At 43.3% G+C, this 144,179-nt stretch overlaps 2 protein-coding genes across 9 annotated transcripts; both read left to right on the top strand.

Annotated features, from left to right (window-relative positions):
- The first annotated feature begins 30,346 nt into the window (after positions 1–30,346).
- Positions 30,347–47,740, top strand: ebna1bp2 (EBNA1 binding protein 2). Its single transcript, XM_078218600.1, has 9 exons — positions 30,347–30,485; positions 33,927–34,010; positions 35,297–35,469; positions 36,998–37,121; positions 38,317–38,406; positions 44,469–44,544; positions 44,730–44,835; positions 46,048–46,213; positions 47,240–47,740. The coding sequence occupies exons 1-9, from the start codon at positions 30,360–30,362 to the stop codon at positions 47,288–47,290; spliced, it is 996 nt and encodes a 331-aa protein (XP_078074726.1). The 5' UTR covers positions 30,347–30,359; the 3' UTR covers positions 47,291–47,740.
- A 17,500-nt stretch (positions 47,741–65,240) lies between these two features.
- On the top strand, positions 65,241–143,921 carry LOC144497394 (fizzy-related protein homolog). Of its 8 annotated transcripts, XM_078218591.1 has the most exons (16): positions 65,612–65,792; positions 69,036–69,096; positions 69,747–69,819; positions 75,805–75,993; positions 90,750–90,872; positions 92,754–92,817; positions 101,925–102,052; positions 105,250–105,332; positions 106,019–106,202; positions 121,445–121,510; positions 129,467–129,569; positions 132,060–132,244; positions 132,620–132,853; positions 134,884–134,988; positions 139,498–139,590; positions 141,567–143,921. In XM_078218591.1, the coding sequence occupies exons 4-16, from the start codon at positions 75,919–75,921 to the stop codon at positions 141,606–141,608; spliced, it is 1,485 nt and encodes a 494-aa protein (XP_078074717.1). In that variant the 5' UTR covers positions 65,612–65,792; positions 69,036–69,096; positions 69,747–69,819; positions 75,805–75,918; the 3' UTR covers positions 141,609–143,921. The 8 variants fall into 8 exon arrangements, with proteins under 8 accessions (XP_078074719.1, XP_078074721.1, XP_078074723.1 ...); XM_078218593.1 differs by lacking the exons at positions 65,612–65,792; positions 69,036–69,096 and adding an exon at positions 65,241–65,483; XM_078218589.1 differs by lacking the exon at positions 69,036–69,096.
- The last annotated feature ends 258 nt before the right edge of the window (positions 143,922–144,179 follow it).

The following is a 144,179-nucleotide window of genomic DNA, read 5'->3' as shown; positions in this document are numbered from 1 at the left end:
GAATTTAGTATGGCCAATGCACCTAACCGGCACATCTTTCGGATTCTGGGAGGAAATCGGAGCACCCGGAGGAAACCCACGCAGACACAGGGAGAACGTGCAAACTCCACACAGACAGTGATCCAAGCCAGGAATCGAACCTGGGTCCCTGGCGCTGTGAGGCAGCAGCACTCACCACTGTGCCACTTTGCCATTTAGCCATCTCATTGACAACTGAATCAATTATCAACAAGCATTTCCTTGCAGAATAATCGGGTCGTTAATCTGGAGGGACCAAAGAGAAGGGCTGTTGACAACAGATTGATAGACAGGCCAATGATATCTGATAAGCTCAATAAAGATAGATAGTATCCCATGCTTATATAAGGTTTCTTTGCACACAATTCATAAGAGAGACACCTACACATCCAGATGTCCAGCTGTAATGCTCTGTCTAGTAATACCACTGCCCCAAGCTCCCCAAGGAGATAAGAACAGTGCCCTACTGTTGCTGTCAAGCAATACACAACAGCAATAGAATCAATTCTTTAACATTAAACCAGTCAGTTTGATTCATGAATTATACATTAAAAAGTTCAGAAATCTTTCACAGGAGACAACCATAATTATTCAGGGATTATCCATACACAGTTTAAGAGATGTGCGTGAATAGTTTTCACAATGTGAGATTAAATTGACATGCAATTTGAATGCATAAACAGTCTGAGCAATAGAGTGCCATAGTGTGATTCATGCTGAAAAGTGGTGGGCGGGACCTATTCCCACCCAAGAGGCTGGCAGCACAGCACTGAGCTGGGCACTGCGCATACGCCAGTGTGGACATCAGCATATGCGCAGTGGCCTCCATCGCCAGCCCCCCCCGATCACTGGCCTTAGACGGAACCCCCCAATTACTGGCCTACTGGATCCCCCCCAAGGCCAGCCCCAATCTACCCACACACCCCCACCACCACCCCCGATGGCCAGCCCCAAGACCCCCCCGCCACTCCGATGGCCAGCCCCAAAACCCGCACCCTCCGATCACCAGCCCTGATCGCCCTTCTCCTTCCATCTCCCACCAATCCCACTTGTAGGGTGGCAGTAGGTCTTCCCCCCCCCCCGCCACCAATCACCCCCCCCAATAGGCCATGCTCAAGTATGTCCTGCCCCCTCTAGCCCCTCCCCTTGGCACTGCCCTGTGCCCAGTGGCCAGTGCCAATGAGCCTTGTGGACAGTGCCAGTTTGCCCCTTGGGCAGTGCCAGGGTGCCAGGCTGACACTGCCAGGTTGGCACTGCCCAAGGAGCACCCCTTACTCCCGAACTCCCAGTGGGGCTCAATGGCCTCTGCCCCACCAGTGGGTCGGGACACCTGTTCTCCGTTAGTAGGGAGCAGTTGTAACCACTTCTGGTGGGGGGAGGGGGGACGCTAGCGGGCCCAGAGTCCTCTGTCCCAGGCCCACTATTCATATGGATTGCACTAAAAGAAAATGCCTGGGAGACCCGCAATCAGTTGTGAAAGGCCTCCCACAGTTGTCTCCCAGCCCTTATTTCCATTCTAGGTCCACAAAACGCTATTATGCCTTTGGTTTTACCAAAAACAAAGAAAAAGTGTAAATGTCTCCCTTTAAAGAAAGGGTATATTTCAGAACAGTGTGGGACTTCATTTATCACAGAATGATAGAATGGTTACAGCACAGAAAGATGCCATTCAGCCACTCGCGTCTATGTTGTTTCTCTGCATGAGCCTCTCGGCTGGTGTCACCCCTCTTGAATTTTCCCATAACTCTGCATTGTTTCCTGTCTGGATAATTATCCAATTCCCGTTTGAAAGCTGATTGAATTTGCTTCCACCACACTCTCAGGCAGTGCCATTCCAAATCCGAGCTACAGGCTTACAAAGACATTTTCCACACGTCGCCCTTGGTTCCTTTCCATTAAATCACATTAAATCAGGATCCTCTGGTTCTCAACACTACTGCCAATGGGAACAGTTTCTCCCCATCTATTGGTCAGAATTTTACATTGCCCAGGCAAGAGTGCACCCAACCCAGAAGTGTGTGAAATCTCGGGAGTAAACATCAGGCAGGCATTGCAAGGTCACCACACACTCGTGCAATATTTCACTTAAGAGAAATGCACAAGAGTCAGAAGCAAATCCGCTGACAATCAAGTAGCAATTTAGTCCATCAAGGGGCCGATTGAATGCACTTTTATATGATTCATCTGCTTTGACGGTTGGCAAGGCAGCCTTTATCATAGAATCATAGAAACCCTACAGTGCAGAAGGAGGCCATTCGGCCCATCGAGTCTGCACCGACCACAATCCCACCCCACATATTTTACCCGCTAATCCCTCTAACCTACGCATCTCAGGACTCTAAGGGGCAATTTTTAACCTGGCCAATCAACCTAACCCGCACATCTTTGGACTGTGGGAGGAAACCGGAGCACCCGGAGGAAACCCACGCAGACACGAGGAGAATGTGCAAACTCCACACAGACAGTGACCCGAGCCGGGAATCGAACCCGGGACCCTGGAGCTGTGAAGCAGCAGTGCTAACCACTGTGCTACCGTGCCGCCCCAATATTTTAGCTGCAACCTCAATCCAGGGCAGGATGAAAGATCAAGCCTGAAATAAAATTTAAAAGGATGTCTGGGGACTGAGGTTTGTGTTTGAATGTGCTGCCTCGACACTCTTTTGCAATGTTTTTCCATTGCAATTTTTTTTTTACAGGTCCGTAGCCCCCCTGGGACAGCTCCACAGTGGTTGTCACCCAGAGGGTGCCCGTTAGAAATGTCAGCCTGCACCATCTCTTCTCTCAGTGCCCACCCTCTTCCCGCCTTCCCCAGCAATGCTGAGTTACACACTGGCTGCCCATGACTTGGCCAGCTTCTGTGAAATCACCTCCTGGGGCTGATCGTAACCAGAAGTGTATTTCTCACCCTCTTTTGGGCCCACCTCATGCCCGCTCCAATGGCCAGCTCTAGATCAATTTGCACGAGATCCATTCTGCACACTGGGAGTTAGGGAGTGAAAGACTGATAGATTCACGTCATTGCTTGCAACTACCCCAGCACCACCACTCCCCCTCCACCCCCCCCACTCCCCACTCCCCCCAATCCCTCACTGGGACCAGCCCCCCCCCCCCCCCCCCCCCCCCCCACTCCCCACTCCCCCCAATCCCTCACTGGGACCAGTCCTCCCATTTGTGGATGCTGGCAACGCACCACAATCTATGGTGCCAGGCATCACCTGATTTAGTTTGCCAGTCATTGACATCGTGAGCATGCAGGTTGATATGCGGGCATGACCATTTCGCTCCCTTGAGCCATTGCCATGAGTGCAACTATAGCATTCCCTTCCAGGTATGTATGCAGTTCAGGCAAACAGGGCAGGAACAGATTCATATACAGTGGTTAACACTGCTGCCTCACAGCGCCAGGGACCCGGGTTTGATTCTCAGCTTGGGTCACTGTCCGTATGGAGTTTGCATGTTCTCCCCATGTCTGCATGGGATTCCTCCGGGTGCTCCGGTTTCCACCCACAGTCCGAAAGACGTGCGGGTTAGATGCATTAGCCACGCTAAATTCTCCCTCAGTGTACCCAAACAGGCTCCAGAGTGTGGCGACGAGAGGATTTTCAAGTTAACGTCATTGCAGTGTTAATGTAAGCCTACTTGTGACACTAATAAATAAACTCATTATCACAAGATGGGTTCCCATTCACTGCAGAGTACATACAATATGAGCGTCTATGTTAATCTGAGCACCCCTGCTTGGAGCAACATGATGCATTCCCTCCCTCTCCCCCTGGGTAAAACACTCCGGTCCCTCACCACACCCCACAGCCAGACCAATGGAATAGCCCAGTGGAACAGCAGACATTCAAACACACAAACCTCAGTCCCCAGACACCCTGGCCAATTCATGGGCAGCCAGTGTGTAGCTCAGCATTGCTGGGGAAGGCAGGAAGAGGATGGGCACTGGGAAAAGAGATGGTGCAGGCTGACATTTCTAACGGGCACCCTCTGGGTGACAACCACTGTGGAGCTGTCCCAGGGGGGGCTACGGACCTATAAAAAAAAAAAATTGCAATGGAAAAACATTGCAAAAGAGTGTCGAGGCAGCACATTCAAACACAAACCTCAGTCCCCAGACATCCTTTTAAATTTTATTTCAGGCTTGATCTTTCATCCTGCCCTGGATTGAGGTTGCAGCTAAAATATAAAATATAAAGGCTGCCTTGCCAACCCTATCAAAGTGACATCACACCAGAGAGGGGTGAGATGCGAACGGGGGCAGAGATTCTAGTCACGGACCTGCTAATCAGATGCTAAGGTATGCAAACACATGCAAATATCCGTGACGTTGATTTTCAACATGGATCCATCAATGCCAAAAAATGTAGGCTGGGAGACACGCGGAGGCCCGGATGCCCAGCACGAATCCTGCAATTTGGCCGCCGCTCGAGTCTCACGGTTCACTGCGCTAAAAAAAATCAGCACAGCGAGATGGGAGAATCGCCCCTGGTATTTCTACCATTTCCTGGGTATTCCCATTATAAACCTTCCTCCAGTCTGAAACACAACCATTCACCACCACTCTTTTTCCTGTCACTGGACCAATGTCAAATCCATAATTTCTACCTTTATTTTTCTCAGTATCCTCTGTTGTATCTGACCCAGTCATAGCGATTTAGTACAGCCAGCCTAATATCGCCCCTTTATCAATATTTAACCCATCCAGTGTGCAAACCCATGTAAACTGTTATAATACCTTTACATGAACACAATAAAACAAACCGCAATGGCAGCTAAGATCTAACTCAGATAAATTAATCTAATTTCATGACAGGACGTAAATGTTAAAAGTGTCTTTCTGCAATTTTCTTTTCCACTTTAGAAACCTGAGACCGTAGCTAAGTCACCCAGGCCCAGGGGAAAGAGTCAAGATGTAAGATGCTAAACATGAAGGCAGGTGTCTCCATATCAATCTGTTCACCATTCCAAAGCAGAATGGAATTCCAGGCAAGAGCAGATTTACGCAGTTTGTTAGCACCAGAACCCAACAGAGATTTATCCCGTGAGATTTGTCACATAAATACAATTCTAATAAGGTAAAAAAAATCTTATCTATTATTTATTACACAATCCCAAATTATTGCATGATTTCAGGGTATGTATTCTTACTTAAATGGCAAGCTACATTACACATGTCCCAGTTGAGGCTACAAATAAAAGAAATCTCTGGCAAAAAGAACATTTCACAGTAAATTGGGGACAAGAACAAAAAGAAAATAACAGACCTCGAGTCAGCTGGAAGGAAAATAAGCAGAAAATTCCATGCTAACTGGCAGATAGATTCTATTGGGATCTCCCCAATCTATTCACTGGACCACAATGAAATTGTTGGAATAAAATGAAGAAATTCAAGGCCCCCGAAAGGAGTTCTCAACAGGAGACACTTTTAAATGGGGTTTTAATCTCTCAATTGCAGCACACATATGGATACAAAGATAACACATGTAGGTATTTAATTCTGTTAATATTTCTCTAAAATCAAGCATTAATCAGGATTAAATCACACACAATCTGTTTATTCGAGCTATTAAGACTGTTCCTAGTCAACAAAAAAACTCCAGGAAATATAGTTGGGAGCACATGGTTTTGGGTGGCACAGTGGTTAGCACTGCTGACTCAAAGCGTCAGGAACCCGGGTTCAATTCTGACCTCGGGTCACTGTCTGTGTGGAGTTTGCACATTCTCCCCGTGTCTGTGTGGGTTTCCTCCAGGTGCTCCAGTTTCCTCCCACAGTCCAAAGATGTGCATGTTAGGTTGATTGGCCAGGCTAAATTAACCCTGGGTGTTGGGGGATTAGCAGGGTAAATATGAGGGGTTATGGGAATAAAGCTTGGGTGGGATTGTGGTTGGTGCAGACTCGATGGGCCGAATGGCCTACTTCTGCACTGTAGGGATTGTTTGATTCTATGAAAGAGTGTCTATCCATTTTTATAACAAGCTCATAAAATAGGTTCATTGTTCTGGTATTCACCATTTAATGACAAACCAAGCACAGAATCAATCTTCATCCCCTAACCAAACCCATCTCCCCCACCACCCCACAACACCACCACCCCCCGCACCCCCCCCCCCCACCTCACCTTCAACAACCTCCCCATAAGCAGGAGTACGCGTAACTGAAAAACAGTATTCCACAATCCACAATGACGCAATCAAAATATGGGAGGCTTTTATTTGGTGACTAAACCAGCTTCAGAATTGCTACTGTTCCCTAGAATCATTTTCCATGTGTGGAGGTTCTCTTCATTTTGTCCAGTTTACAGTTCTACATTATAAGAACATAGGCTGAACCTGCCTCCATCATTCAATAAGATCATGGCAGCTCTGGTGGTGGTCTGAGCTCCACTCACCTAACCATCCCCCATTACCCTTGACTCCTTAAAATCTAACACTGCATTGAATATACTCAATGACTCAGCCTCCACTGCTTAATTTTGGAGAAGAAAATAATTCTCCTCCATCTTAAAAGGGAGTTCTTAAACCGCGTCCCCGAGTTCTAGTTTCTCCCACAAGGGGAAATGCCCTCTCTGCATTCACACTGTCAAGTCCTTTAGAATCTCATATGCTTCAATAAGATCACCTCTCATTTGCCTACACTCCAAAGGGTAAATGCCCAACCTGTTCAACCTTTCTTCATAAGGTAAGCTGTTCATCCCAGAAATGAGTGGAGTGAACCCTCTGTGAACTGCTTCAAACACAATTATATTATTTTTCAATTAAGACACAAACTGAACAGTGCTCCAGATGCAGTCTCGCCAAGGCCTCGTACAGCTGCAGTAAAACTTCTCTACTTTTAGCTTCCATTCTTATAATTTCAATAACAGTCACAAATAGTAATTATGGCTTGCCTTGAAATGCCTCCTGATTCAGTGACATCTTTCTTGTCAAGCTGGCAGCTGACAGAACTATACTTGTCCAGGGACAGACAGCATTTGCTATTGGAGCAGGATTTCAAATGCAGCTTCTAAAAGGGAAATGGATAAGCTCCAGCCCCAAGCAAAGCAGCTGCGAACAAGTGTTTTCTACAAAGTCTGCCAGATCACAATGGTTTTAGGTTTTAAACTTTCCTCAAGATTATTTTCAACAAAGTGTTGTAATTTCTAGTCTCCCACTTTTTTGAGCTGTGATTGTTTTTAGAATGAGTTAACGATACATAAACTTTGACAGGAAGATCTTGCAAAATGAATCCATACTGAGATTGCAGTTTTGACATTGTAGGCATGATATATATCATCCAATGAAAGGCCACATTATCTCTTTTAAGCTTTCATGAACTGGAGAGGATGAATTAAATATGAACCAGCTTAACTGAACAATTTATTACTGAAGTCAATCAACTTCTGGTGGGAATATTGAGAGATGAAACAAAGGTTTCAGGAGTGACAATGCATTCCAATTTAAGATCACCTTAATTCTTTCAGAAATACATTGCCTCAGTACCTATGATGATGGAAGTGCGTTTCAGAGCAGTCACCGGCAAATGAAATTTGCTTTCCAATCCTAACCGTCAGCCTTCCAGGCAGAAGTCATTTTGACATTTCCAGGTTTAATCTTTCTGAGCAGGTCAGAAAAAGCTATTTGCATTTCAGAAAGGACTCTTGAGAAAACTATATTTCAGTGTCACACTTTAGTTCATCTTTACAGGAACACATCTGCTGAAGGTTATATTCATCTTGCATTCACACAGGCTGGAGTTGCTCAGTGTGTGTGACTTCAAGCATTTCTGCAACCTCGAGAAAGTGATTACAGACATCAAGTGCTTAAAAAAAGGCCCTTTAATTAAATGAATCATGTATTTGTTTCTGTGATTATGCAAATAAAGTAAAACTTTTTACAAGGACAAAATGGACCACCTGCCACACAAGATCCTGTTGCACATTAATTTCATCAGATGCCAAAAAACCATCTGTCAAACGTGGCCTACACAATGAGCCAGTTCCCACTTACAACAATCCCTGGTATGTTAATAATGTCCCTTAATCGGTAAATCACACCCCACATCAAAGTACAGGAAATCAAAGTCAAAATCCTTCTACAAAGCGCTTAGTTTTCACACCAAGTTTGTGTGTCAGCTTGGCTTCACATTTCTGCTTTAACAATGACTTTTGCAGAGTTTTAATCAATCTCAAACAAACATGACCCAATTGAACTGCCAAAATTCGAGTAAGGTTAAAAGAAACAATGCAGGCTGAGAAATAAAACTTCCTTGACATACACACGGGCGGCAGAGTGGCACAGCGGTTAGCACTGCTGCCTCAGAGCGCCAGGGACCCAGATTCAATTCCCTGTTTGGGTCACTGGCTGTGTGGAGTCTGCGCATTCTCCCCGTCTCTGCATGGGTTTCCTCCGGTTTCCTCCCACAGTCTGAAAGACGTGCTGGTTAGCTGCATTGGTCATGCTAAATTCTCCCTCAGTGTACCCGAACAGGCGCAGGAGTGTGGCGACTGGAGGTTTTGCACAGTAACTTCATTGCAGTGTTAATGTAAGTCTACTTGCAAACAAATAAATAAACTTTAAACAACTATCAATTGTATTGCGGAATAACCAATCTGTATTTTCCATTCTGGCATGAATCCAGACAGAAGCAAGACAAAGTGTAATGTACATCCACCTCATTCCATGAGCACTGACTGTTCTGCACCTTCTGAAAATCAGGTCCATTATAATATTGTCAGTAAGAACCTATGACAAATTGGAGAATCCAGGCGGTAAATTTGCAGTAAGATGCTACTCTAGAGATATCCTCGAATTGCATCTGCTTTTGAAGAGTCACACCTAAAATATTAACCTTTCTTCTTCCTAAGATTCAACATCAGAAACATCTCCATTTCTGAGCTCCCTGTTTGTCAGGGGGCAGAAATGTATTGAAATCAATAATCTACACTTTTTTAGCAACTGTAAGCATGCACACTATCCAACCACATTTTATAGAATAGCGAAATGGAAATATGGAGGTGGGGAATCTGTTATCATCATTCAGGATCTTAGATGTGGTAGTCTGATCTGGATTTATAGGTCAGGTTAAAGGTTAGACTTGTGGTAAACTTTACTTTTTATTGAACAAAAGGCTAACTATGTAAAATACAGACTCAGCACAAAGATCTTCATCCTCTGTTGCCATGTGATCTTGTAGATGTAGACTGTATATTTACATATTAAACACTAACCCTTTATGCTAAATCTTCCCAACCTCCCTTGGGATTGAAAGGTGCTGCCTGAGGAGCCTTGTTGAGTTCCTGCCGTGCATCTTATAGATGGTACAAACTGCTGACACTGAGCGCCAGTGGTGGAGGGAGTGGATGTTTGTGGATGGGATGCCAATCAAGAGGGCTGCTTTGTCCTGGATGATGTCGAGCTTCTTGAGTATTGGAGTTGCACTCATCCAGGCAAGTGGAGAGTATTCCATCACACTCCTGACTTGTAGATGGTGGACAGGCTTTGGGGAGTCAGGGGGGTGAATAATCTACTGCAAGATTCCTAGCCTCTAACCTGCTGTAGCAGCTACAGTATTTATGTGGCTAGTCCAGTTCAGCTTCTAGTCAATGGTAACCCCAAGAATGTTGATAGTGGGGGATTCAGCAATGGTAATGCCATTGAATGTCAAGGGGCAATAGTTAAATCTGATCATTGCCTGGCACTTGTGTGATGCGAATGTTACTTGTCACTTGTTAGCTCAAACTTGGATCTTGTCCAGGTCTTGCTGCAATTGGACATGCACTTCTTCAGTATCAGAGGAGTCACAAATGGTGCTGAACATGGCGCAATCATCAGCGAGTATCTCCACTTCTGACCTTATGATGAAAAGAAGCTCATTGATGAAGCACCTGGTTGTGCCTAGGACACTACCCCAAGGAGCTCTGCAGCGATGTCCTGAAACTGAGATGATTGACCTCCAACCATCTTCCTTTGTGCTAGGAACAAGTCCAATCAGCACAGAGTTGACCATTGACTCCAGTTTTGCTAGGGCTCCTTGATGCCATAGCCAATCAAATGCTGCCTTGATATCAAGGGCTGTCCCTCTCACCTCACTTCAGGAGTTTAGCTCTTCTGTCCATGTTTGAACCAAGCCTGTAGCGAGGCCAAGAGCTGAGTGGCCTTGGTGGAACGCAAACTTAGCATCAGTGAGCATCTTATTGATAAGCAAGCACCACTTGATAGCATTCTTGATGACCCCTTCCACTTTGCTGGTGATTGAGGATCTTTAGGAATTATTGGCTTTCTATTCAGGTTGGCTTCATGACCATATGGGTAGGTTTCTGTTCAATTGACAGTCTTCCTCTCATAGATATGCATGCACTTCTATTTCTTCTCACTATTCCATTCTGTGCCTCCACAAGTTGCGATCTCAGACTTTGTGTCTTTTCCAGTACTTGCCTTCTCTCTTCTGGTCTCTAATCCAAACACCTGGTTGGAGATCTAATAACTCATACACTCTATGATGTAGATTGCAATTTGTGGTCTGAGTTTAATTATACTCATCCCTAATCTCTCTTACACTCTCTATATTAGTTATTTTTAGATATGACATGAGCGTATGCAGAAGATCAGGAAATTGAGTCCATTGTCTTCTTCCCACCAGAGGTTCTGACAGTGTCGAGCCATTGTGAAGTGGTATAGAACAGTAGCTCAACAGTGATCAGTTATAATGATATCACCATTCTTTCTTAACAAAGCTTTGACCATTCTTACTCCTCTCTCAGTCTCTCCATTTTCTCGTGGGTAGGGACCGGGTGAACTAGTTGTGTGGCCAAAGCCATAGCCTTTGGCAAATTTCTTCGACCCTTAATTTGCAAACTGTGGAGCATTTTCTGAAATGGCAAGACTGGAAGGCCATGTGTGACAAAAAATTTATGATAGCAATTCAGTGATTGCTTCTGATGTTGTACCATGAAGACATTTAACCTCAGTCCATCTGGAATAATAAGCAAAAACTATGAGGAATGTCTTCCCTTTGAGCTAGAAAAGGTCCATTCTGAGATGTTCCAATGTTCTCTCTTCAGTGATTCATTTTGCTCTTGGCGATGGATTGCACAAGTGATGCAGCTTGAAATCATTTCCTCTAATGATTTTGAGATCCCTGGCCACCAAACTGAACTTTACTCTCTAGCATGACTCTGGTGTATTCTCTGAAGCATCTCGAGTCGGAGGACTCTTGGTATGACTAACCTCATGTCATAGACTAGTAAGTCATCCACAATACCGAGATGTCTGGATTGCTTGAAGTATTGTTTCAGTCTGAGATCATTTGGAACATACTCTGGCCATCCATTTTTGAATTATTCGTTAATTTTATTACTTTCTTCATCATTTGTCTCTGCTTGCCATGTTTCATTCAGCCTTTATGTGGTTGCTGGTTGGGACTTTGTAGTCAATGAGCTGTATGACTGTACATCCTGAACAAGATTTATGTCCTCTTATTCAGGCTAAGAGGAATGTGTGACATTGCATCTGCTGTGGTTTGTTGCTTGCTTTGTACATATTCAACTGTGGCATCAAACCTCATGAATGTCAGTCAGAATCTCTGAACTCTAGGTTGCATCTTTGCTCGTTTCCTGCAGTTAAATAAAGTGACCAATGACTTTCGTATCTGGTTGCCATGTGATGCATTGGGCTGTTGTCAGCTTCCCTAGGCCTCTGAATATCGCTGGCAATTTCGTCCTGAATTCTGTTGATTTTCCTAAGATTCCTTATGACTCAGCAATTATGAACATTCTTAACTGTGGATCACATACAAAGTTTCTGCCATTTCTCTTCCGTTATGCTGTTTAGCAGGCAACTGTTCCTTGACCTTCAGCGGAATACCTCCTGGACCATGGAGTCTTATGGTCGATGGCTGGAGTAAATCTGGTTTCCATCACTGTTCTGTGTCTGAAAAAGTTGAAGCACCTGCTCCAGTGTCTAATTTTGAAGTTTGCATTATGTCTGTTGACCATCATATCTGCACTCCAATAGTTTCCATTTGATCCTGTAATTTCTCTCAAGACAGCTATTTCTGTTTCTTTTTCTTCTTCAACTTCTTGAATGATCCTTGATCTTGGATGTTCCTGCTTTAATTGCTTTGTTAAGCGTTGTTTGCTGTGACAAACTGATGGCTCCTCTTCTTGCAGAAATGCTACGCCACATTTTTGGCAGGGCACTTCTCATGTTGATGCAGCCTTTTCCCTGTCAATGAGAACACTGAATAATGGTGGCTACCGAGCTCTCTGCTTTCTCTCTATTTGGGATTAGGTGTGCTGCAATTTCTAGGTGCTATAAAGTGGACCATATCAGTTGTTTTTCTCCACAAGATTTCTTTCTTGTGTTGAATAAATGTTTGTTTTGCTCTCTCTCCTCTGCCTGCCTTGTTAACTACACAGATTTCAGTGGGCTCAAATCTTCCCTTGACTGCAGTAAATTTTATAGTGTATCTTCAAAGACTCCCACAAAAAGGTGATCCTGATTAATTTGTCTTTCAGGGCCCTATATTTGTCATTCTCAGCTAATTGGTATAATGGATTAATAAATGCTCTCTCCTGGTGTTTGGGTACCATAATTGAATCTTGCTCTCTCGATAATGGTGATTCTTAAAAGACTAAAATAGCTACGAAAGGCTATGATAAATTCTTCATATGTCAGTGTACTTAAAGCTTTACCATCACTGAATCGCCCACTTACAACATCCTGGGGGCTATTATTGACCAGAAACTGAACTGGACTTGCTCCATAAATACCGTAGCTACAAGAACAGGTCAGATGCTGGGAATTGGCTTTGTTTATGCCCTGTCAGATCATTATGTCATCTACACTACTGCCTATGGGATGGAGTAAGGTGTTGACCTGCCCTTGGCTAGTCTTCTCTGCTAGACCTGATGCTATTGCTGTTCTGTACCTGGTAAATCTGCAAAGCCAGTTCTGCCATTTCTCGGCTTGATCCAGACTTTCCATGTGACTGAAGCACTCCAGCAAAGGTAGGGTTTTCCCCATGCCTTCCTTTCACTGATGCCTTTCTAGAGTTCAGTTGAAGATTTTCCTGTGCCATCTTTGTCCTGCAGTCATTTCACAGGGTGTGGAAGATTCATTTTGAAACTCCCACTGAAAAAAACCAGTGGGATTCACTCCAGTTTTTATGTGAATTTGAAACTTAGAATTTTTTTGGAAGAATTGCCCCCTATATATTTACATATTTAAATAATCATAATGCCACAGGAAACTCATAATACTACAAGAAACATATTTTAAGAGAAGTAATTTAACTTTTGTTTGGAGAATTGATTTTGAGAATGGTTTTAATTGAAGTGCCGAGGGATTTGTGAAGAGAATTCTTCAGAGCAGGATCTCAGCCACACTGCCATCGATGATGGAGTGAAGGATGGGAAGGTAGTGTAGGAGGAGTCATCTCATACGTAATAATTCCAATCTATTCTTTCATGTCCTTTCTTTGTTCATAATGTATAAACACCGGAAGCAGCTGATAGAAGCCCCATTTTCCCATCAATTTCATCCTCATGGATCTATCCTGCCTCACTGTACCCCAGTGCATTTGACCTTTTTCTTCTCAACCTTAAGTATTTCCCCTTCTCAGCAGCCTTCTCCAGACTTACTTTCTTCTCACACTTCAGTTTTCTGATTCTGCCTTCCAGGCCTCTTCACCACACATCTCCGCCATTGCTTCAGCCCCTCTTGCCTATCTATACACACTGGGGCAGCCGGAGTACTTGGCCATCATCAGATCTTCAAAGTCTATGCATGTGGCCATGGTGCAGTAACAACAGAAGTAACAACCTGGTTTTCTTAAAGCAGTGTTCTTAAAGCATTACCATCGCTGAATAACTGGACCTACCACATAAATATCATGGCTACAAAAAGTTCAGATGCTGGAAATTGTGTGGCAAGTAACTCACCTCCTGACTCCTAAAAGCTTGTACACTATCTACAAGGTACAATCAGGAATACAATGTAATACTCTCCACTAGTTTGGAAGAGTGCAGCTATAACAACATTCATGAAGCTTGACACCATCCAGGACAAAGAAGCATACTGATCATCATCCCATCCATTAACTTAAACATTCACTACCTCAACCACTGACACATGACAACAGTGTGTACCATCTCAAGATGCACTTTACCAGCACAGTTGATTTGATTTATTATAGTCACGTGTATTAGTATACAGTGAAAAGTATTGTTTCTTGCATGCTATACAGACAAAGCATACTGTTCATAGAGAAGGAAAGGAGAGAATGCAGAATGTAGTGTTACAGTCATAGCTATGGTGTAGAGAAAGATCAATTTAATGCGAGGTAAGTCTATTCAAAAGTCTGATGGCAGCAGGGAAGAAGCTGTTCTTGAGTCGGTTGGTACATGACTTTTGTATCTTTTTCCCGGAGGAAGAAGGTGGAAGAGAGAATGTCTGGGGTGGATGGGGGTCCTTAATTATGCTGGCTGCTTTGCCGAGGCAGCGGGAAGTGTAGACAGAGTCAAAGGATGGGAGGCTGGTTTGCGTGATGGACTAGGCTTCATTCACGCCCTTTGTAGTTTCTTGCGGTCTTAAGCAAAGCAGGAGCCATACCAAGCTGTGATACAACCAGAAAGAATGCTTTTTATGGTGCACCTGTGAAAGTTGGTGAGAGTCATAGCTGACATACCAAATTTCCTTAGTCTTCTGAACCCGTGACTTTTACCACCGATAAGGACAAAGATAGCAGATGTATGGGAACAGCACCACGCTCAGGTTCCCCTCCAAGTCACGCACCATCCTAACTTGGAACTTTATTGCTGCTCCTTCACTGTTCGCTGCTCCTTAACAGTTCTGCAGATAGACTACAGCAGTTCAAGGCAGCAGATCACCATTGCTTTCTCAAAGGCAATCAGGGTTGAGCAACAAACGCTAGCCTTGCCAACGATGCTTATACAGGAAAACAATTACAGCAGCCTTTCTGATAGTATAATGTTCCTTCTGGAATTCCCACTCCGAGAACTGGAATGATGAGGAAGACTTCCAGAGTTCATTTGCACACTTCTGTCATTAGCCAATTAGACCGGTTCAAACATCCCTACAGCTTTGACTGGAGCAAATTCCTGAAACTAATTTTGATACTAAGACAACATACATCTCAATGTCCAGCCTTTACTTTACCTTTAAGTGTACACGTCCCTTTAATTGAAATGCTGGTCAGATTTTCCAATTTTCTCTTTCGGCTTGCTTCCTGCACAGACAGCTGTGGATAATTATTCAAATGCACTAACAGGAGAAAATTGGGGACAGTCAGTTCACTGTGTGATGGGCTCATTTTATGTCACCAACACAGCACAAAAGCTTTAATTGTGCTGACTGTGGAAAATCTTTGCATTAATTGCCTGCACCTGTCATCATTGCCACTCTTGCCAAAACCTGGCTTCTGCTGCTTGGTTTGTGCAAATTTTCATTTTCTACATTTTTTTCCCAAGTAAAAGCCAGTCTATCAAACTCAAAAGAGAGGGTCACAGCATCTGACAGCCGCCTCAATCTCTCAGCTCCTACAAATAAAAATTCTGGTGAAGGAGTCCTTAGAAAGTGTTGGAAAGTGGTGGATCACTGGCTAGTCGACACCTTTGTGATGAGACTTTTGCTTCTCTTCCTCCTCACCCTATTGACCCCCTCAAACTGGCAGCAGACTATACCATGGAATCCTTTACTGTGTCCCCACAGCTCCCACTAACCATGTGAGCATTCACTCAATTCTTCTCAAACACTATCTCAGAAACAGCCACACGAGAGATTGGCGGGGCAGGGTAGGGGTGAAGGAGTGAGGAGCTACGATTATTAAATTAGGATCAAAAACACCACTTGCAGAGTGGATGTGCATCTTAACCCCTTGACTGAAGGATCTAGGGATTTGTACATGGATCTATCTTTTACCTGCGAGTGCATACAAACCGTGTGCTTTGGATGGTGATTTGTGAATACAAATCCAACAAGAGCACATGTGGAATACCGGAGAATGGATTTGAAACACTGCAGCCCACATTGGAGAAGTGGATTCTCAAAGGACGTTTGCAGTAGGATTTCCATGGGATACCCCGAGGATATTTTGTGTTTCTTTCATTGGTATTCAGAATACCACCTTAAAGACCTGAGATGGCAGATAGGAAAGATCTGTTCTTGTTCCAGCCCCCAAGGAACCAGGATTTGGTTATAGATGGGTATCACCTAAAGTGGTGGCCCAAGAGGCTTTCATGTTCTTCCATATTTATGTAAACCTGTGGAAATTTAATGGCAGCAACTCTTCCAAGGATAGAAAAGAGAAAGAAGACTTTAGCAAGCATTTATTTGAAATATTTTTGTTACCACTGACAATGACCCTCTTCATCATCAGCAGAAATATTCCACCCACCGTTTTATAGAATCATAGAATCACTACAGTACAGATGGAGGCCATTCAGCCCATCAGCCTATACCGACAACAATTCCACCCAGGCCCTATTCCCGGAACCCCACGAATCCTGCTGGTCCCTCTGACACTAAGGGGCAATTTAGCATAGCCAATCAACCTAATCCACACACCTTTGGACTGTGGGAGGAAACCCATGTAGACACGGGGAGAATGTGCAAACTCCATACCGACAGTGACCCGAGGCCGGAATTGAACCTGGGTCCCTGACGCTGTGAGGCGGTAGTGCCATCATGTTGCCCGATGTTAGGAGAAATGTTAAACCTTTAAGTTTAATTTATATTTGTGTGTTATGGAAGGTGGAACATGGCTTCAGTTTCATTTAGGTTTCTTTTGTGAGCTTGGTGCTGGGAAGTCTGGAGGGCCTCCCAGCAAAAAGGTCAGATTTTCTGCTTTTGTTTGTATATGTGCATTTTTAATTAGATATTACAACCCTTGAAGTGAAGAGATGAGTCAAAACTGGGTTAGTTGTTTATTGATTTGGGGGGAAAAGACACAAGGTAGAAAAAACTGTGATGTCTAGTGCCAGGGGTTCAGTAATATACACGCAGTGAAAGATAGAAAATAAGTTCACAGTGTGTATATCAGAGAGTGAAGTTAAAAGTATTAAGCTCTATGGTAATAAATACTGCAAAGCTGCTGGGGACTGAGTTTAGGGAACTCATGTCTTGTTCTGCAGTTTTGATTTGATTTATTATTGTCACATGTATTAACATACAGTGAAAAGTATTGTCTCTTGCACGCTATACAGACAAAACATACCATTCATAGAGAAGGAAATGAGAGAGTGTAGAATGTAATGTTACAGTCATAGTTAGGGTGTAGAGAAAGATCAACTTAATGCGAGGTAGGTCCATTCAAAAGTCTGACAGCAGCAGGGAAGAAGCTGCTCTTGAGTCGGTTGGTACGTAACCTCAGACTTTTGTATTTTTTTCCCGAAGGAAGAAGATGGAAGAGAGAATGTCCGGGGTGTGTGGGGTCCTTAATTATGCTGGCTGCTTTGCCTAGGCAGCAGGAAGTGTAGACAGAGTCAATGGATGGGAGGCTGGTTTGCGTGATGGATTGGGCGAAGTAATAGTGAGTTTTAGAGTGTGGTTTTGGGTGTCTCAGGAAGAGATACCAGCTGGGGGAAAAGCATCTAGCGAATGCACAGAAATCTGCTGGGAGCATTGAACCATTTGCAACTGGGTCAACCCAAGCAAGAGGCTTTGATGTTAAGATAGTGGTAAATCTCACTGGGGATTTTGTGTCTGCAAGGGTATTGCTGGGATAAAAGGAATAGTCTGAGTCTAAGTCATTTTTTTTGCATTTGTATTGAGATCTTTCTGACCTTTTATCTGGTGTAATATAATTCTTTTTTTCCCCTGTTTAATAAATGTTTTATTCTTTGCGTTAAGAAATCATCAGTAGACTATTGTGAATTTGTGCAGTAACTTTCCTCCACAGTTTCTAAAAAAAAGTTAGGATCAATCAAGCCAGGTTTCACTCTGGGATCTGATTTGTTCAGTATTAGCATCAGCTGGGATTGTAACAATTAGCATAGCTTTTCTAACTCACACTATCCCACAGGTTCTCGGAGTTAAAGCTGCCTCAATACTGCCACCTTTGTGTCACTACAAAGTGGGTTTAGGTGCTCAGCAGTGCAAACCAAACACGAAGCATTAACAAAGGCATTAAAATATTAAAATCTGACCTGTTCTATTAGCCTGTTTCCTGCCAGTTCGATTTTCCAAAAGTGTAGTATTTCTTAAGTGTATTTACCTTTCTTTATGTGCGTTTCCCCAAAGGCTTAGATAATTACTTAAATCTGAATCATATTAATTTCTTGTTTTGGAAGGACGAGGCCATCCAGTCACTGCTTATCCTGGGTGGTCTAATGTAAAAGAATACACTGAGATGGATACATTGCAAGCAACACTCTTAAAATGTCATGCCAAATAGAAGTGAATGTTGGTCTCAATCTTACAAATCTTTTCAATGACCAGATTCGATGAGAGAAACAACCAACTGTAAATTTTAGTGGAACAGTCTCATCTAAATTGCCACCCAGGGATTTTTTTTTACTTTATAAGATATATCAAGGTAAAATAAAAGACATGATTACTTAAGGATACAGCCATTGTAGACTTCTATACTGCTCAAAATAACATATTTACAAATGTAAGAATCTTATAACAGTAAATGAGAAAAACAAGAGCCCAGGGAAACATTTAACATCGGGAATGATTTGATTTGATTTGGTTTGATTTATTATTGTCACATGTATACAGTGAAAAGTATTGTTTATTGCGTTCTATACAGACAAAGCACACCGAACATAGGGAAGGAGAGAGTGCTGCATCACATCATTAATTGTGGGAGCATTAATCTTCCCCAGCATAGATACTGAAATAAGATTGCCATTGAAATCCATTTTATCCTGACAACATAAAGTTTGCTTAATTCCGATCCAAACACTGATCATAGATCAATATTTCTCAACAAAAATGCATTCAAACTCCAATTTGTTTAGTAGTGTTCCACATCCTTTGGAATATAATAATCATTATTTTCAAATCTATGAAGTGCTATGGGACATTATATTAGTTAAAGATACTATAAAAGTGCAAGTTGGTGTGTACTGAGAGTGAGAGAGGAAGAATTACTGCTTGAAGGCTTCCAGCTTATTCAGAATACAGACAAGGTAGTGTATGCCAGCATACAAGACATCTCTGGCATCATGCATGTCTTCCAAGCACAAAGGTATGAATGTCCTTGGTTCTTATTAGTTCTACCCAAAAGTCCAGGATTTTCTTTTCTTTATACAAGGTGGCACAGTGGTTAGCACTGCTGCCTCACAGTGCCAGTGACCCGGGTTCAATTCCCGGCTTGGGTCACTGTCTGTGCGGAGTCTGCACATTCTCCTCGTGTCTGCGTGGGTTTCCTCCAAGTGCTCTAGTTTCCTCCCACAGTCCAAAGATGTGCGGGTTAGGTGGACTGGCCATGCTAAATTACCCCTTAGTGTCAGGGGGGCTAACTAGGGTAAATGCATGGGGTTATGGGGATAGGACCTGGGTGGGATTGTGTTTGGTGTAGATTTGATGGGCCGAATGGCCTCCTTCTGCACTGTAGGATTCTAAGAATCAGAGTGCAAATGTCAGGGGCCCACCTGCTCTGTTGTTGGTTATGGATCACATTTTTCTTTTAAAAAGAAAGTGTTGTGCATGACTTCTGGTTAATGTTCATTAATGGATGTGATAGCAGGAGAAGGAAAGGAAAACAATTGAACTTTGTGAAACATTTGTTATATCTCTTCATCTTAAACTGAAAGAACACTTTGTGAAGTTTGTGAAGAATATGGTGAAATTTCCTGCAAATTGCTGGTAACTTATAGATGATATTGAACAATGAAGGCTAGAAATGGAAAGATGCCTTGTTGTAGGATCTGACTGACTTTCCTTTGCTTCTCCTGGTGAGATTATTGATATTTTCTGGCAGTGAACCAACATGTGAAAATGGGGTGGGGGGTGATAGTTATGACCAAAGCCATCTCTTCCCATTGCATCTGGACCACTCCTTTGGCCTTCAAAACTCAGTTTCTTCCCTTCCTTTACTGGAGGTAATAAAACCAAGCCGTTGAACTTGGTGACTTTGTGCCCTGTTGCAGCACCACCCATGGGCATTAATCCAAGTTCTTGTTCCCAAATTTTAAATTGATGCCTTGTCCCTCTGAAGGTGCTAGATTTCCACCAGAGGACAATCTCAATCGATAGCACCATTGCAAACCATGCCCTCCTTATCATATTGAGCTTGACCATGCCATATTTGCTGGGGTTACAATGGGGTGAGGAGTGGGATACGAATAGCAGTCCTATCTTGATGTACTTCCATGGAAAACTCCAATCATTTGGAAAATCTAGTTAGACTTCATGAAAGGAAATGTTATACTTGAAATCCTGGGATTTTATTGGGATTGTGATATCCAGTCCTAATCCTGACAGTGTTTGTGGGGACAATGGAAGGATGCCTGATTGGTCCAGGGCTGTCATGTGCAAGCACTGTTCCACAAACATTTGTGTCTATTCTAAAAATTCATAACTTACACACTACAGTTTAAGGCCCTTGCTGCAGCGAAATTGGGGTCTGTTCAAACTCAACACTGATTTCACATGGCTCTGCTGAGTTTGGGTTTTGCCTCCTCCAGCCCTGTCCCCTTTCCCCTACTGACAAAAGTAGGATTTCTTGGAAATAGGGACTGCCAGATCCAGGTCCCACCCATCAATTTTAAAGGTCCCCAGAGTCTCCATGACTCCATGAAATCGAGGCCATTGTGACACAGAGGTGATATTTAACCCACACAATTTGTCAAGGTTCATTGACCTGGAGGACACTAGTGAACTGGTCTGTGGCCTATCACCACCACATTTTCAAAGGGTGACTCTCTGTGTGGAGGTTGCACGTTCTCCCCGTGTCTGCGTGAGTTTCCTCCAGATGCTCCGGTTTCCTCCCACAGTCCAAAGATGTGCAGGTTAGAATATGCATTTGCTATTTCCTGGCTCATTTTTCTCACTTATCCATGGTTAATAAGCAAAAGTATTAGATGAGCACAGATATCACGGAGGGTTGTGGGACTGGAGCAGATTTTGGAGACAGGAAGAGGCCATGGAGGGATTTCAAAACAAAGATGAACATTTTTAAATCAATGTTGCCTGACCAGGAATATGTTAGTGAACACAGGAGTAATTCGGTCATGGGCTTGGTACAAGTAAGTCACACAACAGTGTGGAATGTGGGAGACCTACCAGGGCTGTGTTGGAATAGTCATGTTTACAGGTAACAAAGGCCTGAATAAGTGTTTGAGCAGCAGCTGGACTGAGACAGGGGTGATGTTACTGGGGTGGAAATAGGTAGTTATGGTGATGGCAAGAATATGAGGTTGGAAACTTATCTCAACATTAAATATGGCATCAAAGCTGTGAACAGAGCGGTTTCATCTCAGACTATTGTTAGGAGGGAATTATCTGAATGTTAGGCATGAGCCTCAGTGCTAGGGGCTCTAAAGACATCTTCACTGGCCTTGACCACCCATGTGAGGTCATTAAACATCCTCCAGAATTGCTGCCTAGTTATCGGAAACAGACTCCTTGCATTGATCTCTCTGGCCATCTGCTCCCAGTCACTTTGCAGGACATTCTTTGCAGGTCACCACACCCCTCCCCCTTCCTGGAAACATGTCTCTCAATGACTAAGGCCTCCAATGCCCCATCAGTGAACCATGGAGTTCTCCCTCTGCCCTGGTGTTCTATTTGCCTCAGCGCCAGTTACAGCGCTGACAGGCAGCAGCCGCTTTCTTTATTTCATTGCAACATCCTTTTAAGAGGGATAAGCTTCTCTTCAGGACCGGAGGATAGCTGCACCGTGTAGCAGCCTCGCACAATGTTAGCCGCTTGTTGTGCATGCAATCAGCCAGCAGCATCAGTCATGGCCAAATCATGGAAAGGGGGATGATGTTTATGTGCTGACTGCTTCAACGGGAATGGGTCTAGATAGATTGCGAATCACAGAAAATGGGTGTGAACTCATTTTCAGCTGTCAGACTTTGTACAGAATTGTCTAAAATCAAAACTCAGGCAGCCTTTCCATGAAAGAGCAAGGCTACAGTTTGTATTATGTCATGCAGAATCAGAGAATAAGGTTGCTGTGATTCAATGTATTCCTGGAGGTTCCATCACATGACTTGCCTCCACACGCCACCCATCAGTCGGCCAACACATCCATCCTTGCGACGTACTGCCTTCCTGTGCCAATTTGAAAGCATAAAGATTCATTATTTAATTGGACGATGCTCAACTGTCAGCCAAACAGAACTTTTTTCCCATTTGCAATATTTTTATATCTGGCAAAAAAAAATGCTCAAAGCAAATAACAAAAAAAACATTTTTTTTTTAAATGTCCCAATGAATTTTCTCCAGGATTTCGCACAGTAATGTCCTGGAGATTAATCTTTAATTCCTGGAGCTTCCAGGCCAATCCTGGAGGATTGACAATCCTACCATAGAATATAAAATGGGTACCGCACAAAAGGAGGCCTTTCAGCCTGTCATATCAAGGCTAACTCTCTGAAGAGCGACTTGCGTACTATGCTGCACAGTACATAATAGAAGGCATCTCGTACATAATCATAGTTTACTGCAAGCCCCAAATTAAACATAGGTAAATGCCTAAATGATTACATGGTGACAATATTCTGACTGACAGTGAGATCAAGGCAGATAATTACTAGCATTCTAATTATTGCTTTACCTAAACGAACTTGACAGTACCAGCAGCTCTGAGGATAGAATTGACACCAAGCCATTTATCTATGTCACTTTTCTTATCCAATCCCATATTAATTTATTTTCAATTCCCAAACCTTTATCTCCATTATCTTGCGCAACAAATAAATATTTTGATCTGAGGCATGGCCATCCTCTAGGTTCTTAGTTGCCAGGTAGAATGATAAGCTCTAAATGTCCTCAGTGTCAGTTCCAGTGCTGATGTGTTGTTGTGGCCCTGGAACTTATTCATTCACACTGGCAGGTCTGCGGGTCAGCGGGAGGACTACCCAAATGGTGACAGTCAAATTCTGGTGAGTTGAGCGATAGCACCCCAAGGATCTTCAAAGACTCCCCGGACACATTTCCTCCAGGCCAGCAGGCAATTAATTCTTGTTGGCGGCAGTGATTAGCCTACAGGTCCCACTATTAACAGGAATCCACACTACCAGAAGGATGTGGAGGCTTTGGAGAGGGTACAGAAAAGATTTACCAGGGTGTTACCTGGTATGGAGGGCGGCACGGTAGCACAGTGGTTAGCACTGCTGCTTCACAGCTCCAGGGACCTGGGTTCGATTCCCAGCTTGGGTCATTGTCTGTGTGGAGTTTGCACATTCTCCTCGTGTCTGCGTGGGTTTCCTCCGGGTGCTCCGGTTTCCTCCCACAGTCCAAAGATGTGCGGGTTAGGTTGATTGGCCATGCTAAAAATTGCCCTTAGTGTCCTGAGATGCATAGGTTAGGGGGATTAGTAGGTAAATATGTAGGGATATGGGAGTAGGGCCTGGGTGGGATTGTGGTCGGTGCAGACTCGATGGGCCGAATGGCCTCTTTCTGTACTGTAGGTTTTCTATGATTTCTATGGAGGGCATTAGCGATGAGGAGAAGTTGGAGAAACTTAGTTTGTTCTCACTAGAACGACGGAGGTTGAGGGGAGACCTGATAGAAGTCGACAAGATTATGAGAGGCATGGACAGAGTGGATAGTCAGAAGTTTTTTCCCAGGGTGGAAGAGTCAATTACTAGGGGGCATAGGTTTAAGGTGTGAGGAGCAAGGTTTAAAGGAGATGCACGAGGCAACTTTTTTACCCAGGTGGGTGCCTGGAACTCGCTGCCGGGGGAGGTAGTGGAAGCAGATACGATAATGACTTTTAAGGGGCGCCTGGACAATTGCATGAATAGGATGGGAATAGAGAGATATGGTCCCCAGAAGGGTAGGGGGTTTTAGTTCATTCGGGCCGCATGGTGGGTGCAGGCTGGGTGGGCCGAAGGGCCTGTTCTTGTGCTGTAATTTTCTTTGTTCTTTGATTGGATTCAGGTGCTCCAGATAGTGCTCCATCATAACAATTTTGGATGGTATTAGACCATTAACACCTGCCTATCCAATGCACGTCCACAAAGGTGTGATTCTAGCACCCTTCTTTCCAAAGTAAGACCCCTGAGTCCTCAGGTTGTATGGCCAGATAGTCAAGACCTGACAAACATGGAACACCAACAATGCCCCCTCCCCCGTGACCCCTGTTATCCTTCACTGCTGGCTTCACTTTCACTCCTGGTTTAACTGGCATCTGAATGCACCAGCCCGCGATTTTCCCAAAAATGGCTAAATATCATAACGGCAAGAAAACCGGAGCGATCTGCGCGGTCTGTCCAGGACAGTCTGGACCACAATCATCCCACACTTAATGCACTGAATGAGGCCCCACACAAAACACACCAGAATGGAGTCCCCAGGCGTGTGACTCACCCGAACTGACCCGCAGCTATGCACTGATCACAAAGGGAGCTGCATTTAAACGCTTCCTCTGCACTCACAGCCAGTCAAGCCAGGCGGATGACTACGTGGATGCCACAAGAAAATGAATGACCTCATTCGGGCCGCAAGAGTGAGTGTCCATCTGTCCCATCCTGGCATCAGACCCGTCTGTCACACCTGGAAGGTCCACATCAATCCACTCCCTGACACTCTGCGGCACTCCAGCACCTGACCCCCCAGCATCATCCTCAAGCCACTCTGGCAGCCCTCCTGTCACTACCCCTGCTTGCCAAGGCATGGTGCCGACGTATGCGACCTGTGCCGATGAGATTGGCATGCGCCACAGAACATGCATCCATATGACCTGTCCCAAGTGAGTTCCAAGCTGCTCAGACACTTGTTCCTCCCTTGCACTGAACCATGTGTCTTGGTTTGCAGGAGCAACACCTAATGAGTCCAGGCCCATCAGGAGTCAGCACCGCACCACCCCCCACTGCCCCGTGACCCCAGCCAGCACCTCAGTGGAAAGCAACGAGGAAAGCACCGGCCAGATGTCACAGGCATTTTGATTAGATTTATTAATGTCACATGTATTAACATACAGTGTTTCTTGCGCGCTATACAGACAAAACATACCGTTCATAGAGAAGGAAACGAGAGAGTGCAGAATGTAGTGTTACAGTCATAGCTAGGGCATAGAGAAAGATCAACTTATGCAAGGTAGGTCCAATCGAAAGCCTGACAGCAGCAGGGAAGAAGCTGTTTTTGAGTCGGTTGGTACATGACCTCAGACTTTTGTATCTTTTTCCCGATGGAAGAAGGTGGAAGAGAGAATGTCCGGGGTGCATGGGGGTCCTTAATTATGCTGGCTGCTTTTCAGAGACAGCGGGAAGTGTAGACAGAGTCAATGGATGGGAGGCTGGTTTGCGTGATGGACTGGGCTACATTCACGGCATTACCCGCACCGTCCACCAGTGCAGAGACACACACCCCAGTGGGTGCAATTTTTCTGGTGAGCACCACACAGCTGTTGATGCACGTCAGGAGGTGGCAACGTCCGAGGGATCAGCCAAGCAGAGGACTGCCGAATCCAAGGAAACAGCTGGCCCCAGTCAGGTGCCACGCAGTTGGAAAAGATTCTCACAGAACTGCTGGGGATACAGAGGCAGAGCCGGGAACTGCAGGAGATGCTATGGAACTTTTAAAGCATGAGTTAATTTACGACCGCATTGTAGTCGGTGTGCTCGACGATGCATTGGTGCAGATTTTGTGATCCATGGAGGCTTCAATGTTAAAGAAGGCTGAACAGTCAGCAAGATGGGCCAAGCTACGGCAGTAGAATCGGGGCATACCTCAGGGAGATACTGTGGCTCATGAGGGGTTGATCCAGTTGATGCACCATCAATCAAGCAAAGACTAGTTTGTATGCAAGAACAAATAGGCTTTTATTAGCAAAAGACTTGGAGCACACCCATGCCGATGAACTGGTCCAGACTGAGGCAGGGGGGTGGGGAGCAGTCGCCTTTATACCTGGACCGGGGGGGGGGGGGGGGGGGAGGAGTCCGGGGCAGGGCCGGCAGGGACATGTCCAGGCATGTCACACACACAGGTAATAAGCTAACGGTGGTTTACCACATTCACCCCCTGTTTTAAAAAAGAGTCCAGTGGGGGTAAGGTGGGTGGAACAATATTTACAGAATTACAAATTTAGTCTCTCTAGGGGCTTGATCTGCCGCTGCGACCGCTGTAGTGCCGGTTGTGGTGTCGGTTCAGGTGGCCGCGGTGTTGGATCAGGCGCCAGGTCGTAGTCGCTCGAATCGTCTGTAGTCCCTTCAGATTGTCGGGTGCGTGGTGGCAGCTCCTGGGGCTCAGGCGTGCTGTATACGGTCTTGCAGTTGCAGGCCCTGCCAAGTGCTCGCAACGCGCGCAGAAATTCATCACCCGATTCTCCTGGCTGTTGTCTGCGAGTAGCCAGAAGATGTCTGGCGTAGATTTCATTAGACTGTTTGTTGTACTGGCCTTTTAAAAGTTTGATCGTATCCTTGTAAGTTTCAGCGTCTCTAATCATCGAGAATACTTGATCGCTTTTTTTACCCAGGCGTGGAGTGCGTGTAGCTTGTTGGTTTCGGTCCGGACGACGGAGGAGGAGGTGAGGAAAGTTTCGAAACAGCGCAGCCAGTGATCGAAGCTGTTCGAGGCTCCTACAGCTTGAGGGTCCAGTTCGAGTTTATCGGGTTCCAGTATCTGCTCCATCCCAAAACTTTTGCTAATAAAATTGATGCACCATCAATCAAGCAAAGACTAGTTTGTATGCAAGAACAAATAGGCTTTTATTAGCAAAAGACTTGGAGCACACCCATGCAGATGAACTGGTCCAGACTGAGGCAGAGGGGTGGGGAGCAGTCGCCTTTATACTTGGACCAGGGGGGGGGAGGAGCCCCGGGCAGGGCCGGCAGGGACATGTCCAGGCATGTCACACACACAGGCAATAAGCTAACAGTGGTTTACCACACCAGTATGTGGGCCCAAAATCGGGAGCCCTCAAAAAACCTGCCAAAATTTCCAAAGGGAATGTTAAAATGTTCCAGGTGTGGCAGCAAAAAGCATCATAACTATGAAGACAACCCAGCAGTGTGAGCTGAATGCTTTCTCCATGGAAAGTCTGGACATCTTAAATAGAAACAATATGCAGGGGTATGGGGAACAGCTGGGGAATGCCACTAAATCATGATGCTCAGTTGGAAGCCGGGTGCAAACATGATGGGCCAAATGGCCTCCTTCTGCACCATAACAATTTTGTGATTTTAAACAAATCTGCAGATGTAAGGCACAAGTAAAACAGGAGTCGGCCATTCAGCCCCTCAAGCCTGCTCCGCCATTTAATAAGATTGTGGCTGAACTGGCTGTAATCTCCCTCTAGGGTAATAATATCCTTTCTGAAGCAAGGGGACCAAACCCAGGTTCGGTCTAACCAAGCTCCTATACAATTGAAACAAGACCTCACTACTCCTGTACTCAAATCCTCACGGATTATTGACTTACATGAAAGTAATCTGCAGCTCACATTTAACAACAGGTCATGAATACACTAAAATCTTCTTTCAGCAGAGGCCCAAACGGCAGAACTTTAGCAGGTGAAGAATACTGTGCAGGATCTTTATATCAATCCACGTCTGGAGGTTTATTCCATTGTTGATGATGGTGCAATGCTAATTTATCACACTGATACTGAATCATAGATTCATAGAATCCCTACAGTGCAGGAGGCCATTCGGCCCATCGAGTCTCCACCGATCACAATCCCACTCAGGCCCTATTCCTGTAACCCCACATATTTACCCTGCTAATCCCCCTGACATTCGGGTCAATTTAGCATGGCCAATCAACCTTACCTGCACATCTTTGGACTGTGGGAGGAAACCGGAGCACCTGGACAAAATCCATGCAGACACGGGGAGAATGTGCAAACCCCATACAAAGAGTGACCTGAGGCCGGAATTGAACCCGGGTCCCTGGCACTGTGAGGCAGCAATGCTAACCACCGTGCCGTCCTATGATTCCATTGTCTGCAGCAGAGAAGCCTCCTGCTGAAGCAAGGGTGGAAATGATACCACTTTCTACAGAAAGTGAAAATCCTACCCTAAGAGTACTCGGGAAGTCTTTCTTTCCTCATATCCTGCAGTGTCTTCAGGATGTTCTTCATTTGGTCTACCAGACTCATTCACGTCGCAAGTATAGAATACTTCTCCTGTTGCCACAACAGCAGGGAATGTTCTTCACAGAAGTTGAAAGTGCTTCATTTTCTCAAGCTGGTGTTTTCCCCAGTGTGCAATGCAAAAGAAGATTACAAACAGGATTTCAGTTTACTGTCTTCTTTTTCATCACTTGTGATCATTCAAGTCCTGAAGGTTTCTTTCTTAAACCAGTTTTTCTGTGATTGGCTTCCACTGCATGGTGGCACAGTGGTTAGCGCTGCTGCCTCACAGCGCCAGGAACCCAGGTTTGATTCCCGGCTTGGGTCACTGTCTGTGTGGAGTTTGCACCTTCTCCCCGTGTCTGTGTGGGTTTCCTCCGAGTGCTCCGGTTTCCTCCCACAGTCTGAAAGACGTGCTGGTTAGGTGCATTGACCTGAACAGGTGCTGGAATGTGGCGACGAGGAGAATTTCACAGTAACTTCATTGCAGTGTTAATGTAAGCCTTACTTGTGACTAATAAATAAATAAATAAAATAGACTTCCTTTAGTCTGGTCATCGTAAGGGTCACAATCCAGGAACCAGCTGTTGTGTGAAGCTGCTATCCTATCCCACCGATGTGCTTGCCTCCCAGGAAGATACCGGAACATGCAGGTCTGACATGTCCTCCAAGAGAGCTGAGAGGAATGTTGGGCATTAATGCCTTAGGTGACAGTGACATGGTTTTGGGGGGATTGTGGAAGAAGGTAGGAGTTAGATGGAAACTTTTAACAGTACATGACGTTAACAAACAGTGCAAACATAATGCAAATAGTTTAACGGAAAAGTTGCAGTTTTGAGATTATACAGATGGAAGATGTAAAGGGTTAATGAGACAACGTTAATGGTGATCCAAGCATGACATCAAGAGTCAGATGATCAAGAGGCTCCAATGTGTCCAGAAAACCAGGTACTTGCCATGAGGTCTTTGGAAATAGTTTTCAATAAATTGCTTCAAGAAAATCTAAATATCTCAAGTCATTCCAAAAATAAGCAAAACCTCATCAAATCATGGTGACAGTTCAAAACAGCCTCAAGACCAATTTCCATTTAAAAACAGAAAATGCTGGAAAATCTCAGCAGGTCTGACAGCATCTGTGGAGAGAGAATAGAGTAAGAAGTTTAACAACACCAGGTTAAAGTCCAACAGGTTTATTTGGTAGCAAAAGCCACACAAGCTTTCGGAGCTCCAAGCCCCTTCTTCAGGTGAGCCCACTCACCTGAAGAAGGGGCTTGGAGCTCCGAAAGCTTGTTTGGCTTTTGCTACCAAATAAACCTGTTGGACTTTAACCTGGTGTTGTTAAACTTCTTACTGTGTTTACCCCAGTCCAACGCCGGCATCTCCACATCGAGAGAGAATAGAGCCAACATTGTCTGAGATCATTTTCTGCTTTTGTTTCAGATTCCAGCATCCGCTGGAATTCTGTTCCCATTATCCAATTTTCATTTCCTGCTTACCCCTGTGCCCTTGACTCCTCTGTTAATCAAGAATCTAACTTTGCCTCAATCTTCAATGAACCTGTCTCCATTGCTCTCTGAGGAAAAGAATTGCACAGACTCACGACCCTCCAAGAGAAAACAATTCTCTGCATCTTTGTCTTAAATGGGAGACCCTTTATTTTAAGACTGTGTTCACTAATTCTAGTCACTCCATAAAAGGACATTTATCAGCATCCATCCTATCACTCTCAGGATCTTAAATGTTTCAATAAGATCAGATCTCTCAATCTTCTAAACTCTAATGAATACTTGTTCAACCCATTCAACCTTTCCTCATAAGGCAAAATCTCATAATTACAGGAATCATTCAAGTGAATCTTCTCTGAGCTGCTTCTAACTTTTAAAACTTATTGCATTTCACACTTTTTCCCAGATTAACTGTTAATTCTCACTCCACGGTGCTGTCTGACCTGCTGAACATATCTGATATTTTAAATTTAATTTCAGATTTCCAAATATCCACAGTATTTATTTTTGTTTTAAAAATCATCTCCTGCAGATTGCTCTGAGCTGACCTCCCAGTCTGTCAGTGTGACTGAGTGAGCGCCGCCCCCTCCCCCCCCGGAACCAAAGGCGCGGTTCCTTATTCAGTCCGGACGGGAGACTCGATGCGCCGGGGAACTGCTTCCGCTCAGCCCGAGGCCGGAGGAGGCAGCATGGCGCAGGACAGGCAGTCCCAGTCTGATACCGATACCGAGACTGAGACTGAGGGATCGGAGCTGTCCGACTCAGAGGTGAGTGGACCTCCGTTCCCCACAGTGGCAGCGCGGGCTTGTTTAATCCGGGCCTTGGGCTCCAGCTCGGGAGGAAAGAGAGAGGAACAAAGGTGCCCTGGTCCCTGGTATGGGGGGGGGGGGCACGGTGTGTGCCTGGGGGTGAAGGGGGGGGCACGGTGTGTGCCTGGGGGTGAAGGGGGGGACACGGTGTGTGCCTGGGGGTGAAGGGGGGGGGCACGGTGTGTGCCTGGGGGTGAAGGGGGGGGGCACGGTGTGTGCCTGGGGGTGAAGGGGGGGGCACGGTGTGTGCCTGGGGGTGAAGGGGGGGGCACGGTGTGTACCTGGGGGTGAAGGGGGGGGGCACGGTGTGTGCCTGGGGGTGAAGGGGGGGGCACGGTGTGTGACTGGGGGTGAAGGGGGGGGCACGGTGTGTACCTGGGGGTGAAGGGGGGGGGCACGGTGTGTGACTGGGGGTGATGGGGGGGGCACGGTGTGTGACTGGGGGTGAAGGGGGGGGCACGGTGTGTGCCTGGGGGTGAAGGGGGGGGGCACGGTGTGTGCCTGGGGGTGAAGGGGGGGGCACGGTGTGTGCCTGGGGGTGAAGGGGGGGGGGCACGGTGTGTACCTGGGGGTGAAGGGGGGGGGCATGGTGTGTGCCTGGGGGTGAAGGGGGGGGCACGGTGTGTGCCTGGGGGTGAAGGGGGGGGCACGGTGTGTGACTGGGGGTGAAGGGGGGGGCACGGTGTGTGACTGGGGGTGAAGGGGGGGGCACGGTGTGTGACTGGGGGTGAAGGGGGGGGCACGGTGTGTGCCTGGGGGTGAAGGGGGGGGCACGGTGTGTACCTGGGGGTGAAGGGGGGGGCACGGTGTGTACCTGGGGGTGAAGGGGGGGCACGGTGTGTGCCTGGGGGTGAAGGGGGGGGCACGGTGTGTGACTGGGGGTGAAGGGGGGGGCACGGTGTGTGCCTGGGGGTGAAGGGGGGGGGGCACGGTGTGTGACTGGGGTTGAGGGGGGGGCACGGTGTGTGACTGGGGTTGAGGGGGGGGCACGGTGTGTGCCTGTGGGTGAGGGGGGGCACGGTGTGTGTCTGGGGGTGAGGGGGGGCACGGTGTGTGCCTGTGGGTGAGGGGGGGGCACGGTGTGTGCCTGGGGGTGGTGGGGGGGAGCACGGTGTGTGACTGGGGGGACGAAGGGTACAGTGTGTGCCTGGGGGGAGGGGGGGGACACTGTTCCTGGGGTGGTGTTAGGAGACCAACGGATGGTTACAACATGTAAGGGTTACTTAATCCCAGTGAGTTAGACACGGACCCAATGATATCAGTGTATGGTTGCTTGCCTTACTGTAATGTTGGATGGTTCATCAGAACCACTAATCAACAACACCTTACATTTATGTAGCAATTTCAACATAACACGCCCGAAGGCATTTCACGGGAGGGTTATAAAGCAAAACTTGACACCGAATCGCATGAGAAGCACACACTGTTCCCTACCTTTTATTGCCGTGGGATCAGCTTTATGCCCAAAAAGGGTGCAACGCCGATTTGTCGTCTCCCTCCGGGCTGTGGAAATGTACAATGATGGGGGGGGGGCTTATGCACAGGATGTGTGTAGGGGTCTGCCAGGGAACTCAGGGCGGAGGGGTCCTTACTGCCCCCGATGCTGGTGACCCATGTTGGACACAGTAAGAAGTCTCAACACCAGGTTACAGTCCAACAGGTTTATTTGGTAGCAAATACCATTAGCTTTCGGAGCACTGCTCCTTCGTCAGATGGAGTGGAAATGTGGACATTTCCACTCCATCTGACGAAGGAGCAGCGCTCTGAAAGCTTATGGTATTTGCTACCAAATAAACCTGTTGGACTTTAACCTGGTGTTGTGAGACTTCTTACTGTGTTCACCCCAGTCCAACGCCGGCATCTCCACATCATGACCCATGTTGGTGCAGGGGGAGGGCATACAACCAATTTGGGGTGGGGGGATTGGTGGTGGAACGAGGTCTCCCAGTTCACTGGGAGATGGGGCGCCCTCTGCAATGGTGCCCAACCACTCTGAAGCCAGTCTCCCTTGTGAATGTGCCACCCCCCCCCCCAAAAAAAACTGACTGACAGTGAAAAGATTGCATTGCCAAACTTGCCCCAAAAGTAGGTGTGAAACACACCCATTTTCAGGCTTTTATGTAACCACTTTTTTTTTAAGGAAAATCACCCCTGTAAAAACTAATACTGTGCTTTCAAATAATGTCACTGAGGGGCAGCAAGTATTGAAGAAATAGGGGGTCAAGGATAGATCTGTGGTTCCCAGGAGTTAACAGATTGGGAAGGGAAGCTGTTGCAGGTCATTTTCTGATCAGATTAGTTGAGAATTGCATCTCAAACCAAAAGAAGTGATAAATGTAGCTAACTTGCAACTGTTAATAACACTGAGTTGATGCACTGTTGCAAATTGTTCAATATTGATAAAATCTAGTATTTGCGAATGTCTGCTTTATTTTCTTGACTAAACAGTTTTTTTCAAAACCTCAAAACAGAAAATGATAGACATACTCACCATTTGTGCAGAGCAAAATGGAGTTAACAGTTCAGGGTGATCATCAGAACTGAAAGGTCATTGACCTGAAACAGTAACTCTGTTTCTTTCTTCCCAGATGCTGCCAGACCTGCTAAGTATTTCAGATTTCCAGTATCTGCAGTATTTTGCTTCAGTAATTTTTATAAAGCAATATTTGAGGGAATAACAGCAAAGAGAAACATCCAAGTATTGGTATCTACTGGGACAAATTGGCTGCAACAGTAACTTCAAACAGCATATATAAATTCTAATATGGCACTGCAGAAATGTTATAGTCTTCACGGCTATAATGACATTTCGTGTCCCATAGGGTATCCAGTGAAAGAATGTTTGAAACCTAAACTCATTAATTATTTGAAAACGGTCATTTCAAATATTCTTGACAAGAATTCCGTGATCATTTGTTGTTAAAAAGATCTTCAAAATGCTTCAATAAAATTTAAATACTCATCACAAAGCACCACAATACTTATCCGAAATAAATCCGTAACTTAACTCCTACGATTGATCTATTTAAAAATGTACCATAATATCTGGGGCTTAAATATCTGATGACCAATGGCCATCTATACTTCATTGATATGACTTGGGAAGTGTTGTCAAGTTTCCATTGGGTGGCCTCATTCAGATGGGCATTTGTAGAACCTGGCCTGAGCTGGTGGGGATTTTGGTGAAGATGCACATAGTATCAACAAGTGAACAATTTTCTAACCTCGGATAATAGCTTTTAGCTTTATTCTTTAGTGATACCCCAGTATAGCATTATTCTAATTTCAAACCAGAAATGTTTTGCCTAAATGTACAAGATACCTATCGGGTTTCAGGGTATCTGCTGTAAAGCACTCGCGCAGTTCCATTCACCAGTTCCATATGTTCATCTATTACAGCTTCAAGATGCATTTTCAAAGGGTTTACTCAAACCTGGTTTGAACGTAGTGGAAGAGTTAGAGAAACATTATGTGAATGACGTGGTGAGATTTTTTTTTCTTATATATTAGTTTCCTAAATGTTCTCAGTATGTGATGTAAAATTGAGTATCTATCAAATGTGACCTAAGGTAACTAAAACTGCTGCCAGAGTTTCCTGAACAGCAGCGAGTTTGCACAACTCATGGTGCAAAACTGTTTGTCAACTATAGCCAACAAGCCTTGAAAGTCCATTTGTATTAGAGCAATGCATGCTGCGAGTATTAACATGGGAGCTTCTGAAACAGTAAATCAACCCTAGTTTTAAAGCAGTTCTTTGAAATATTTGCTCAAATGTGCATTATGTTGATTTGCTTGCTATTCAAATTTAATTGAGCAAATACAGAGCAACTGGAGTGTTTTAACTGTTATAACTAGGTTTTTGGGTATTGACTAATGATTCTGTTGAAGGAGCATCAAACTATCCAAACATTGTTCAATTTGGTACGGATTGCACTCATTATCCTATGAAACTGGATTCATTTTGCAGCAGTTAATGTGTTTTACACAACCATTGTAACTATTTTGCAGAGTAAATAACGAGAAAGCTAACTCAGGGGGATCATTTCATCCTCTTCAAAAAGTGGAACAGCTGTAAGCAGTTTTCTCAATCACTCCTTCCACACCACCTGCTTCCCTAACTTCAGGACCAAAAGCGAATGCTACCGATGTGTGCTTTCTCCTCCAGTTGTGAAGATGCTTACATCTTACAGGGACGGCACGGTGGCATGGTGGTTAGCACTGCTGCCTCTCCGCGCTAGGGACCCGGGTTCAATTCCCGGCTTGGGTCATTGGAGTTTGCATGTTCTCCCCGTGTCTGTATGAGTTTTCTCCGGATGCCCTGGTTTCTTCCCACATTCTGAAAGATGTGCTGGTTAGGTGCATTGACCCGAACAGGCGCCGGACTGTGGCAACTAGGGGAATTTCACAGTAACTTAATTGCAGTGTTAATGTAAGCCTTACTTGTGACCAATAAATACACTTACTTTTATTTTACGTGGTAATACTCAGGAATATTACACTGATGTAAAAACCAATTTTTGGAAAGAAGTGATTTGCTTGGTTTACAGTTCCTGCATTTTAAGAAGTTCATTCAGTCGCCACAAACTTGTTGTAGTTCGAACAAAACTGATTGAGATGCCGCCATGGTGAAGCTGGAGAACATGGTACTCTGACTCTGGTGAATTCACCTTGGCCTGAAATCTTGGCAGAGTCTTTGCTTTCTATATGAAAATGGTTAATGTGCCCCTGAAATATGGTTGTGATCAGATACTTTTTAAAAAAATCTCCAGGTGGGTTTGAAACGTTGCTTGGAAGAGTTCAAGAAAAATATGGAGTGGGCGGAGAGGCTTGACATGACAAGTGAACCAGCTGTTGATATCGTAGCAATTGCCGAAGGAAGATCTGTAGCCCAGCAACATTCAGATATCGACCCAGATGACGATTTCCAACGTGAGATGTACTTGTAGGTACAAAGTTTAACAGTTAGCTTCAAGCTGTTGGAGATACAAATGTATCTGTAAGGAACTTATCTAGCGAGTATTTCAAAGAAATAGTAAAGGCAACTCGTATGCAAAGTTGGATTTTCTTTTAGCTTAAAATTACTATTTTTTAAAAATTGAAACAGATATTAACCAGAATGTTTTCATATTTTTAGTAACATTCTTATTTTGTCAAAATGGCCTAATTAATCCCATGGAGATTTACAGCATGCAAATGTAAATGCAATTGTGGGCACAAAATACTTCTTGCTGAAGAATGGTGCAATGGAACTGTATTGTGGCAGCACTAACTCAGTTGGTCGCACTTTCATCTGAGTCAGAAGGTCACAGGGTCATGTCCCTGTCCTGAGACCTGACCACAATCTAGGCCGACACTCCAGTGCAGTATTGAAGGGAATGCTGCACTGTCACGAGTTGTGCTGTCTTTCTGGTGAGACATTAAACTGAGGCCTGATCCACATTCAGGTGGGTGTGAACGATCCCAGATACTATTTCAAAGATGAGCTGGGAGTTACCCCCAATGTGCTGGCAAACAGTTAGCCCTTAACGGACATCACTTAAAAATGATCTGGTCATCATCAGCTTGCTGTTTGTGGAAGCTTGCTGTGTGCAGGTTTGCTGCTGTGCTTCCTATATTAAAATATTGACAACATCTCAGTTGGCTGTAAAACACTTTGGGACATCTTGATGTTATAAGAGGTGCTATATAAATTAAAGTATTTTTCTTTCATTTGCATTGTACTGTGTTGAATTTCTGACAAGTACAAATGTGCCCTGTTCACTTCATGTTTTTCCTATCTTAAAAAAAATGGCATTGTGTTTACATATGTATATTTTTGTGGTGCCGTTCTAAATGTACCATGCACAATGCTTTTAGGAGTAGAAATAACCTACTGATATATTGGCTTTGTTTGCATTACTGTAGCCTTCATTGTGAGAAGTGCAGTTTCTGTTGAAGGTATTTGTCTGGACTTAGCCTTGGTCCTCGTTGTGTTCCATTTATCTAGGTGGATAGAAACAGAATTTTTGATTAGTTTGTGGTTCTCTTGAGGTGATTAATCCTGTTCAATGAGTATACCACAATTATTCATTATCCAGATTTTTTCCAAGGAGTGCTGCACTGCACAAGCAGAAAAATAGGCTTGGTGCCTAAATATTCTAATATACTGCTGGGTTTTAAAGGACACACATAGAAAAAAATAAAGCAGCAATGAAATGGAAGTAAATTAAGATCTCATTGTAATCAAAAAGAAAAAAAAAGCTTCAAACTAAGGCTAGTTTTATATAAAGAGGATTGGTATAAATAGGTTATCATGTCTACTCCCCTTCAAGACCAGTTAATTTCAAAATTAAGTCAGAACTAAATAACAAGAATTAGGTCGCTTTACATATGACTTGCGATGAATTGATTCTTTTGAACCCATTCCAAAGTAAATATCTGATATTACAGCATCCTTAGATTTTCACTTAACATTTTCACTTCTTGTTCAGTTATCGACAAGCACAGGCAACTGCATTAGATGCATTGCCTCGCCTACAGCGACTGAAAATTGGAACAAAGAGACCAGATGACTACTTTGCTGAGATGGCCAAGTCAGACCAGCAAATGCAGAAGGTGGGTAGCTACACATTGGAATGATTTAACTTTAACTGAACATCGGGCGTTAACATAGGAAACCGTTGTGCAATTTCTAAGCAAGTGTTTGATGTAAAACCTAAGATACTGTTTCAAAGCAACTGCCTAGACCTAAAATTTTAGACCAGGAAGAGGAAATTAAAATATTTAATGATTAATCCTCAAATGTGCTTTGTGGCAGTTTCAATCTCACAATGTTTGAAGTCTATCCATTTAGTAGATCGGCTTATCATTCCAAGCATAATAAAATAGTGGCTGCTTGAGTAGAGCGGGTATATATTTTTGTATTCTATAAGAAATAAAAACGTATATAAATTTTGATTAGTTGAATGATTTTTATTGTGAGCCACGTGACATTACACCCACTGTGTATTTTTTTAATTAATTCGTGGGACATGAGCGTCGCTAGTTGGCCAGCATTTATTGCCCATTCCTAGTTGCCCTTGTGTTCTTTGCTCAGTTGGTAGCAGTCTCACCACTGAATCAGGAAGTTGTAGCTTCAAGCTTCACCCCAAAACGTAAGTGCATAATGTAGGTTAACACTTCAGTGCAATAGTGTTCTCCTTCCGCGGTAATAAGCAGAGATCCTTCCTGTCTGTCCAGTAGTGGATATTTAGATTCCATGTACTTTAGTTATTTGATGAAGAGTATGGTGCTTTTCTGGTGTCTTAGCCAACGTTCTTCCCTCAAACAACACTGCTGAAAAATTAACTGGTTGTTCAGCTCGGTGCTGTTTTTCACCTTGAAGATCCTAGAATCTCTACAGTGCAGAAGGAGGCCATTTGGCCCATCAAGCCTGTACTGACAACAATCCCACCCAGGCCCTATCCCTGTAACCCCTCACATTTACCCTGCTGATCCCCCCTGACACTAGGGAGCAATTTAGCATGGCCAATAACCTAACCTGCACATCTTTGGACTGTGGGAGGAAACCCATGCAGACATGGGGAGAATGTTCAAACTCCACACAGATAGTGACCGAGGCTGGAATTGAACCCAGGTCCCTGGCGGAGTGAGACAGCAGTGCTAACCACTGTGCCAGCGTGCCGTACGTTTGCCTCATTCCACTCGGGACACTTCACTTTCAAGCCGCTCACTGCATATGAAGAACTTTAGGATATTTCTGATTGATGTAATAAGCTGGAAGTATAATATTTTTCATTGCCTTTATTAGATTCGAGAAAAAATGTTATCGAAGCAGATCTCCATGGAAAAGTCTGAAAAGGCTAAACAGCTCCGAGCATTGAGAAAATATGGCAAAAAGGTAAATTGTATTTTGTTTGTCCGTGTGAATCTCTCTTCCTAATAGAGAATATGTTCATTTGTGTCACCTGCCTTATTCTGAGAAAGTTAGTGGTCTTACTTTTGGGCTTTTAGTTGATTTGCCCCAGAAATACTACAAAAGAAAGTTCCTTGTATTTGCCAATTGATAAAATTCAGCTATGCCAGCAAAATATTTTGAGGTCTTGCAAGAGTAGATGATGGTGTGCAAGTTCAAACCAGCACAAGAGTGAGTTGGCTATCACTTGTCAGTGAAGCTGTGGTCGTGCAAAATCTCCAATAATAGGGATGTTATGCTAATTGCATTTAGAAAGTTAAGGAGGGATTCGATTGAAGTTTTCAGGATTTTGAAAGGAATTAAGCGTGGGGGGTGCTGTTTGGGGAGAAATTCTTACCGCTGGTGGTGGATGCCTAGAAAAAGCTGAACCTTAAATCAGAGTAAAGTTAGGAAGCAATTCTTCACACCCACTGTGCAATTCTCCACATAAAAAGTGGTTAAATGTTAGTTCAATTAATTTAAAATATGACATTGATAGATTTTTTTCTAGCCAAGGGATTCGGAGCCAAGGCAGGAGAATGGAGTTGAGGAACAGATCAGCCACAATCCTGTTGAATAGCAAAACAGGCTCGAGGGGCTGAATGGCCTAACTCCTGTTCCCATGATCCTAATATTGTTAAAACACTGTTTGGTGCTCTCAGTAAGTTTATGATCTTAACTGCATAGGAGATGCTGGGCAGAAAATAAATAATTAAGATGGAAATTAAAGCGAGACCTTGTCAACTATTCAGCAACTGGCTTTCCAACAACATTGGTTAAAGCTTAGAAACTATTCTATTTGGCGGTGTTTAGGACACCTAAGACTTGAGGTGATCAGAGGAGAGAAAATAAGGGAAGTGTTATGTATAACTATTTGAATCTGACCCTACTAACTGAGATGCATTTGATATTTTGGAAGAGCTGAGTCAGTCTGTCGGTTCTCAACTGATAAATTAGAGAAAGCTAATTTGCCCTATCTTTAAATATTCTGGATATGTCAATTCATGATATGCTGTGCACCATAATGTTTCATACGAGTATCAACTTGGTCAAAGATGCAAAGTGGCGTGTGACTACAATATAGCTAATAAAACTCAATGCAGTTATCTCATAGATAAAGGCTAGAAAAATGCACTGTTACTGGATTGCAAAATACCTCATCCTGTAGTATATTGCTATGAAAACAGCTATTAGTAACTTATTGAACTTCAGCAATTATTGTGGTTACCAACAAAAGACAAGAAATAGGAGGGGGAGTAAGTTATATGACCCCCTTGAGCCTGCTCCATCATTCAGTAAGATCATTGTGGGTCTGATATTAGTCTTAACTCCACTTTGCTGCATGTTCCACATAACTTTACCCTATGTTTTAAGAATCTGTTAGATGAAGAACAGACCATTTGTTTAATCACAGTTCTTTCTATTGTCATAACTGCTCAGTTGTCCCTTACAGCTCGAAGGCACCACTGGCCTTTACACCTCTAGCTCATGGATTTGAATCTGTGCTTTACCATTCGTTTCATTGAAAAAGCACATATTAAGGAATTTATTTATTAAGAGGACATTTGATCTGATTCTCTGTTAACATAGCCCAGTTTTTCTGGCTGCTAAACAGAATATTTTTTCATGTTTGGATATATAAAAATAAAATTTACACAATTTTACCTAATCTCCCAGTATTGGTTGATGCCTTTCGGTCAACGTGGCACAAGAGGCCAGCAGCCTTCCTGTAACTGGCCCAAGTGGCAAGGCAGTTCTTCACGTGTGAGATGCAGCAGTGAACATTGGCCCACCCTTCAGCTACAGAGAGTATCTGAGTAGAATCTGATCCTGTCCCCTCCCAACATTCACATAAGCATACCTTCCAAAAGGAGTCTTTGAATGACAGGAGCAGAATTCTTGAAGTGCTTCACTCTCTTTCCTCCCCAGCACAGGGATGCTGAGCAGTCTGCTCAGAATGAATGTTTTAGAAGCTCTTTTGATATTAACATTATTAACCTTTTCTTAGGCATCCATGATTCACTCATCTGAGAACAAGGATTGTTTTTTAAAGCATCTCTAATCGTTGCAGACAATGTCACAATGCAGGGTTGGGGGAGGGGGGGGGAGAAGTGAAGCTATATATTTTGATATCTAAACAAAGAAAAAGGTAATAGAACCAGCAAAATGTTGTAAACGGAAATCTTGAAACAATTATACATGTACAAGATATTGATGCTGTTGCTGTGGAAACTACTTCCCGATTAAACATAATTTCTATTTGGTTTTAGTTAGAAACTGCAGCCAGCATTGAAGCATTCAATTAGATGTAATACTAAACCTTAAAATGCAAGATAAAAGCTCGTGGAGTTAGGGAACAATATTGATGGAGGACTGGTAAACCGACATGAAGCAAGGAGTAGGGATACCCAAGTATTTTCAAGGTGGCAAGCTAAAACCAGTAGAATGCTGCAAAGATCAATGCTTCGGAGCCTCAGTTAATTGCAATCCATATTATTGGTCCGGATCTTCCAAGGAGCAGTAATGATCAAGGGATTAGCGCTGCACTCAAAAGATTTCCCTGACCCACGCTGTTGGGCCATTTCTTCCGTCCTGGCTTTCAAAGAAATATGAAACTCGGGAACTATGTCAGAGCAGATTAGAGCTGGGGGAATGCAGCCTATTTGTGACACTAGCTGCTATATAATTTTTTAAATCCCCAGTCTTTGAATGTTAATGAATGGGTGAGTGAACATATGTGTGAATGGGCTGGTGGGAGTTGGATGGGGTAGGTAGGTCAGGTTTGCTGGTTGGGAGTAGCCAGAGGAGGTGGTAGCCAGGTGGTCAAGGGCCAGGGGGATGTTTAGGGTGTCAGCTGTGGAATTACCCAGGTGTTACACATGATTTAATCTAACACTTCCTGGGTAACAATACTGCTAAGTACCCAAAATGTGTCCCAAGTCTCTGTTTACAACACAGAGTTGGAGACATTCGCGCAGGGTCCGAGAAGTAAGTCGGAGGTTTAAACTTTCTGGGAAATTCTCATGTAGGTCCACACATCAGGATTTCACAGGGTCCTGTAGTGCAATTTCCTTCATTTATCCAGTCTCCAACAATCCAGAGATTTGGAAGAAGGTGTAACTGGTGTAATCAGCAAGTTTGCGGATGACACGAAGATGGCTGGACTTGCGGATAGCGAAGAGCATTGTCGGGCAATACAGCAGGATATAGATAGGCTGGAAAATTGGGCGGAGAGGTGGCAGATGGAGTTTAATCCGGATAAATGCGAAGTGATGCATTTTGGAAGAAATAATGTAGGGAGGAGTTATACAATAAATGGCAGAGTCATCAGGAGTATAGAAACACAGGGACCTAGGTGTGTAAGTCCACAAATCCTTGAAGGTGGCAACACAGGTGGAGAAGGTGGTGAAGAAGGCATATGGTATGCTTGCCTTTATAGGACGGGGTATAGAGTATAAAAGCTGGAGTCTGATGATGCAGCTGTATAGAACGCTGGTTAGGCCACATTTGGAGTACTGCGTCCAGTTCTGGTCGCCGCACTACCAGAAGGACGTGGAGGCATTGGAGAGAGTGCAGAGAAGGTTTACCAGGATGTTGCCTCATATGGAGGGTCTTAGCTATAAGGAGAGATTGGCTAAACTGGGGTTGTTCTCCCTGGAAAGACGGAGAATGAGGGGAGATCTAATAGAGGTGTACAAGATTATGAAGGGGATAGATAGGGTGAACGGTGGGAAGCTTTTTCCCAGATCAGAAGTGACGTTCACGAGGGGTCACGGGCTCAAGGTGAGAGGGGCGAAGTATAACTCAGATATTAGAGGGATGTTTTTTGCACCGAGGGTGGTGGGGGCCTGGAATGCGCTGCCAAGTAGGGGGGTGGAGGCAGGCACGCTGACATCGTTTAAGACTTAGCTGGATAGTCACATGAGCAGCCTGGGAATGGAGGGATACAAACAATTGGTCTAGTTGGACCAAGGAGCGGCACAGGCTTGGAGGGCCGAAGGGCCTGTTTCCTGTGCTGTACTGTTCTTTGTTCTTTGTTGTGTTGCCACTTTTAGAGAACTACCGCAGGGCGGCACGGTAGCACAGTGGTTAGCACTGCTGCTTCACAGCTCCAGGGACCTGGGTTCGATTCCTGGTTTGGGTCACTGTCTGTGTGGAGTTTGCACATTCTCCTGGTGTCTGCATGGGTTTCCTCCGGGTGCCCCGGTTTCCTCCCACAGTCCAAAGATGTGCGGGTAGGTTGATTGGCCATGCTAAAAATTGCCCCTTAGTGTCCTGAGATGCGTAGATTAGAGGGATTAGCTGGTAAAATATGTAGGGATATGGGGGTAGGGCCTGGGTAGGACTGTGGTCGGTGCAGACACGATGGGCCAAATGGCCTCTTTCTGCACTGTAGAGTTTCTATGATTTGACCTAGTGACTTGGACAAAGAGACAGAGAGTAATGTATCCAGGCTTACTGACAATACAAAGCTAGGTGGGTTTTGAGTAGGAATAAAAGCTGCAAAGAGACAACAGTTCAACGATTGAGGAACAAAGCGACAAATGAAGTATAATGTGAGTTACTTTGGTGGTAATAGTTTTTTAAAAAGGTGTGAAACTTCTAAACCTTGATGTTCAGAGAGACTTGTGTATGCTCATACAAGGAACACAAAGCAAACATGCAGATACAGCAAGCAATTATGAAGGCAAATTGCATGTTGGCCTTTATGGCAGGAGTACTAGAGTGCAATCTTGCTTCGATGCCACAGGCAGTCCTCAGACTTACGACAGGACATGATTTTCAGGAACCAATTGTAAGTCGAAACTGATTTTCCCATAGGTACAGTGTTAAAAATAGGCGATTTGTCCCTGAACATGTGTTAATGTCCAATCCTTTAGGTTTTTTTTGTGTATCTGCTGGCGGTCCCAGGTGATGGTAAGCCACTCGTCTGAAGCTATTTGTCAGCCAACAAATCACAATAGGAGATTAAATCGTGCGGATGGATGGAAAGTTGAGGCTAGTGCAGTGCTGACATACTGAGCTTTCAGTGTAAGTGTCTGTCTAAACTAGATAGCACTGCCTCTCCTACTCCACTGCTCCCTGTTATGTCATCTTGTCTGTTTCTGTTCCCATACCTCTGTACTGTAAGGTCACATTTATACCGGAAAATCGGAGGAGGGGGTTTCTCTGCTTCCGTGGGCTCATTTGGAGTTAGCGACCCAAAGATATGAAATATAGGCAGCACAGAACATCATAATATTGAAACTAGCATTGCCGAATGCTATTTGTCATAAATCAAACATTGTAAAGTCAAGGATTGCCTGCATAAGGCTTTGGTGGGGTCACACCTGGAGTACTGTGCGTAATTTTGAATTCCACACCCAAGGAAGATATACTTGCCACAGAGGCTGTACAACAAAATTTCACTAGATTGGTTCCTCGGTTAAAAGACCGAGTAAATTAGACCTATATTCTCTGGAGTTTAGATGGATGAATGAGCAGTAATCTCATTGAAACATTAAAGATTCTGAAGAGCTTGACAGGTTAGGCATTAGGGTTGTTTCCCCTGACTGGGGAATTGAGGACATGGAAGCACAGCCTCAGGATAAGGGGTTGATCACTTTGGATTGAGAGGAGAACTTCTTTTTACTCAAGAGGGTTGTGAATCTTTGGAATTCTCTACCTCAGAATTATGGATGCTCCGTCATGGATTATATTTAAGGCTATGATGGACAGGTTTTTTGGTCTTTTCTGGATTCAAGGGATATAAATGCAGCATTAATATTCTAACCACCAACAGAAGCTTGTTCATTCTTGATTTAGTTTTGCAGCTGAAAAAAGTTTGACATTGGGAGATAAATATTCAGCTTCAGGATTCGAGCTCAAAGAAATGTTCATGCACATGAAAATGGAACAGGTCCTTGATGTAAAAAGCATTATGTGACTTTTCTTTTTCAATCAAGTAGTGTACTACTCATTGTGCCAAGATGATTTGTAACTTGTCAATCAATATTTTTTTGTCACAGGTTCAAGTAGAAGTTATACAGCAACGGCAAAAAGAAAAGAAAGCCATGTTGACAGCAGTGAAAAAGTACCAGAAAGGTTTGTTCTGTGTTTTTGTCCGTACATCGAGGATTTGGAGATTGTCGTAATTTTAACCCTGTTTCACCAGAATCCAGGAGGTCAGAGCCAATCAGATACATGTGGAGGAGTTTTTAGTTTTGTTGTTTACTCATTAAAAAATACTGACGAATAAGATTTTAATTCTGTGTTCTTTGATTTTCAAGGACTCTCTGACAAACTGGATTTCCTTGAGGGTGATAAGGTTTTTTCACAGACAAAGAAAGAAGGTGGGAGAGGATCAGCAGGTGGAATTGCACAGCAGAAGAGAGGGTAAGGGATTACGTTGCAGAGAAACGTTCACCCTCAATACTTGCGTCTTTGTTACCAGGCGCAATTGAGCAGAAAGGCTGACGGATAACCTTTCACTAGACACACCTGAATACTATTAAACACAATTTTAAAAATAGTTTGCAACCTTGCGACTGAAGAATGGAAATCAAAGTCAGTTATGTCAGATCTTACTATTTGGAGGGGAAAAAACGTTGCACCCCAGGGACAGAGACTACAAAACTCTAAGGCATTGGAGCAGAATTAGGCCACTCGGCCCATCAAGTCTGCTCTGCCATTCAGTCATGGCTGATATTTTTCTCATCCCCATTCTCCTGCCTTTTCCCCATAACCCCTGATCCCCTTATCAATCAAGAATCTTATCTATTTCTGTCTTAAAGACACTCAATGACCTGGCCTCCACAGCCTTCTGCGGCAAAGAGTTCCACAGATTCACCACTCTCTGGCTGAAGGAATTCCTCCTCGTCTCTGTTTTAAAGGATCGTCCCTTTAGCCTGAGGTTGTGCCCTCTGGTTCTAATTTTTCCGACTAATGGAAACATCCTCTCCACGTCCACTCTATCCAGGCCTCGCAGTATCCTGTAAGTTTCAATAAGATCCCCCCTCATCCTTCTAAACTCCAACGAGTACAGACCCAGAGTCCTCGACCGTTCCTCATACGACAAGCTCTTCATTCCAGGGATCGTTCGTGTGAACCTCTTCTGGACCTTTTCCAAGGCCAGCACATTCTTCCTTGGATATGGGGTCCAAAACTGCTCACAATACTCTAAATGGGGTCTAATCAAAGCCTTAAACAGCCTCAGAAGTACACCCTGCTCTTATATTCTATGACTTGTACAGTAGACCTGGAGTTTATTATGTATGTTACCTGGATTAGACTGACCTGCCTTTTATTGTTAAAGTATTCTTGTGTGCCAGTTAGTAGCCAGTTCAAGATCGTCTTTCATAGGAGGCATTGGAGCAGGTTACATACTTGTGCTTTAGGAATTGTGTTGCTACAAATGGATTTAAATAGAAGATGAACCTTCAGAAAACAAAGTTCAGATGACCCACAGGTTGTAGTCCAGTTAATATCAGAACTGTTACTTTATGCATCTTTGTGAATCAGTCCTGGACTTAAGTAGACGATAACTGCATCAAACTGTAGTATCTATTAAATTGGTTATTGACAGCCAGCTGTGAATTTTTAACCCAGGATAAATGCAAAAAGGAAATTCAAAAATGAGAAGTTCGGATTTGGGGGGAAGAAAAGTGGCTTAAAATGGAACACCAAAGACAGTCACGATGATGTCTCCAGCTTCAGAGCAAAAATTGCACATTCCAAAGTTGGTTTTGGAAAAGGAGGAAAGAAGAATGCAAATGTGAGTATATTAATGTTACAGTTCTTGCAGTGAGATGCTGAACATTAATTGTTTTTAATCCTTTTAATAATAAAGTAACCAGCTCATGAATGTTAGTGTTTCATTTTATCAATGCTTGCTCTTTACTAGAACAGTCCAAAGCATAATCCCACTGCCCTACATTCTCCCTATAGTTCGTAACTTCCTCCGTTTCAAATATTTATCCACTATACACTAAACTGTTGTCAAAATTTGACTGTCTAAATGTACTAGGAAATTAAATTCTAGAACAGGGATGTTGGGGAGTCTTCTCATCCTCAATGTAAAAAGTATTCAAATAAAGAAAAATTAATGATTTTTAGGAAAGGGAACTGACTTCCATTTTCAGGCCTTCCTGTTATCAGATATCAATGCTTCTCTGAATCGCGTTGTCTAGTGCATGCCAACTTGGGAACCAAGGGAACTGAAGATTTTGTCCACTCTTACGTTGGGCGTTTAACTTAGAACAGATTTTAAATGGAATGCTATTCTTATTGATGTGGTTTATAATTGTGTTTTATTTAGTAAGTTGAACCACTCATTGGAGTTCTATGTTTAGACAATTTTAATTAAATCTATTGAGGAAAACACTGACTGTTTTAAACTCTTCCAATGATTCTTTGCCCAGTGTTGACAAGATGAGTTTCTTTTGCAACCCAAAGTTTTAACGGCTGGGCTATCATATTTTTGTAGCAGTACTGCAGTAATTTGCAATTTTAAAGTCCTGCTGGAAAATGCTAAAGGCATATCCAATAGCAGCAGGTAGGATAGAAGGTACTGATAGAACCATGGAACAAAACTAAAGCCTGAATTGCTGTCCTGAGTGGAGGAGCATGAAATCAGAAGATTAAAAAATCTTAATGAAGCTACACTATATATGTCTTCTCTTTAGAGTAGTTTTTGTTTCTTCCAATTGTTAAATGTCTTTTCTTTCGGGGAGGCCAGAATGCTTAAACTTGCTCTTTCAGACTATGGATTAGTTTGTAATGTGTCATCTTTCATTTGCAGAAGCGTCCTGGCAAAAAGAATAGACAGAAGATGAAAAACAAAGCACGATAATGAACTGAAAATAGAGAAGGATTTTGCTATCTTGTTTCCCCACAGTGTGGGGTTTTAATGAACTCGTTTTGCTCATACAGATTTTTCATGAACAAACTGAATGTCACATGCAGAAGAAGAAAATAAATCTGTTTTGGATTATTATGTACAACATTTTTGACTAAAGCTTGTAATTTTTGGATTGCAACAAAATCTGGAGACAGTTGACTTATGTTGGTTTAAAATATTTTTGTAAATCACTTCAGAAATTACTGTTAGAAGTAAATGGTTCCCATTTATGATCACCTAACTTTAACCATGGACAACTGTACCATTATCACTAGATATCTTACAATAACTTCCAAAATTCAATGTACAAACAGTCTTCTTGGCCTTAGAATAAGTTTGTACATTTGTAGTGACCACAGAATTGTTAAACAATGCAAAAATAAAACCCAGCATCTCATTTTCCATTTTCTGGTCTGAGTATTTGTATAATGTAACATTTATTTTGGATGCAGTGCAGAGAAAATGTACTTGAACATTCAACTCCCATTCAAATTGTCTTAGTCTCAAGTATCATTGTGAATTTGTTCTCGTAAGGCAGGAAGATTGATTAAATCTATACATCCTCTCCAAGCACCTTCATGATGGTGACAGGAAGTTCACTTCAATGTATTAGGATGGCCAAGAATAGCACAAAGAGTAGGAACTGAGCATAAGTAAAAAGCTAGCCAAATCATTCCATTAGTAACTCTCCCAGAATTGCCTCCCTCGGGGCAGGGTAGGGTTTCAGTGATCTAAGAATTATTTTTTCTTGAAGAATCATACAGCGCAGAAAAGGCCCTTCGGCCCATCGAGTTGGCAACGACACATTAGAAACACCTAAATTCCCATCAAATCCCATCTGCCAGCACTTGGCCCATAGCCCTGAATGTTATGATGTGCCAAGTGCTCATCCAGATACTACTAAAAGGATGTGAGGTAACCTGCCTCTACCACCCTCCCAGGCAGCACATTCCAGACCACCACCACCCTCTGGGTAAAGAAGTTTTTCCTCACATCCCCCCCTAAACCTCTTGCCCTTCACCTGGAACCTATGTCCCCTTGTGACTGATCCTTCAACGAAGGGGAATAGCTGCTCCTTATCCACTCTGTCCGTGTCCCCCATAATCTTGTACACCTCAATCGGGTCGCCCATCGGTCTTCTCTGCTCCAACAAAAACAACCCAAGCCTATCCAATCTCTCCAGTTAAATATTCCATCTCGGGCACCATCCTGGTGAACCACCTCTTGCACCCTCTTCAGTGCAATCACATCCTTCCGCTATTGTGCAACCAGAACTGCACAGAGTATTCTAGCTGTGGCCTCACCAAAGTTCTATACAACTCCAACATGACTTCCCTGCTTTTGTAATATATGCCTCGATTGATAAAGGCAAGTGTCCCATATGCCTTTTTCATCACCCTACTAACATGCCCTTCTGCTGTAGACAAACATGCCAGGGTCCCTTTGTTCCACAGAGCTTCCTGGTTTCCTACCATTCATTGAATACTTTCTTGTCAAATTACTCCTTCCAAAGTGTATCACCTCACACATTTCAGGGTTAAATTCCTTATGCCACTTATCTGCCCATTTGACCATTCCCTCTATCTTCCTGTAGCCCAAGACACTCCACCTCACTGATAACCACCCATCCAATCTTTCTGTCATCCACAAACTTACTAATCCTACCTCCCACAGTCATCAATGGCATTTATATAAATAATGAATAATAGGGGGCCCAACACATCCCTGTGGTGTGCTGCTGGACACTGGCTTCCAGTCACTAAAGCAACCTTCTGTCATCATCCTCTGTCTCCTACAACTGAGCCAATTTTGAATCCAGACCCCAGTGAAAGTAAGAATAACAATTAGTCAGGGACCAAACTTAACCAAACCTTGCTGTTTTCATTTGGTTCTTCTCAAACATATTTTGTTTCTGTTCATGAGAATTGTTTTCTCATTGAGTAATCATGCTCATTGATTTACTGATCTAAGGAAGGAATGAGTGTGAAAGCTAGTAAGGAAAAATTTGTCTTGACTATTCATTTACCAGCTATAATATGACTCTGCCTCTGGTGAGATTGGCTGCCAGATCAGTAATGCTGGGAATACAAATGAGAAAAACTAGTGTTCATTAACTGTATACTTGGGAAATAACCTGGATTCTGCTAAGAAAATCAGAGGACTAGAAACGGTTCAGACTCGCCTGCATATGCTTGGAGCCCTTATTAGCATTAATGCTGATGATTTTGACTAGTGTTTATTTGTCTATCCCAATCTTGTTCAATAAAAATGAAAAGACACAAATTTGACTAGTGCGACACAGTTTTAGCAATGTGCATTAATGTTAGTGGAAAACACCTTCGACACAATACAGGTAAATGCACTCCACATCCATATTTACCTAAATATCTCCCACCATTCAGTATGGAACTTTGCAGTCTCTTTCACTTAGGCTTGGAATTTTTGATTTTAATGGACACACAAACAAAAATCATAGAGCGGCCTTTGGGGTTTTTTGTCCAACAGTTGCAAGGGATTCTGTGACTTCTTCAGGGGGACTGTGTGAGTCAACATTTTCGGCAGAGATGTGGCAGACCTGTTTCCCCCCCTTCCCCCTCCTCCACCTAGAATGTGAATGCAGATTGTCCAAGCTGATCATTAAAAATACAATGGCCGGGATTCTCCAGTCCTGCTGGTGGCGCGCGCCCGCGTGTTTCCCACTGGTGCGGGGTGATATCAATGGGAATTCCCATTGATAGCAGCGGGACCAGAGAACCCTGCCGCCAGGAAATACGCGGCTGGCAGGCTGGAGAACCTTGCCCAATGTTCTTGGTGTTTCCTTATGATGAGGTCTGGCATTTCCATCCTCGTTACAATCAGTAACCAACAAAGTAAAGTATAGACAACAATCAAAAAATACTGCATTCTTTTTGCCTTCCATTTTATCAACAAATGCACAAAAAGGGTAAAGGATACATGCATATGCTTGTGTTCTTGAATTTTCCTATTTTACTGTAATTGGGGGCTACAAAATATTTTATAAAGGATCATTTTTCAATGTCATATAAATAAAGTGCATGAAAATAACACTGATTTATATTTATAATAGGGTCTTTGACAGGCAAATGAGCCAAATTACTTCCCAGAGTCATAAGACAAAAATGGACACTGAAAAAATGAGATATTGAGAGGAGGGACCAAAATGTTCCATTGAGCTGGGCTTTATAGGGAGTTTTAAAGGAGGAAATAGATGTGAAGTGAATTCAAGAGCATAGGCATGGATAGTTAAAGACACATATCAATGGGGAGGCAGTGGGGGATACACAAGAGGCCAAAGTCAGGAACAGAGCAAGCGCAGTTCCAGAGACTCCACTTTTACATATGGAAAAAACAAACAGGTTGAAAAAAAGGCAATCAAGATGACATTGATAAACCACTGAAACGTCACTTCTATTTATCATCACAGCTCAATTTATCTCTGCACCAAATCACATGAACTACATCACTCTTCCTTCACTGTCACTGGGTCAAAGTCCTGGAACTCCCTCACAGCACTGGGGTGGACCTCATGGGCATCAGCAGTTCAAGGCGGCAGGTCACGAACACCTTCTCAAGGACAATTTGTGACTGCCTATCCCTTGGATAATTAGAGAAAGCACTTCAACTTGTGTTATCCAGCAAGTTTTCTGAACATCTACTGAAATTGATAGATGTTCTGCTATGTTTGAACCTTAAGCTTTTAGTCATAAATATTTGTATAGAATATGATGGTGTTAGGTTTAAATCTCTCCTGACAAATATTGTGTGACAGTCACACCAGGCTGTGAATCAACTGCACATAAATGTGAAGCAACATTATCACAATTCCATATTTTTATGCACAACTTCCTATAACATGGACACTATGGCTTACTCAAATTGGAATAAGTCTGAAACTGTGGATGGCACAGAGGGGTATTATACTTAGTCATTTGGTGGTATGGAACTTAAGTATCGCTGAAAAAAGACATGTTGTCGAAGTTTTTTGTCTTTTCCTGATGAGTGCAAGAACATAGATATTACACTGATCAAACAGTCGGAGAGGTATAATTTCGGATCACGTGAAAAAATATCCAAAGGATCAAACGCCAACAGCTGTTAACTGACTCAAAGAAAAGGTTTATCTTGCAACATCAGGGAGGTTCACAGAAAACTTGTAGCAGGCAAGTACAGCCAGCTGATTAACTATTAAGGCACCTGCTCCCTAAGTTTATTAGCATACTGAAGTGATGTTTATCATGCACTTTCCACCTGCTGTAACATAGGCTTCATCATTATGGATGTCCTAAAACTTTGAATCATTTTCCCAAGAGCCTGATGCAGACAGAATGCCTGAAGAGGGAGAAAGTTTGACTTTCTCCCTCTTGACTTGGGGTTTTTTGTCCAACAGTTGCAAGGGATTCTGTGACTTCTTCAAGGGGACTGTGCGAGTCAACATTTTCGGCAGAGATGTGGCAGACCTGTTCCCCCCCCTCCCCCCTCCTCCCCCTAGAATGTGAATGCAGATTGTCCAAGCTGATCATTAAAAATACAATGGCCGGGATTCTCCAGTCCTGTTCCTCCATAGATGCTGCTTGAATAATTTTAGCACTTAGAGAATCATAGAATCCCACAGTGCAAAAGGAGGCCATTCCGCCCATTGAGTCTGCACTGACCACAATCCCACCCAAGGCCCTATCCCCATAACCCCATGCATTTACCCTAGCCAGTTCCCCTGACACTAAGGGACAATTTAGCATGGCCAATCCACCTAATCCACACATCTTTGGACTGTGGGAGGAAACACGGAGAGACTCTGCAAACTCCACACAGACAGCGACCCAAACCGGGAATCGAACCCAGGTCCCTGCCTCTGTGAGGCAGCAGTGCTAACCACTGTGCCACGGTTGCCACCCTGAAAAGAAACTTTGCATTTCTATTACTATCAGATTGCCTTTGCCTTTCGTGACAATTGATGGATTGTTTTCTTGTCCTACTTCATCTTGTAACTTCAAAAACTGAAGTACACACATGGCACAGTGGTTAGCACTGCTGCCTCACAGCGCCAGGGACCCAGGTTCGATTCCTGGCTTGGGTCACTGTCTGTGCGGAGTCTGCATGTTCTCCCCATGTCTGTGTGGGTTTCCTCCGGGTGCTCTGGTTTTCTCCCACAGTCCGAAAGACGTGCTGGTTAGGTACACTGGCCATGCTAAATTCTCCCTCAGTGTACCCGAACAGGCATCAGAGTGTGGCGACTAGGAAATTTTCACAGTAACTTCATTGCAGTGTTAATGTAAGCCTACTTGTGACACAAAAATATAAATAAATACATAGTTTAAACAATACAGAACCAAGTCTTCATTGAAACACTATACTTCACAAAGTTTATTCATACTCATTCTATGATTACTGTATTCCATGTGTACCATCAATAAATCAAAGATACATATACATGACATCAGCATAACAACATGAACCTTTACTCAATTCATTTAAAAATGAATTTATTGGACACACGAAGGAAATAAAAACACAAAGGAAACAAAGATTTGGGGGTTAGGTGGATTGACCATGCTAAATTGACCCTAGTGTCAAGGGATTAGCAGGGTAAATATGTGGGGTTACGGGAATAGGGCCTGGGTGGGATTGTTGTTGGTGCAGACTCGATGGGCTGAATAGCCTCCTTCTGCACTGTAGGGATTCTACGATTTCCTCATAGTATCCCTACATTTCCTCATAGTATTGCAAGATTTTCCCCTTCCAGTATATATCCAATTACCTTTTGAAGTTATTATTGATTCTATTTCCACTGTGCTTTCAGGCAGTATATTCCAGATCATCATAACTCTCCACAAGAAAAAAATCTCAACTCTCTGGGTGGCACGGTGGCACAGTGGTTAGCACTGCTGCCTCATAGTACCAGGGACACAGGTTCAATTCCGGCCTCAGGTCATTGTCTGTGTGGAGTATGTAAATTCTCCTTGTGTCGGTGTTTCCTCCCCGGGCTCCAGTTTCCTTCCGCAGTCAAAAGATGTCTGGGTTAGGTTGATTGGCCATGCCAAATTGCCCTTTGGTATTGGGGGATTAGCAGAGTAAATACATGGGGTTATGGGTATAAGGCCTGGGTGGGATTTTTGTCAGTTCAGACTCGATGGGCCAAATGGCCTCCTTCTGGACTGTGCAATTCTATGATCCTCTGGTTCTTTTGCCAACTACTCATGTCCCTTTTCACAGTGGGATTTTGTTAAGCAAGACTTCACTCCTTCCCGTATCCATGTGGACACCTTCTTCACGCACCACTCTGTTTCTTACATTTACTGCAAACCTCTTGTTCGGTATATGCTGGTGGCTGGGATTTCCTCCTCAGGCTTCTTTTCAGGAGTTAATCATTGACTGCCAGCAAGGATTTTTAAAGGCAAATCATGTTTTTCCCTCACTGGGACTGTGAATAGGACTTCATCAACCTGACGAGAGGTTACCAAAGGGACAAGGATCAGCACTGGAACCATTCTGATTAAGATTGAGTTATAGCTGGGGAGAGAAGAAGGGCTGCCTGCAATTGGAGATAACACCAATTTGGGATGGGGGTCAAAAACTAGGGAACAAGTAAACTCAATAAAAAGAGATCTTGGATTCTAGTGAAGAAGGGCTAATTAGTGACAAATTGCATTTAATCTGGCCAGATGCATGGTAATGAGATTAGAGTAATGAATGAAACAGAGCAGCTGTATGCTAAGGGACAGGGGTGCAGGAGTACTGATGGATTACTCATTAAAAGTGTAATATGTGGAAACGAGAAGGAAATACATAACCAAAAGGCTAAAGCACAAATCCCAGGAGGTGCTGCAGAGTGTGTACGACTAAGCATAATGTAGTTCAACTTCAACAGCAAGAATATCCAGGCATGGAAGGCATCACAGAAAAGTGCAATCAATCCTGATTCCTAGTGTATGGTATTTAGCTATGAGAGGAGGTGGCTTAGTGGTAATCCAGTGGTCCAGCTTGTTCTGGGGACAGGAGTTCAAAATCCCAACCCCACAGCAGCTGGTGGAATTGAAATTCAATGAATAAATATCTGAAATTAAAAGATAGTCTTAGTATTCGTGACCATGAAACTATTGTCAATAGTTGTTAAAAAACCCACCTGATTTGCTCGGGAAGGAAACCTGCCGTCCTTACCCAGTCTGGCCTACATGTGACTCCAGACCCACAGCAATGTGGTTGACTCTTAAATGCCCTCTGAAATGGCCTAATGAGCCACTCGGTTGAATCAAACCACTACAAAGCCTCCAAAAAGGAATGAAGCTAAAAGGATCACCTTGTGTTGACCTAAGCACCAGAAACAACAATGACCAACCAAGCTCTGTCGACCCTGCAAAGTCCTCTTCGCTAACATCTGCGGGCTTGTGCCAAAGTTGAGAGAGCTTTCCCACAGGCCAGTACGACATAGTTATACTCACCAAATCATACTTCACAGACAATGTCCCAGATATCACCATCCCTGGGTATGTCTTGTTTCACCATCAAGACAAACCTATCCGCTATGGCAGCGCAGTGTTAAACAGTCAGGAGGGAGTTACCCTGAGAGTTCTCATCATCAACTCTGGACAATATGAAGCCTCATGGCATCAGGTCAAACATGGACAAGGAAACCACGTACCGCCTGCCTCAACTGATGAATTAATATTGAATACCACTTGGAGAAAGCACTGAAGGTGGCAAAGGCACAGAATTTACTCTGGGTTGGAGACTTCAATATCCATCACCACGAGTGGCTAGTACCACCATAGACTGAGCTGGCCGAGTCCAAAAGGAAATAACAGCTAGACTGGGTCTGCGGCAGGTGGTGAGAAAACCAACAAGAGGGCAAAACCTATTTGACCTCATCTCACCAATCTATCTGTCGTAGATGTATCTGTCCGTGACAGTATTGGTCAGAGTGACTACCGCACAATCCTTGTGGAGACAAAGTCCCAAGTTCATTTTGAGAATACGCTGCATTGTGTTGTGTGGCACTACCACCGTGCTAAATGGGATAGATTTCGAACAAATCTAGCAAATCAAAACTGGGCATCCATGAGGTGCTGTGGGCCACCAACAGCAGCACAATCACACAACCACAATCTGTAACCTCATGGCCTGGCATGTCCCCACTCTACCATTACCACTAAGCAAGGGGATAAACACCGGCTCAATGAAGAGTGAAAGAGGACATGCCAGGAGTAATGCCAGGCATACCTAAAATGAAGTGTCAACCTGGTGAAGCTACAACACAGGATTACTTGCTGCCAAACAGCATAAACAGCAAGTAATAGAGCTAAGTGATTCCACAATCAATGGATCGGATCTAAATTGGCAGTCCTGTCTCAGCAGCTATGAATGCTGGTGGATTATTAACTCACTGGAGGAGGAGGCTCCACAATTGTCCACATCCTCAATGATGGAGGAGTCCAATACATCAGTGCAAAAGACAGCGCTGAAGCATTTGCAGCAATCTTCAGCCAGAAGTGCCTGCTCCTGTGATCCCAGCATCACAGATGTCAGTCTTCAGCCAATTCCATTCACTGCACATGATTACAAAAAACAGCTAAAGGCAGTGGATACTGCAAAGGTGATAGGCCCTGTCAATATTCCAGCAATGGTGCTGAAGACTTGTGCTCCAGAACTTCTGGAGCACAAGTCTCCATTAATGGCTGCGCCGTTAATCAAGGTGCTCCAGTAAAGCTACAACACTGACATCTACTCAGCAATGTGGAAAAATGCTCGAGTATGTCCTGTTATCAAGAAACAGGACAAATCCAATCTGACCAATTACCACCCCACAGTAAAGTGATGCAAGGGGTCCTCAACATTACTATCAAGCAGCACCTACTCAGAAATAAGATGCTCACTGACGATCATTTTGGGTTCTGCCAGAGTCATTCAGCTCCTGACCTCATTACAGCTTTAGTCCAACATAGACAAGAGAGCAGAACTCAAGGGGAAAGGTCAAAATCCTGGAATTTCCTTCCTAACATCACTGCAGGTGTTCCTAAAACACATGGACTGCAGCAGTGTTTAAAAAGGCAGCTCACCACCATCTTCTCAAGGGCAATGAGGGACAGACAATAAAAAGCTGGATTAGCCAGGGAAGCCCACATCCCATGAAAGAATAAAAATAAAGAGGCTGAAATGCTTGTTCACTGTGGAAGAAGGCTCAGAGAAATATTACACACAATTCTTAAATGAATAGATGAATTGAACCTTAAGAATATGTTCAACCTTTTGACAAGCTCTAGAAGCAAGAGATGTCATCTCAAGCTTGAATGAAGGGACACCAAAGCTTACATTACATTTTTGCAGATGGTGGTGAGTGTGAAAATTGGCCTTTCCAAGGAAACAGAGAATATGGGATTCCTGAAGGGAGAACTGGATAGCTAGTTGAGGCCTTGAGTGTTAGTTGGTTTTTTGCCCAAAACAATGGATTGTAGAATCTTTCCTCGTACTTTCCTTGTATTTTCCTATAAGTATTGAGGGGAAGTGACTCGTGTTGAAATACATCATTTGTTCTAAAAGAGTTGTTCATATTGCAGCTGATTCTGTTCTGCTCCTTTAGCTTCCAGACAGCATAATTTTATATGTTACGTCTCCTGGCAACGTAAACAGTGTATCAGCAGGACAAAGTATCATTATCCACAAACAAGAATATCCATCTTTCATTGACAGATAGCGATTCTGGACATTACTCAAAGCACACTGAGTAAAGGAGAAAGGACATGCCATCAGTGCAATAGGGAAGTGTGAAGTTATTCACTTTGGTTGTAAAGAATAAACCTGTAAGTGTCAACATTCAAAGAGACTTGGGTGTGCTCGTGCAAGGAGTGTAGAAAGTTAATATGCAGGTGCAGCATGTGATTAGGAAGGCAACTAGCATAGTGGCCTTCATCACAAGAGGATTGGAGTACAAGAATAAAGAGGTCTTGCTACAGTTGTACAGGATTTTGGTGAGACCACATCTGGAATACTACGTGCAGTTTCGGTCTCCACATTTAAGGAAGGATATTCTTGCGTTGGAGGTAGTACAGCGAAGGTTCACTATACCGATCCCTGGGATAAGAAGGTTATCATGAGAGAAAAGAATCACAGAATCCCTACAGTGCAGAAGGAGGCCATTTGGCCCATCAAGCCTGCACTGACAACATTCCCACCGAGGCCCTCTCCCCTGAACCCCATGTATTTAGCCAATCCACCTAACCCACACATCTTTGGACTGTGGGAGGAAACCAGAGCACCCGGAGGAAACCCATGTAGACACGGGGAGAATGTGCAAACTCCACACAGACAGTGACCCAAGCCAGGAATCGAACCCAGGTCCCTGGCGTTGTGAGGCAGCAGTGCTAACCAATGTGCTGCCCCAAAGAAGTTGAGTAAATTGGGCTTATATTCTCTGCAGTTTAGAAGAATGAGAGGCGTTCTCATTGAAACCTACAAATTCTGAAGGGGTTTGATTGGGTGGATGCTGAGATTTTTTTCTGCTAGTTGGGAGAATCATGGGGGCACAGTCTCAGGATAAGGGGCCGATCATTTAGCACAGAGATGCCTCAGAATTACTTCACTGAAATGGTTGTGAATCTTTGGAATTCTCTACCCCAGAAGGTTGTGGGTGCTCCATAGTTGAATATATTTAATGCTGGGATTGACAGATTTCAGGGAATTAAGGGACTTGGAGACTGGGCAGGAAAATGGAGTTGAAGCCCAAGATCAGCCAAGATTATACTGAGTGACAGAGCAGGCTCGATGTGTCGTGTGATCTACTCCTGCTCCCATGTTCTTGCAATAGTAATGCCCCTGCGTTATACTACGACATACCTAGAACATTTGGCAAAGTATCTGCAATTTTAATTGCAGACTTAATTCTGTTTTTAAATTGCCAAAATTTTTAGCACACCATCAAACTATCAAATTTTTCCATTCCGTTTGAACCATTCTTTCCTTTCTCAAGGATGGTTTTCCAGCTGCTGATGCTAATTGCTTATTTTCCTCTTTTGCTGTTTGTCTCCAGGCCAATGTCAGTTTACTGAACCTTATATTCAACTGAAGACAGATTTAACATTCACAGAATGTTACAGTTTTAAGCTTGTTACTAGGTAGCCAATGCTTAATTAGCTCCTAGCATGTCTTATTTCTGCTGGTCAGCCATAATAATTTACAAATAATTATTACAAATAATAATTTGTTACCTTACTTTCTTCATTTTACTGTCAGATTTATTTTTAGACAGGCCAGAAAATCCGCTTAGACTCATTGAATGGTTACAGCGCATGAGGAGGTTACGTGGCCTGTGGTGTCTGTGACTGCTGTCTGCTCGGGCAACCCAGCTAGTCCCACCCCACGCTCACCCTTTGCCTTCTAGCTCAGCAATTTATTTTCTGTTCAGATAATTATCCAAGATTCTTTTGAAAGCCATGCTAACTGCGAGCAGCTCCCATTCTGCTCCGTGTGTTCACATGCATGCACTATAAAATCAATTTACACCATACTGCATTCCCTCTTACTCTGATTGCATCTACTGCCTTCCTGTGAAAGACACCATGGGCGGAGGTCCATTGACCTCGAGTGGGATTTTACGGACTTGGGGCGAGCGCAGCTGGAAATTCCCACCTCATGAATTAAAGATAATTGTTGGCAATAAGGCTGGTCACTATTTAGAATTTTATCAGGAGTTTGAAACACAATATTCCTAATCAGATCTTTCATGCAAATATCCCTGTTCTTCTTGGGGAAATGTAATAATGTTCCAAGTGCTTTATTTGAAGACAACAAAGTATCTGCAGAGACTTGCTTGTCAAGTATAATTATGCTGGCAAAGCGAAAAAAGGTCCACAATTTTGACCCGGCTTCTTCAACATACATTCCCTGTGTGTCGTGGGCAGTCCATCGAAATCGAGGATGACGTCCATCAGGCTTGGCGAATTTTCAGATGATTTAGGAGCCCAATCCTGGAGCCACAGGCTCTTCCGCAGTGGGAGCATGTTGTTGTGTGGGGGAGTGGAATTCAAAGCCCTGGGTTGGCTTCCCTCTTCTTCATCTGCTACTGCCGTTATGAGCCTCGAAGCGGCTTGCAGCAGGTAAAGCCATGCTGAGTGGTCCACAGCCTTTTCCTCCCATTCAGTGGCATTAATGCCACTGTGCTTTAGGGCAGACTTGAACATATCCTGATACCTTTTCCTTTGGACGCTCGAAGAGAATTAACCAACAAAGAACTGGGAGAAGAAAGCCTGCTGAGGGAATTTGATTTTCAAGTTTGCTGACGACACCACCGTAATGGATCGGATCGCAAACAATGACGAGACAGAGTACAGGAATAAAGAACAAAGAACAGTACAGCACAGGAAACAGGCCCTTCGGCCCTCCAAGCCTGTGCCGCTTCTTGGTCCAACTAGACCAATCGTTTGTATCCCTCCATTCCCAGTCTGCTCATGTGACTATCCAGGTAAGTCTTAAACGATGTCAGCGTGCCTGCCTCCACCACCCTACTTGGCAGCGCATTCCAGGCCCCCACCACCCTCTGTGTAAAAAACGTCCCTCTGATATCTGAGTTATACTTCGCCCCTCTCACCTTGAGCCCGTGACCTCTCGTGATTGTCACCTCCGACCTGGGAAAAAGCTTCCCACTGTTCACCCTATCTATACCCTTCATAATTTTGTACACCTCTATTAGATCTCCCCTCATTCTCCGTCTTTCCAAGGAGAACAACCCCAGTCTACCCAATCTCTCCTCATAGCTAAGACCCTCCATACCAGGCAACATCCTGGTAAACCTCCTCTGCACTCTCTCTAACGCCTCCACGTCCTTCTGGTAGTGCGGCGACCAGAACTGGACGCAGTACTCCAAATGTGGCCTAACCAGCGTTCTATACAGCTGCATCATCAGACTCCAGCTTTTATACTCTATATCCCGTCCTATAAAGGCAAGCATACCATATGCCTTCTTCACCACCTTCTCCACCTGCGTTGCCACCTTCAAGGATTTGTGGACTTGCACACCTAGGTCCCTCTGTGTTTCTATACTCCTGATCACTCTGCCATTTATTGTATAACTCCTCCCTACATTATTTCTTCCAAAATGCATCACTTCGCATTTATCCGGATTAAACTCCATCTGCCACCTCTCCGCCCAATTTTCCAGCCTATCTATATCCTGCTGTATTGCCCAACAATGCTCTTCGCTATCCGCAAGTCCAGCCATCTTCGTGTCATCCGCAAACTTGCTGATTACACCAGTTACACCTTCTTCCAAATCATTTATATATATTACAAATAGCAGAGGCCCCAGTACAGAGCCCTGCGGAACACCACTGGTCACAGACCTCCAGCCGGAAAAAGACCCTTCGACCACTACCCTCTGTCTCCTATGGCCAAGCCAGTTCTCCACCCATCTAGCCACTTCTCCTTGTATCCCATGAGCCTTAACCTTCTTAACCAACCTGCCATGTGGGACTTTGTCAAATGCCTTACTGAAATCCATATAGACGACATCCACGGCCCTTCCTTCATCAACCGTTTTTGTCACTTCCTCAAAAAACTCCACCAAATTTGTAAGGCACGACCTCCCTCTTACAAAACCATGCTGTCTGTCACTAATGGGATTTTTCCGATCTAAATGCACATACATCCTGTCTCTAAGAATCCTCTCCAACAACTTCCCTACCACGGACGTCAAGCTCACCGGCCTATAATTTTCTGGGTTATCCCTGCTACCCTTCTTAAACAACGGGACCACATTCGCTATCCTCCAATCCTCAGGGACCTCACCCGTGTCCAAAGAAGCGACAAAGATTTCCGTCAGATGCCCAGCAATTTCATCTCTCGTCTCCCTGAGCAGTCGAGGATAGATGCCATCAGGCCCTGGGGCTTTGTCAGTTTTAATGTTCCCTAAAAAACCTAACACTTCCTCTCTTGTAATGGAGATTTTCTCTAACGGGTCAACACCTCCCTCCGAGACACTCCCGGTTAACACGCCCCTCTCCTTCGTGAATACCGATGCAAAGTATTCATTTAGGATCTCCCCTATTCCCTTGGGTTCTAAGCATAATTCCCCTCCTTTGTCCCTGAGAGGTCCGATTTTCTCCCTGACAACTCTTTTGTTCCTAACGTAGGAATAGAATGCCTTAGGATTCTCCTTAATCCTGCCTGCCAAGAACATCTCGTGACCTCTTTTTGCCCTTCTAACTCCCCGTTTGAGTTCTTTCCTACTCTCTCTGTATTCCTCCAGAGCTCCATCTGTTTTCAGTTGCCTGGACTTAACGTACGCCTCCCTTTTCATTTTAATCAGATCCTCAATTTCCCTGGTTATCCACGGCTCTCGAATCCTACCTTTCCTATCTTTCCTTTTTACAGGCACATGCCTATCCTTCAGCCTTATCAATAGTTCCTTAAAAGACTCCCACATGCCAGACGCGGACTTACCCTCGAACATCCTCTCCCAATCAACATTCACCAAATCCTGCCTAATCCGGCTATAGTTAGCCTTCCCCCAATGAGATAGAGAATCTGGTGAACTGGGGTGGCAACAATAATCTCTCCCTCAATGTCAACAAAATGAAGGAGGTTGTCATTGACTTCAGGAAGCGTAAAGGAGAATATGCCCCTATCTACATCAATGGGGACGAAGTAGAAAGGGTCGTGAGCTTCAAGTTTTTAGGTGTCCAGATCACCAACAACCTGTCCTGGTTCCCCCATGCTGACACTATAGTTAAGAAAACCCACCAACGCCTCTACTTTCTCAGAAGACTAAGGAAATTTGACATGACAGCGACGACTCTCACCAACTTTTACAGATGCACCATAGAAAGCATTCTTTCTGGTGGTATTACGGCTTGGTATGGCTCCTGCTCTGCCCAAAACCGCAAGGAACTACAAAAGGTCGTGAATGTAGCCCAATCCATCACGCAAACCAGCCTCCCATCCATTGACTCTGTCTACACTTTCAGCTGCCTCGGCAAAGTAGCCAGCATAATTAAGGACCCCACGCAACCCGGACATTCTCTCTTCCAACTTCTACCTCCGGGAAAAATATACAAAAGTCTGAGGTCACGTACCAACCGACTCAAGAACAGCTTCTTCCCTGCTGCTGTCAGACTTTTGAATGGACTTACCTTGCATTAAGTTGATCTTTCTCTACACCCTAGCTATGACTGTAACACTTCATTCTACACTCTCTCGTTTCCTTCTCCATGAACAGTATGTTTTGTCTGTATAGTGCGCAAGAAACAATACTTTTCACTGTATGTTAATACATGTGACAATAATAAATCAAATCAAATCAAATCAAAAGTGATTTCCGGGCATCCGGACAACATTCCCAGCACAGGTAAAGATCAGGACAAAGTTCTCCCTACTCTATGTCACAATGTGCCTTAATACTAGGTCTAGAGGACTCTCTGCTTTACAAGCGTTAGAATCATAGAATCCCGACAGTGCGGAAGAGGCCATTTGGCCCATTGAGTCTGCACCGATTCTCTGACAGAGCATCTCACCCAGGCCCTCTCCCCCACCCGCTTCCCTGCAATCTCACACATTTACCATGGCTAATCCCATCTACCTTAACATCTTGGGAATTAAGGGGCAATTTAGCATGTCCAATCCATCTAACCTGCACATCGTTGGACTGTGGGAGGAAAGCGGAGCACGTGCAAACTCCACACAGACAGTCACCCAAGGCTGGAGTCGAACCCTGGCTTTTGGAGCTGTGAGGCAGCAGTACTAATTACAGTGCCACCGTGTCATGTTGGCCATTGCAGTTCTGAAAGATTCCGAGTAAGCTTATTGCCAGAGTGTTCAGTTTCTGTTGTGGGTTGCAGCTATTAGAGATGAAAAGGCAAATTTGGTACATTTTTATGTTGGCACCATCAAAAATTGTTATATCATTTTATATATGTTTTTTTCTAATCCTAATTAGTGGATTTCTTGTTCCATATTCTTGCATTAGGAGCAAGATGTTGATGTTCAGCCTGTTGTCCCCTTGAAGGTCAGTGCTGAAGTATTGCCTGCAGATAATTAGAGGTCAGTAAATTTTAACACAGCAAAGTCCAAAGTGAACACGACAATCTATACTTTCTTAATATTGTGCTTCTTCTGGGTAGCTTCCCATGCATCTCTATTCCCTGTTTTAGTGTTTCTCTGCTGCTGCTCTCAGAGCTGTGCTCTGTGTTTCTGTGACGCTTGGAGGACTGGCTGTTCCCTGACTTTTCATAGGTGGGAGACTGCTGCTGATTCAGATGAAGCTGGCACACATTCAGTTATGATGGTGCTGAACAAAAAGCTTTCACGAAGTGTCACAGGGGCGGCACAGTGATTAGCACTGCTGCCTCACAGCACCAGGGACCCAGGTTCGATTCTGGCCTTGGGTCACTGTCTGTGTGGAGTCTACACATACTCCCCGTGTCATTCATGGGGTGGGGTGGGTCACCGACAAGGCCAGCATTTGTTGTCCATTAGTTTCATGGTCAGTATTACCGAGACTAACTTTATTTTCCAGATTTTTTATTGGCCGAATTGAAATTCTGCCAGCTGCCGTGGTGAGATTTGAACCCATACCCCCAGAGCATTAGCCTGAGCTTCTGGGTTACTAGTCCGGTGACATTATCACGATGCCACCATCTCCCCTACAAGTAATTGTGCTCACAGGAGATGGGGCAGCCATTTTAGATCCCAGTTACGAGGGTGCATTGTAAAGGGTTCACTGTACAGATGTTACTTTTAGATGGGGCAGAGTGTGCAGGTACTGAGAGTGTCCAAAAAAAGGATAATGATGTAGAAAGCAAAAATAAAAATGGCAGCATTTATTCCCAAACATGTGCTCCACTTAAAGAAAGTAGTTTGACCTGTGGTCATGTATTACATGAGCAAAATGCAGCTGTTAATTTGTCCACTCATAGCAACTGATACCAACGATGCAATGTGCAGAACGCACTGTTTTGCAAAAAAATATACATCAGCATCACTGGGAGGGCAAATAGTAAAGTCAAATTCAAACCTGCAGAATCAATTCAGGAAAGACTGAAATAAACAGGCACTGAGAGAAATAAAACAGAATGAGTAAGAGATAATAGGAGAAATGGTAAACATTCAGGAGTGCTGCAAATCTGGAACAAGCTAATACTTGAAGTATTGGGCCTGTCTCCCCCCCCCAAAAAAAAAATCCCCTTCCCCAAATCCCCTCCCCATCCCTCCACTCCAAATACCTACCCTTCCACCCCTCTCCTCCCCACAATTCCCCCATCCCAACAAGCAGCACCATTCCCTATTATGTCCCTGTCCGACATATAATGGCATGAACCCACAACCTTACCCAAGAAATGTTGTATTCACGATAGTAAGTAACATAGCAATTATAAGGGAAGGCAGTGGCCTTGTCATTGGACTAGTCACTTGTCCAGAGACCCAGGGTAATGTTCTGGGGACTTGGGTTGGAATCCCACTGGTGGGATATAATGAAATTTGAATTTAATTAAAGTCTCAATAACTTGTTGTAAAAAAAACCCCACCTGATTCACTCATGTCCTTCAGGGAAGGCAATCTGCCGTCCTTACCTGGTCTGGCCTACATGTGTCTCCAGACCCACAGCAATGTAAAAATGCCCAATGGCTTAGGAAGCCATTCTGTTCCAGGGCAATGAGGGAGGGGCAATAAATGCTGGCCCAGCCAGCGACGCCCACTTACCATGAATAAAACATAGGACATATCACAAATAGAAATAATTTAACTGGTGAAGTGCATTTATTTCTTTTTATTATAAATAGCTTAACAAGGATTCATGAAGGGATATTGTCTTCAAGAAAATAGTGTTTGGCAAATCCTTAGTTTGCTTGTATACTGTGTGAAAACATATGTAAGGCATCCAAACTCCTCCCCCCTAAGGCACGGCTCGAACACAATTTCAGGACAGTGATGATGTGTGTAGAAACTTTAGCTAAACGCATTCACCCTTCCCGATAGTTCAATTCGTTGGAAATTCACAAACACCGACATTCGGCTGACATGACAACATTTCATCTGGATTCTGGACTAGCTTCCCAATTCTCGAATAACCCCCCCTCGCCACCCCCCACCACTCGGGAGTAATTGCCGGCAGGGACATTGGAAGACAAGATGTATATTTAAGACGGTAATCCTTCCTTTAAACAAATACAGAGGGTAACAAATACACGCACCGTAACACATCCCCAGACCACAGGCTCAATTTATGATGAAATGTAACCCTCCCTTTTATGGCAACCATTCCCATAGTGCTGTGCACTTTCTTGCCACGGAGCCATATTGAGTAGGGATTCTTTATAAAGAGGCTGGATGGAAATCGGGGGCCTTTTATTTAAAAAAAACAATCTTCTGTCATTTTAAATGAGGTTATCGGCGATTGAGCAGTTTAAGCATTCCGTGCGGAAGGAGCATATGGTTTTACCAGGGCGATGACAAGGTAATATAGCACCTCAATATTAGGAAACTCTCGTCATGACAACTCCTGCCGTAATAATAGTCGGCATCATTGGCAACAAAAGTCGAAAAGACGTGATCGAGAGGCTGAATGTGGATACATTTCGTTACAATGTTGCCATTGTGTTCCCGGAGATCCCGCATTGGTCATTTCGAGTCGCAGCGTTCCATTTTGGAGTGTTTGGCATTTTGTTGTGGTGTGAAATTGACACAACTGCCTGGTAACCAGCTTTGTTACTTTCAGTCTGGCCTTGCCCCCCACCGACAATCACACTTTCTCGTGATTTCTTTTCCGGCAACTTTAATTAAAACCTCGCAACATGTTTGACTTGTAATCGTTTTATTCTCTGACAAGGTAGACTTGTCTTCCGGATTTGTTTTCGAACCCGTTGCGTGCGTGTTTACATTTCTTTTTCCTCTAACAATTGTTGTATATTTTCAATAGTCGTGGTCCTTTTTCGAGTGTGGAAACTTTTTTTTTGTATCGAGGGGTTTGGACAGGCAAGTCTTGAGTACAATGTGGGAACGTCGCTTACCGGAGTTTGGTTAGTGGACTTTTGTTCAAGAGTTTGGATTTTAATTTTTCTCTCTCACACTTTCTGGAGCGTGGACAGTAAAATGCTCATCAACTCGAATTTTGGACCTTGGCTACCACTTCCTGACCTTTTAAATTCCATTTGTGGCCGGCTTTTCTCTACAGTCTGGCTGCTTAGCCACTGTCATGGTATCTTAAAATACTTTTAAAAAATAATTCTGCGGGTGTTAATTGAATTTTGAAATACTGACCAAGCACATTTTAAATATCCTGTCTGCCTCGTTAAGGTAACTACACCATTATGCGGTATGATTGATAAAGTAGCAATTATTCATTGCTTATACTATATGTAAATTAGAGAATCAAGTTTAATTTGCGACAGGAACTGTGTATTAATGAGATACCTTAACTTTTTTAATGTCCCGTTGCATAAAGAAACCCTCCCAATCGGACTCTATTGTCAGTGATGCCTGGGTTGATATCTTGCACATAGGGAGTCAGAAGCAAGTGTAATCCTCATGCGAAGTGAGACTAGAGGCCAAAGGGGTAAAATTCAGTGTGCATCTATCATTCAGTCCACATTTTAAAACTGTGCAGCTTTAATTATTTTTATATTCTTAGGTCCACGTTTAGAATGGAAACTGCTTATGTAAACTTGTCACATAGCAGTTACAGTCTCCCACCAGTTGTGGTGCTCAAGTGCCCCCCCATTACTGACAGCGTGAAATGTTTACATTGTCAATGTAAGCATAAGAATTTCAAATGGGTGGTAAAGGGTAGATTCGATGTGCACGCAGATGCACATTTTTCATCCAAGGTGGAGAAAAGTCCTAATTTTAACATATTTTCTGCTTTTAAATGTGGAGCAGAGATAGTTAGCACTGCTGCCTCACAGTGCCAGGGACCCAGGTTCAATTCTGGCCTCGGATCACTGTCTGTGTGGAGTTCACACATTTTCCCCTGTGTCTGCATGGGTTTCCTCCGGGTGCTCAGGTTTCCTCCCACGGTCTAAAGATGTGCAGGTTAGGTTGATTGGTCATGCTAAATTGACCCGTGTGTCAGGGGATTAGCAGAGTAAATATGTGGGTTTACGGGGATAGAACCTGGGTGGGATTGTGGTCGGTGCAGACTCAATGGGCCAAATGGCCTCCTGCTTTGTAGGGATTCTATGATTCAGATGGGTTTGTTAGAGCCCCATTGTCAATACAAATATTGTCTTTGGTTATATTCAATAGAATAAAATGGAATGGAGTAGAATGAGAGGCAGGCAACATAAGCTGAGATGAGAATGGAAGATGAGGGAGATAAGAAAGTGGTTTGTGTAAGAGCAATTCGAAAGAAAGTGAGTTACTGTTAGCTGAGACTGATTGGAGCATAGACAATCGTGATGCATTCACCCAATAAACTATTGCTGTAAGCTTAATAGTCTAACAACTAACAGTAGGAATGACTAGAACTCATAGTGACAATTCCTTAAGGTTGCCTCACTCCCTGATGCTCTAGTGAGTTTCTGCAGGTTTGATTACAAGATCCTGCTGTGCTAACTGAATTTGCTGTGGTGGCAAAAGAAGCATTACATTAGGGCTCCATATCCTTGGTTAGGAAGAGCACCTGTCACATTGTAACGTAGGTGCCCTTCAGTGAGCTCATGCAGGACACAAACAGCATGGCATAGAAGGGCATTGTGGGTTCCTGCTCCTGATTGCCACACACTGCCCGTGTGAGTGGATTAGGTGCTATGCTTCTCAGTTGGCTAGTTTGGCAATATGCATGAATGCTCAAATATTACGTGAATATTTGACACTTGGATGAGGTATTGAAGAAATTGTGAAATCCTACTGTAATAAGGAATCAACGGCTTCATTTTGGGGAGGGGGGGTGGGAATTGTAGAGGAGAAACGTCTGTTTTAGAAATAAAAAAGGTTCTTTGAAGTGATTTCCTATCTCCCTGGCTGAAGGTCTGCTCCCAGATGATTGCCAGTTTCACTTTAGAGTAACCCTTGGAGAAATGCACTAGTATCTTGGTATGATGCTGCCTTAGATCTTCCCTTTTCTGCTTGTGTGAAAAAGCCTGGGTATCGTAATGAAAGTGTAGCGTGGTGTCCCTCCATGCTATGCTGAAAGGCTGGTGTGTGGGACATTTGTATCAATCAACCAAACTTAAATCTTGGACTGAATGAAGAATAACTGCACTTGTGGAAATAAAGCTAAACCTCAAGTGAGATTAGAAAGATCCACCCCAAGTAATGACATAGAACATGTATGCCTAGTTCCTTATTGTTACATCTGTAAACTTTTTCAGAAAGAGCTAAATAAGTATCTGTTTAGAAAAGGGATTGAATTTTATACAATGGTGATATATTTTGCAGCACAAGTGCTTCCATATTTAGAGATTTGGAATATAGTTAATCAAAATTGTACTTGAGGATTTTAAAGTTAAATAGCATCCTGGAGTTCTAGATTACCTTCAGGAAACACAGAAGTATCTTGGAGGTTTATTTGTGATTATTATAGTGTTTCTGATAGGATGCGGGTCGAGTCAATTAAATGATATGGGGAGGGAATAGTTTATTGGCCTGAATGGTCGTCTTAATTTATATCTAAATGCGAACTGTGAAAAAGTATAATTTGACACTGGTATGCTATTGTTGTGGCCACACTGATTTATACTATGAATCCTGTTGTATACAGTAGATCAGGACTGAGAAGCCAGTTACATAGAAGAGGATAGCTGTACTGGTGCCCTTGTATAGTAAGTAACCAAATAAATCAGAATATTGGAAATAAGTGCATCAGCTCAAGTTCATGATTTTACTGTCTGTAACCTGTTCAAAGATACTGAATATTATCTCATTCATTTTGGTGATTTTGAGGTTTTGCGAAGTGAAGACAATATTCAAAATGACACTTTAATTTCAAAGTAAATGCCCTATACTTTACAGAATTAATCCAAGTGATGCCACAAATCAAAATGTTTAAGGTGAACCTGTGCAATTTAGGGATAAGCATAGCAAAGAGTAATTCTTTTTATACAAATTAATACGAGTATTGGAAATGAAATTGAATTTTATATTTCTTTGTACTCAAATGGAATTAACTATGATTAGAGAGCATCCACAGTGAATGTGTTCCCTTCCCTCCCCCGTCCCCCACCACCACCATTCAAATTGTCTCTTTTATCACAGCCGTCCACGACATTGGTTCTTGGAATAGTGTGTGCTCTCTTTCATTTGAATTAAATATACTTTCTTTTCTTGGATTCAACTATTTGAATTTTTTTTACAAGGTCAAGTCCTAGTTAAAGGAATGATCCAGGGCAGCCACCTACACAATGTCAAATATGTTCCATAATAAGACTTAATTCCCCTGATTCATTGTATCATTCTTTTAATTTGTATCTAGCCTCCTGATTTGAACTGCCATTTCCTCATCGCAGGACAGATGATTGAGAGTGATGTCTCAGTGCCTAACACAGGTTACGTAGTGCTTTCTTTTTGACTTCCGATTCTGTAGTCAAACTAAATTCCACAAAGTTTTATAGAATTCTTAAACTTGACAATAACTCGCGCTGTGGTCATGTGGGTAAATTCTGCACAAGCATGTTAGGATTCTGTGTACAGGGTAAGTTCATGCAAACAGCAAGATCCAGTAGAATATTAAATTATTTTGTGATGCAGTGAGAAGTTGATGCTCGTCGCTTTAAAATGCAGTAAGAAAGAAAATGCTACATAGAATAGTCTGGTGAACTGTGCTGGTGCTTGTGAAACGTTTCATTATAAAGGGAGCTTTCATTATATATTTCAGTAAAAGAAAGCTGTTAAAATGCAATCTTAAATAGTTCACATGATTATAGGCTAACCAGAGTTTGCACACGCAACTTCAAGTGGCATCCATATTTGCATCTCTTTCAGAAACAAATTTTAGTCTATTTTTCTTCTCCAGAAATCTCGCTGCCAGTAAGTGAGGGGAAAGAGTTGTCGAGGAGGTTCAGTCCACTCAGTGATTCTACTGAGCATTGTTGGGATAGACATGTGTAATTCTGGAATAGATTGCTGCTCAAATTATCCTGAATTCCTGACTGACTGAGGGCAGTTTTTGTAAGATGGTGGAAGGAAAGAGGAGGATGAGAATGTGTTTGAGATGGGGCCCTGGGCAGTCAACGTTGCTATTATGATTGCAAATTATTTGCAAGAGTGAATTAAAGTAGCAAGTTTTTGTGTGATACTGACCCAACCACGAGTAACCAGAGTCTAACCTGACCAATGATTGCACTGCTGAGTTTTGATACTCGGATACAAGAGAATATAAATGGCAAACTGTGGCAGGTGCAATTTTGGGATGCAGACTGTAAGGAGGACGTTGAAGCAATGAAGTGGATAGGGTGCAAATTCAATGTGGTGATGCTTTGTTTGAGGAGATACCAATGAAAAGAAAGTCTTGGAAAAATTGACATTGTTTTAATTGGAGTGAAAGAGAAAGCGGTAATTTGATTGAGATGCTCAACTTTAAGAAAGGCGGGGGGGCAGAGTCGATAGAAATTGCCTTTCGGGTAATTGAGGGACCTTAGAATGAATGAAACATGGATATAGCATTAGATACAAGAGATTTAGGAGAGAGCAGGAGAAAACTTTTGTAAAGGGTTTTGAGGCTGTGCTATGCATTACTAGTTTGTGATTGAAGTAAAGATATGCCTTGGCGCAGAACTCAACATGGATAGGGATACCAGCTTTTGCTGACTTGGCAAATGTGCAATAAAAAATAATCAGCTGATGCTTAGGCCCGGGGTACGAGGCCCATGTTCTCAGCACCTTGTTGTATGGTTGTGATGTACGGACAGCTCTCAGCTAATCCAGAAAGGGAGCTCAACAATTTTCATCCTTGATGCCTCAGCATCACATGAAAGAACAAAATAACAACGCGACAGTCCTAGCACTCATCGGGCAGAGGTAACTTCACTGGCTCAGACACATTCACAGGATGGAAGACATGCGGGTACATTCCAAGGATATTCTGTATGGGAAGGGAGCCAGAGACCAGTATGATGCACAAAGCTCCACTTCCAGGATGCTTGTAAACATGACATTAAAGGCCTGTACATCAGTTTTTCACATGTGGGAGACACCAGCCAAACAGAGGGAAATAGCAACAAGGCTGGTGTATGTGTCACCATGGTGACCAGTAGCTTTAGCAGCTTGACAGCAGGCACCAACATTAAAAACAGCAAGCCACAACAACACCTGATCGCCCACTGCCTGATATGTGGCACTTGTGACAGAACCTGCCTGTCACGAATTGGTCCCTTCAGTCATCAGCAAAAGCCCAATATGTGAATCTATCCCATCACCAGTGGATTTGCTGGTATAGTTAAAGGAAAGGGAAATACAATGATGTGGGAACGAAATAACTTTGACTATTGCTTGTCTGGAGGATAAGCATCAACGTAAATTGGTTGTACCAAGTGGCCTGTTTCCCTGTTGTAATTCTATGTCGAGATCGGAAATATACAGCAAGAGGTGTCCCGTTATTGTAAACTTCGGCCTGAGTATCACTGGGTTAGTTTCAGTGGTTTACTTCTGAAGCTAGTATTTATGCTGTCTAAAAATAACTGAGACATGTTTGTACCTCATTATAGCAAAACTCAAGCCAGCATTTTCTTTTGTAGCTAATTACTGCAGGATGGATTTATGAAAAACAATTATAATAAAATACAAACATTGGCCATTACAAGTTACATGCATCTGTCATCGTGCCCTTCTTCACAATGAAGCTACTTTTAAAAATTCATTGAAGGGATGTGGGTATTGTTGGCCAGGCCTGCATCTAATACTCTTCCCAATTGCCCTCGAGAAAGTGGCGGTGAGCTGCTTCCTTGAACCGCTGCAGTCTATGTGGAGTGGGTGCACCCACAGTGCTGTTAGGGAGGGACTTCCAGGATTTTAACCCAGCGACAGTGAGGTGATATATTTCCAAGTCAGGATGTGAGTGGCTTGAAGGGGAACTTCCAGGTGGTGGTGTTCCCGTGGGTCTGCTGCCCTTATCTCCTTCTAGATGGTAGTGGTCGTGGGTTTGGAAGGTGTTGTCTAAGAAGCCTTGGTGAGTTCCTGCAGTGCATCTTGTAGACGGTACATACTGCTGCCACTTTGTGTCCATGGTGGAGGGAGTGAACATTTGTGGATGGGGTGCCAATCAAGCAAGCAGTTTTGTCCTTGATTGTGTCAAGCTTCTTGAGTGTTGTTGGAGTTGCGCTCATCCAGGCAAATGGAGAGTATTCCATCACATTCCTGACTTATGTCTTGTAGATGGGGAGTCTGGAACGGAGTTACTCTCCACAGGATTCCTTGCCTCTGACCTGCTCTTGTAGTCACAGTATTTATATAGCTAGTCCAGTTGAGATTCTGGTAAATGGTAACCTCCAGGATGTAGATAGTGGGGAATTCAGCTATGGAGATTCTCTCTTGTTGGAGATGGTAATTTCCCACTACTTGTGTCATCCCAAACCTGGATATGGTCCAGGTCTTGTTGCATTTGGACACGCAGTATCTGAGGAGTTGCAAATGGTGCTGAACATTGCGCAATCATCAATGAACATCCCAACTTCTGACTTTATGATGGAAGGAAGGTCATTGATGAAGCAGTTGAAGATGGGTGGACCTCGGACACTACCCTGAGGGACTCCTGCAGAGATGTCCTGGAGTTGAGATAACTGATTGTCAGCAACCACAACCATCTTCCTTTGTGCCAAGTATGATTCCAACCAGCACAAGTTTTCACCTGATTCCCTTTGACTCCAGTTCTCTTAGGGCTCCTTAATGCCGTCCTTGGTCAAATTAGGCCTTAATATTAAGGGTAGTCACTCTCACTTCACCCCAATCAGCTTTTTTTGTCCCATGTTTGAACCAAGGCTGTAATGAGGTCAGGAACTGAGTGGCCCTGCCGGAACCCAACTGGGCATCAGTGAGCAGGTTATTGCTAAGCAAGTGCCACTTGATAACATTGTTGATAACCCCTTCCATCACTTTACTGATGATCGAGAGTAGACTGATGGGGCAGCAATTGGTTGGGTTGGATTTGTCCTTTTTCATGTTTACAGGACACACCTGGACAGTTTTTCCACATTGCCAGGTAGATGCCAGTGTTGTAGCTGTACTGGAACAGCTTGGCTAGGCGCAAGGCAAGTTCTCTTTGCTTAAAACCCAACCCTCTGCCAAGCTTTTTGTTCATCTGCCTAAGCACCCTGAAATGTTTGATTGCTAACGTGTTGGTTAAGTGCATTGACCCAAACAGGTGCCGGAGTGTGGCAACTAGGGGAATTTCACAGTAACTTCATTGCAGTGTTAATGTAAGCCTTACTTGTGACTAATAAATAAATTTTAAATATAAATAAAAGCATTAAGGGCACTATAAATGCAAACTGTTGTTACTTGACCACTTCTCTGTTGCTGCAGTTCTATCATGAATGTTCACCAAGTGCATTCGAAAGCTTCTCTTTTTAACAATGTTTTAAAGTTTATTTATTAGTCACAAGTAAGGCTTACATTCGCACTGCAATGAAGTTACTGTGAAAATCCTCTAGTCGCCACACTCTGGCGCCTTTTCGGGTACACTGAGGGAGAATTTATCATGACTAATTCACCTAACCAGCACATCTTTGGACTGTGGGAGGAAACCGGAGCACCCGGAGGAAACCCACGCAGACACGGGGAGAATGTGCAAACTCCACACAGACAGTGACCCAAGCCGGGGATCCCCATGCCACCTGTGTTATTTACAGATTGTTGGAAATTTTCTTCTAGGCAGTAAAAGACTGCACCTTTTTTAGTTTGGAACGCTAGTTTAGAAGGAGATGGCTGAGTCTGCTTGAAAGTATAAACTTGGCTCAATGATAGCAATCTCACTGCTGAATCAGAAGGATGTGGGCTCAAACCCCAGTCTGGGATGTGAACGCACCAAACCTTGGCTGCTTTTGGAGATGTCTTTCAGACGAGGCGTTCGATCGAAACTCAATCTGCCTGGTCAAGCTGTGTCAAACATCTAATAGCATTATTGAAGCATTTTCCCCAGTTTGCTGGCAAACGTTTATTCCTGAACCAACAATACTGAAACAGCAAGGTCCCACTCACAGCACTTATTCTGTGTGCAAGCCCGCTAGTCATTCATTGATGGTGTCCTGAGGATGTGAAAGATACCATATAAATACATGTTTGTTCTTCCTTTACATCTACATAGCAATCTCCAGGGAACAAGGGAGGGAAAGAGTGTCTTCTGTTGATTACTCAGCTCCATTGAGAGCCCTGCTGAATAATGACTGCCAGATCAGATACATGATGCTCCTGCCAACATTTGAATTCTTGGACATCAGTCCCACCTATTTGCATTTATAACTGCAGCCACAGCCCTAACTTAACTGTGCTCACAGGCATTGGGCCTAACAACCACAGCAACCATGTAAATGGAAGGCCCCTTTAGAAATCCTGTGCAGCTGCCAGTTGCATCATAATCTCCGGGAATCAGCAACTAAGAATTGATGCACTCCAGCAGGCTGATTTACGAGTGGGTCTGGTTTGAGAAGGACTTTTCATTTAACCTCCTATCATTGTTGTATCAAGTGGCTCCCTCATAGCTGCGCAGCTCCCTATTGATGCAGAAATGCCCAAGAACACCCGGTGAGCAACAAGAGCATTTTCTGGTGTTTTAAGGCCAGTGATTGACTTGCTCATTGCTCAGCTGTACTGTGTACACAACGGTACAAGGTTTTCCATGGATGTCTGTCTACTTTTGCAACGCTGCAACATTTAAAAAATTTAAATCTCCCAGTTTTCACAAGCAACCTTGAGACCAGCGTTCTGTATCAATCCAAAAAGTGCGTGCAGAGCATCATGGTGAATCTTTATACACTATTCCTTAATCTCATTTATTACCCCCTACCCCTCCCTGATCCTGGACAAGTCAACCAGAGGCTGCACTATGCATGTCTGCATTTTGGACAGTGCTCATTTCGGTTATGTTGTAACCGGGGTACGGTCAGCACGGGGGTGACACGGTGGCACAGTGGTTAGCACTGCTGCCTCACAGCGCCAGGGACCCGGGTTCGATTCCCGGGTCACTGTCTGTGTGGAGTCTGCACATTCTCCCTGTGTCCGCGTGGGTTTCCTCCGGGTGCTCCGGTTTCCTCCCACAGTCCCAAAAGCACTTGCTGGTTAGGTGCATTGGCCATGCTAAATTCTCCCTCAGTGTATCCGAAGTCGCCGGAGCGTGGCGACTAGGGGATTTTCACCGTAACTTCATTGCAGTGTTAATGTAAGCCTACTTGTGGCTAATAAAAAAAAACTTTACTTTAAAAAAAAAACTTTACGTGGAAAATGCTTTACAGTCATGACTGCGTTTCGCAACTGTCAGGTGTTCGTCCCAAAAGTGAGCACCTTCATTAGTTTTAATGCGTAAATGTGTTTTCTTTTTGCAGGAATGCAAATTAGGAAAGGTTGCAGGGTGACTGGGACTTCATATCCTCTAGTGACTGGCAGTATTATTTGCTCTGGTGCTGCTGATTCCTTACTCAATTCACATTGTCACAAATATGGACCAAGAATATGAGCGGAGGCTTCTTCGACAAACACATTTCCAAAATGTCTCAGAAAACATGCTTTCCCTGGTAAGTGAAAATGGAGAATCAACTTGCTCAGCAGTGAGTTACGGCAAGTTATAGTTAGCTTCCTAAAAGAAAGATTCATGTTTCCCTGCTGGAGGGATGTGCTTACAGCGTGGAAGTTAATTGATGTTTCCAGCACGTCATTAGCAGTGTAGAGATTGATATAATTTTTTCAGTAGCATATATATTTAGAATTCTCGAAAATAGTAATTCTTCTATTTGATTATGAATTGTGATTTTTTTTTAAAATTGCATTTTGCAATAAAAAGCTAGTATTCTCATTCCTCGTGTGTTTTGCCGTGACCCTGATGTGGAATGTACACTTATTGCTCTCCCTTCAATAGAGAACTTCATAAAATGTTTCCTCTGATTTTAAACAATCCCCAAAGATGAGATGGGATTTTTACATGCACCTGACCATGTAATTAATCCAAGGGTGTGGCCATAACTTTCAATGGTTGATCTAAATTACATTCTCAATGGGTTTTTAAAAAAACTTATTGCAAACTGGTGATTTGGTTGTGGGGTTTTTTAGGATTTTGAAGAAAATTGAGAGGGTTGCTGGAAATATACTGGCATTTTTCCACTGGTGGGGGAGCTTAGGACAAGGGACACAACTTTAAAATCAGAAGAGAAGTTAGGAGACACATCTCCCAAGACAAAGCAATAGATACTAGCTCAATGAGCAATTTCAAACCTGACATTGATAACTTTTTTACTGGCCAAGACCATTTGAGGGATAAGCAGCTGGATGGAGTTGGGATACAAATCAGCCATGATCTTGTTGGATGACGGAACAGGTTTGAGAGATTGAATGGCCTATTTCTGTTCCTATTTAAGTAGATCTATATCAAGGTAGCAGTGGCATGAATGTGCCTGGTATAGGAAGCAGAACATGAGCTAGGATTTCTGTTACTGATTGCTTTTCTACAACTCCTACTGGAGTTACACGTGTGACATTGATATATTGGCTGAAGAGAGAATTGGGTTCAGTTTGAGGTCAAACACTGACGTCTGCTGTAAACTCTCTCACGTCGGTGGCTTGAACAAGATACCCGAGAGCTATTTGTGCCCATGGAACTATACTGCAGCAGAGAGCAAATGACTTCAGAAGAGGAGGAGAGAAATGTTTTGAGATTAGATGGTTAAATGCATTGCTGAAAGAGTGATGTTGGAGGCAGGAGTTTTGCCTCATGGGCTACTGACAACAGTTCTGGAGAAAGAAGGAGCTGTTCCGTTGAGATGGGATGCATCTAAACTGGGCTGGGTCTAGTGTCTGGCAAATTGAGTAAGTGGGAGTCGTAGTCGGGGTTTAAGTTAGTGAAGGGTGGGAGGTTTTAAGCAAAGGATAAGTTCAGAAATGCCATGGCTGTCGAGCATATTAATAAAATTGAACAGAGTGGGTCAGGAAGGGAGAGGGAGCTTATGGTAAAAGGCAATTAGTGTCAGAGGTGACATCAGGGAAAGTAGAACAAGTTGAATCTATAAGCGCTCTATCTGAATGCACAAATGATTAACAATAAAGTAAATTAATTAATAGCACAGATGGAAATGAATGAGATTGATCTAATACGTGGTTGCAAAGTGACCAAGATTGGGATCTAAATATTCCAGAATACTTGACTCTTTAGAAAACTTGGGCAAAATGGAAAAGAATAGGGCTTGAGGATTAATAAAGAATGAGATAATGAGAATAGAGAGAAAGGCTTGGAAAATCAACATGTAGAATCAGTGCGGGTGGGGCCAAGAAACAACATGGGGCAGAAAACAGGAGAGAGTAGATATAGACCCTCAAACAGTGATTGTTTAACAGGAGTTTAGAGCAGAGTATAGATCAGGGAATTAGAGGTGCACGTGACAGGAGTAAGATGGTAATTGCGAGAGTTTAACATTTGGTATACTCCGCAAAGCATATCTGTAATAATGCTATGGAAGACATATCCATGGAATATATAATGTGCAAGATAATTTTATAGCTCACTGCATCGAGGAACCAACTGTGGAAGAAGCTATTTTACACCTTGTTGTGCAATGAGAAAAGGTTAATTAGTAACATTAAAGTTTGCAGATCTCTAGGGAGGAATGATCGTCACATGAAAAATGTTATATTGAGTTTGAAATTGATCTAGTTAAATCAGAAACAAGTTCCTGAATCTGAATAAGGCAAACCAGGTAGGAATGGGGGATGAGTTGCCCAAGGGGAAACTACATTAAAACTATGATAGATAAGCAATTGAAACCATTCAAAAAATTGTAATTTGTAACAAATATGCATTACCCTAAGGAATTTTAAAAAACCATAAGAAAAGTGGTCCAATCTAGGATAACGGGAGAAGCTAAAGATAGTATTAGATTAAAGGAATGAGTTTATAATGTTGCTAAAAAGAGCTGTTGAATTGAATTGATTTATTATTGTCACATGTATTGGGACACAGTGAAAAGTATTTTTTCTTGCGCGCTATACAGACAAAACATACCGTGCATAGGGGAGAAGGAAAGGATAGAGTGAAAAGAAAGTTCAGCTTAATGTGTTATAGGACCATTCAAATGTCTGATGACAGCAGGGAAGAAGCTGTTCTTGAATTGGTTGGTACGTGTTTTCAGATTTTTGTACCATTTTTCCCAACTGAAGAAAGTGGAAGAGTGTGTGTCCGGGTGCATCGGGATCGTTGATAATGCCGACTGATTTCCCGAGTCAGCGGGAAGTGTAGACGGAATCAATGGATGGGAGGCAGGTTTGCGTGATGGACTGGGCCTACATTCACAACACTTTTTTTTTCTTGCGGGCTTGATCAGAGCAGGAGCCGTACCAAGCTGTGATACAACCGGAAAGGATGCTTTCTATAGGGCATCTGTAAAAATTGGCGAGCATCGTAGCGGAAATGCCAAATTTCCTTAGTTATAAATATGAGGATAGGGGGATTTTGGATTTCAGCAAAGGGTGGTAGAAAAATTGATAAAGAGAATGTGAGAGAAAACCAGCAAAAGGGGGCTCATTAGAGGCAGAGACAAGGAGACATTATAATGGTGGATAAGGAAATAGCAGAAATATTAAACAAATTTTTGCATTTATCTTCATAGTAGAGGATATATAAAAACATTTCAGTAATAGGCACCAAGAGTCTCATGACAAAGCAGAACCTAAAGAAATTAGTAAAAAAACATGGTGCTGGAGAAATTAATGGGGCAGATAGTTGACAAATCCCCAGACCCTGCATCCTTGTTTTAAAAAGGGAGCTACAGAGATAGTGGATGTATGTGATCTTCCAGAACTACCTAGATTCTAGAACAGTCCTCATTGGATTGAAATGTAACCCCACTATTCAAGAAAGGAAATAGAGGGGAAATGAGTACTCTTGCAGTTAGCCTGAAACCCAAACAAAATATCTTGTTTGGGTTGAAAGGCTGTTACTAGTGGGGTACTGCAAAATTTTGAGCTCGGCCTCAACTATATCGTTGACATGAATGAGGGGACAGAGTGTACATTATCCAAGCTTTCTGACAGTATGAAATTGGGTGGAAAAGTAGGATGTGAAGAGGCCAGTTGAGTCAGTGGGCCAATGGATGATAACATGGAGAAGTGTGAAAGAAAAATATCAAAGCAGAGTATTTTTTAAAAGGTGAGAAACTGAGAAATGTGTGCATTCAGAAAGACCTGGGCGTTCTCATGCACAAATCTCACAAACTTAACATGGCAGTCAACTGGAATGATAGCCTTTAGTATGAAGGGATTGGAAATAAGAGCACAGATTTGTTACTATTATATAGTGTGTCCAACAGGTCAATGTGATGTGTCTAGTTAGCATCCTGTTCCTTTTTGTGTACTAGTTTGCTACACGTTTTCACTGACCACTGACTTAAAACTCTGACAAAAATTCTGGAGTGGAGCCTAAAGAGCAGCACAGTGATTAGCACTACTGCCTCACAGCGCCAGGGACCCGGGTTTGATTCCTGGCTTGGGTCACTGTCTGTGTGGAGTTTGCACATTCTCCCCGTGTCTGCATGGGTTTCCTCCGGGTGCTCCAGTTTCCTCCCACAGTCTGAAAGACGTGCTGGTTTGGTGCATTGACCCGATCAGGCACCGGAGCGTGACGACTAGGAGAATTTCACAGTAACTTCATTGCAGCGTGAATGTAAGCCTTACTTGTGGCCAATAAATATACTTTACCAAAGATGAACTGATGTCTAAGTATGTCAACTTTCCAGCAATCAAACGTAGTGCTCTGCATTCCTTTGGGACTCATGATGTGGAGATGCCGGCATTGGACTGGGGTAAACACAGTAAGAAGTCTCACAACACCAGGTTAAAGTCCAACAGGTTTATTTGGTAGCAAAAGCCACTAGCTTTCGGAGCGCTGCCCCTTCCTTTGGACTCAACCAGGGAGTTTGAGAGGGGAATCCTGGTGTTAGGGTCGTCTTAAAATTTTGCCCAGGCTACACAGTATTAACATAACCTGGGAGACAGGTGATAAAATGACAAATGATATAACTTGACGAGAGTTATAACATGACTAGCACGGAGAAAGGCTTGTCTTTGACAGTGGGAATAACCATGTCCTTGAAGTGAACAGAATCCATTGCACAAGGCAAACAAATGAAAAGAAAGAAGATGCCAACTCTTTGATTGGCAAACTGGAATATCAGGACTATGTGTGCCTATCAGTGCCATTGACATGGTACTTGATAGGCTGAACATTAACATAGCTTCCCCACGAGATCAGGACATTGGCACCAGCTGATCATCACAGGACGTAACGCTGAACAATATTCTCAGCACGCATCTACCACTGCAGTGACAGTGATACTGGCCACTCTGCTATGCACCATGGTGTCAATGCAACCCTTGTCATTCAAAGCAGAAATGCTGTCCTTGTTTCCGTGTCAGCCATACTGTTTACCTGGGCAAAAACCAACTGTCCCCACTTGATTGAACAGGCGTTCCCCGGCATTCCCGCACATAGTACCGGAGCAAAATGGGACATAGTTCATGACACCATCTACAATACCACATTCTAGACATATGGAAGCAAAAGTTGCAAAATGCTGACTGGTTCGAGACGAACTGGAACCTATCACTGAAGCCAAGTGCCCCGCTATCATTAATTACAAGAGAGATCTGAGTGGCGAAACTCTGAATGCACTAAGAACCACGCAAAATAAAATCCAACATACTGCTAGCGAATCTGTGGTTATAAATCCGTGATTACAAATGGTTACAAATCAGTGGTTACAACTTTTCCAGAATATCCAGACGCCCTTTGACACAGGGAATACTAGAGGCATTTACGAAGGGGGCTAAGAAGACAACAGGCCCATCAGCAAAGCAGAGGTGAACAACTGCAAGAGAGATGGACGGATCGGTACTTTTTACTTGTATTCTAGGAAGAAGATTATCGCCCAGGAAACTCGAGATACCATAAAAAGCCTGCCTGTCATTGCAGAGCAGGATATTGTACCCAAAGTGGGGGAGCTTAGCAAAGCTATTGGTTCACTTGACATGGGCAAAGCTCCAGGGGCTGATGTTATATCACCTGAACTCATCAAGCCCTGGAAACCAACGCCCTTGTAGCATCTGCATAAATTTAATTGTCAATGCAGGAGCGAGGAACAGTGCCCCAAGATATGCATGATCTAAAGATCGTGGCCCTCCAGAACCACAAAGATAACTGCAGTGATTGGAACAACTGTCAAAGCATCTCCTCCCTGCTGAGCATTATGGGAAAAGCCCTTGTCAGGCTGCAGATGAACACATCTACCCCAAATCCCGGTTTAGTTTCACAACTGGAAGATCTACAATTGACATGATCTTCTCGGTCTGGCGGTTGCAGGAGAAATGCCATAAACAAAGGAGATGACTATACGTTGCCTTCATCAATCTCACCAAGGCATCCAAACATGGGAACAGAGGTAGTCTATTTAAGGACCCTTTCGGACATGCTTCTTGTAGTTGACTTTGGGATCAATCGAGCACTATGGGCACATGACAGCATGAATGAGGGGACAGAGTATACATTATTGAGAAGAATGAGGGGAGATCTTATAGAAACATCTAAGATTATGAAGGGAATAGATAAGATAGAAGCAGGGAAGTTGTTTCCACTGGCGGGTGAAACTAGAACTAGGGCGCATAGCCTCAAAATAACGGGAAGCAGATTTAGGACTGAGTTGAGGAGGAACTTCTTCACACAAAGGGTTGTGAATCTGTGGAATTCCCTGCCCAGTGAAGCAGTTGAGGCTGTCCCTAAGTTAATTTGAGTTCGTTTACTTGGTCGGTGTCAAAAGACATACCTCATTGAATGTTTTTAAGGCAAGGATTGATAAAGTTTTGAACAGTAAAGGAATTAAGGGTTGTGGGGAGGTAATTGGAGCTGAGTCCATGAAAAGGTCAGCCATGATCTTATTGAATGGCGGAGCAGGCTCGAGGGGCCAGATGGCCTACTCCTGCTCCTAGTTCTTATGTTCTTATGAATGAGGGGACAGTGTGTACATTATCCATGCTTTCTGACAGTGTGAAATTGGGTGGAAAAGTAGGATGTGAAGAGACTATAAAAAGGTACAGACCAGTTGAGACAATGAGCCAATGGAAGATAATATGGAGAAGTGTGAAGGAAAAATATCAAAGCAGAGTATTTTTTAAAAGGTGAGAAACTAAGAAAGACCTGGGTGTTCTCATGCACAAATCTCACAAACTTAACATGGCAGTCAACTGGAATGATGGCCTTTGTTACAAGCTGGAGATTGAGAGATTGGCTGTGAGGTGCTGACTGAGAGAGGCCTCCTTGGAGAGATTTTTGAGGCCTTGGATGTTAATTTTCTGGCAGTACTGATTTGTTGCTGTAGTTGTTGGGGACCAATCTGCTGGAGGTGGTGGATTAGTTAAGACAGCGATTTGATTTGATCTGGCAGTCATCGGTATCTGTAAGGCCACAGGGTGATGTGGACATCTCTGTGGTCCCTTACTCAAGCGAGTCCCAGTGCCATGGGTTTTTCTGTGAAGTCTTGTGTTCACCTTGCGATCAGAAGAGTGTTTAAGTTATGACAAGGATGAGTTCTAATATTCCGCAGAAATCATTTCTAAACCTCTGATTCAGATGAGCTGTGATGAAAGAAAGTTAAGAGAGATGGGAAAATGCATTAATAGAACAAGGCTGTTAGCCTTGCCTGCATCAAAATTAAATGCTTTAACTTGAAGCTTAGGAGTGGAAGTGAATCTGGAAGTGTGATGTTGCAATGTCAGTCCTTTAAAATGGCAATGCTTAAAAACATTAATTACACTCGGTGGCGCAGTAGTTAGCACTGCTCCTCACAGCGTCAGGGACCCGGGTTCGATTCCCAGTTTGGGTCACTGTCTGTGTGGAGTCTGCGTGGGTTTCCTCCGGGTGCTCCGGTTTCTTCCCACAGTCTGAAAGACGTGCTGGTTAGGTGCATTGACCCGAACAGGTGCCGGAGTGTGGCGAGTAGGGGAATTTCACAGTAACGTCATTGCAGTGTTAATGTAAGCCTTACTTGTGACTAATAAATAAACTTTACTCTTTCTGGAGGGAGTGTATAAGTTCTTTTCCAATCCGTATGTTTGTGAAGTATACATATTTGCATTCACATAAAAAGCTATTAGCCAGGGCGTAATTGTACTCACCCGTTCATTATTAAAATGACTGCTTTTGCCTTTACTGAATTACTTCCCTTTAAAGCTGCTTTCATGCCTGTGCTCTGACCCTCTTCAACACCCACACGCAGTCTGTCAAACCACCTGCACCCAATGCTGGGGGACACCACATCTGTCGCATGTTTAGTACCACGTCTGCTCCTCTATGGAGTGTGGAAACTTTTTTTTTCATTTCAGTCATTTGACAGTCTTTAGCAAGTAAGCGTGTCCATAAAGCCACAAAGCTGGCCCCTTTTAACCAATTACAACAACAGTAAGAAATTACCATGGGCAGCATTTCATGAAGTCCCTTTCCCCGCCTGCCCATCTTTTGTACCAACACACAGGCCCACTTGTTTGGAATTTTGAGGGTATTTTTAATTTTCATCAGTGAAAAGGTGAAATCCCAGTTTAGTGCAGTTTTATTACTGAACAAGATTGATCTGAATTGCAGTATGTGGAACTGTCTGTGATGCTATGCAAAACCTATTTCCTTTGAAAATGCTGAAGAACAGAACAGAAACTTTATTTCATTTTTGTGTGGACTGACAAGATGTGTGATAGCTCAGCGTTCCTCGCACTATTACTATAGCAACAATCTCTATACACGTTAACTGCAGAATAAAGCTTTGAATGCCTCAGTAATATCGAGAGTGGTTCTGAAAATACAAGGGTGTAAACTGAGTTTTATTTTGTTTCTGTCTGCTGTCTATTCTACAGCTTTTATAAACTAACCGTTTAAAATAAATACGAACATCACTTCCTGCAGCCATCTTTGGAACCGGTATATACCATCATTGACTGCATTGAGCAGCACCATTGACTGCGTGTAACCAGCCTCACGGTGGCACAGTGGTTAGCGCTGCTGCCTCACAGCATCAGGAACCCGAGTTCAATTCCCAGCTTGGATCACTGTCTGTGCGGAGTCTGCACGTTCTCCCCGTGTCTGTGTGGGTTTCCTCCGGGTGCTCCAGTTCCCTCCCACAGTCCAAAAGACGTGCTGGTTAGGTGCATTGGCCACGCTAAATTCTCCCTCAGTGTACCCGAACAGGCACCGGAGTGTGACGACTTGGGAATTATCACAGTAGCTTCATTGTAGTGTTAATGTAAGCCTATTTGTGATGCTAATTTTTTAAAAAAAGGATACTATGGGCATGTGAATATCTAACTCCAGAAGGGAAATGTCTGATAGCACTGTCTGATAGCAATGAGTTGATGGAGTTGCCACTGTGCAGTGCTGGGCTAGGGAAGGGTTGAAGAGAACTTATAAGCTTTACTGGTTACATTTTTATCTTTTGTTTCAACACAAGATTTTCTTTCTGTCAGTCAATTTTGAGTTTTATCTTGCTGTTGGCATTTTACATGCTTTTGTTCACTATTCACATCACCACTTTTGGACTCGTGAATTGATTCTGACATCACATCCCCTGCCCCCATGTGAGGGATTTTTGTGCGCATTGTTCCCTGTCCCTGTTTTGGATGAGGCAGGTTTAGACTTGTACTAATTAGCATTGTGCATTCCCGATATCTGCTGTGATGTCAGGGGAAAGGACTGAGGGAAAGGCTGGTGCACTGAAGGGAGGTGCCAACTGAGAGAACAGAGAGAAAAATAACTTTGTCTTGTGCCTGGGTCAAATTTCAGTGATTCCATGTCTTAAACAAATGACTGCTGCTGTTTTCCATTTGGGATGATGTAATTATATGTATCCTATGGAAGCCAAGCTTTTGCTGGGCTGGAGTCAAATGGATGCTTTTCACATACATGGTGACATTGTCCATGTCAGAGATGTTTCAAAGGTTGACTATACTTTGTTACCTATAATGTGCTTTCTTTGGATCAGACTTTAAACTGGCTGATCATAAAGAGGTGAACGATCCCATCTACCAACAAACGTGCACGGCTGACCCTGAGATTAATAGAGGTCGGTTACTCTGAATAATGACTGGGCTCCTGTCCAAGGTCTAGCCGTCATTTGCCAGGAATGTAAAACAATTATTAGCTGGGAGCACTATTTAAATGTTTTTCTTCTTTATTCTTTCATGGAATATGGGCATCCTGGCAAAGCCAGCATTTGTTGTCCATAACGTATTGCCCTTGAACTGAGTGATCTGCTCAGAGGGCATTTAAGAGTCAACCACATTGTTAACGGCCAAAATTCTCCGACCTCATCTGCAGCTGGGATTCTCCAGTCTCGCTGCTGTGAATGGGGATTTGGCCGAGTGCCAAAATTCCCCATTCTCACTGGCAGTGGTAGCGGGGCATGCGGAACCAGAGTATCAAGGCCAAATGTGTAAGGGAAGGACAACATATTTCCTTCCAGACACTTACTGAATTCAAATTCCACAAATCTGAGTTCCTGGATTGCAAAACCACTACACCACCATCTTCCTTATGTCAAACGTCTGTAGTTGGGAAAATGCTGGAATCCATCATTAACGAAGAAATAGCAGGCCATCTGGATAAGAATGGTTCGATCAAGCAGACGCAGCATGGATTCATGAGGGGAAAGTCGTGCTTGACGAACTTACTGGATTTTTATGAAGATGTGACTAGTGCGGTTGACGGAGGGGAACTGGTGGATGCGGTGTTTTTGGATTTCCAAAAGGCGTTTGATAAGGTACCTCACAAAAGGTTGCTGCAGAAGATTGGGGCACACGGAGTTGGGGGTAGGGTGTTAGCGTGGATTGGGGATTGGCTATCCGACAGGAAGCAGAGAGTTGGAATAAATGGGTGCTTTTCTGATTGGCAGATGGTGACTAGTGGCGTGCTGCAGGGATGGGGACTGGGGCCTCAACTGTTTACTATTTACATAGATGATCTGGAGGAGGGGACTGAGTGTAGGGTAACAAAGTTTGCTGACGACACGAAGATAAGTGGGAAAGTGAGTTGCGTGGAGGAAGCGGAAGGTCTGCAGAGAGATTTGAATAGGCTGAGTGAGTGGGCGAGGATCTGGCAGATGGAGTATAATGTTGGCAAATGCGAGGTTATTCACTTTGGAAGAAATAATAGCAAATTGGATTATTATTTAAATGGAAAAAAATTACAACATGCTACTGTGCAAAGGGACCTGGGGGTCCTTGTGCATGAGTCGCAAAAACTCAGTCTGCAAGTACAACAGGTGATCAAGAAGGCAAATGGGATGTTGGCATTTATTGCAAGGGGGATAGAATATAAAAGCAGAGAAGTCTTGCTGCATCTGTACAAGGCATTGGTGAGGCCGCAGCTGGAATACTGTGTGCAGTTTTGGTCCCCTTACTTGCGAAAGGATATATTGGCCTTGGAGGGAGTGCAGAGAAGGTTCACCAGGTTGATACCGGAGATGAGGGGTGTAGATTATGAGGAGAGATTGAGCAGATTAGGTTTGTACTTGTTGCAGTTTAGAAGGCTGAGGGGTGATCTTATAGAGACCTATAAGATAATGAAGGGGCTGGATAGGGTAGAAGTGGAGAGGTTCTTTCCACTTAGAAAGGAAACCAGAACTAGAGGGCACAGCCTCAAAATAAAGGGGGGTCAGTTTAGGACCGAGTTGAGGAGGAACTTCTTCTCTCAGAGGGTGGTGAATCTCTGGAACTCTCTGCCCACTGAAATGGTGGAGGCTACCTCGTTGAATATGTTTAAGTTACGGATAGATGGATTTCTGATTGGTAGGGGTTGTGGGGAGCAGGCGGGTAAGTGGAACTGATTCACTTCAGATCAGCCATTATCTTATTGAATGGCGGGGCAGGCTCGAGGGGCTGGATGGCCTACTCCAGCTCCTATTTCTTATGTTCTTATGTAAACCTATGGAATTCAGTGCTAAGGCCTCAGTTACAAATAACCTGCACTCTTCTGTACATTAGAAAGGTCATGGAGGTGTTATAGATGAAGTTCTTAAGATAATGTCAAGGCTGAGGAGAGGCTGGTGGCATTGGAGGGACTCGTTAGATTAGAACCGTGATTGTAATTAGTGGTTGTAAGGGGTATTAAATTTAACCTACGTGTCATTAGACCTTCAGCTTTTTGTGTCTATTTATACCAAAAGCTTCAGAGCTCAGACTAATACAGTTCAGTGAACACTGGACCCAGGAGAAAAAGTCACACAAAATAGGGACTATATTGATCTCTCTATTTTCTTGTAAGTAGACCAAAATAGATTTTAAAGTGCTAATTAGATATCCAACGTAAAATTCATCCTGGGGGATTGCATGAATTATTTGTGTAACTCTCTCTAAAATGTACCATTCTTTCATGGATGTGGGTTTTGCTGGCAAGACCAGCATTTATTGCCCATTCCTAATTACGCTTGAGAAGGTGGTGGTGAGCTGCCTTCTTGAACCGCTGCAGTCCATGTAGTGTAGACACGCCCACAATGATAATAGATTGTCACCAGGTCAAAATCCTAGAACTATGAAGAGACGGTGATGTATTTCCAAGCCAGGGGATGGGTGGGGAAGTTGCAGGGGGTGGCCATGTTCTTGTGGATCTTGGAGGTCACAGGTTGTGCTGTTGGTGGAGCTTTGGTGAGTTGCTGCAATACACCTTGTAGATGGTACATACTGCTGTCATGTATGACAGTGGTGGAGGTGGTGATTGGAACCCTATCCAATCAGGATACTTTGCCCTGGATGGGGTCAAGCTTCTTGAGTATTGTTAGACAAGCGGAGAGAGTTTCATCACACTCCTGGCCTGAAGATGGTGGATAGACGTTAGGGTGTCAGGAAATGAGTTAACTCTATGCAGAATTCATAGCCTCTGACCTTTTCTTGTAGCCACAGTATTTATATGGTTGGCCCTGTTCAGTTTCTGGCCAATAGTAAAACCTTAGCATGTTGCTAGTGGGGGATTCAGCAATGGTAACGCCATTGATTTGTCAAGGGGCGATGGTTAGATTCTCTATTGTTGGAAATGACCATTGCCTGGCACTTGTGTGGTGTGACTGTTGTTTACCAGCCCAAGTCTGAATATCGTCCAGGTCTTGGTCATGGACTGCTTCAGTACCTGAGGGGTTGTGAATGGTGCTGAATATTGTGCAAGCCTCAGTGAACATCCCCATTTCTGACCTAATGAGGGAAAGGTGACATTGATGAAGATGGTTGGGCCTAGGACAATCCCCTGGGGGACAATCCCCTGGGGGACAATCCCCTGGGGGACAATCCCCTGGGGGACAATCCCCTGAGGAGCTCCTGCAGCGATGCCCTGGGACTGAAATGATTGACCTCCAACAACCGCAACCATTTTCCTTTGAGCCAGTTGTGACTCCAAACTGTTTTGCTCTGATTTCCCACAGACTCCAGTTTTGCTTCGGGCACCTTGATGCCCCACTCGGTCAAATGTCGTCTTGCTATCTAAGGCAGACATTCCTTGCCTCTTGAATTCAGCTGCTCTGCCCGTGTTTGATGCAAGGCTATAATGAAACCTGGAGCCGAGTAGCCCTGGCAGAACCCAAGCTAAGCATCAACGAGCAGGTTGTTTCAGAGTAAGCGCTGTCGATGGCCCCTTCCTTCACTTTGCTGATGATTGAGGGTAGTTTGATGGGCCACAGTTTGGTGGACGGGACATAGCTGAGTATTTTCCAGATTGCCGGGTAGATGTCAGTGTTCTAGCTGTACTGGAACAGCTTGGCTAGGAGTGTGGCTTGGTTAATCTTCAGTACTAGTGCTGGAATATTGTCGGGGCCTAAAACCTTTGCAGTAACCAGTGCCTTCAGCCATTTCTTTATATCCTGTGGAGTGAATCAAATTGTCTGAAGACTGACATCTGAGATGCTGGGGACCTCCGGAGGAGGCCAAGGTGGATCATCCACTCGGCACTTCTAGCTGAAGATTGCAGCAAATGCTTCAGCAATGTCTTTTGCACTGATGTGCTGGCTTCCCCCATCGTTGAGGAGAGGGATATTTGTGGAGCCGCCGCCTCCTCCAGTGAGTTGTTCAACTGTCCACCACCATTCACGACTGATTGTGACAGAACTGCAGCGCTTCGATCTGATCTGGTGATTGTGGGGATTGCTTAACTCTTTCTATTACTACTGCTTCTGCTGTTTCGCACAGAAGTAACCCTGTAACGTAATTTTGTCAGGCTGGCACCTCACCTTTGGGTATACCTGCTGCTGTTCCTGGCATGCCGTTCTGCAGTCCTCATTGATCTAGGGTTGATCCCTTGGCTTGGTGGTAATGGTGGAGTGGAGGTTATGCTATGCCATGAGGTTTGCAGATTGTGGTTGAGTACAATTCTGCTGCTAATGACCCACAGTGCCTCATGGCTGCCCAGTTTTAATTGCCAGACCTATCCCATTTAGCATGGTGGTAGTGCCACACAACATGACTGAGAGCATCCTCCATGTGAAGGTGGGATTTCACCTCCACAAGTACTGTGCAGAGGTCACTTCAGCAATGCTACTATGGACTGATGCATTTGCAACAGGTGGATTTGTGAGGATGATGTCGAGTATGTTTTTCCCTCCTTGTTGGTTCCCTCACTACCTGCTGCGGACCCCGTCTACCAGCTAGTTCTTCAGGACTCAGTCAATAGTGGTGCTACCAAGCCATTCGTGGAGATAGACATTCAACCAAAGTCCATTGCCATTGTCAGTTCTTCCAATTGGTGTTAAACATCAGCTGAGGGGAGGAGCGGGGGGGGGCGGGGGGGGCACGTTGCTGTAAGTCTGGAGCCACATGTCAGGCAGACCAGGTAAAGACAGCAGACCTCCTTCCCCAAAGGATATTAGTGAAGCAATGGATTTTTAAAATCATTGGCAAGCATTTCATTACTGACTAGCTCTTAAATTCCACGTTTATTAATTGAATTTAAATTCCACCATCTACTATGGCGTGATTTGAACCCATCTTTCCACAGCATTAACCTGGGCCTTTGGATTACTAGTCCAGCGATGTGACCACTAAACCACTACCTCCCCATATGTATGAGTAGGCCATAACTAATGTTACATCTGAAGGGCTAAATGTTGGAAGAGATTTAAAGATTTTGGTAAATGTCTTTAAGCTGATATTTAATGCTAACGTTTTGCTGTTCAGTATATAATTTGCTATGTCCGTAACAGCCCGGATTTGAAGCATTTTGAGATTATTTTCATTTTGTTTAATAATCTGCCGATGTGAACATATTTATTTTCCGCAGTCTGCCTTGAGCACACGACCCGTAACCTCAAACTCTCCAGCAACCGTTCCTCGCAAGACAGGTGACCGGTTTATCCCAACCAGGGCAAGTTCAAACTGGAGCGTCAATTTTCACACTATAAATGTAAGAGAATGATGTTACTGTTGTTGCTTCTTTAAAAAATGTGACCGTGATTGAAACAGCAGAGATGATCTAAGTTAGCCTGGCAGACTTCATGGCCGGGATTTCCTGCCCTTCCCGTCAGCGCGATCCTCTGATCCCACCCTCGGTAACTTCCCGCAGTGGGTTCCCTGACTTTTGGGCAGGTGAGCCATGCCTGCTCCAGATGTTGGCGGGACTGGAACATCTTGCCAGTGGCCATTGGCGAACCACTTCCACCATGGGAAAACCAGCCACGGTGGGGCCGGAAAACCCCTGCCGACGTCAACCCAGCTTACACCAATTGATGATGAGGGTCACTTGCCTATAAATATTAAGGTTTAAGGAGACCGTTTGACAGACTGACCCCCGTGAACAAGTTTTAAATCCAGCCTGGATATGAATCATAGAATCCTACAGTACAGAAGGAGGCCATTCGGCCCATCAAGTCTGTACCGACCACAATCCCATCCAAGCCCTATTCCTGTAGCTCCACACATTTACATTGCTAATCCCCCTGACACTAGGGGCAATTTAGCGTGGCCAATCCACCTAACCTGCACATCTTTGGACTGTGGGAGGAAACCGGAGCACCCGGAGGAAACCCACACAGACACGGGGAGAATGTGCAAACTCCACACAGACAGTGACCTGAGGCTGGAATTGAACTTGGGTCCCTGGTGCTGTGAGGCAGCAGTGCTAACCACTGTGCTACCGTACCGCCCTTATGTTTCTAGTCCCTATTGGCTATGACAATTGTTGGTGAAACAAACCTGGCAGCTCAACCTATACCAAATAGACGCAAAGGGTTTCACAATTCAGCCAAAAAAAAGACAGTAAATTAGAAATCTCACTGGCTATAAGGTTAACTTATTTTTCCATCTCATGTTTACTGAGCTTTAGTGCAGTTTTCCACTTTGGGCAGGCAGGGGGTTGGAAAATGTAATTGTACGTCCTGGGTCCAAGTCTCGGATCTGCTGACTGGCGATGTACGTTAGATATGACTGTGGCAAGTGCCTGCAATTGGCATAAAATAGCAAGTGGGTGTTTACTATCCAAATATAGGGAATGGTGAATTCACAGTAGTGCAGTGTTAAGGGTTTAAGGTATGCCTGCTGAGGGCCCATCGATGACACAGCCTCGGACAATCCTCTTTATTTAAGGAACGATCGAGTTTTGTTTCAGTGAGTGAAGTTTAATTTTGAGAGAACTTTTAATTAACATTGTAAAATCATTGAGAAATTCTGATGATTGCCTCAGAATTCAAGCGTCATCACTTCTTGGAGCCCTTTTCGTAAATTCTGTTGCAAAAGTTGCTGCAGGGTGTGATTCATTGCAATTAATTGCCTATTTTTGCATAGTGACCAACCACCTTGCTGACAATTGCAATAATGTATCTGTACAACCATTCAAAACACATTTGTAATTTAGCTTCGAATAATACTGGGAAATGTTACCTGCCCTGGTTCCCTTATACAGGAGAATCATTAAAAACTCACATTTAATACACACGTTTGGATGCGTACAGCAAGAGATAGCAAGTGAATGGAAAGGCACCAAGGTGGCTCAGTTTATTGGTGTCCAATCCATTGTGTCGCAGTCTGTCAGTGTGATGGTGGCAGGCGAGGAGCCAATGGGTGCAGTCACACATTCTTAAAAATACCAATGAATGGACAATAGGCATTCGTAGTCATTGGTCATTGTTCATTCAATCCCTTAAATTGAATCACAACCTCGTGGTAAACACCCCAAGCTACCTATTAGTAATAATGTGTTGTCATTAACTATATAATGTTAACATTTGGACTCATTTTGCATTGTATGGGGGTAGAATTTTCACCTTGCTGTATTCTTGGCCTTTATCAGGAAAATGGGAAGTCCCCCAACCAGAATCGAAAAACGAAAGAAGCAAATTCCGACAATGGGAAAGGTACGTACTGTGGGAGGAAACCTTGTCTTCACTGTGAGGAGGTTCAGTGTGTTTTTTTGAGTTCACACACTGGATATTTCTTTGGCTTCTGTGTCATTCCATTCTGTTCCTGGACTCTGGCCAACTGGAATATATTGCATATCATTATACAACTTCCTCAACGTTGGAAGCTGGAAGGACGGTCTGTGATTATGGAAAATGAAGTATTTGTCCAGCTAGCTATTGTTGACAATGCTGAATTGAATGACCTATGACCCCATTGATCCTACATTGTGCCGACAAGAGCAAATCGAGACGCCTTTTGTTTAACAAGAATGCATCATAAGTGCATATTAATATTTTCAGCAAAGCATAATGCAGTGTATATTCTCCGGAATATGCTGCGGGGGATGGGGAAGGCCTAACAGCTAACAATGATTGGCTTTAGCCCAATGTGTGACCAGCAAGAATAAAATCTACTAAACCATCATAGACGTATTTCACTCAAGTCGCAGAGTTGTATTTTACTGTTCCATTAATAACAGTTTTCTTGAAATGTAATATCAAGGATAAGATCTCCTCCATGTGCTAGATTTAACGAACTCCTCTTCAGGAATGGGTTATCTATAGTGCATAAAGGAGAAATTCTACCTCAACAGTTAAACTTTTCAGAAAGTGCATCATTTAAATCTTGTTCTACCACTGCAGTTTTGTGCCCCACCCCCCCAGTTGTAGAGAACTTGACCCAATGCCAGTGTAAGCTTTACCTGATTTTTACACTGATGCTAAGAAAGACATTTTGTTGTAATCCATGATTGAGATTTTTCACGATGAGGAGATGCTGGCATTGGACTGGGGTGGGCACAGTAAGAAGTCTCACAACACCAACTTAAAGTTAAAGAAGATTTTTCAGTGGCCATTGGATATAGTGGTGGCAGCTGGGCTACACAAGAGAAAATTGGTGGCACAATGAATCATAAAAGCAGTCTGTGTTTGGGTTATTCCTGTGTGCTTGGGCAGCTGTAGCTCAACCCAATAAAGTGACTAAATATTCCAGAGAATTGAATAGTGTGCAGGAAGAGTCAACCAAACTGTCTGGCAAAGGGTAATCTATTTCAATATGCACTCACTGTATTTTGGACACCGACTGTCACTGCCAGAAGGATGAACTCTTAAGGGAATTTTCACCTGCATTATATTCACTTCAACTTTCACTGGTTCTGTTTATCAAAGAGCAAGGTTCTTTTCACAATTTATATTAGTCCAGTGTTGATTGGAATAGAAAATAATAACGTTAGGCTTAAAACCAACATTAAGGGGTGGTGTGCTGGCACATACTAGCACTGCTGCCTCACAGTGCCAGGGACCTAGGTTCAATTCTGATCTTGGGTGACTGTCTGTACGTTCTCCCCGTATCTATGTGGGTTTCCCACATTCCATAGCTGTGCAGGTTAGGTTAGGTGGACCGGCCATGCTAAATTGTCCCTTAGTGTCGGGGGATTAGCAGGGTAAATACGTGGGGTTAAGGGGATAGGGCCTGGGTGGGATTGTTGTTGGTGCAGGCTCGATGGGTTGAATGGTCTCCTTCTTCACTGGAGGGATTCTATGATTGGCTAAACTGTAGTGTTGAAAGAAATCCATCTTCACTGCCTTTTATTCAAAGATATCTGCTTGTGCCCTGTAAACTAATTGGCACGTTGTCGGACACTGATAAAGGAATGTCTCAAATATTCCCACTTCTTGGTTAGAATGTTACAATGCAGAAACAAGCTTCTTTCTGTAGCATGGCTTCCACAAGAATAACTCATTCTAATCCCCCACTCTTCTATTGGGTTCCTCTATCTTTAACATTTAATTTTTGATGCCACTGCTGATTTTTTTTAAGCTTCCTATCAGCAATGATTTGTGGCAGAACATTCCACATTCTAACCACCCTCTGGGTAAAGACATTTTCATACCTCCTCCTTTAATTATTTAAAAATATTTATCTTAGATATTCTGTCTGAGCAGAAAGGGTTACCATTAGATGAACACACAGCGGGTCTGTGACCATAGCAACAGGCCTGTGCACTTGAATGCCAATTGCTCTGGCAGCTCCTGTGATTCCTTCATCCTACAGAATGCCAGTGTTACTTTTAAGGACCAGCCAGGCTGACTGGGGCCCAGGAATATACACTGCCGGCACGGTTGATGACATCCAAAGACAAGGCATGAGAAGAAATAAAGACTGGTGCAGTTTTCCACCATGGGAAGCTGAGATCGTGAGAACCTGGAACAGAGTGATTCACTGTCATCTTATTTCCGACCCTCACTCCGAGTAAACACAACGCCATGTGGGAAATTCTGTATCATAGCATTATCCAGCAAGTATTGTTGGATGTTCAGTCTCACAATTAGAACATCATTCACCAAGTTTTCACTCTGCAATGGATTGGATCTTCAGTCGGCGACTCTAGAGTCCAATCCTCATTTGCCCCGTCTGATACTTCTGATCCTGCGGTGCACCACCTTCTGTTTGTCTCATAAATCACAGAAGTCACAGAAACCTACAGTGCAGAAGGAGGCCATTCGGCCCATCGAGTCTGCACCGACCACAATCCCACCCAGGCCCTACCCCCACATATTTTTACCCGCTAATCCCTCTAACCTACGCATCTCAGCACTCTAAGGGGCAATTTTTAACCTGGCCAATCAACCTAACCCGCACATCTTTGGACTGTGGGAGGAAACCGGAGCACCCGGAGGAAACCCACGCAGACACGAGGAGAATGTGCAAACTCCACACAGACAGAGACCCAAGCCGGGAATCGAACCCAGGTCCCTGGAGCTGTGAAGCAGCAGTGCTAACCACTGTGCTACCGTGCCGCCTCATGTACAATCTTGGGTACACTCCTTTAGTTATGTATTTTTGATATTGTCAAGACCTGCTTTATCACCAAATTTAATGCTGTTCGTTTGCAAAATGTGTTTGTATGACCTTTGTGTATTGTTCTGTTTCTGGCTTTCCATTCTTCAGTCATTCTATGGAGGAAATTTCCTGCTCCTATTTCCCCTTCCCATGAGTAATAAGTTGAACTATAACTTGTAAACTTGTATATATGTAGCCCTTTGTCCAATGACTACCTCACGTGCTTTTCTTTGGTTGGTGGACTTTTCTACTATTCCATCTGACTGCAGTTTTTGGCTGTATGAACCAAATTTGGTAAATTAGGATTTAGTACTTAACAGCAGTGATTTGTTGTAAATAAAGTCTTCATTAGATACTATGTATCTGGCAAAAATAACTCTTGAGAATTTTAACACTATTTTATTTGTGCAGTATGTTTTTAATTCATTCAAGCGACGTGGGCATCATTGGCTAGGCCAGCATTTATTACCCATCTCTAATTGCCCTTGAGAAGGTGGTGAGCTGTCTTCTGAAACCACAGTAAGAAGTTTAACAACACCAGGTTAAAGTCCAACAGGTTTATTTGGTAGCAAAAGCCACACAAGCTTTCGAGGCTCTGAGCCCCTTCTTCAGGTGAGTGGGAATTCTGTTCACAAACAGAACTTATAAGACACAGACTCAATTTACATGAATAATGGTTGGAATGCGAATACTTACAACTAATCCAGTCTTTAAGAAACAAAACAATGGGAGTGGAGAGAGCATCAAGACAGGCTAAAAAGATGTGTATTGTCTCCAGACAAGACAGCCAGTGAAACTCTGCAGGTCCACGCAACTGTGGGAGTTACAAATAGTGTGACATAAATTCTGATTCTAGGATCGCATGATAAAGACTCAGGAGGAAAAAAGCAGAAATATTTATGTGAAATAGTGTGACATAAACCCAATATCCCGGTTGAGGCCGTCCTTGTGTGTGCGGAACCTGGCTATCAGTTTCTGCTCCGCGACTCTGCGCTGTCGTGTGTCGCGAAGGCCGCCTTGGAGAACGCTTACCCGAATATCAGAGGCCGAATGCCCGTGACCGCTGAAGTGCTCCCCAACAGGAAGAGAACAGTCTTGCCTGGTGATTGTCGAGCGGTGTTCATTCATCCGTTGTCGCAGCGTCTGCATAGTTTCCCCAATGTACCATGCCTCGGGACATCCTTTCTTGCAGCGTATCAGGTAGACAACGTTGGCCGAGTTGCAAGAGTATGTACCGTGTACCTGGTGGATGGTGTTCTCACGTGAGATGATGGCATCTGTGTCGATGATCCGGCACGTCTTGCAGAGGTTGCTGTGGCAGGGTTGTGTGGTGTCTTGGTCACTGTTCTCCTGAAGGCTGGGTAGTTTGCTGCGGACAATGGTCTGTTTGAGGTTGTGCGGTTGTTTGAAGGCAAGAAGTGGGGGTGTGGGGATGGCCTTGGCGAGATGTTCGTCTTCATCAATGACATGTTGAAGGCTCCGGAGGAGATGCCGTAGCTTCTCCGCTCCGGGGAAGTACTGGACAACGAAGGGTACTCTGTCCACTGTGTCCCGTGTTTGTCTTCTGAGGAGGTCGGTGCGGTTTTTCGCTGTGGCGCGTTGGAACTGTTGATCAATGAGTCTAGCGCCATATCCTGTTCTTATGAGGGCATCTTTCAGCGTCTGGAGGTGTCTGTTGCGATCCTCCTCATCCGAGCAGATCCTGTGTATACGGAGGGCTTGTCCGTAGGGGATGGCTTCTTTAACGTGTTTAGGGTGGAAGCTGGAGAAGTGGAGCATCGTGAGGTTATCCGTGGGCTTGCGGTACAGTGAGGTGCTGAGGTGACCGTCCTTAATGGAGATGCGCGTGTCCAAGAATGCAACCGATTCCGGAGAGTAGTCTATGGTGAGCCTGATGGTGGGATGGAACTTGTTGATGTCATCATAGAGTTGTTTCAGTGATTGTTCACCATGAGTCCAAAGGAAGAAAATGTCATCGATGTATCTAGTGTATAGCACCGGTTGAAGGTCCCGTGCGGTGAAGAAGTCTTGTTCGAACCTGTGCATGAAGATGTTGGCATATTGAGGTGCAAATTTGGTCCCCATGGCTGTTCCGTGTGTCTGGATGAAGAACTGGTTGTTGAAGGTGAAGATATTGTGGTCCAGGATGAAGCGGATGAGATGTAAAATTGCATCTGGAAACTGGCAGTTGTTGGCGCTGAGCACTGAGGCCGTTGCAGCAATGCCATCGTCATGGGGGATGCTGGTGTAGAGTGCTGAGACATCCATTGTGACGAGGAGCGCTCCTGGTTCAACTGCTCCATGTGTGCCGAGTTTCTGTAGGAAGTCCGTCGTGTCGCGACAAAAGCTGGGGGTTCTTTGTACAATGGGTTTCAGGATGCCCTCGACATAGCGGACAACGGATGAATGAACACCGCTCGACAATCACCAGGCAAGACTGTTCTCTTCCTGTTGGGGAGCACTTCAGCGGTCACGGGCATTCGGCCTCTGATATTCGGGTAAGCGTTCTCCAAGGCGGCCTTCGCGACACACGACAGCGCAGAGTCGCGGAGCAGAAACTGATAGCCAGGTTCCGCACACACAAGGACGGCCTCAACCGGGATATTGGGTTTATGTCACACTATTTCAAATAATTATTTCTGCTTTTTTCCTCCTGAGTCTTTATCATGCGATCCTAGAATCAGAATTTATGTCACACTATTTGTAACTCCCACAGTTGCGTGGACCTGCAGAGTTTCACTGGCTGTCTTGTCTGGAGACAATACACATCTTTTTAGCCTGTCTTGATGCTCTCTCCACTCCCATTGTTTTGTTTCTTAAAGACTGGATTAGTTGTAAGTATTCGCATTCCAACCATTATTCATGTAAATTGAGTCTGTGTCTTATAAGTTCTGTTTGTGAACAGAATTCCCACTCACCTGAAGAAGGGGCTCAGAGCCTCGAAAGCTTGTGTGGCTTTTGCTACCAAATAAACCTGTTGGACTTTAACCTGGTGTTGTTAAACTTCTTACTGTGTTTACCCCAGTCCAACGCCGGCATCTCCACATTCTGAAACCACTGCAGTCCATGTTGTGTAGGTACACCCACAGTGCTTCTGTGGAGAGAGTTCCAGGATGTTGACCCACCGATAGTGAAGGAATGGCAATATAGTTCAAGATGATGTGTGGTTTAAAGGAGAACATCCTGGAGGTGATGTTCCCAGGTACCTGCTGTCCTTGTCCTTCTAGATGGTAGTGGTTATGGGTTTTGAAGGTGCTGTCTGACTAGTCTTGGTGAGCTCCAGCAGTGCATCTTGCAGATGTTACACACTGCTGCCATGTGCGTCAGCATTGGAGGGATTGAATGTTAATGGAAGGGGTAACAAAATGGGCGGCTTTGTCTGGAATGTGTCGAGCTTCTTGAGTCTTGTTAGAGCTGCACTCATCCAGGCAAGTGGAGAGTATTCCATCACGCTCCTAACCTGTGCCTTGTAGATGGTGGACAGGCTTTGGTGGGTCAGGAAGTGACTGCAGGATTCCTAGCTTCTGACCTGCTCTAGTAGCTGCAGTATTTATATGCCTAGTCCAAATCAGTTTCTGGTCAATGTCATACGATTGAGTCTAAGAGCTCGCCCAAAAAATGGATGCAATTCTCTCCTGTTTTCACACTCGTTCGGCACTTAGAATTTTTTTGGTAAGATGACCCCCCTTCTATTTCCACAAATGGTGCCAAAGCTGCCAAGTTTTTCCAGTATTTCTCTCTTTATTTTAGTGCTCCATATTATTATGCAAATGACCATTTGATGGATAAATACATTTGGCAAACCATTTGGTGGATTTGGAAATGAATTGCATTCAAGGGCTGTGTTTTACAGCAAAGTGGATTCACACTGCCTTAAAATTCACCATGAACTGCAGCCACTGGAAGAGCTTATTTGCTAATGAGGCAGATATGGAAATTTTGTATTAAAACTAAATAGACTAATTTGTAGAAATTTGGTGCCCAGAGACATTGAGAACATGGGTCTGACTCACTTTGAGCACAATGTTAGTCAGGATCAGAAGGCCGACCAGGAATAGTTGAATTTGCTATCGGGGCGGCACGGTAGCACAGTGGTTAGCACTGCTGCTTCACAGCTCCAGGGACCTGGGTTCGATTCCCGGCTTGGGTCACTGTCTGTGTGGAGTTTGCACATTCTCCTCGTGTCTGCGTGGGTTTCCTCCGGGTGCTCCGGTTTCCTCCCACAGTCCAAAGATGTGCGGGTTAGGTTGATTGGCTGTGCTAAAATTGCCCCTTAGTGTCTTGAGATGGGTAGGTTAGAGGGATTAGCGGGTAAATATGTAGGGATATGGGGGTAGGGCCTGGGTGGGATTGTGGTCAGTGTAGACTCGATGGGCCGAATGGCCTCTTTCTACGCTGTAGGGTTTCTATGATTTCTATGAAGTTCATAAGATAGAGGAGCAGAATTGGGCCATTTGGCCCATCGAGTCTGCTCTGCCATTCGATCATGGCTGGTATGCCCCTCATCCCCATTATCCTGCCTGCTCCCCATAACCCTTCAACTCATTATCAATTAAAAATCTGTCTTACTTCTCAAATTTACTCACTGTCCCGGCAACTACTGCACTTTGGGGTAGCGAATTCCACAGATTCACAACCCTTTGGGGGAAGTAGTTTCTCCTCAACTCTGTTTTAAATTTGCTACCTCTTATCCTAAGCCTCTCATCCTAGAATGCCCCACAAGAGGAAGCATCCGCTCCACATCTACTTTATCCATACCTTTTATCATCTTGTATACCTCAATTTGATCTCCCCTCATTCTTCTAAATTCCAGAGTTAGGCCTAAACTGTTCAATCTCTCATCTCTGGAATCAATCTAGTGAACCTCCTCTGAACTGCCTCCAATGCCACAACAACATTCCTCAAATAAGGGGACCAAAACTGTGCTCAGAGATACATTGGTCTACTTTTTTATATTCCTTTCTCATGAGGATTTGAAGTCGGTTGTCTTAAGATGAACTTTGACTAGAACTGTTTTAAATCATAACTATTGCTCTGTATTCTTTCGCTGTCTGTAAGATAAATTAACTGATCACACCTGACCTTGTATCGGTGAAGTTGAGTAATGCTTTTATACGGTTTGGATATTGGGCAGTATGGGTTCACCTTAAATGTAAGGCGCTTGGAATGAGTAGAATCACTGAACTTAAAAAGGCAGATTGAGAATTTGTAACAGTGGGTTTGCCTGAGATTTTCCATTAAGAAGGAGTGAGTTGTACAGACAGTGTCATGGCTGGAATCTGGAGCACCATGAGGCTTCCTAAATTGTTGCTTAAAACCCTCATTTATTTTCCTATTTCTCTGAGGTTGCTGAGCCAACAAAACATAAATCACTTTGTGATTTATTAAGTAGCCTGTTATAATTAGTGGAAACATCTGCACAACTATTGCTTCCTGTACATTCTTGAAAATCTCCCTCAAAAATATTGTGATTACAATGGATGTGTTAACCCTTACAGTTATCTGTGTTCCTCTTACTGGCTGTTCATCCATTTAAAGATTAACATTGCTGCCTCTCAGCGCCAGAGACCTGGGTTCGGTTCCCAACTTGAGTGACTGTCTGTGTGGACATTCTCCCCATGTCTGCGTGGGTTTCCTCCGGGTGCTCCGGTTTCCCCCCCACAGTCCGAAAGGTGTGCTGGTTAGGTGTATTGGCCATGCTAAATTCTCCCTCCGTGTACCCGAACAGGCGCTGGAGTGTGGCAACTAGGGGATTTTCACAGTAACTTCATTGCAGTATTAATGTAAGCCTACTTGTGATATTAAGAAATAAACTAAACTAATAGGACTGAATGAGCTGACAATGATTCAAAGAGCAAGATGATTTTGGGAGCATTGCCTTTTGATTGCTATTTACTATCCACAAATCATTGAGGGAGTTTAGCAGAGTTGCCAACATTCCTGGAATCTCGCCCTTAAAAGATTTCTACTCCGTTTAGTTCTTGTTAGCAGCCAGAAAGATTTTCAAATCCAAGCTGTATTGTGAGCCTTGTCCACCAGAGTACAGAGCTTCTTTCAGTTGGAGCATTTGGCTGTTGAACGAGCAGTTCTCCATTACATTCAGATGTAGATTCCAAATCGTGAATGAGTTTAAAATAACCTGGAATGAATGTGCCGCTAATCATCATGTTAGAATGAGATTGAGTGTTGTAATAATGGAGTTCGTCCTGTCCAATGACAGATGGTGTAGCATATGCTGCCTTGCTGAAGAATGAGCTACTGGGAGCAGGCATTGAAAAAGTGAGCGATCCTCAGACTGAAGATCGGAGGTTCCAGATGCCAATGCAGGAGCGACGGAATTTATTCAGAGTAAGTACCTCATATGAACAAACTGTTCAATAATGTAGTTGTTCATGGCTGGCTGGTTTGACTCCTTTGTCTGCAGGCAGCCACTTGTGTCCCCAGCTGTTCTCATGTTAGGTGCGTTATGCAAAATGTTTTTCTGGGTCCTGTCACCAACTTAACCATGACAAAGCAAGAGTAGAATTGGGAGGACTGCCACTGCTTCCTTGGGATTCAGCACGTAGTCCCCGCCCCCCCCATTACATAAAATAATCTGGGAATATTCCCCAGAATGCAGATGTGGTGCCCAAGGGACGTACATGACTATACTACCTCAGAAATTAAAATCCTGCCGAGTAGTTTACACAATCATGAAGCTCTTCTATGGCTGTAGTTGGGAATGCTATCTTTTTTCAATGCCTTGCCCTAGTACTGTTGGATTAGAGAAGTAGACCCTTTTAAGAGTCCAGAGATTATTGAATCAGGCAGGAAGGCTATTTGACAAGCACACCTTTTCTTGACGAAACATGCTCTTGAAGAATTCTGACATAAGTGTCATGAACAATGTGAATTGCCCCTTGTTTCAGGTTACTGCTGTTTATGTTCAGGGAAAAGACTACAATCCCTCAGATGCAGGACAGATCAATACCTGAACTTTTAACAGAAATTTAATGTATGGATGAGGTTAAAGAGTGGGAGTCACTGGTTATTTTAATACATTGGAATGTGTTTTAATGCATTCTTTAATTGAAGTTGGATCCCTGTGATAGCGTAGTTTTCATTCTCGTTATTATCCATTTAGATGTAATTTTTTAATGAGCAATGTACCTGAAATTAATTTCCATATGGATCATAAAGTGAAATTGAATTGAGGAAAGTGATGAGTTTTCGCTTCTCTTTTAATCTGAAACTTTGTTCTATTTGAGAGCCCTTCAGTTCCAATAACATTTAGTTGCAACCGCCTGCAGAGAAATATGTTCCACTGCATGCTTCTTCTTTCTTGCTTCTGAGACAGAAGATTGTGGGTTCAAGCCTCTTTTCAGGATTTGAACACAATCCAGGCAGGTGTGATGATGGTGCAGTGTCGAGGGAGGGACCCGTTGCTGAAGGCGTCGTCCTTCAGATGAGACGTTCAAGTGAATGCTAAGGATTCCTGCCTCTTCGATGCCCCTCAATCATTGACATCAAAAATTGATTACTTGGTCGTACATCTCGTTAACAAATGACGCTGCCATTTTGTGTTCAGCAATGTCAAACTGTACTTCAAAGTAATTTATTGCATGTCAGTTGCCATGGGATATTTTTGCAATCACACGAGGTCCTACAGAAATGTAAGTTCTTCCTTTGATTCTTTTCTCTCCCTATGGTTATTTGGGTGGCAGGTTGGTTAGCACTGCTGCCTCATAGCACCAGGGACCTGGGTTCGATTCCAGGCTTGGGTGACTGTGTGGACCCACAGCAATATCGGCGCCAGGAACCTGGGTTTGATTTTTGGCTTGGATCACTGTCTGTGTGGAGTTTGCACGTTCTGGGTCTGGCCCACATATGATTCCAGACCTACAGCAATATGATTGACTCTGAATTGTCCTCTGAAATGGCTGAGCGAGCCCCTCAATTTAAGGGCAATTAGGGATGGTCACCAAATCATAGAATCCCTGCAGTGCAGAAGGAGGCTATTCAGCCCTTCAAGCCTACACCGACGACAATCCCACCCAGGCCCTATCCCATGTGGAGTTTGCACGGTTCCACCATGTCTCCGGTTTCCTCCCGCAGTCTGAAAGATGTGCTGGTTAGGTGCAATGGCCATGCTAAGTTCTCCCTCAGTATACCTGAACAGGCGCCAGAGTGTGGTGACTAGGGGATTTTCACAGTAACTTCATTGCAGTGTTAATGTAAGCCTACTTGTGATACTAATAAAACTTATTTAATCTCCAAAGGGAGGAAAGTATTGGGATTCTGTCATAGAGAAAACTGTATATGGATTATTGAGAGCATTGAGCCTGGTATATTTTACATTCTGGTGTACTTGTATTTGTGTGTTGGATTTGAAAAGCTTTTATACAAGGGTTATGTTTGGTCATTGGGTATACACAATTGAATCTACTTTTTTGAATTAACTGCTAAAGACTAGTGTGACCAAAGACAATGGTCCAGTCTTTTTATTTTTATATTGATAGCCGATTAACAAAGTTACCTCATAACTTGACACAAAACTAAAATCAACTAGGATAAATTCAGCAAAAATTGTATTCAAAAGAAAAATGTTAACCGGATGTGGGTATGGCTGACTAGGACAGCATTTATTGCCCAGCCCCAATTGCCCTCGAGAAAGTGGTGGTGAGCCACCCTCTTGACCCATGGCAGGTTCTGGGGAAAAGGGTTCAAATGTCAACACGGCGGCTGCTGGAATTGAAATTTGATCAACGATCTGGAATTGAAAAGCTAGTCTCGGTAATGATGACCAGGAAACCATTGTTGATTTGTCATAACACATCTACTTCCCAAATGTCATTTGGGGAAGGAAATCTTCTTACCTGGTCTGGCCCACATATGACTCCAGACCCACAGCAATATGATTTGACTCTGAATTGTCCTCTGAAATGGCTGAGCGAGCCCTTCAATTTAAGGGCAATTAGGGATGGTCATCAAATCATAGAATCCCTGCAGTGCCGAAGGAGGCCATTCAGCCCTTCAAGCCTGCACCGACAACAATCCCACCCAGGCCCTATCCAGTTACCCCACGTATCTTACCCTACTAATACCCCTGACACTAAGGGGGAATTTAGCATGGCCAATCGACCTAACCCGCACATCCTTTGGAGTGTGGAAGGAAACCGGAGCACCCGGAGGAAACCCACGCAGACGCGGGGAGAACGTGCAAACTCCACACAGGCAGTGATCCAAGCCAAGGATCGAACCCAGGTTCCTCTGAGACAGCAGTGCTAACCACTGTGCCACCGTGCTGACCTATGGCTTGCCAGTGACGCCCAAATGAAAGAATAAATTATAAATAAATGCTGTAGGTGTACCCATTGTGCCATTAGGGACGGGCAGTGAATGTTGGCCGAGCTAGTGATGCCCACATCGCGTGAATGAATAAACTTAAAATAAAACTGCAGCAATGAACCTATCACGTACTATTTCATTTTGAGTCCTGTTGATTTTGGCAGAATTCAGTTTCAGGCCACATTTTAAATTGAGCTTGTGTGTTGTCTTGTTTGCAGTATGCCTTGAGCACAAAGAGATCGACTACTGAAAGTGGGAATGAGATTTCTCCATATTCATTGTCCCCGGTCAGCAATAAAAGGTAATCGGTCTGCGTGGGTTAAACACCATGATTAACTTTGTCTAATGATTATGGAGGATTTTGGCGCTCCAATGGAAAGCTTTTGCACTTGCACAACACTTTTATCCAGTTTTCCCTTGAAATATTTATGAAAAGTAGAACAGGACTACATATTTTAGATCATTCTAGCAATGAGGCAGCGTAGGCACAAGCGGCTGTTGGATTTAAATATCCATAATTCTACAATGTTTCTAAGAAATTCACGCAGGTATGAATGACTGGAGCCCAGAAATGGGAGGAAAAGGATTGGGGTTGATGACCAGAATCTGTTTCAGAGATCTAGGTTTCAGGAACTATTCTGAGTGAAAGAGAACTAGAAAAACAATGGGTTTGACTCAGTCATTCTTGGAGGGCAGTTGACTACTTGCGGCTCTCCACATGTTGCATGACTGTAAGACTCACTGTATTCCTATTCATAACAATGCATTGACCTCCCCCTTAGGCTTGCTACTACTAAGGCAACAAAAATTTGTGATAAAATGTGTTGAGGTTGAGGTGCCTATTTAAAATTTCATGTTATGTGCCTGGCTCAGCAGACAGGTCTAAATTCACTAAGGCTGAAAGAACTTCCTTATTTGTACAAACTAGAGTTAATACCATAACCTCTTCAGCTAAATATTGATCCAACTTTGTTCCCATTTGAACAGTCAAAAGTTGTTACGGTCGCCACGGAAACCAACGAGAAAGATTTCAAAGATTCCGTTTAAAGTTCTGGATGCTCCAGAATTGCAGGATGATTTTTACCTCAATCTAGTGGATTGGTCAGCTGCAAATGTTCTAAGTGTTGGTCTCGGTGCTTGTGTTTACTTGTGGAGTGCATGTACCAGTCAGGTAAGCTACTGCCAGTTAACTTGATAACTCTTCATAATGACTGCAACATTTTCTTGTCACACATTTAACATGTTAACTTATTTTCCTTTTCACTTGAGGGCCAGTTTATTTTGTTGTACTATTTTATTGTATTTAGAGTCAGATCACTGAATAAAGCTTACATAGGGTATTAGTTAAGTATTAGCTTAGGGTGGTATATCAGAACAATGGTTGGCACTGCTGCCTCACAGCGCCAGGGACCCGGGTTCGATTCTTGGCTTCGGTCACTGTCTGTGCAGAGTCTGCACGTTCTCCCCGTGTCTACGTGGGTTTCCTCCGGTTTCCTCCCACAGACTGAAAGATGTGCTGGTTAGGTGCGTTGGCCATGCTAAATTCTCCCTCAGTGTACCCGAACAGGTGCCCGAGTGAGGCAACTAGGGGATGTTCACAATAACTTCATTGCAGTGTTAATGTAAGCTTACTTGTGACACTAAAAAATAAACTTTAAACTTAGTCCTTTTTATCAACACTTGGGCTAGAAGATTGTTGGTTTTTAAAATTTGCAATAGTTGTTATAAATTTGATGCTTTCTCTGTTGAATATGTCTTGGGTTTGCACGATTTTGTGGTGAGGCAGGACTTTAGGCATCAGTTCCAGAGAAGTATCCATCAGAGTATGACCAGAGAATCTACCCGCTTTTTATCAGAACCCCTGACTACAACTCCACAATATAAATCAATGTGAATTATTAGTTCTTTAACTGAATGTATACATGGTGGAGAGTTTCAGCTGGAGTCACTCCCGTGCTTCCTGCAAGAACTGCATTAATTCAGTTGCCAAACGATGCAGAATTGCACTGGCTATCCAGGCGAGTCAGAAGGCTTTGGTTTCCTTTTACACGGGTAAAGGGATGCGATATCTAAAATTCTGTCAATGTTCCCTCATTGCTAAGTGAATAACTGATACAACACTGAGCCATGTAGGCTAAGATGTTCCAAAGTTCGGTCTCTTGTCACTGCTACATCAGTGATTCTTAGTTGGGGCAATGGTGGGATGGGTTGGGGAGAATCGGCCAGAGCTTCCCATCCTTAATCCATGCTGCATTGTTGTATTTGTCAACTTTGGGTGAGGGCAGGATTAGGCTTGGCCATTATGAACCTGCCAACATTCATTGGTAAATTCACACGCAAGGAATGGTGGACACTGGGAGGCAACCAATGCCTGTGAAAATATAACCTCATGTCCTTGAAAGGAGGGAAGATCTACCGGGATAATCAGTACCTGTACTTGTATTTCATCAGTTTAAAGTGAATTTTTCCTCTTCAAAAGTCCTGAGCCAGTATTTTACGACTTCACTCGGGCGAGGCTTGTAAAATCCCACCCGAGGCCAAAGTAAAATTCCGTTCTGTGATCAGGGCGGGGGTGGCGGTAAAATTCCAGCCCTGGCCTTTTGATGGGTCTGATTTGTTTGAATGTCAGCATGTTGTACCAAGCAGTGATTCTGCCTGGTTTCCCCATGTAGCGAGGTTCCAAAATTAACTGGGCAGTTTGAGAGAAGCAATACAGAAAATGGTGCTGTCTCTTTTTGGAGTTTGGTATTTGAGATTTGTCAGCACGTGTTACAGCAGAAATATGGGAATGTTGGGATGAGTGAAAGGCGTTCAACATGTCCAGTCTTTTGCTCAGAAATCATTCAACAATTTCTTTGCAAGTCCAGAAAGAACACATTTATATTTTTTCATATAGGTTTGTTTTTAATCCATTTTGATTAACTCTATAGAACATAGAACATAGAACATAACAGCGCAGAACAGGCCCTTCGGCCCACGATGTTGCACCGACCAGTTAAAAAAAAACTGTGACCCTCCAACCTAAACCAATTTCTTTTCGTCCATGAACCTATCTACGGATCTCTTAAACGCCCCCAAACTCGGCGCATTTACTACTGATGCTGGCAGGGCATTCCAATCCCTCACCACCCTCTGGGTAAAGAACCTACCCCTGACATCGGTTCTATAACTACCCCCCCTCAATTTAAAGCCATGCCCCCTCGTGCTGGATTTCTCCATCAGAGGAAAAAGGCTATCACTATCCACCCTATCTAAACCTCTAATCATCTTATATGTTTCAATAAGATCCCCTCTTAGCCGCCGCCTTTCCAGCGAAAACAATCCCAAATCCCTCAGCCTCTCCTCATAGGATCTCCCCTCCATACCAGGCAACATCCTGGTAAACCTCCTCTGCACCCTCTCCAAAGCCTCCACATCCTTCCTGTAATGTGGGGACCAGAACTGCACACAGTACTCCAAGTGCGGCCGCACCAGAGTTGTGTACAGTTGCAACATAACGCTACGACTCCTAAATTCAATCCCCCTACCAATAAACGCCAAGACACCATATGCCTTCTTAACAACCTTATCTACTTGATTCCCAACTTTCAGGGATCTATGCACACATATACCTAGATCCCTCTGCTCCTCCACACTATTCAAAGTCCTCCCGTTAGCCCTATACTCAACACATCTGTTATTCCTACCAAAGTGAATTACCTCACACTTCTCCGCATTAAACTCCATCCGCCACCTCTCGGCCCAACTTTGCAACCTGTCTAAGTCTTCCTGCAAACTACGACACCCTTCCTCACTGTCTACCACACCACCGACTTTGGTGTCATCAGCAAATTTGCTAATCCACCCAACTATACCCTCATCCAGATCATTAATAAATATTACAAACAGCAGTGGCCCCAAAACAGATCCCTGAGGTACACCACTTGTAACCGCACTCCATGATGAATATTTACTATCAACCACCACCCTCTGTTTCCTATCCGCTAGCCAATTCCTGATCCAATTTCCTAGATCACCCCCAATCCCATACATCTGCATTTTCTGCAGAAGCCTACCATGGTGAACCTTATCAAACGCCTTACTAAAATCCATATATACCACGTCCACTGCCCTGCCCCCATCCACCTCCTTGGTCACTTTCTCAAAAAACTCAATAAGGTTAGTAAGGCACGACCTACCTGCCACAAAACCATGCTGACTATCACCTATCAATTCATTACTCTCCAAATAACTATAAATCCTATCCCTTATAATTTTTTCCAACATCTTGCCGACAACAGAAGTGAGACTCACCGGTCTATAATTCCCGGGGAAGTCTCTGTTCCCCTTCTTAAACAATGGGACAACATTCGCTAACCTCCAATCTTCTGGTACTATACCAGAGGCCAACGACGACCTGAAGATCAGAGCCAGAGGCTCTGCAATCACTTCTCTTGCCTCCCAGAGAATCCTTGGATAAATCCCATCCGGACCAGGGGATTTATCTATTTTCAGACCCTCCAGAATATCCTGCACATCCTCCTTATCAACTGTAATACTGTCTATTCTACTCCCTTGCAACCCAGTGTCCTCCTCAGCTATATTCATGTCCCCTTGCGTGAACACCGAAGAGAAATATTGGTTCAATGCTTCACCAATCTCCTCCGGTTCCACACATAACTTCCCTCTGCCATCTATAACTGGCCCTAAACTTGCCCTAACCAACCTTCTGTTCTTGACATACCTATAGAACGCCTTAGGATTCTCTTTAACCCTATCCGCCAAAGTCTTCTCATGTCCCCTTTTAGCCCTTCTAAGCTCGCTCTTCAACTCCCTCTTAGCCAATCTAAAGCTTTCTAGTGCACTACCCGAGTGCTCACGTCTCATCCGAACATAAGCCTCCTTTTTCTTTTTAACCAACAAATAAACTTTTTTGGTGCACCACGGTTCCCTAGCCCTACCAATTCCTCCTTGCCTGACAGGGACATACCTATCACAGACTCGCAGTAGCTGCTCCTTGAAAAAACTCCACATGTCGGACGTTCCCAGTCCCTGTAATCTCCTAGTCCAACCTATGTTTCCTAATTCTCTCCTAATAGCCTCATAATTACCCTTCCCCCAGCTAAAACCACTGGCCCGAGGTTCATGCCTATCCCTTTCCATCACTAAGGTGAACGTAACCGAATTGTGGTCACTATCACCAAAATGCACACCAACCTCCAAGTCTAGCACCTGGTCTGGCTCATTTCCCAGCACCAGATCCAATATAGCCTCACCTCTAGTTGGCCTGTCTACATACTGAGTCAAAAAACCTTCCTGCACGCTTTGAACAAAAACTGACCCCTCTAACGAGCTAGAGCTATAACAATTCCAGTCAATATTAGTCAAGTTAAAATCCCCCATAACAATTGCCCTATTACTATCACTCCTAAGCAGGATTGACTCCGCAATCCTTTCCTCAACCTCTCTAGAACTTTTAGGAGGTCTATAAAAGACTCCCAACAGGGTGACCTCTCCTCTCCTATTTCTAATCTCCGCCCATACTACCTCAACAGATAAGTCCTCATCAAACCTCCTCTCTGACACTGTGATACAATCTCTGACCAATAATGCTACCCCTCCCCCTCTTCTACCTCCTTCCCTACTTCGACTAAAACATTTGAACCCCGGGACCTGCAGCATCCATTCCTGCCCCTGCTCTATCCATGTCTCTGAAATAGCCACAACATCGAAGTCCCAGGTACTGATCCACGCTGCAAGTTCACCCACTTTATTGCGAATACTCCTGGCATTGAAGTATACACATTTCAAACCCTGCTCCACCCCACCTCTGCAATGCCGTGCATTGCAGTCCCCATCCATGCATCCCTCACTTTCAGCCCCACTACTCAGGATCCCTCCCCCCCCCCCCGAATCAGTTTAAACCTCCCTGCATGGCCTTAGCAAATTTACCCCCCAGGATATTGGTCCCCTTCTGATTAAGGTGTAGACCATCCTTCTCATAGAGGTCACACCTTCCCCAGTACGAGCCCCAATTGCTTAAGTACCTGAACCCCTCCCTCCTGCACCATCCCCTCAGCCATGAATTCAAACCTTCCCTCTCCCTATTCCTCTCTAAACTATCCCGTGGTACAGGCAAGAGTCCAGAGATAACCACTCTGTCAGTCTTGGCCTTTAATTTCCACCCCAACTCCATAAATCCCTGCCTAATATCCCCTTCCCCTATCCTCCCTATGTCGTGTGTCCCCACATGTACAATAACTTGTGGTTTATCTCCCTCCCCCCTAAGAGTCCTGAATACCCTGTCAGACACATCCCGGACCCCAGCCCCTGGTAGGCAACACACCAACCCTGAGTCCCTACCTTTAGTTCCGACCCTCCTATCTGTCCCCTTAATTGTGGAGTCCCCAATCACAAGGCCCAGTCTTTTACAGCCCCTAACCACCTGAGCTTTCTCACTCGGCTCACCCCCAGAGATCTGCTCTCTATGCTCAGTTGATTCCTCCTCAACTGTAGCCTCCAGCACCGAAAACCTATTATGGAGGGGAACCGCCCCAGGGGATTGTCTTCCCGATTGCTTCTTACCCCTCCTCCTGGCATTGACCCAAGCCTCATTTCTAGGAGTTACTATTTCTCTATAACTCCTATCAACTTCCACCTCCGCCTCCCGAATTATGCGGAGTTCCTCTACCTCCCCCTCCAGCTCCTTTACACGCTCCTCCAGAAGCTGCAATCTAATGCACTTCTTACAACTAAAATCTCCTGAAACACTACTGGATTTCCTCACCACATACATCCCACAGGAGATGCAGCATACTGCCTGAACTGCCATCCCTGAAGCCATTACCAGCAAGAAAAAAAGAAAACAAAAAACTTCCCCACACTTATAATTAGGTTAGAGGAGGATGGAAGGGTGGGATCCTCTACCAGTGTAGAGGATCGGGTATCTCCTCTGCACCAATTTATAGGGCTAGGGGCCCGAGAGAAAAAAAAAAACTACTACTGAGGGGGAACCTCCCAGGTAACTGACTTTTAAAGTTAAAATAAAAACCCTTCCCAGACTCCTTTGCTGCCCACTTCTAGTTTTCACTTTAAACTTGAAAAACTGCTGTTAAAGTAAAGGCCAAAAAAATACACACACTAGCTGACTAATTAAATAAATAAACAATTCAATTAATCCAATTAATCTCTTACCAGCACTGCTGCTTTTCAATCACCCCTCTCAGCTTGCTCCAGTGGATCAATGAGGGGGAACCTCCCAGGTAACTGACTTTTAAAGTTAAAATAAAAACCCTTCCCAGACTCCTTTGCTGCCCACTTCTAGTTTTCACTTTAAACTTGAAAAACTGCTGTTAAAGTAAAGGCCAAAAAAATACACACACTAGCTGACTAATTAAATAAATAAACAATTCAATTAATCCAATTAATCTCTTACCAGCACTGCTGCTTTTCAATCACCCCTCTCAGCTTGCTCCAGTGGATCAATGAGGGGGAACCTCCCAGGTAACTGACTTTTAAAGTTAAAATAAAAACCCTTCCCAGACTCCTTTGCTGCCCACTTCTAGTTTTCACTTTAAACTTGAAAAACTGCTGTTAAAGTAAAGGCCAAAAAAATACACACACTAGCTGACTAATTAAATAAATAAACAATTCAATTAATCCAATTAATCTCTTACCAGCACTGCTGCTTTTCAATCACCCCTCTCAGCTTGCTCCAGTGGATCAATGAGGGGGAACCTCCCAGGTAACTGACTTTTAAAGTTAAAATAAAAACCCTTCCCAGACTCCTTTGCTGCCCACTTCTAGTTTTCACTTTAAACTTGAAAAACTGCTGTTAAAGTAAAGGCCAAAAAAATACACACACTAGCTGACTAATTAAATAAATAAACAATTCAATTAATCCAATTAATCTCTTACCAGCACTGCTGCTTTTCAATCACCCCTCTCAGCTTGCTCCAGTGGATCAATGAGGGGGAACCTCCCAGGTAACTGACTTTTAAAGTTAAAATAAAAACCCTTCCCAGACTCCTTTGCTGCCCACTTCTAGTTTTCACTTTAAACTTGAAAAACTGCTGTTAAAGTAAAGGCCAAAAAAATACACACACTAGCTGACTAATTAAATAAATAAACAATTCAATTAATCCAATTAATCTCTTACCAGCACTGCTGCTTTTCAATCACCCCTCTCAGCTTGCTCCAGTGGATCAATGAGGGGGAACCTCCCAGGTAACTGACTTTTAAAGTTAAAATAAAAACCCTTCCCAGACTCCTTTGCTGCCCACTTCTAGTTTTCACTTTAAACTTGAAAAACTGCTGTTAAAGTAAAGGCCAAAAAAATACACACACTAGCTGACTAATTAAATAAATAAACAATTCAATTAATCCAATTAATCTCTTACCAGCACTGCTGCTTTTCAATCACCCCTCTCAGCTTGCTCCAGTGGATCAATGAGGGGGAACCTCCCAGGTAACTGACTTTTAAAGTTAAAATAAAAACCCTTCCCAGACTCCTTTGCTGCCCACTTCTAGTTTTCACTTTAAACTTGAAAAACTGCTGTTAAAGTAAAGGCCAAAAAAATACACACACTAGCTGACTAATTAAATAAATAAACAATTCAATTAATCCAATTAATCTCTTACCAGCACTGCTGCTTTTCAATCACCCCTCTCAGCTTGCTCCAGTGGATCAATGAGGGGGAACCTCCCAGGTAACTGACTTTTAAAGTTAAAATAAAAACCCTTCCCAGACTCCTTTGCTGCCCACTTCTAGTTTTCACTTTAAACTTGAAAAACTGCTGTTAAAGTAAAGGCCAAAAAAATACACACACTAGCTGACTAATTAAATAAATAAACAATTCAATTAATCCAATTAATCTCTTACCAGCACTGCTGCTTTTCAATCACCCCTCTCAGCTTGCTCCAGTGGATCAATGAGGGGGAACCTCCCAGGTAACTGACTTTTAAAGTTAAAATAAAAACCCTTCCCAGACTCCTTTGCTGCCCACTTCTAGTTTTCACTTTAAACTTGAAAAACTGCTGTTAAAGTAAAGGCCAAAAAAATACACACACTAGCTGACTAATTAAATAAATAAACAATTCAATTAATCCAATTAATCTCTTACCAGCACTGCTGCTTTTCAATCACCCCTCTCAGCTTGCTCCAGTGGATCAATGAGGGGGAACCTCCCAGGTAACTGACTTTTAAAGTTAAAATAAAAACCCTTCCCAGACTCCTTTGCTGCCCACTTCTAGTTTTCACTTTAAACTTGAAAAACTGCTGTTAAAGTAAAGGCCAAAAAAATACACACACTAGCTGACTAATTAAATAAATAAACAATTCAATTAATCCAATTAATCTCTTACCAGCACTGCTGCTTTTCAATCACCCCTCTCAGCTTGCTCCAGTGGATCAATGAGGGGGAACCTCCCAGGTAACTGACTTTTAAAGTTAAAATAAAAACCCTTCCCAGACTCCTTTGCTGCCCACTTCTAGTTTTCACTTTAAACTTGAAAAACTGCTGTTAAAGTAAAGGCCAAAAAAATACACACACTAGCTGACTAATTAAATAAATAAACAATTCAATTAATCCAATTAATCTCTTACCAGCACTGCTGCTTTTCAATCACCCCTCTCAGCTTGCTCCAGTGGATCAATGAGGGGGAACCTCCCAGGTAACTGACTTTTAAAGTTAAAATAAAAACCCTTCCCAGACTCCTTTGCTGCCCACTTCTAGTTTTCACTTTAAACTTGAAAAACTGCTGTTAAAGTAAAGGCCAAAAAAATACACACACTAGCTGACTAATTAAATAAATAAACAATTCAATTAATCCAATTAATCTCTTACCAGCACTGCTGCTTTTCAATCACCCCTCTCAGCTTGCTCCAGTGGATCAATGAGGGGGAACCTCCCAGGTAACTGACTTTTAAAGTTAAAATAAAAACCCTTCCCAGACTCCTTTGCTGCCCACTTCTAGTTTTCACTTTAAACTTGAAAAACTGCTGTTAAAGTAAAGGCCAAAAAAATACACACACTAGCTGACTAATTAAATAAATAAACAATTCAATTAATCCAATTAATCTCTTACCAGCACTGCTGCTTTTCAATCACCCCTCTCAGCTTGCTCCAGTGGATCAATGAGGGGGAACCTCCCAGGTAACTGACTTTTAAAGTTAAAATAAAAACCCTTCCCAGACTCCTTTGCTGCCCACTTCTAGTTTTCACTTTAAACTTGAAAAACTGCTGTTAAAGTAAAGGCCAAAAAAATACACACACTAGCTGACTAATTAAATAAATAAACAATTCAATTAATCCAATTAATCTCTTACCAGCACTGCTGCTTTTCAATCACCCCTCTCAGCTTGCTCCAGTGGATCAATGAGGGGGAACCTCCCAGGTAACTGACTTTTAAAGTTAAAATAAAAACCCTTCCCAGACTCCTTTGCTGCCCACTTCTAGTTTTCACTTTAAACTTGAAAAACTGCTGTTAAAGTAAAGGCCAAAAAAATACACACACTAGCTGACTAATTAAATAAATAAACAATTCAATTAATCCAATTAATCTCTTACCAGCACTGCTGCTTTTCAATCACCCCTCTCAGCTTGCTCCAGTGGATCAATGAGGGGGAACCTCCCAGGTAACTGACTTTTAAAGTTAAAATAAAAACCCTTCCCAGACTCCTTTGCTGCCCACTTCTAGTTTTCACTTTAAACTTGAAAAACTGCTGTTAAAGTAAAGGCCAAAAAAATACACACACTAGCTGACTAATTAAATAAATAAACAATTCAATTAATCCAATTAATCTCTTACCAGCACTGCTGCTTTTCAATCACCCCTCTCAGCTTGCTCCAGTGGATCAATGAGGGGGAACCTCCCAGGTAACTGACTTTTAAAGTTAAAATAAAAACCCTTCCCAGACTCCTTTGCTGCCCACTTCTAGTTTTCACTTTAAACTTGAAAAACTGCTGTTAAAGTAAAGGCCAAAAAAATACACACACTAGCTGACTAATTAAATAAATAAACAATTCAATTAATCCAATTAATCTCTTACCAGCACTGCTGCTTTTCAATCACCCCTCTCAGCTTGCTCCAGTGGATCAATGAGGGGGAACCTCCCAGGTAACTGACTTTTAAAGTTAAAATAAAAACCCTTCCCAGACTCCTTTGCTGCCCACTTCTAGTTTTCACTTTAAACTTGAAAAACTGCTGTTAAAGTAAAGGCCAAAAAAATACACACACTAGCTGACTAATTAAATAAATAAACAATTCAATTAATCCAATTAATCTCTTACCAGCACTGCTGCTTTTCAATCACCCCTCTCAGCTTGCTCCAGTGGATCAATGAGGGGGAACCTCCCAGGTAACTGACTTTTAAAGTTAAAATAAAAACCCTTCCCAGACTCCTTTGCTGCCCACTTCTAGTTTTCACTTTAAACTTGAAAAACTGCTGTTAAAGTAAAGGCCAAAAAAATACACACACTAGCTGACTAATTAAATAAATAAACAATTCAATTAATCCAATTAATCTCTTACCAGCACTGCTGCTTTTCAATCACCCCTCTCAGCTTGCTCCAGTGGATCAATGAGGGGGAACCTCCCAGGTAACTGACTTTTAAAGTTAAAATAAAAACCCTTCCCAGACTCCTTTGCTGCCCACTTCTAGTTTTCACTTTAAACTTGAAAAACTGCTGTTAAAGTAAAGGCCAAAAAAATACACACACTAGCTGACTAATTAAATAAATAAACAATTCAATTAATCCAATTAATCTCTTACCAGCACTGCTGCTTTTCAATCACCCCTCTCAGCTTGCTCCAGTGGATCAATGAGGGGGAACCTCCCAGGTAACTGACTTTTAAAGTTAAAATAAAAACCCTTCCCAGACTCCTTTGCTGCCCACTTCTAGTTTTCACTTTAAACTTGAAAAACTGCTGTTAAAGTAAAGGCCAAAAAAATACACACACTAGCTGACTAATTAAATAAATAAACAATTCAATTAATCCAATTAATCTCTTACCAGCACTGCTGCTTTTCAATCACCCCTCTCAGCTTGCTCCAGTGGATCAATGAGGGGGAACCTCCCAGGTAACTGACTTTTAAAGTTAAAATAAAAACCCTTCCCAGACTCCTTTGCTGCCCACTTCTAGTTTTCACTTTAAACTTGAAAAACTGCTGTTAAAGTAAAGGCCAAAAAAATACACACACTAGCTGACTAATTAAATAAATAAACAATTCAATTAATCCAATTAATCTCTTACCAGCGCTGCTGCTTTTCAATCACCCCTCTCAGCTTGCTCCAGTGGATCAATGAGGGGGAACCTCCCAGGTAACTGACTTTTAAAGTTAAAATAAAAACCCTTCCCAGACTCCTTTGCTGCCCACTTCTAGTTTTCACTTTAAACTTGAAAAACTGCTGTTAAAGTAAAGGCCAAAAAAATACACACACTAGCTGACTAATTAAATAAATAAACAATTCAATTAATCCAATTAATCTCTTACCAGCACTGCTGCTTTTCAATCACCCCTCTCAGCTTGCTCCAGTGGATCAATGAGGGGGAACCTCCCAGGTAACTGACTTTTAAAGTTAAAATAAAAACCCTTCCCAGACTCCTTTGCTGCCCACTTCTAGTTTTCACTTTAAACTTGAAAAACTGCTGTTAAAGTAAAGGCCAAAAAAATACACACACTAGCTGACTAATTAAATAAATAAACAATTCAATTAATCCAATTAATCTCTTACTAGCACTGCTGCTTTTCAATCACCCCTCTCAGCTTGCTCCAGTGGATCAATGAGGGGGAACCTCCCAGGTAACTGACTTTTAAAGTTAAAATAAAAACCCTTCCCAGACTCCTTTGCTGCCCACTTCTAGTTTTCACTTTAAACTTGAAAAACTGCTGTTAAAGTAAAGGCCAAAAAAATACACACACTAGCTGACTAATTAAATAAATAAACAATTCAATTAATCCAATTAATCTCTTACCAGCGCTGCTGCTTTTCAATCACCCCTCTCAGCTTGCTCCAGTGGATCAATGAGGGGGAACCTCCCAGGTAACTGACTTTTAAAGTTAAAATAAAAACCCTTCCCAGACTCCTTTGCTGCCCACTTCTAGTTTTCACTTTAAACTTGAAAAACTGCTGTTAAAGTAAAGGCCAAAAAAATACACACACTAGCTGACTAATTAAATAAATAAACAATTCAATTAATCCAATTAATCTCTTACCAGCACTGCTGCTTTTCAATCACCCCTCTCAGCTTGCTCCAGTGGATCAATGAGGGGGAACCTCCCAGGTAACTGACTTTTAAAGTTAAAATAAAAACCCTTCCCAGACTCCTTTGCTGCCCACTTCTAGTTTTCACTTTAAACTTGAAAAACTGCTGTTAAAGTAAAGGCCAAAAAAATACACACACTAGCTGACTAATTAAATAAATAAACAATTCAATTAATCCAATTAATCTCTTACCAGCACTGCTGCTTTTCAATCACCCCTCTCAGCTTGCTCCAGTGGATCAATGAGGGGGAACCTCCCAGGTAACTGACTTTTAAAGTTAAAATAAAAACCCTTCCCAGACTCCTTTGCTGCCCACTTCTAGTTTTCACTTTAAACTTGAAAAACTGCTGTTAAAGTAAAGGCCAAAAAAATACACACACTAGCTGACTAATTAAATAAATAAACAATTCAATTAATCCAATTAATCTCTTACCAGCACTGCTGCTTTTCAATCACCCCTCTCAGCTTGCTCCAGTGGATCAATGAGGGGGAACCTCCCAGGTAACTGACTTTTAAAGTTAAAATAAAAACCCTTCCCAGACTCCTTTGCTGCCCACTTCTAGTTTTCACTTTAAACTTGAAAAACTGCTGTTAAAGTAAAGGCCAAAAAAATACACACACTAGCTGACTAATTAAATAAATAAACAATTCAATTAATCCAATTAATCTCTTACCAGCACTGCTGCTTTTCAATCACCCCTCTCAGCTTGCTCCAGTGGATCAATGAGGGGGAACCTCCCAGGTAACTGACTTTTAAAGTTAAAATAAAAACCCTTCCCAGACTCCTTTGCTGCCCACTTCTAGTTTTCACTTTAAACTTGAAAAACTGCTGTTAAAGTAAAGGCCAAAAAAATACACACACTAGCTGACTAATTAAATAAATAAACAATTCAATTAATCCAATTAATCTCGTACCAGCACCGCTGCTTTTCAATCACCCCTCTCAGCTTGCTCCAGTGGATCAATGAGGGGGAACCTCCCAGGTAACTGACTTTTAAAGTTAAAATAAAAACCCTTCCCAGACTCCTTTGCTGCCCACTTCTAGTTTTCACTTTAAACTTGAAAAACTGCTGTTAAAGTAAAGGCCAAAAAAATACACACACTAGCTGACTAATTAAATAAATAAACAATTCAATTAATCCAATTAATCTCTTACCAGCACCGCTGCTTTTCAATCACCCCTCTCAGCTTGCTCCAGTGGATCAATGAGGGGGAACCTCCCAGGTAACTGACTTTTAAAGTTAAAATAAAAACCCTTCCCAGACTCCTTTGCTGCCCACTTCTAGTTTTCACTTTAAACTTGAAAAACTGCTGTTAAAGTAAAGGCCAAAAAAATACACACACTAGCTGACTAATTAAATAAATAAACAATTCAATTAATCCAATTAATCTCTTACCAGCACTGCTGCTTTTCAATCACCCCTCTCAGCTTGCTCCAGTGGATCAATGAGGGGGAACCTCCCAGGTAACTGACTTTTAAAGTTAAAATAAAAACCCTTCCCAGACTCCTTTGCTGCCCACTTCTAGTTTTCACTTTAAACTTGAAAAACTGCTGTTAAAGTAAAGGCCAAAAAAATACACACACTAGCTGACTAATTAAATAAATAAACAATTCAATTAATCCAATTAATCTCTTACCAGCACTGCTGCTTTTCAATCACCCCTCTCAGCTTGCTCCAGTGGATCAATGAGGGGGAACCGCCCAGGTAACTGACTTTTAAAGTTAAAATAAAAACCCTTCCCAGACTCCTTTGCTGCCCACTTCTAGTTTTCACTTTAAACTTGAAAAACTGCTGTTAAAGTAAAGGCCAAAAAAATACACACACTAGCTGACTAATTAAATAAATAAACAATTCAATTAATCCAATTAATCTCTTACCAGCACTGCTGCTTTTCAATCACCCCTCTCAGCTTGCTCCAGTGGATCAATGAGGGGGAACCTCCCAGGTAACTGACTTTTAAAGTTAAAATAAAAACCCTTCCCAGACTCCTTTGCTGCCCACTTCTAGTTTTCACTTTAAACTTGAAAAACTGCTGTTAAAGTAAAGGCCAAAAAAATACACACACTAGCTGACTAATTAAATAAATAAACAATTCAATTAATCCAATTAATCTCTTACCAGCACTGCTGCTTTTCAATCACCCCTCTCAGCTTGCTCCAGTGGATCAATGAGGGGGAACCTCCCAGGTAACTGACTTTTAAAGTTAAAATAAAAACCCTTCCCAGACTCCTTTGCTGCCCACTTCTAGTTTTCACTTTAAACTTGAAAAACTGCTGTTAAAGTAAAGGCCAAAAAAATACACACACTAGCTGACTAATTAAATAAGTAAACAATTCAATTAATCCAATTAATCTCTTACCAGCACTGCTGCTTTTCAATCACCCCTCTCAGCTTGCTCCAGTGGATCAATGAGGGGGAACCTCCCAGGTAACTGACTTTTAAAGTTAAAATAAAAACCCTTCCCAGACTCCTTTGCTGCCCACTTCTAGTTTTCACTTTAAACTTGAAAAACTGCTGTTAAAGTAAAGGCCAAAAAAATACACACACTAGCTGACTAATTAAATAAATAAACAATTCAATTAATCCAATTAATCTCTTACCAGCACTGCTGCTTTTCAATCACCCCTCTCAGCTTGCTCCAGTGGATTGATGTTTATGCACCATGACTTCATTTTCCTGGTAACTGCTGCTTCAATTCCTGAAAGCACTTATGATGTTTGAATTATGAGATTAGATCCTAAAGTTGTCCTATTTTTATTGAGGTTTTTTTTCAGAAACTCTTTTGACATTTTAATTACGTCTAAATAATAAAATACCATATTCCTGGTGAAACAGTGAATCGCAGTTACGGTAGTGATCTGATAGACCCCTTCACAAGGCATCCTTCACTACAGTGGACTGGATCAGCATGCATCCTAACAAAGGGAGTCTGTTCACTGGGGGAAAATCGTTCCACAAAGACACACAAGTGAGGGAGATCGCAAATATTCCACATGCCTGAGAAGCCAGTGTCTCTTCAGTTGCTGCTCTATCTTGATAGGTGTTGTTTGATGCTGTATATAATGAAATTGCAGGAGGGGGAATGTGGATTTGTTCAAGAAGTTAGTCCTGTTCTTAAATAAAATGAAAGCAAATTTTGTAGTGTTTTCTGTTTTGTTTCCTAGGTCACCAGGCTTTGTGACCTCTCCATAGATGGTGACTCTGTTACATCGGTTTGTTGGAACGAGAGGGTGAGTCAGGTGTCATGTTCATTTTTTAATGCATTTAATTCCTACTTTTTTTACACTAATCAAGCATTCAGTGAAATCAGTACGATTTTATTGTGCAACAGCAGAGACCACATCATGTTTTTTCTTTATTTTTTCATGGGATGTCGCTGGCCAGGTCAGTGTTTGTTGCCTATCCCTAATTGCCCTTGAACTCAGTGTCTTGCTTGCCCCATTTCAGAGAGTATTTAAATGAGTAAACTGCATTGCTGTGGGTCTGGGGTCACGTGTAGGCCAGACCAGGTAAGTTTTTAAAATTAATTTATGGGATGTTGGCGTCGTTGGCTAGGCCAGCATTTATCCCTATTTGTCCTTGAGAAGGTGGTGGTGAGCTGCCGCCTTAAACCGCTGCAGTCCCTGAGGTGTGGGTGCACCAGGCAGAGAGAATTCCAAGATTTAGACCCAGCGACAGTGAAGGAGGAGAGATATATTTCCAAGTCAGGATGGTGAGTGACAGATGGATGGCAGATTTCCTTCCCGAAAGGGCATTAGTGAACCAGATGGGTTTTTACAAAAATTGACAATGGTTTCACGGTCATTCTTAGACTTAATTCCAGATTTTTATTGAACTCAGATTTTTAACCCTGGATTACTAGTCCAGTGACAATACCATTACACCACAGCCTTTAGAGGACATTTTGCTCTGGGTTTAGAATCACATCTAGGCCACACTGGGCAAAGATGGCTGCTTCCTTACCTAAAGGGCATTAATGAACCAGGTGGGATTTTGCAATTGTGGCCATCATTACTGAGACCACTTTAAATTCCTGATTTTTCATTTAATTGAATTTAAATTCCACGAGCTGTGATGCTGGGATTTGAACCCCGGAGCATTAGCCTAGACCCCTGGATTACGAGTCCAGTGACATTACCACTATGCCACCCACAATATGACTCTTTAATGTAATAAAATGTTTCAAGGCACTTCACATCATGACACAATATATGACACTCTCTTGGCATTTGACTTCACCCCAATGGGCTAAATAAGCAGTAGAAAGTTCCTCTCCCCTCTGGACAGCAGGCATTACAAATGGACTTCAATACCAGCAGTGATGTTATTACATTCTAATTATCCTTGTCAGAGATCATCGGGTAGCAGCAATTTTGAGGTACATTCAGTTGACTCTTAATGCAAACAGCACTGGACACCATGCATCCAATGCAAGGTCTTTAATTATTTGCGCACAAGGAGAACCCCCTCCGTCTACTGGGATGGCCGGAGCGGTTCTAAAGTTACAGAGAAACAGCTCAGCAATTATAGTCACTTACAGCAAATCAGGAACAAGAGATTTTTCACATCTTTCATTGACATACATATTTGCCAATTAAATCCTGGCTTTTCGCCCTTTCTCATTCAATGAAAAATTGACTTCTGCTAATCCTTCATTTGCATAGTCTATCCCCATATCTCGCCTTTGGTATTTGTTATGGGAAAACTCTGGTCTTCTTTGGTGAAGGCCGAAAAGCAAAATGTTATGGGGCCTACGCAGAATAGCAGAGACTGACTCCTTTTGAAGGTCAGTAAGCCGATAAACATTTTCCACCACTGTACAGAGAAGGCATGAAACTTTAATTTGAACACTTTAACTTCCGCACAATTTAACTTCCAAACTATGAAACTTCAATCTGAACATTTTAACTTCCACATCCTAAATGAGGCAAGGCTAATTCCTAATTGGCTGACTGGGTGTATGATCAAGCTGTGATGGTCTTGATGGGCACGATCGGTTTCCAATTTGTTTTTTGAGGGTGATGGTCACCTATTGATATCATAGAATCCCTACAGTGCAGAAGGAGGCCATTCGGCCCAGTGAGTCTGCACTGACCACAATCCCACCCAGGCCCTATTCCCGAAACCCCGCATATTTTACCCTGCTAATCCCTTGACACTTGGGTCAATTTAACATGGCCAATCAGCCTAACCTTCACATCTTTGGACTGTGGGAGGAAACCGGAGCACCTGGAGGAAACCCACGCAGACACGGGGAGAATGTGCAAACTCCGCACAAACAGTGACCTGAGGCCAGAATTGAACTCAGGTCCCTGGTGCTGTGAGACAGCAGTGCCAACCACTGTGCCACCGTGCCACCCTGATATCATTTTCCATAGTCCCCTATTTTGAAATTCAGGGATCCCATAGACCCCACTGGCCTTCTGAGGTGTCAATACACGTGGAACCATCCCTCTCATTGAAATTTATTCTTGTTACTTCTTGCTAAGATAGAAGAACATTTTCCTATCTCACTTGCCCATTTGTTCAGGAAATATGCTGTCATTTTCCCATGATTGATATCTTGAGCACATTGTTGCAAAACCTCATTTAGTTGGTATTAAATCAGACCCCTATCAGTGACTCTATGTTTTGGACAGGCAGTTTGAAGGTTGCTGCTACTTTTCGCTTTGCTTACTTGGATTGAGTTACCTTTAGAAGAGTAAAATTGTTTGAAAATGATACGTTTGCTAAACATAACACACAATGTTCAACTAACAGATATTAAAATTTAAAAGAACCAAAGGGTTACAAAAGCTAATTACAGAGCTTAATTCTAAACTTCCAAAACACAGTGTGGAATAAAGTGACTTCTTCTGAACAAGTGGGACTGCACTAATTTGATGCACGTGGCTGAATGTTTTAATACTTGTTTTTCTTTGCACAATGAACTTTGAGTTTAGATAACAGAACTGATGATTTCAATTGTGAGGGAGGTAGATAGTTTGTACCAGTAATTGTTTAATCTTAACGCCTCGCATCACTGCCTTTAAGACCTTTTCCCTTGTCAATTTTGAGTATGATGCTAAGACCAAGTCATGTGATGAGTGTGTGTTCCAGAATTCAGCATAAAATCATATGGGGTTGACATAGATTGGGTTAATTAAATTAAAATGAATCATTAAGCATCAGGTTACCTACCCTGAGGCTGAGATTGCCTGGGTATTTGATACCTCACATAGTAACTCTACTGCTATGTCCAGACTCCTGTCTGAGTACTAGACTGGCTTTACCAGTATTGTTATACCTCATAAACCATTTAATAATCCTGCTATCATTTGTAAAGATTAAATTTGACCACTTGCCATGTTAATTGTATTCCTTGATTCCTATATGGATTAAATGTCATTTCAATTTGAGTCATGTATAAAAAGATTTCACTTGTTGCAGGGTAAGATCCCCCTCATTTCATTATTATTACTGATCACTTTCTTTGTTTTGTCCAGCCCTGAATGGCGATCTGTGCACCAAGAAAATTAGATTCCATTTTATTCTATACTCGATTGTAACTTGAATGTGACCCCTGGATGATTGATGTTCTCTCTGACACTCTCAGATCACCTTATTCAAGGCGGCACGGTGGCACAGTGGTTAGCACTACTGCCTCACAGCACCAGGGACCCGGGTTGCTTTGCCACAGAAGGCTGTGGAAGCCAGGTCATTGAGTGTCTTCAAGACAGAGATAGATAGGTTCTTGATTAATAAGGGGATCAGGGGTTATGGGGAAAAGGGAGGAGAATGGCGATGAGAGAAATATCAGCCATGACTGAATGGCGGAGCAGACTTCATGGGCCGAGTGGCTAATTCCTCAGCCTTATGGGTTCAATTCCCGGCTTGGGTGACTGTCTGTGTGGAGTTTGCACGTTCTCCCCGTGTCTGCGTGGATTTCCTCCAAGTTTTTGTAAGAGGGAGGTTGTGCCTTACAAATTTGGTGGAGTTTTTTGAGGAAGTGACAAAAACGGTTGACGAAGGAAGGGCCGTGGATGTCGTCTATATGGATTTCAGTAAGGCATTTGACAAAGTCCCACATGGCAGGTTGGTTAAGGAGGTTAAGGCTCATGGGATACAAGGAGAAGTGGCTAGATGGGTGGAGAACTGGCTTGGCCATAGGAGACAGAGGGTAGTGGTCGAAGGGTCTTTTTCTGGCTGGAGGTCTGTGACCAGTGGTGTTCCGCAGGGCTCTGTACTGGGACCTCTGCTATTTGTGATATATATAAATGATTTGGAAGAAGGTGTAACTGGTGTTATCAGCTAGTTTGCGGATGACACGAAGATGGCTGGACTTGCGGATAGCGATGAACATTGTTGGACAATACAGCAGGATATAGATAGGCTGGAAAATTGGGCGGAGAAATGGCAGATGGAATTTAATCCGGATAAATGCGAAGTGATGCATTTTGGAAGAACTATGTAGGGGGGAGTTATACAATAAATAGCAGAGCCATCAAGAGTATAGAAACAGAGGGACCTAGGTGTGCAAGTCCACAAATCCTTGAAGGTGGCAGCACAGGTGGAGAAGGTGGTGAAGAAGGCATATGGTATGCTTGCCTTTATAGGACGGAGTATAGAGTGTAAAAGCTGGAGTCTGTTGTTGCAGCTGTATAGAACGGTGGTTCGGCCACATTTGGAGTACTGGGTCCTGTTCTGGTCGCCGCACTACCAGAAGGACGTGGAGGCTTTAGAGAGAGTGCAGAGAAGGTTTACCAGGTTGTTGCCTGGTATGGAGGGTCTTAGCTATGAGGAGAGATTGGGTAAAATGGGCTTGTTCTCCCTGGAAAGACGGAGAATGAGGGGAGACCTAATAGAGGTGTACAAAATTATGAAGGGTATAGATAGGGTGAACAGTGGGAAGCTTTTTCCCAGGTCGGAGGTGACGATCACGAGGGGTCACGGGCTCAAGGTGAGAGGGGCGAGGTATAACTCAGATATCAGAGGGATGTTTTTTTTACACACAGAGTGGTGGGGGCCTGGAATGCGCTGCCAAGTAGGGTGGTGGCGGCGCAGACGCTGGCATCGTTTAAGACTTACCTGGATAGTCACATGAGCAGCCTGGGAATGGAGGGATACAAACGAATGGTCTAGTTGGACCAATGAGCGGCACAGGCTTGGAGGGCCGAAGGGCCTGCTTCCTGTGCTGTACTGTTCTTTGTTCTTTGCTCCGGTTTCCTTCCACACTCCAAAGATGTGAGGGTTAGGTTGATTGGCTACGCTAAATTGCCCCTTAGTGTCAGGGGGTTAACAGGGTAAATAAGTGGGGTTATGGGGATAGGGCCTTGGAGGGAAATGTGATCGATGAAGACTTGATGGGCCAAACGGCCTCTTTCTCCACTGTAGGGATTCTATGATGATATCATTTCAAAATAACATCATGTATGGACTTTAAAAATTCTCCAGTTTTCCGTTCACCGGACCCGTACCCATCCTGTGGATACTCGTCACCAGATTTACTTGCTCCCAGGCCCTTAACTGTTTCAATCTAAATTATTTACCCTTTCACTTTAATTTTGCTCAGCTTGACAGATATCGCATTGTGTTTAATTCTATCCCAATTGTTTTAAAATTGGTTTCTCTACGCAGTATGTCTTAATGCCTTGTTCATTTAATTTGTTTCACTCTACTGGCCCCAATAACCATTTCATGCCATGTTGTTTGTCAAGAAGTGCACATGCCTCGAGACCTGCTCTTCAATACAATTATTGCAGGTACCTTGAATGGGCCCACTTTAAACTGGTTTCCCTGCATGTTAGTCACTTCACACGTAACTCACCTGCACATTTGCGCAATGTCCCAAATGTCATGCCACACCTTCTTGAATTCTTTGTGACCTTATCAAGAGATCTCGGAGTTACTGCTCAAGTTTCCACATATGGTCCAGATGCCTTGGGTGGTGGCCAGAGTATCAAACTCTGTTCTCCCAAAAAAACATAGACAAGGACATAACCCTTTCAACACCAAGCCACGTGAGATGTTACGTCAGGTGACCAAAAGCTTGGTGAAAGAAGTGGATTTTAAGGACTGTGTTAAAGGAGAATTGCAAGATAGTGGAGAGGTTTAAGGAGAGAATCCCTGAGCCCGGGGGCCTATGCAACTGAAGGTGTGGCCACCAGTGTCAATTACAAGAGGGCACAGGTTCAAGATGAGAGGGGGAAAGTTTAAGGGAGATGTGCGGGGGAAGTTTTTCACACAGGGAGTGGTGGGTGCCTGGAACGCGCTGCCAGAGAAGGTGGTGGAAGCAGGCACATTAGCAACATTTAAGAGGCACCTGGATGGGTACATGAATAGAGGGATATGGTCCGAGTAACGGCAGGAGGTTTTTTTTAGCTCAGGGCATCCGGATCGGCACAGGCTTGGAGGGCCGAAGGGCCTGTTCCTGTGCTGCATATTTCTTTGATCTTCGATCTTTGTTCAGTGATGGAGCGGTGAAAGTCAAGATTGCACAAGAGCGAAGATCTCCTGGAAGGCTGTGGGGCTGGAGGAGATTGCAGAGATAGGGAGGGACAAGGCGATGGAGGGATTTGAAAACCAGGATGAGAAATTTAAAAATCAGCATGTTGCTTAAGCATGAGTCAGTGTAGGTCAGCGAATGGAGTTGATAGGTGAATCGGAATTGGTGTGAGTGACACAGGCAGTAGTTTTGGATGCCCTCAGGTTTGCAGAGGCAGTGTATCAGGGTTGAATATGGGTGATCAGCCAGGAGTGCTTTGGAAGAGCCATATTTAGAGATAACGAGGCATAGATGAGAATTCCAGCAGCAGAGGTGCTGAGACAGGGCCAAAGCTAAGCATTGTTACATCAATGAAAATAGGTGTTACATAGAAACTAGAAGCCGGAGCAGACCATTTGGCCCTTTGAGCCTGCTCTGCCATTCATTTTGATCATGGCTGATCATTAAATTCAATACCCTGATCTCCCCCTTGCCCCTCATATCACTTGATCCCTTTAGCCCCAAGAGCTATGTCTAATTTCGTCTTGGAAATCGGACAACGTTTTGGCCTCAACTACATTCTGTAGTAGTGAATTCCACACATTCACCACCCCCTCGGTGAAGACATTTCTCCTCTCCTCAGTTCTAAAAACATCTTCAAACTATGACCCCTAGTTCTGGATTCTCCCACCATTGGGAACATTCTTTCTGAATCTACTCTGTCTAATCCTGTTAGAATGTTATAAGTTTCTGTGAGATCCCCTCTCACTCTTCTAAACGCCAGTGAATATAATCCTAACCGATTTAGTCTCTCCTCATATGACAGACCTGCCATCCCAGAAATCAGCCTGGTAAAGCTTTGCTGTACTCCATCCATAGCAAGGACATCCTTCCTCAGATAAGAACACCAAAACTGCGCACAGTACTCCAGGTGTGGCCTCACCAACACCCTATAAAATTGCAGCAAAACATTCCTATCCCTGTACTCCAATCCTCTCGCTATGAAGGCCAACATAGTGTTCTTAGTGATGATGCAAATATGAGGTCAGAAGTTCATCTCCAGGTCAAGGTTGTGAACAGACTGGTTTAATCTCACTGTTGTCAGGGAGATGGGATGAAGTCACTCACTGAATGATTCACTATCGTTACGTGCCTACCTACAGCCAGACAAGGGTGATGGGGTAATACCATGGCAATGACTTCAAAGTAATATCGGCTACACTACAGGTTTTGTGGATGGGCCAGAGTTCTGTGTAATGAAGGAATACCCAAAATAGGAACATAGGAGCAGCAGTAGATCATTCGGCCCATCAAGCCTGCTGCACCATTTAATACAACCATGGCTGAGCATCCACTTCAAGGTATTTTTCCTCACACTATCCCCACATCTCATCCCTAATACAGCTTATTCCCTTAACTCCACCCCCTCCCCTTCTCTGAGTTCCTGATCTTCTTTGGGGATATACTGTTTGAAAGATAGGAAATTCTGAAGTAGGTTTTATCCCAGGCTACTGCTTTAAGCATCTCGCATGGGCAAATGCACCATAGGTGAAGTGTAGGGGTGGAATGTCGATCTCCATGCTTCTGTGCAACCCCTTGGGATGTTTTGTCATGTTAAAGGCACTGTATAAATACAAGTTTGTGTTGTTGTTGATCGACCTGCAGGTAGTTCCATGATCACAGCCTCAATAACTCAGTGTAAACACTCTTTTAACATACGCAGGGGAATTTTGTGGCAGTGGGCACTCACAAGGGATACGTGCAGATCTGGGACGCAGCAGCTGGGAAAAAGCTGATCTCTCTCGATGGACATTCCGCTCGAGTTGGTAAGTAATAAAACAACCCGAAATGGAGTTTGGGAATTGGATTTCGCTTGGGGTTCGCAGAGGAGACTTTTTTGTTAAAAGTGCAGGCGGATGGTGAACAACGAAAAAATTATTTTAAATTGCTGGTTTATTCCTAACACAAAGTGAAAACTACTAAGTTTTATAACTGCTTGTGATGTGAACGTTTTGATTGGATTTCGAGATGTTTGTGTAGATAATCTGACTTAGCAGTTTTACTTGATGTTAAATTAAAGTTTGAAGCGATGTCAGGAAGCTTCTCTTTGAGGTGGAATGGAAATCTGGAACTGTCTCCTCTGAAAAGCTCTTAAGGCTAGGTCAATTCAAAACTTCAAAACAGATTAATAATCTAACAAGAATTTATTAAGGGTTTCAAAACTAGAGTGGGTAAGGTGGGGTTAGGATGTAGATCAGCTAATGAGCAGATTTAATGACCTACTATTGTCTCTAAACAACTAAACATATAGATGTAAAACTTTGTGTAAGCAACACTCCACAATGAATGGCTAGTTTCTTACATCCCATATAACCTTTGAAGAACAATTTTCTAAAACATCCTGGTCCTACTCGCAGAGTTAAAGGATGGGCCCTATTGAATCCATTGACTGTCGAATCATAGAATCCCTACATTGCAGCAGGAGGCCATTCGGCCCATCGAGCCCACACTGACAACAGTCCCACCCAGACCTTATCCACGTAACTGCATGTATTTACCCTGCTAGTCCTCCTGACACTATGGGGCAATTTAGCCTGGCCAGTCAACCTAACCCGCACATCTTTGGACTGTGGGAGGAAACCGGAGCACCCGGAGGAAACCCACGCAGACACAGGGAGAATGTGCAAACTCCACACAATCACCCAAGGATGGAATTGAACCCGGGTCCCTGGCACTGAGGCAGCAGTGCTAACTGCTGTTCCACCGTGCCACCCATGTAGAATGTATGGTGCAGGAATGTATGGAGGAATAATACAGCAGTTTGTCTTTTACCTTCACACGGCTCAGTAACATTACAAACTCCTTATGGTTCCCCCCAACTGTTCAGCGATGTCCATTTATACTCTATTGAAAGTTGAACCAATGATGATCACCTGTCTTAGCGTAACAATGTGATTGCCAAAGCTACAATTGCTGATATATTGGCAATCTGCACTCTTGGAATTCTAGGAATATTTAGGTGGCTCTGAAAATTGATGGACTATGCAAAGGCAACTTACAGATTCCCAAACTTGCTTCATACTAGGGACAGCCTGTGCCAAGAATATCCACGATGTGGAGATGCCGGATGGTATTTGCTACCAAATAAACCTGTTGGACTTTAACCTGGTGTTGTGAGACTTCTTACCAAGAATATCCTACAGAGGGTCTAGGAGCACGCTGTACAGAAACAAACTGTTTGCTGCTTTGGATACACCCAATTTTCTTTCATTTTGTCATAAGTGAATAGTCTTGGATAAGAGCCTGGCAGGGCAGCCTAATGAACCAAAATGATATTTCCCAGGATCTTTTGGTAAAATCCTATGAGATTTTGACCTTCCAGGTAGAATGGGTCTGTTTGCTCAGATGGACTTTGATTATTGATGCATCCTTTGTGTCCTACTGAAACAGTTTTTAATGGCACATCATAGAATCCCGACAGTGCAGAAGGAGGACCTTTGGCCCATCGTGTCTGCACCGACTCAGCATCTTACCCAGTCCTGTCCCCCCACCACTCACCCTATTCCCAATATCCTGTGCATTTCCCATGGCTGATTACAGTAGAACTCCTACTTCCACAATGTTATCAATGAATATAAATTTTAATTTCTTTCATGAATACAATGTAATGCAAGCAGGAATTTAAAAAAATAATTGTTAGCTGTGTTACCCAGATATCCTGCTGTGTTGACATATTTTGACCTTTATCAACCCTGCCTGCCACAAACTTTAGACGGGGCGGCACGGTAGCACAGTGATTAGCACTGCTGTTTCACAGCTCCAGGGACCTGGGTTCGATTCCCAGCTTAGGTCACTGTCTATGTGGAGTTTGCACATTCTCCTCGTGTCTGCGTGGGTTTCCTCCGGGTGCTCCGGTTTCCTCCCACATTCCAAAGATGTGCGGGTTAGGTTGATTGGCCATGATTAAATTGCCCCCGAGTGTCCTGAGATGTGTAGGTTAGAGGGATTAGTGGGTAAAATATGTAGGGATATGGGGGTAGGGCCTGGGTGGGATTGTGGTCAGTGCAGACTCGATGGGCCTAATGGCCTCTTTCTGTACTGTAGGGTTTCTATGATTCTATGAGATGTTAGTTTATTTTAAACTAGTTGATAGTGGATTAATTACAAGATAGTGACCTTGAGTATACAGGGCGATGATTACAATTTCACAACAGTTATGAAAGAACAGTGTGAAGGGACTAAAGCAGTCACTTATCTAAAAGCTAAGCTTTTAAAAAAAATATATACCTAATTTGACACTGTTTCTTGGTGTACAGGAGCTTTGGCCTGGAATGCTGATCAACTCTCATCAGGAAGTCGGGACCGTCTCATTCTACAGAGGGACGTGCGGACACCCCCACTTCAGATGGAGCGGAGATTGCAGGGCCACAGGCAGGAAGTCTGTGGTTTAAAGTGGTCACCCGATCACCAGCACCTAGCTTCTGGGGGCAATGACAACAAGGTACCTTGCATTTGTTCTGGTGGATTCCAAAACATGTAGTTATATTTCAAGCTCATTCATTTATCTACTGAACATGAGGCAGCAAGAATCTGCACACTCATAATACCAGGAATAAGGAAAAAAAGCAAATACTGAAAGTCTCTGAAATAGCCTAGTTATTTATGCCCACACACCTGTCGTTACCACGCTTGGAGTAGCTGCTTATACATCAGCAAAGGTTGGGACAGGTGGAATTTTTTTCAGGTTTATTAAATTCCCTTTGGAACTGAGTCAAACTACCTGTACGGTGGCATAAAGGAGCCTCTATGGTGGCACAGTCTTTGCTGAATACTTATTTTCCATTCATTTCACAGCTGGAGTGTGTTTCTCTTGCAGCTATTTGTATGGAACAATTCCAGTCTTAGCCCAGTCCAGCAATACACGGAACATTTAGCAGCTGTAAAGGCCATTGCCTGGTCCCCTCATCAACACGGGCTTCTGGCATCAGGAGGAGGCACTGCCGATCGCTGCATTCGCTTCTGGAACACGCTGACTTGCCAGCCCCTACAGTGTGTAGACACAGGCTCCCAAGTCTGCAACCTTGCCTGGTCTAAGCATGCAAATGAATTGGTGAGTCTTTAACGTCACACCACATGAAAAAGGGAATCATCTTTTTGTTGAACGTTAATAATGAAAGAATGAATGTTTTCTGCCCCTCTGCAGTTTGAAACAGGCTGGATAAAGGAAAGTGATCACCTAAGGACTAGCTGTCTTTTACTAAATACAGGTTATCTGTTATCTGAAGAGATTTCTGAATCTTGCAAACAGATTTGGTTGCACTTCTGTATTTGAGTGTAAGCCTCGGAGTTATGAGACATTTTTAGAATCCTATAATCCCTACAGTGCAGAAGGAGGCCATTGAGTCTGCACCGACCACAATCCCACCCAGGCCCTATTCCCATAACCCATCATATTTACCCTGCTAATCCTACTGACACTAAGGGGCAATTTAGCCTGGCCAATCAACCTAACCCGTACATCTTTGGACGATGGGAGGAAGCAGGAGCACCCGGAGGAAACCCATGCAGAAACGGGGAGGATGTGCAAACTCCACACAGTCACCCAAGGCCAGAATTGAACCCGGGTCCCTGGCGCTGTGAGGCAGCAGTGCTAACCACTGTGCCACCTTGCCAACTTATTTTTAATACTTGTCTAATGAAGGCAGCCTCTGTGTGGCCTGTCCATTTGTAGCAGCACAATGGAGCTCTGATTATTAGAAACTCTAACCAGGCACGCAGACATTAAGAAATGTAGTAGATGCTTCTTGGATTTCAGAATTGGATTTTTAAAAATATATATTTTGATCCTTTTTTCTCTCCCTCCTCCCCACTTAAACGAAAAGTGTGAAACAAGAGACTATGGCCAAGGTTTCACTGTTTGAAACAAAGCGGGTCTGTGTGGTAAACATAGAAGAATACAGTTAGAAATGCCATGCTAGCTAGAAAGACAGAGGTTGAGGGGAGACCTGATAGAGGTCTACAAAATTATGACTGGCATAGACAGGGTGGATAGTTAGAGGCTTTTTCCTAGGGTGGAAAGGGGCACAGGTTCAAGGTGATAGGGGAAACTTTAAGGGAGATGTGTGGGGGAAGTTTTTCACGCAGAGAGTGGTGGGTGCCTGGAACGTGCTGTCAGAGGAGGTGGTGGAAGCAGGCACATTAGCAACAGTTAAGAGGTGTCTGGATGAATAGGGAGGGAATAGAGGGATATGGACCAAGTAAAGGCAGAAGGTTTTTTTTTTAAGTTTAGTTAGAGCACCATGATCGGCACAGGCTTGGAGGGCTGAAGGGCCTGTTCCTGTGCTGTACTTTTCTTTGTACCTCTGCATTCTGTTCCAGCCTTGTCACAGTTCATATCCTTCAGCCCTCCAATTTTATCCTGCATATCTCCTCTTGCTCCCACTCCGTTGTTGATGGCAAAGCCTTAAGAAACTCAACCAAACAAAACTCCCTTTTCAGATTTCTCCAACTTTACTTCTCCTCTTTCCTTTTCAAGCCTCCGCCATGCTATATTTTCAACCTTTTTATGGTCATTTCTACCACTTCCGTTCAGCATCTCTTTCCTCTCAAGCACATTGAAACTCTACTGGCTTTTTAAATGCATGTTGTTGTTGGACTTCTGCAAAGACTATGGTGTTTGTCACAAAGTATTCTGTTCCTTTCAAAATAATTTTGCTGATTACTGACTTGTATTCTGTTTGATGAATAAACCCGGCTTGCCTTTGTGCGCATGTGGGTGTGTGCATGGCCCTGAAGGAAATGTACCAGAATTGAAGTGTCCACTTTACTGCAGTGTTGTTGGTTAGGAACATTGCAAATTCATGGTGATATGGGAGAGTAATGCTGCTGATCTAGGATAGAATGTTGGAACTGAAGCGCATGTCACTACTGTGGGAGTCTGTCACTGAAATGTGTTAAATACAACACTGTGTTACTCATCAACAAAAACATCAAGGTATTATTAGGCCAGATTCTAGCTGTTTTCTGGATTTAAACCTGTTCAGTTTCAGTGACAAAGCAATTCCAATTTTGAATGAAATCTAATATAACTTTATCAAGGTGTATGTTTTGTGGTGACATTTATTTTGCTTTGTTCTGCAGGTTAGTACACATGGCTATTCCCAGAATCAGATTTTAGTGTGGAAGTACCCATCCTTAACACAAGTTGCCAAATTGACGGGGCATTCGTATAGAGTGCTCTATCTGGTAAGATATTTGTTTATGGTCGGTTGTAAGGTTGACACTGGCATGCATAACTTCCTGCAACATGTCAGGGCATGGTAGCATAATGTTACTGGATGAGTAATCCATTAGCTTGGACTAATGCTCTGGAAACATGAATTCAAATCTAACAACAGACTTAAATTCAATAAATCTGGAATAAAATGCTTCTGGATTATCATTAACAATCTAGTTCACTAATCCCCTTTAGGAGAGAGGAAATCTGCTCTTGTTACCTGGTCTGGTCTACATCTGACTCAAGACCCATTGACTCTTAGCTGCCCTCTGAAATGGCAGAGCAAGCCATTCCAAAGTAGGAGTCTCACCACCATCTGCGCAAGGGAAATTAGGGATAAGCATGGGCGGTGGCCTTGTTAGCAACATTCACATCCCAAGAATGAATTAACAAAACACAATTCTTTAGTAATCCTTTTTGTTACTTTGCAAAAAAATGCTTGTGTTACCTTTTTTTAATTTAAGAACGACTATTCAGAAAATTTCAGGGAAAATGCAGTATCATGTGATTGAACGCTGTAACTTCCTATTTTGATCCTATAGAGGAACTTGAAAGAAAACCAATGCCTGAACCTGTATTATTTGCTGACATTATGCAGGTTATTTGCAATTGAAAAACCTTAAAAAGACATCTATAGACATTGTGTTCAACATGTTACACATTGAGTGAATATTGTTTACAAGCTCCTGAAGGCGGAACACCATTGAAAATGGAACATAAAGTAGTGATTTTTGTTCTTTCTGCCTCTTATTCCTCTATTTACACAAGTGTCTGCACCTGTGTTCTATGTTTATAAAGATGAGCTGGTCTCAATTCTCTGTTTATGAACCCAAATATCTTCAGATTTTGACTGGAAACCCGATGCACATTTTGAGCATGTACCTATTGGTAAGTCAGGTGTAATCTGGAACATCATCTGCAGGCAAAAGAAAATTCAATTTGATTTGCTCGTAGCTTTATCGAAATGTTATTTTTGCACTGGTAAGTTGCGCAATAAAAGGCAGTGAACTTGCAAGTACATCTATTTTTCCTAGTCCTTTGAAGGTGTTCTGCAAATAGAAAATAGACTGTGATAAAGAAATCAACTTCACGTTGTACTTTCAGGTTATAGTAACATCTTCACACCTTTGTGCTTTCATAGAATCGCTACAGTGCAAAAGGAGGCCATTCGGCCCATCGAGTCTGCACCATCCACAATCTCACCCAGGCCCTATTCCCGTAACCCCATATATTTACCCCGCTAATCCTCCTGATATTAGGGTCAATTTAGCATGGCCAATCAATCTAACCCGCACATCCTTGGTCTGTGGGAGGAAACCAGAGCACCCGGAGGAAACCCATGCAGAGATGGGGAGAATGAGCAAACTCCACAGAGACAGTGACCCAGCCGGAAATCGAATCCGGGTCCCTGGGGCAGAGAGGCTAACCACAGTGCTAACCACTGTGCCGCCCATTGCCACCTTGAACCTTGTATTTTTACTGGAGCCAGTCTCTTTCCATTTCAGACATTCTAAGCCAGGCTTTTATCAAAGTGGGGGTCAGGACCTGCGGTGGTCATGGGGCAGGTGTTAAAAACAGTTGCAGCCTTCCCAAAGATCACCTGACTTGGGTGCTAAGAACTGCACACGCTACTCTAAATGCAGCCAACCCCTCTGCCTCAATTCATACTCCTTTGGAACAGTAGTCTCCAACCATAAGGGGCAACAGTGAGCAGGCCCTGCATGTACGTACATGCTTTGAGTGAATTCAGTTGGAGGTGTGCTTCTTTCACTTGCGAGCTACACAAGATAACTGTGGACATGGATTGTTTGTTACAGGAGATAGCCGGAGACACTATTAGGCAGTGTACCTACTGGCCAGAATCTCAATTCACCATCTGTTGGAGAGAGCTGCTCTGGAGAGTCCACGACAGGACAAAGCAGTGCTGCTGTTAGCTCTGTGCAGAGCGCCAGGGCCTCCAGTGAATAGCCTACAAAGAAGAAACTAAAATTGTGAACAAAGCAGTATATAGATGAGGAGCAGAGTGGTTAACACTGCTGCCTCACAGGGCCAGGGACCTGGGTTCAATTCTAACCTAGGGTCACTGTCTGTGTGGAGTTTGCACATTTTCCTCATGTCTTTGTGGGTTTCCTCCCACAGTCCAAAGATGTGCAGGTTAGGTGACCATGCTAATTTGCCCCTTAGTGTCCCAAGATTTGTAGGTTAGGGGGATTGGCAGGGTACATATGTGGGGGTACAGTGATGGGGCCTGGGTAAGATACTCCGTCGGAGAGTCAGTGTAGACACGATGGGCTGAATGGCCGCTTCCTGCACCATTGGCATTCTGCGATTTCTTGAAGTATGGTTTTGTTAATTGAGCCAACACAAATCAGGATGCAAAGCCCATGTGTGTTATATGCAGGGAGATACTGGCAACTGATTGAACGTGGCTTAGGTCCCGAAGTTCGACCAGTTGGTTAAAAATGGGTCCCAGGATAAAAAGTTTGAAAAGCACTGTTCCAAGCTATGTTACACGCTGACTGAGTTTCAGAGCAGAGTCCTGAATGGAAGTTTCTGCACATCAGTCAGCAGGGGGAGCTGACAATGGTTGTGACTGATTTAGACGCAAACTATCTTGATACTTCTATTAATTTACTTAATTTTAAGTTTGCAGTCTAAACTGCAAAAAGGTGTTCATTTTTCTTTTGAAATTAGAAGAAAAAGACATTCTCTGTTTCTCATTCTTTCAATTTACTGCTAATCTGATGCCAGTTAAATCAGCCTAGCTAAATCCGTTTTATTTCTAAATGTAGGGTAAATAAATGTTGCTGAATTGGAAAAGCATTGAAAGTTGTGTAACCCAGGGTTCAGGGTCCACTTTTCTTCTGTTAGAGCTTGCAGGTGATTAAAAGTCTGTTAGTGATTAATCGCACAATGAAAGATTTTAATTTCCATTCATCTTGTTTTTTATTGCATTTTTCTCAGACAAGTTTTTTGTTTCTCGACTGATGCCATCATTATCACCCTAAATTTAAAAAAAACTTCATTTTAGATCTTTTCATATCCACCAGACATCACAAAGTGCTTTACAGCCTGCATAGTACTTTTGAAATGTAGTTACTCTTGTAATGTCAGAAACACAGTCACAAATTTGCCCACAAGCAGCCATGTGTAATGCCCAGATTCTCTGTCTTTTGATTGAGGGATAAATATTGGCCAGGACCCTGGGTTAACTCCGCAGCTGAGACTCCTGGGGTTCAGTACATCAGTCCCTTAACGTGCGACGGAAAATGATCAAGCCCTCTCTACTTTTAAGGACATGAGTAACGTAAAATTTGTACAAAACTTTTCATTGGATCAGAGAGGGACCAGGGGAGAATAAAGAGGCTTTTAAAATGTAAGGACTTTGATAGAATTAATATGTGGGGAGTGAAATGTTTGATGGGGTCACCACTTTAAAATTGTCAAAAGGAGGGGTTAAGAAGAATTCCTTTCTTAAAGAAAAAATGAAATGTTTAATCAGAAAGAGGTATGAGCTGTGGAAAAATAACATGTTGAGCAGATATCATTTTCTTCTGCTTCAGAAAATAATTGGCCAAATATCACCTGATTGTACTGTGAACTAAAATGGTTCTTTAATTCTTTTTTAATTAATTCGTGGAACATGGGTGTCACTGCCTGGCTAGCATTTATTGCCCATCCCTAGTTGCCCTTGGAGGGCAGTTGAGAGTAATTCATATTGCTGTGGATCTGGAGTCATATGTAGACCAGACCGGGTAAGGATGGCAGATTTCCTTCCCTAAAGGACATTAGTGAACCAGATGGGCTTTTACAACAATCAGCAATGATTTCATGGTCATCAGTAGATTCTTAATTCCAGATATTTTTTATTGAATTCAAATTGCACCATTTGCTGCAGTGGGTTTCGAACCCAGGTCTCCAGACATTAGCTGAGTTTCGGAATTAATAGCCTAGCGATAATACCATTCGGCCATTGCCTCCCCATTAATTGCCAATCAATTTTTGACATTAATAAGTACCAAGTAGCTTGAGGATCTGATACACAATGAAATTCTGTAGGGGAGCCACTGATCTCCTGTCCTTTTACATTTGAGATTCAGATGGTCTCTTGACAGAGTTACTGTGGTGCATTGAGAGCCCCAAGGAAATTTCAGCCCCTAGTAGATTTTAAAATAGGCACTCGTTTCAATAAGTCAGGAGCGGTAATTCAGCGAATGAATGAGCTCAAGATGTATATATTTTGTGCACAGGCCCACATGCTCACCTGTCCATTATTAAGACCATAAGACCATAAGACATAGGAGCGGAAGTAAGGCCATTCGGCCCATCGAGTCCACTCCACCATTCAATCATGGTTGATTTCAACTCCATTTACCCGCTCTCTCCCCATAGCCCTTAATTCCTCGAGAAATCAAGAATTTATCAATTTCTATAAGACCATAATGGGGTGTGATTCTTTTTCCTTTAATTCTCTTTAGGCCATATCACCTGATGGAGAGGCTATAGTGACAGGAGCAGGAGATGAAACTTTGCGATTTTGGAATGTTTTCAGTAAAACCCGTTCCACGAAGGTACTAAGTTCTTCAATGCTATTGGCTGGCAGAGTTGTTCCGTAAACATGATGATCAGAGCAGCTGTGTGTATGTGTAGTTTTTGCACTTGTGTAACAGCAAAATCAATCTGCTACATGTTACAAGCATTAGTTTCTGTAGCTGAATTTGATAGAAGAGATACAGGCAGAAGTGTCACTCGGCTTCTGGTGAGATCCAGATGCACCAGTTCAATTGGCTGAAGCAAGATAAAGCCCAAGAAACATTGGGCCAAATCTTCCCAGCTCACCAGAGACTGCACACATGACTGAAGATGTGTTGGGACTCTGCGCGAGTCCTGACACACTGACCTACATGGGAATTGTCCGGGAAGTTTCAACTTCCACCAGGCTTCAAATTCTCTGGGACCCTCTACAGACATTTCTCACCCAGTTAGAGTTGGAGACTTCAGACAATTCCACAATACTTACCCGAGTAGTTACCCAGGAAATGTTAGACAGATTAAAACTTAAGTCTTACATCTGGGTAACTGCAGAACTGACTTGATCGCCCGAGTAGCCGTCAACCAGACTTAACTAACCCCTTCTCCCCCGACCAATCCCCACCCATCCCACTAACTCCAGGAGCCTGAATATCCTCCCAGCCCTATCAACCCACCCACGCAGGCCCGACCACACACTCATCGACCTGCACCTCACCCCTGCCCTGCTATTCACCCACTCATCTATTCATTAACATTAAGACTAGACTTTTAAATTTACCAGACAGAACACGGCAGCTAGTTCCATAGAAAGGAGCGCGTCCTGTCTTCCCGTAACTCTACTCTCCTCCTACCAAGTTTCCTTGAGTTTCTGTGAAAGCTGGGATGAGACAACCCCACAAGAAATGTGCGGCAGTGTTGAGTTGGGAGAAATTTGGAGCACAGTGGCCATCTGACCATCATTGCCCAGATCTTCAGAGCAGTGGACAGTTATGTTTTCATAAAAATTCTTAATCCTCAAAAACCCATTGGCTGGAATTCTTTGAGAAGTGAATTTTGCCCAGCACACCATGGGACCTTTGACATCCACTTGTGTGAAAGACACGTGACACTCGTAAGAACAGCATCATTGTAGGCCATTCAGCCTATCAAGTTTGTTTAACCACTCGGTTTCAATCTGTGCCTCACCTGAAACACAGCTAGTGTCGTTGCCTAGCACCCAGATCTGGCTGCAACACATCGAACGTGATCAGGGCTTTTCTTATCAGAGAAAAGTGGTCATTATTCCAGGACTATCTTGGAAAATAAAGATAAGTTTCGGCTTCTTTTATCCACTAGCAACTGTCTTTTTAAACCCCTACCCATCTTCCACCTTACATATTCACGAGGAACTCATGGACTTTGGCACTAAGACGATCAATTCAGCTGGCTCTGTCACATCTCTCTCTCTCCTATCAAACCACTCCATCCCCATTAGCCCTGAATCCCATATCTTTCCCTAGTTTCTCTTAACATACCGTCTCTGTGAAATTCAACTCCTGCTTCCTTGATCCCACTCCAAATAAATTGCTGACCACCCATTTCTCTTCCCCACCACACCCTGTCCTTACAAACTAATGGAACCCCTCATGGCCTGTACCTTTGCATCTCCATAGCTTTGTGCAACCCTTTTGAGAACTCTACATTCCTTTACCTCTTAGCCCAATCTTGGCAGCCATGCTTAGACCTGTCTAGGTCATTAACACTAGAATCTCCTCCCTTAACCTCCACCTCACTTTCCTCCATTTAAACCCTCCTTTGTAACCAGGCATCGAGTTAAAAACACCTTTAAATCCACAAAGAGCAAATCAGTAAAGTTAAAACAATTATGTAAATATTTGACCCACAATTATAACCAATTCATTTATATAATGTTTCAATATGACATAAATCTAACATGGTCATGGCTGTTAATTTGTATATTTGCAATGCCTCCTGATTACATTGTTATTAAACTGTTTAATTTCTCTTTTTTTAGGAATCCAAATCTGTCCTTAATCTTTTTACAAGGATACGGTAAAACTGTCGGGAAGAACAAGCACGCCTTATAAAACGGATTCCCTCAACACACACAAACAGCAGTAAAATTTCATCAGAGCTAACATACCCTCTTCACTGTTTTTGTTCAAGTGGTCAACGCACTTTCATTTGCTAAGTTTTGGTGCTGATTGGACAGGAAAATGTTGGGACTTTATCATCTCAACATCAAAGTGGATGAAAGAAATGCGAAAGGACTGTGGAGTTAAGGGAGAGAGTTCACTTTATATGTATCTATTGTACAATGTGTACAGAAGCTATTTATTGGACTGAGGATGACCCTTTGATGCTGTCTTAATGTTTGCATGGAAACGGGAGTGTGGGAATGGATCCAGAATCTCTTCTCATCTTTTATATAGAAAAAAAAAGTGAAAAAATATTTACAGTGTGTCTTGGAGATCTGAAAAGGAAGGTACATTTTTTAAAAAATTAACCGCCCCCATTCTATGGAATCATTTAACAGTATCTGCTTCCAGAGCTGAAGAATTTAATTTTCTGTAATTTACATTTCACTTATGAAACTTGTTCATTTGGAGTAAAGTCATTACAAATGGGATCCATAATTAAAATTAATATTTAACATGGAAGTTTAATTTTGTTCATTCAGAAAATATCCACTGATGTGTCTTTGCTGACAATAATCAACAGCTTGTAACTGGCCTCAAATGAAACAATGAGTGCGGGGCCTCATTCAAATACCACTCCACATACACAACAAACCAAGCATCACTCGCTGTCCATTGTCCTGTGTTATTGGAGAAGATTGGTGGCATAGTGGACAGTGAGGAAGGTTATCTCGGATTGCAACAGGATCTTGATCAATTGGGCCAGTGGGCTGACAAATGGCAGATGGAGTTTAATTTAAATAAATGTGAGGTGATGCATTTTGGTAGATTGAACCAGGGCAGGACTTACTCAGTTAATGGTAGGGCGTTGGGGAGAGTTACAGAACAAAGAGATCTAGGGGTACAGGTTCATAGCTCCTTGAAAGTGGAGTCACGGGTGGACAGAGTGGTGAAGGCGGCATTCGGCATGCTTGGTTTCATTGGTCAGAACATTGAATACAGGAGTTGGGACATCCTGTTGAAGTTGTACAAAACATTGGTAAGGTCACATTTGGAATACTGTGTACAGTTCTGGTCACCCTATTATAAAAAGGATATTATTAAACTAGAAAGAGTGCAGAGGAGATTTACTCGGATACTACTGGGACTTGATGGTTTGAGTTATAAGGAGAGGCTGGATAGACTGGGACTTTTTTTTCTCTGGAGCGTAGAAGGCTGAGGGGTGATCTTAGAGGCATATAAAATAATGAGGGGCATAGAGCAGCTAAATAGTCAATATCTTTTCCCAAAGGTAGGGGAGTCTAAAACTAGAGGGCATAGGTTTAAGTTGAGAGGCGAGAAATACAAGTGTCCAGAAGGGCAATTTTTTCAGAGGGTTTTGTCTTTTCAAAAGCATTTAGACAGTTACATAGTTAAGAAGGGTATAGAGGGATATGGGCCAAATGCAGGCAATTGGGACTTGCTTCGGGGTTTTAAAAAAAGGGTGCATGGGCAAGTTGGGCCAAAGGGCCTGTTTCCATGCTGTAAGGTAATCACAACTTAACCTTTCTCCTTCAGGATAAAACCGAGGCTGGGGGGTGATTGTGGGAGTGGTGGGGGAAATATCATGACTCTAAGTTCATGTGACATTGAACTTGTATACATAATGCTTACAGTTGAGTTCACTCGCTGTTCAAAAACTCTTGCTTTAGCTCACATACTCATTCTGCTCAATCCATACTGAATTTATCCAGGTTATAACTTGACACGGGTACACATTGTCCTTTTTCCCTTTTTATTGGACAAGTAATCAAATATTTGTAATTGTTAAAAGAAAACCAGAGTCCTACTTAACAAAACAATAGTGTAGCACCATTGTAGTTAGCACTAGGTACACAAATATAGAGGAAACAGGTTCACTTAAAAAATAAATAAATGCACTATTAATGGGGTTCCAAAGTACCTACTAACATAGCACGCATAGATTAAAATGTATATTTGGTACTTGCTTCAGTTTAACACACTCAATAAAATCCTGCAGCAACTAACTAGAAATGTTAAGCTCAGTTGCTAGGGAGAATATAAATTTTAAGAACCTGTTACAGCTCCTTCCTCAAGCTCTTACTCTTTGCCTGAGAGTACAACTCTTATATGGTCTCATTCTTCCTTTTGGAAAACGTTCTGACTCTATTTGTAACTCTTGAACAAATAAATATCAACCTCGTGAAAGTACATCAGTGCTGAGATCTTACAGCTATAGCCCTCTGCCTTTTGCGTATCATTTACATCTCCAATTCGGCTCAACTGAGATTTATGCTCCGCACTATTCATTTTATCTTGCCTATCAGCATATCATCTTCCTTTCTACCTTTGTTTTTCCCTTAAACAAGCTGTTTGCCTCAACCACCATGTTACTTTGGCTGTCTCAGCACTTCAGCTACAACCCTCATTCATGCCTTTATCTCTAGACTTCACTACTCGGATGCCCAGCTGCTTTCCCTGAGCCTACT

The sequence above is a fragment of the Mustelus asterias genome, chromosome 8 (genome assembly GCF_964213995.1).
Source record: "Mustelus asterias chromosome 8, sMusAst1.hap1.1, whole genome shotgun sequence".
Classification (NCBI taxonomy): domain Eukaryota; kingdom Metazoa; phylum Chordata; class Chondrichthyes; order Carcharhiniformes; family Triakidae; genus Mustelus; species Mustelus asterias.
The sequence above is the reverse complement of the archived record's forward strand: the minus strand, read 5'-3'. Positions and strand labels throughout refer to the sequence as shown.

Excerpts from the sequence above, each read along its gene's own strand:
- LOC144497394 (XM_078218593.1), top strand. The coding sequence starts at position 75,919 with ATGGACCAAGAATATGAGCGGAGGCTTCTTCGACAAACACATTTCCAA. Across the intron at positions 106,203-121,444 it reads GGAGTGCATGTACCAGTCAG|GTCACCAGGCTTTGTGACCT; the intron begins GTAAGCTACTGC and ends TTTGTTTCCTAG. Across the intron at positions 132,854-134,883 it reads CTAAGCATGCAAATGAATTG|GTTAGTACACATGGCTATTC; the intron begins GTGAGTCTTTAA and ends TTTGTTCTGCAG.
- ebna1bp2 (XM_078218600.1), top strand. The coding sequence starts at position 30,360 with ATGCGCCGGGGAACTGCTTCCGCTCAGCCCGAGGCCGGAGGAGGCAGC. Across the intron at positions 34,011-35,296 it reads AACATTATGTGAATGACGTG|GTGGGTTTGAAACGTTGCTT; the intron begins GTGAGATTTTTT and ends AAAAATCTCCAG. Across the intron at positions 46,214-47,239 it reads GAGGAAAGAAGAATGCAAAT|AAGCGTCCTGGCAAAAAGAA; the intron begins GTGAGTATATTA and ends TTTCATTTGCAG.